This window comes from Oryctolagus cuniculus, chromosome 20 (assembly GCF_051225735.1).
Source record: "Oryctolagus cuniculus isolate XC-2025 breed Fujian yellow rabbit chromosome 20, ASM5122573v1, whole genome shotgun sequence".
Lineage (NCBI taxonomy): Eukaryota > Metazoa > Chordata > Mammalia > Lagomorpha > Leporidae > Oryctolagus > Oryctolagus cuniculus.
In genome coordinates, this window is record NC_142886.1 from 25531524 (window position 1) to 25645509 (window position 113986).

General features: G+C 51.7%; 3 protein-coding genes and 1 non-coding gene across 35 annotated transcripts; 1 reads left to right on the forward strand and 3 right to left on the reverse strand.

Annotated features, from left to right (window-relative positions):
• Positions 1-3420: 3420 nt before the first annotated feature.
• Positions 3421-15211, reverse strand: PGF (placental growth factor). Of its 2 annotated transcripts, XM_002719644.6 has the most exons (7): positions 14791-15211; positions 13667-13709; positions 9875-10071; positions 9110-9186; positions 7327-7356; positions 7156-7218; positions 3421-4245 (listed from the first exon to the last, which is right to left on the reverse strand). In XM_002719644.6, exons 1-7 carry the CDS (start codon positions 14863-14865, stop codon positions 4218-4220), a joined length of 513 nt encoding a protein of 170 aa, XP_002719690.3. In that variant the 5' UTR covers positions 14866-15211; the 3' UTR covers positions 3421-4217. The 2 variants fall into 2 exon arrangements, with proteins under 2 accessions (XP_002719690.3, XP_008270263.3); XM_008272041.5 differs by lacking the exon at positions 7156-7218.
• A 39378-nt stretch (positions 15212-54589) lies between these two features.
• On the reverse strand, positions 54590-54708 carry LOC127484669 (5S ribosomal RNA). The gene has a single exon (XR_007911838.3). It is a non-coding gene; the product is annotated as a 5S ribosomal RNA (ribosomal RNA).
• Positions 54709-60956: 6248 nt separating this feature from the next.
• Positions 60957-67648, forward strand: EIF2B2 (eukaryotic translation initiation factor 2B subunit beta; the record flags this gene model as incomplete). Its single annotated transcript, NM_001082631.1, is given in 8 exon segments — positions 60957-61174; positions 61296-61416; positions 61518-61666; positions 62449-62612; positions 63590-63685; positions 64157-64294; positions 65654-65720; positions 67145-67648. Coding segments are annotated over 8 exon segments (1056 nt in total). The 3' UTR covers positions 67303-67648.
• A 7011-nt stretch (positions 67649-74659) lies between these two features.
• On the reverse strand, positions 74660-113309 carry MLH3 (mutL homolog 3). Of its 31 annotated transcripts, none has more exons than XR_016226609.1 (15): positions 113168-113290; positions 112143-112925; positions 108660-111989; positions 102959-102996; positions 101833-101918; positions 101005-101109; positions 98594-98666; positions 90661-90777; positions 89967-90038; positions 88715-88826; positions 87144-87303; positions 79311-79334; positions 79141-79219; positions 76272-76423; positions 74660-75321 (listed from the first exon to the last, which is right to left on the reverse strand). XR_016226609.1 is itself a non-coding variant. In XM_070065278.2 (15 exons), the coding sequence occupies exons 2-15, from the start codon at positions 112249-112251 to the stop codon at positions 75199-75201; spliced, it is 4638 nt and encodes a 1545-aa protein (XP_069921379.1). In that variant the 5' UTR covers positions 112252-112254; positions 113168-113298; the 3' UTR covers positions 74660-75198. The 31 variants fall into 31 exon arrangements, 22 of the variants coding, with proteins under 22 accessions (XP_069921379.1, XP_089178505.1, XP_051682183.2 ...); XM_070065278.2 differs by having other exon boundaries at positions 102959-103054; positions 112143-112254; positions 113168-113298; XM_089322379.1 differs by having other exon boundaries at positions 102959-103054.
• Positions 113310-113986: the final 677 nt, after the last annotated feature.

Genomic DNA, 113986 nt, shown 5'->3' on the forward strand with positions numbered 1-113986 from the left:
TCTTCTGCTGGGTGTGTCCCCCGGCTGACCCACGCCCTGGCTCTGATCACCGGCCAGAAGCACCTGTGACCTCAGTGTCCTGGGGAGCCCAGCCTCAGTGAATAGGCCGCCAGGGCCGCTGCCTCCTCAGGCCATGCCGCTCATCCTCCAAAGCCCAAGCGAGTCCCTGACTCCCCACTGCCCTGCGGGACCTGGGGCCAAGGAGAGAATGGGGGTCCCCTTTCCCCAACACACACACACACCCCTTGCAAGTCAGAAGCAGTTTTACAATGGTTTGTATTTTTATTTTAAAGATTTATTTATTTATTTGAAAGTCAGAGTTACACAGAGAGAGAAACAGAGGCAGAAAGAGAGAGAGAGGTCTTCCATCCGCTGATTCACTCCCCAGTTGGCTGCAAAGGCCAGAGCTGTGCTGATCCGAAGCCAGGAGCCAGGAGCTTCTTCCCAGTCTCCCACGTGGGTCCAGAGGCCCAAGCACTTGGGCCATCTTCCATTGCTTTCCCAGACCACAGCAGAGAGCTGGATCAGAAATGGAGCAGCCAGGACTCAAACTGGCACCCATATGGGATGCCAGCACTGCAGGCGGCGGCTTAACCCGCTATGCCACAGCGCCAGCCCCAGTGGTGTGAATTCTTTAAATGTGATTTTTTTTTCACTCTAAGGCATGAAGGAGGAAGTTGGGAAGAAAAGACAGGGCAGCAGATCCCTGCATTCAGCAGCCCGAGCAGGGGGGAGATGGTAGTTCAGTCCTGGGGGGACCCAAAGGCCAGAGGAGACTGGGAACACCCCCTCATCTTCACTCTGGTCCAGAGAGCTGGGTCCTGGGCTGGGAGTGGGGTGGCCTGGTGTGGGGGAGGGGCATTGTGTCCAGATGGTCTAGGGCAAGGCCACGACTACATCTTAGGAGTTCCTTGGTAGGGATGAGGTGGACCTCGGGGTGCTGGAGGAGCAGGCCTGCCCACCCTGAGGGCAGCTTCAGGAACAGTCTCCGATGGCCATCCAGAGCCCCTGGGACTGGGTCCCGGAGCCCCACCAACATGTGGCAAAGGCAGAAGGGCTGCCTGGTGGAGGCTTTCACATTAGAGATGAGAAACGGGCCAGTGCCGCGGCTCACTAGGCTAATCCTCCACCTAGCGGCGCCGGCACACCGGGTTCTAGTCCCGGTCGGGGCACCGGATTCTGTCCCGGTTGCCCCTCTTCCAGGCCAGCTCTCTGCTGTGGCCAGGGAGTGCAGTGGAGGATGGCCCAAGTGCTTGGGCCCTGCACCCCATGGGAGACCAGGAGAAGCACCTGGCTCCTGTCATCGGATCAGCGCAGTGCGCCAGCCGCAGCGCACCAGCCGTGGTGGCCATTGGAGGGTGAACCAACGGCAAAAGGAAGACCTTTCTCTGTCTCTCTCACTGTCCACTCTGCCTGTCAAAAAAAAAAAAAAAAAAAAAAAAAGAGAGAGAGAGAGAGAGAGATGAGAAACGAAGGCAGGAGGTAGAGACAAGGATATGGCTCGGATCCCCAGTTCACTTCTTCTGTGTCTCCAGCTGTCACTTCGCTTCTTGCCCCTTAGTCTCCTCGGGTGTTGACATGAGGGAGGGCGTGTGGTCCAGAGGTGGGGATGCCACGTGGGACGCCTGCATCCCATGTTGGAGTGCCTGGGTTCGAGTCCTGGCTCCGCTCCTGATTCCAGCCTCCTGCTGATTGCACACTCTGCAGGCAGCGGGTGATGGCTAGAGTATCGGGTTCCTGCTGCCCGTGTGGAAGACCCAGATTGAATTCCTGCCTCCTGGCTCTGGCCTGGCCCAGTCCTAGCTGTTGCAAGCATTTGGGAGGTAAACCAGAAGATGGAAGATCTCCTTTACTTTCTGTCTCTGTCCATCTCTTTCAAATAAATAAAAGTTTTTAAAAAGGAGGGAAGAAAGAGAAAACTATCATACCACACACTGTGACATGTTCTCTCACCAGCAGAGTGGTTTTAAAATTTTATTTTTTAAATTTTCATTTTAAGGGCTGGCTCTGTGGTGCAATAGGTTAAGCCTCAGCCTGCAGCACCAGCATCCCATATGGGCACCAGTTTGGGTCCTGGTTGCTTCCAATTCAGCTCCCTGCTAATATGCCTGGGAAAGGAGGGAAAGATGGGCCAAGTTCTTGGACCTGCATCTACATGGAAGACCCGCAGGAAGCTCCTGGCTTCAGCCTGATCAGCCCTGGCTGTTGCAGCCATTTGGGGAGTGAACCAGCAGATGGAAGATCTCTCTCTCTCTCTCTTTGAAACTCTGCCTTTCAAATAAATAAATAAACAACTCTTCAAAAAGTTTTTTTTTTTTTTTTTCATTTTGTTTGAAAGACCAAAGAGGTTTTGCTTCTACCCCAAATGCTCACAACAGTCAGGGCTGGGCAGGCCAAAGCCAGGAGCTAGGCACTCAATTGGGGTCTCCCATATGGGTAGCCGAGACAGACTTGAGCCATCACCTGCTGCTTCCTAGGGTGCACATTAGCAGGAAGCTGGGTTGGAAGTAGAGCAGCTGGGACTTGAATCAGGCTGTCTGATATGGGATGTGGGTGCCCACGCAGTGAGTTAACTTGCTGTGGCAAACAGCCGTCCCCTGAGCCCCCTGAGCAAGTTTTTCTTTTTAAAAAACATTTATTTATTTGAAAGGCAGAGTGATAGAGAGAGAGGGACAGACGGAGAGAAAGATCTTCCATCTACTGTTTCACTCCCCCAATGGTTGCACCTGCCAAGTCCAGGACAGGCCAAAATCAGGAGCGCCCATGTGGGTGGCAAGGGTCCAAGCACTTGGGCCACCATCCTCCCCTGCCTCCCAGGTGCATTGGCCGGGAGCTGGAGTGCAAGTGGAGCTGTCGGAGCTCGAGCTGTCACTCTGTTATGAGACACCAGAGTTGCAAGAAGCAGTTTAACCAGCTGTGCCACCACATCTGCCCCTGAGTAGGCCTTTTTACTTTTTTCTTTTTTAAGATTTATTTCAAAGTTAGAGTTACACAGAGAGAGAAGGAGAGGCAGAGAGGTCTTCTATCCACTGGTTCACTTCCCAGTTGGCCACAACGGCTGGAGCTGCGCCAATCCGAAGCCAGGAGCCAGGAGCCAGGAACCAGGAGCCAGGAGCTTCTTCCAGGTCTCCCACATGGGTGAGGGACCCAAGCACTTGGGCCATCTTCTACTGCTTTCCCGGGCCATAGCAGAGAGCTGGATCGGAAGTTGAGCAGCCAGGTCTCAAACAGGCGCCCACATGGGATCTGGCACTGCAGGCAGTGGCTTACCTGCTACGCCACAGCGCCAGCTCCTCTGAGTAGGCTTTTAAGACGAGGAAACTGAGGCTCTGAACAGGTGATGTGTCCCTTCACCCGTGTCCTGCTTCATCTGTCCCGCTCCTGTCTTCTGTGGGGGCAGACACACGCCAGACAAGCTGCTTCCAGACTAGAGTACTTTATTCAAGAGAATCTGCCTTGGCAGTCTGAGGGCCCGCAGGGGAGGCTTGGTGGGGCGCATGGACCATGGGGGGAGCTGTTCCCTTTGCCACGGCCACGGGGCTAGGACACACGGGTCCCTCCCCCTGGTGACCTCATCCGCACTGCCCGGCTGCTCCCTGTCCAGCCTGGGGCCCACTCTGCCTGTGTCCCTGCAGGGTGGGAGGCCTCAGCTGGGAAGAGCTCTGTCTGCAACAAGCGGGTGATAAAATGTGAGGACAACCACAGGGGGCTCTCCTGGGCAAAAGCCCCCAGGCAGGCTCCACCCACCAGAGCTGAAGAGTCTGAGCTGCAGCCAGGGACGAGGAGGACATGTCCGGGATGAGGGCATGGCCGGATCTCTCCCCCTTGCCTCCCTCCCCCCAGAGCCCCCAAAGCTGTGCGGAGCCTGAGGCCCAGGAACAAGGGGCAGCACCCCTCTGTTTCCCTCTCCAGCGCCCTGGAGACCCCCGGGGCCTCCGGGTCGGGGCTCGCCCCCACAAGGCCACGCGTCTTGCTTCTTCCCCAGGCGACGCTCCCACGGGCGTGCGGCCGGCTTCTTTCTTTCTCTCACGTTCTGTTTAAGGCACTGAGTTCCTGAGGGTCCTGTCCCTCCCTGCCCCTGTCCTGGCAGGAGTGAGTCGTTCAGCAGGGCTACAGTTGGCGAATAAATAGGGGCAGGGACCAGCGGGGAGGTGACTGAGACTGTGACGGAAATAAATACACGAGCCGGGTGTGGGGTCTCTCCTCCGAGGGGCTGGTTACCTCCGGGGAGCAGCATCACCGCACCTGCCAGAGAGCAGACACAGACAGGGGCGGGTGATCAGCACTGTGCGCAGGCGCCCGGCCCCCAGGAGCAGCTTGGACGGGGAGCGCGGAGGCGGGGACGCGGCGTTCCTGGACCCCTGCTTGCCCCGAGGCCCACAGGAGCACCCAGCACTTAGCGGGGTGTCCAGCCCTGCGCTAAGCCCTAGACAATGGCCAGGCTGAGGAAAGCCAGGCCCAGGGACAGCACAGCCAGGTAAGTGGTGGTCACCCTACAGGTATCAGCCTCCAGTGGGCCAGTGTGGACCTTCAGACACACGTGAGGATGGAAGATGGGTATTTTTTTTTTTTTACAGGCAGAATGGACAGTGAGAGAGAGAGACAGAGAAAGGTCTTCCTTTTCCATTGGTTCACCCTCCAGTGGCCACTGTGGCTGACGCACTGCGGCCGGCGCACCGCGCTGATCCGAAGCCAGGAGCCAGGTGCTTCCCTTGTTCTCCCATGGGGTGCAGGGCCCAAGCACTTGGGCCATCCTCCACTGCACTCCCAGGCCACAGCAGAGAGCTGGCCTGGAAGAGGGGCAACCGGGACTAGAACCTGGCGCCCATATGGGATGCTGGCGCTGCAGGTGGAGGATTAGCCTATTGAGCCGCAGTGCCAGCCAGAAGACAGGGTTTTTACACCAATTTTCAGCAGCTTTGAAGCTGTTTGCTTGGGAAGGGGCTGAGGTCCACTCTCCCGGCTGCTACTGCCCTTTCCAAACCCTCGCCAGCGGCTTTGGGACCAGCTAAGAGTCCTCTGGGGACACGCGACAAGGGCAACTTGAAATCTTGACGTAGCTGTTGAGAAAGCAGAGACGACAGGGGAAGCGAGCCAGGCTGAAAATGCCTTCCGGCAAAAGCCGAGAACCGAACTAAACGCTCAGCCAACGCAGCGCCGCAGTCCTCTTTCTGAGGCCATCAGCTCAGATGTGGCAAAATCACTCGGAGGGAGTCGAGAAAAAAGATGGCTAAGTGACATCCTGCCCCCCTCGCTTGCTCAGGGGAGCTTGGATTCCCACCTTTTTCATCTAGAAGCAGTAATGAAGAGGAATGGAATCTACGGGACTCAGCCTGGCAGGCGCTGGCCTTGGCCAACGACTTCATTAACTAACTGGAAAGAGGTGGCCACCGGTGTCCTAGAGACGCACCCCAGGGACGGCTGGGCTTCCCCGCTGCACGCTCGTCACAGTGGGACGCCTTTGTCTCGTTTTGATCAAGTAGGACTGAGGACGATGACTTCGATAATCCACTCCAGGAGCCAATTTAATTTCATTTTATGCTCCCAGGAGACTGAAAATAATTCAAACGCATACACCATTTCGGTGGCAGACAAGTTGGACAAGGGGATAAAGAAAAGACTTCTGAACATTAAACATAATGGCCCATGAGGCCGAAATTCTGCAATGAAACTGAAATGGGAATAAGTGCTCAAGGGCCCAAGAAGAGATGTAAATTTATCACTATTAAAGAGGGTGTTGCCCTATTTTATTATTTTTGCTATCCATTTTCTAAAAAAAAAATGGATGAGGGTGACTATTAGGATGGCATATTCCATAGGCTCTACCCACAGCGTTACAGAATAGCTGCCCCTTAAAACGTTAATATTTAGGGGCCGGCGCTGTGGCGTGGTGGGTAAAGCCGCCATCTGCAGTGCTGGCATCCCACATGGGCATTGGCTTGGGGCCCGGCTGCTCCACTTCTGATCCAGCTCTCTGCTGTGGCCTGGGAAAGCAGTAGAGGATGCCCCAAGTCCTTGCACCCGTGTGGGAGACCGGAGGAAGCTCCTGGCTCCTGGCTTCGGATTGGCTCAACTCCAGCCATTACAGCCATCTGGGAAGTGAACCAGCAGATGGAAGACCTCTCTCTCTCTTTCACTGTCTCTCTCTCTGCCTCTCTGAAACTCTGCCTTTTAAATAAATAATCAAATCTTTCAAAAAATTAATATTTAGAATGTGCCAGAAGTGATGTGCTTTGCAACTGCATATAAATGTTGGTGAAAAGTGCAGCGTCAACTTGAAAAGGCGGGAGGGAGCACCCGGGCTCTTGAAATTCTTTCAGGCCATCTGAAGGCCGCATCCCTGGGACGGGGCACTTCCTCCTGGGGCTGCCGCTCTGACTCGCTTCACTGTCAGCTCCATTCCTGGGCCATAAGCCTTAGGGGCCCAGGCTTCCCAGAATCCCTGTCTTCAGGGCATGGAATGAAACTCTGCTGATGCGGATGGAGGAGCAGGCCCGGGGCTCAGGCCTGGGGTCAGCCCCACTCCCATAGCATTAAATGGTCTTAGAGCAGGACGCTTGGGCCCTGGAGGAGAACCCGGTGTGACTGATTTACTGGGCATGCGAAATGAAATCTTTTGTTCGTACTATTTGCTCTTGCCTGCTTGGGTGTTCCTTTCTCTAAGCCTTCTCTCCCAGCCACCCTGGGGGGCGCTCCAGCCTGCTGCCCCCAGCTGTGAGGCCAAGATGCGCAGGTGACATGGAGAGGTGAGGGGGATCAAGGGGGCGCTGAGGCAGAAACACCAGCCTGGAGCCCACGGGGGCTCCCAGAAGCAGCCCTAGACAGCGTCTCGGGGTGGCTGGGCTCCAGCGCGTGGGACATTAAGTGTGTGGGACATGCTTGCAGGCAGACGGAGCGCTCCGTGGCCCCTGCCTCTCACTCGTCACGGGAGAACTAGGCTCGGAAAGGGGAAATGGCTCGTTCATGGTCACATTGAGACTTAGGGCTCAGCCAGGGCCAGAGCCAAGGTCCCCTGACGTCTCTGAGACCCTCAGAGCAGGTGCAGCCACCTGCTCGGGGCCCCCGTGAGTCCCTGAGCCTTGCCTCTCCCCCTCCCTGACCGCTGACCCCTGGGGCCCAGCCTCCTTGCCATCCCTGGGCTCCCAGCGCACTCACAGGTGACAGTCTGTGGGTTTCTGCTTCTCTCTCTTCCTCTTCCCCCTGCCCTTGAGTCTCCTCCTGCAATAAGCCAAAAGCATCAGGACGGGGGTGGGGGCGGGGCCCCCCATGCGGGGAGAGGGGCTGGCGGGCCTGAGATTAGCCCCAAGCCCCAGCCAGGCCACTTACCATTCTGGCTTCATCTTGTCCCGCAGCGGCCTGGGGAAACAGAGAGAGGGGCGGAGTGGAGAGGGGGTGGGAATCAGGGAGGCGAGAAGTGGGGGCTCCTCCCTACCCCCCAACTCCTGGGCTCAAGACAGCCTGAGTGCAGGCCCTGCGGTTGACATGGAGACCACTAGGGGGTAGCATGGAGCCGGCAAGGGAGAGACTGGGGCAGCCTGTGCGCCTGGCCAGGGACTCCGGGGTCTGGCGACCCCACAGGACAGGTATGAATTTCCTCTGGGGGCTCCGCACACCCCCTTTCTGCACTCCCCAGCTTGCTGGCACCAAACCCCGGCTCTTGCAAGTCTGTGCTCTGTTGTGTCGCTCTCTCTGTTTCCTTTCCTCTCTGCCTGGCAGCTTCCCCACGGCCCCCGAGGGTGGCCAGGGATGCCGAGGCCCAGTGCCAGGGTGGCTGCCTGTCAGGGCACAGCCCCCGCCCCACCCAGGCAGCAGCGAGGGCCTGGGTGAGGACAGGCACCACAGTCACCAGGCAGGTCCTGGGGCTGTTGTCCCAGAGTGAGAAGAAAGGTGTCCCTGTTGCTCAGCCTGCTGAGTGGGGACATGGCCACAGTCTTCCCTGGGAACAGTGCGGGGGGTGGCGTGGTGACAGCGGCCTCCGTGCCAGGGAATGCGGCCCCAGGCTGGCTCCTCCCAGAGCCCTCTGGAACTGCCAGGTGGTATTGCTCCAGAGTGGGCAAATCAGAGACTCTTGGGCTCGGTCTCCGTGTCTGCCTGCCTGCCCCGGAAGACTGTCTGTGAGGGCACAGGAGAGGTGGAAGGTGAAAGTGAGCAAGGCTCCAGCTGGGAGGGAGGAGACCGGTGCTGGCATCACTGGTGGTGTGGTGAAGAAGGCCTGGAGCCCTGGACACTATGAAGGACCAAGCCCAGGGCAGGACTGGGGCCGCAGGACAACGTGGTAATGGCCGTGAGAAGTAGCACAAACAGGAGTTTAGGAGGCAGACAGGCCTGAGTTGCAGTCCCTACTCGCCATGGCAAATCCCACAGCTGTGCCCAGCCTGGGTTTCTTCATCTGTTAACTGGGGACCAGCAACTGCACCCACCTCCTAGGGTTGTTAGGAGAGCAGGGACTTGTCTGTCTTGCTCACCCCTGTAACCTAAGCATCTAGGATAGTGCCTGGCACACAGCAGGTGCTCAGTACAGATGTATGAACAGATGAAACATCCAAGGGTCTGGTGTGGGGCTAGGCACAGAGCAGGTGCACGCTAAGTGGTTCTTGCACCCCAAGCTGGGCTCTGAAGCTCAAGTCCAAGGCCCACTGGCCCAAGGAGCAGCATCTCAGCCCGAGTCCTCCTCCTAGCACTTGGCCGGCTGCACCAGGCCTGCTGCTCCCTGCACTGAACTGCAGGTGCCCCAGACACGGCCACAAGACTGGGTGGGGAAGGGTAGGGGGCGGAGCTGCTGCCACGTTGAAGACACCCTGTGCCCCCTTCTGCCCTGCTACTTGTCCTGCTACTCCACAGCTTGCTCCCTCCCAGGGGCACGCAGGCCAGCGGGGACCAAGCCTAGCTTTGCAGCGTCTTTGCCTCCTCCTCTCCCGGGGCCTGTCTTGGAAGAGGAAGATGACCGTTCCCCTGCAAGTCTGGGAGGGCCCTAGGCTTCCTCTTCCCCCTCCTGCCACTGGGAGCAGCCCCCGCCCCACCCCACCCCACCCCTCGTCTGGCTGCTGGCTGCCTGGGACTCGCCTCTGTGTTCCAGGGGACTGTCCCTGCTGCCCGCTCCAGGACTTACCTGCACTCGCAGCGCACGTGCTGAGAGAACGTCATCTCCACGTAGGAGGGCCGGTCCCCAGCGCGGATCTTCAGGAGCTGTGGGAAGGAAAACACGGATGCCTGGAGGAGGCGTGGCCCCCGGGTTGCTGCCTGCAGTCCTTTGGAGGACAGGGTTCTTATCACCCTGTTTCCCATCAACCACTGCAGGTCCCCCTCCAGCTTCAAGTGGGGGCAGATGGCTCTCCCACCTGCGCGTGGACCCGGGGAGGCCCCTCTCCCTCCCGAGCCGGGCCACCCGTGCAGCAGTGGTGCAGGCACAGGACCCGTGCTCTGGAGCCGGAGAGACCTGCGCTCACATCCCAGCTCTTCCACCTGCAGAGCAAGGTCTGCACATCTCTGAAACTCAAGCTGCTCATCTGTGAAAGGGGCACAGCGCCTGCCTGGAAGGCCGGAAGGAGGCGACTCTCGCGGCCCGTGTAGAGCCGTGCCTGGCCCTAGTCCGGAAGACCTCGGTAAGCCACTGTGTGCGCATGCGGCCCAAGCGAAGCTCAGCAAGTGAGCTTGCTCCAGAAAGCACCCAACGCTCCCGGCGTAGACGAGGACGACTTCAGTAGGAGCCGATTTCTTTCCCGGCCGCCACCAGACACCCTGAATCTTGGGAGAGGGCTCAGGGAGAGCCAGGGAAGCTGGGGAGGGTGGGGCTGGGGGGCTGAGAGCCAGTGCTGGAGCTCAGGAGCGGGGTGGGGCTGCAGCCCCGCAGGTTCCGTGCCAAGAGCCGCCCTACCTGCATGGTGACATTGACGGTGTCCACCGGCACACAGTGCAGGTTCTCATCGCCACAGCAGCCGGTACAGCGCTGCAGGGAGACGCAGGACGGGCTGAACACGTGCTCCATCTCGCTGGGGTACTCGGACACGACGTCCACCAGCCTCTCCAGCGCCCGGCAGTAGCTGCGGCCCCACACTTCTTGGAAGGGCACCACTATGAGGATGCAAGAAGCTGGTCACTCCCCGGCCCTGCCTGGCCTTGTGCGTCCAGCCCCTACACTCCACCTCGCCCCAGGAAGCCCCCAGCTCCATCTGAGCCCCCAACAAGGGAATCCTTCTGAGATGCCTGCTAGGCCCTTTGCTCTTCTGTGGGGCACAGATCCCAGAGGAGCAGGTGTCTCAGGGTCCCAAGCTCTCTGCTCTGTTCTCGGCTCAGGCACCCACATCTGCCTTGGTTCCTTGGAGAGTGCCCTGGCAGCTGCCTGGGCCCTCCATGCCTTTCTCAGGCTCAACCTGGTGCTGTTTCTGTCTTTTGGGGCACTTGCAGAAGACAGGCAGCCGAGGAGTCCTGAGGAGGGCTGGCCTTCCCCTTACTACTCTGCTCAAGAACCTTCCATGGCTCCCTCCTTCCAAGCCCATTTGGTGCCAGCAGCTCTGCTGGGCATCGCCAGCCCCCTCACGGAGTTCCCCCAGTCCCTGCACTGGGCCAGGGCAGCACCATGCACTGGGCTTTTGTGCCTCGTGGTCCAGACAGGCCGAGGTCATTCCACTGTTGCTTCCACCTAGAGAGTGCCTGCCCCCGCTGCTCCAGGCCGCGCCACCGCCTCGCCGAAGCCCTCTCCATCTATTCCACTAGGAACCATGCAGCTCCTTGGAGCGCAGCTTGGCCCCTGGAGCTGGTCTCACTGCAACAGCACTGGGCCGGGGGTGGGTGGGTGGGGGGCTCTTCTTTGCTTTGCAGCCACATGGAGGCTGCGGAGGAGGGGCGTCGGTAAACACAGGCTGAGCAATTCCCGGTGCTTAGGCCCCCCTGCCCCACTGGTCGGCTGCTGTGGATGGAGTCTCGGAGGGGCTGGCCTGGAATCTCTCAAAGCTGCACTTCCTTCAGGTCCCCAGCAGAACCTCACGTGGAGTGGCCAGAACCCAGGGACTGGCTTTTGTCTTGGCCCCGTCCTGGCTGTGTGACCTTGGGGAGGCCGCTTAGCCTTTCTGAGTAGTCAGTTGCCTCAGCTGAGGTTGGGAACCGAGGGTTTGCCAAGGTATCTCCGACCGCCTGGGACTCAGGGCACAAAAGCCAGCCTGGCACAGCCTTGAGACCGTGGGCAGAGGGACAGCCCCAGACCTCTGTCATCCTGAGCTGGCGGGGGAGGACAGGGGTGCTGGTCACCCTGCAGACCCTGCAGCCTCTCCTGGGGAGCCACGGCCCCTCCCGGCAGCCCCTTGCCTCCTTTCACGGCCCCTCCACGGAGGCAGATGTGCCAAAGTCCCTTCCACGGAGTCTGTGAGGATGAGTCTCAGGGTAATCTCAGAAGAAAAATAAACTCCAGTCTCAGCAGAGGCCCTCAAAAAAGGCTGCGGGCGGAGGAAAACCCGTGGCCATGAGCAGGCGGGGCGGCCACTGAGGCACCGACCATGCTTATCTGGGCGGCCCTGGCTCTGCTCCGCCCTGCTCTGCTCTGCTTTGGGAGAACTCGGGCCAGGCCGGGGGATCTGGAAGCCCCCCTGACTGCCTCTCCAGGCCACTGGCCACTGCCCCAGAGCTGGCCCCGAAGCCCAGGGGAGCCTGCCTTTGCCAGGCAGGGTCAAGAGCCCGTCCCTGTGGCCAGCGCCAGGAGCTGTGTGTTTAGTCTAAAATCTTCATGGGCGCTACGTGATGCTGGGCGTTTCATGTCCGCCTCGGCAAACATAAATAACAGCACGGGAATAGCCAGCCCCCAAGGCACCCCAAAGGCTCCAGCCCCAGCCTCGGGACCCGCCATCGGGGAGGGGCGCCCCAGCCCCCACCCCGCAGCCGGCGTCAGCACAAGGACAGATTCGCTTTCCTCACCGCCACATCTCATAGCGCAGAGCCTGCATCAGCAGGTCCCAGGCCACGTCCGGCCGCACGGGCAGCGCGTGGCGGGGAGGGCTGAGCAGGAGGTGGGCCAGGGCCTGGGTGTGAGGGGCCGGCCCGGGGAGCGCAGTGACCGCTCCAGATGTGGGCCGAGCCCCTCAGGAAAGCGCTCGCTCAGCTGCTCCCAGAGCACTTCCGCTGGCCCCAGACCTCACTGGGAGGGGGCTGGGAGCTAGGACTGGAGGCTGGGGCCACAAAAGGGCTCTCAGCTCCCTGGCCAGCCCTGTGGGCGAGTCTCCCTTCTGGCCCTGGCTACCTACGGCCCAGGAGGGAGGAGATTCAAGAAAGGAAATGTGTTATCCTGGGAGTAAGCCTCTGCCCAGGCTGCTGGGGGGGGGGGGAGGGGGCGAGGGCTGGAAGAGCCTGGCAGGTGCCCGGCCTGCCAGGGGACGCCCTGTACAGCCACTGAGGCGCTGGGCACCTGGGCTTAGCCCTGTGCTGCTCCCAGAGGCACAGAATGCCCGTACAAGGCAGGACCATGCAGTCCCTCACGAGAGGACGGCATTGTCAGATTGTGAGAACTGGGGTCCACAGCCCATTGAACTTCCTGGGGCCACCATTCAGCCTCCCACCCCGGATGCTGGGAGATACATCCGCCCATGCCTCCTCCTTGGACTTGAGAATGCTGCAATCTTAGAAAAAGAAAGAACTTTAGCTGTCGTGTAATCTCCTGTTCCCATTTTACAGATACAGAAACTGAGGCGCAGACATTGCCTGAATTAGACTAAAAGCACGAAAGAGGGTACTATGTGGAGGTGAGGGATGGGTCCCTCCACAAACCCTAGCACCACCAGTGAAACCAAGGGCAGCTACCTCCCCTATCTGCCCGGAGGCCAAGGGTCCCAGGTGCCCGGGCATGGCACAGCCCACAAGAGGCTGGCTGCCTGGCTGAGAGGCAGCAGGCAGCAGGCAGGCCAGCAGAGGGTGTTCCCAGCCCGCAGACGGCTATCACGCGTGTGCGTGTGCACGTCCCTACACGCCCCTCTCCCACGGCTCCGTGGGAAGCCTCGGCAGTGGTGTGTGGCTGCCCTGCACGTCTCAGAGAGGCAGGGAGGGAGGAGCGAGGCAGGGGGCCTGGCACAGGCCTCCCGCCTCCTGCACGTATGTCTCTTTGGCAGAGTCTCCTCATTGCCCTTTGAAGATTCCCTCCTGATGCAACCCAGGGCGGGGAGTGGAGGGGCCGGGGAGGGCGCGACTTGTGTTCTGTTTGTAATCACTGGAGAAGCCTGGTCCGATCCCTGCCACTGTGCCAGGGCTGGGCTGCTGGGGAGGGCCTGTCCCCACCGCCCCCCACGCACACCCTCTTTGACTGCGTGCCCTCCGTGTCCAGCTCCCGGACCCCCAGGCTGCCCCTGGCACTCGCTATCCATGCAGCCCTCCAAGATCGCATCTGCACCCTTACATCATGCTGGGAAGAGGCTCCGAGCCAGCTGGATGATGCCGGGCTGTCCTGGCCGCAGCCGGGCTCTCGGCGTGCTCGGTGACCCTGGCCCACGAATGCCCCTCTCCAGGCCTCTGGGTCAGAGTGGGTGGGTCTCTGAGGCCCGCCAGCCTCGGCAGCCAGGATGTGCAGCTCATGGACCCTCCCAAACATATCATCAGCGTGCACCCACCCTTCACACCCATCCCTTCCCGGCCTCTCGGGAGGAGAGAAGCGGGGACCGGGTGCGCCCACAGCCCCAGCTGGCTGGCTTACCTTCCATCTCTGAGGAGCCGTTACCAGCAGACAGGGCCCACTGCTGCGGACAGAAAGGTGCAGATGTGAGAGGGGGCTGCCGAGGGGCTCTGTGCTCCGGGACAAACGTGGTGGAGGCAGGGAGGGGCCCCTCGGAGCTCCCTGAGCGGTGTACTCTGCCCTTTCCCAGAGTAGCCTCTCTCCAGGGCTCCGCTGGGTCCCGCCCCTCTCTGGCCTCAGTTTCCCACACTGGGAGAAGGGTGGGAGGCTGGAGCTTTAGGACATCCTTTGCCATCCTGTGGGGTCTCCCTTTCTACCCAGCCCCCCAGGCCAGCCCTGCCGGGCCCTGAACAGCCCGCCTTGGCTGGGTGCCAGAGCCCAGAGGCGGTGATCAGCTGGTGGGAGCTGAGGGGCCAGAGCCGGTGGCGCCAGGAGCTGGTGCTGCTGGTAACGTTACACCTCTGGCCAGCCCTGCAGCAGGCAGGCAGGCAGGCGGCTGGACTGGCCAGTCCAGCCCACCCCTGGGCTCTGGCTGGGGACTCCCGGGGTAGCGCAGTGGGAAGGGAGCTCATTGGCTTTGTCAGGACTGCGATGCCCAAGCTGGCTACCAGCCAGATTCACCCGGCTCCTGGGAAAAGGGTCCTGCTCACTTCCCCAGGCCCCTCATGCAGGACTTCTGGCCCCCCAGCTAGGGATGGAGGGCAGAGTGGGACCCCTTGTCTCACTGCCAGCCCACCTCCCAAACTCCCACCTCCACCCAAACTCTGTAGAGAGCCCCTCTGGTGGGCAGGGCCTGGGCTCTCCACCACCAGCCTCTTGGTCCAGCTTCCGCCCTACCAGGCCAGGTCAGAGGTTCTGGGGACGCCTGGCTGGTCACAGGGACTCCACCCTGACCACAAGGCCGGGGACCTGGCTGGGATCAGTGGACAGATGCTTTTAGCAAAGCAGTGAGGGTTCCAGGAACCAGACAGGGAGCTTCTCCCTCCCCTCCCTCCTGCCAAGACAGCCCCCAGCCCCACGCTGGGGACAGCCCACCTGGGACTAGCTCCAGAGGTGGAAGCCTGCGGGCATCCTTGGAGCCCCCTGCCCGGAGTGTTGGGATGGGCAGACCCGGCCGGCCAGGCTGGGAAGAGGGATGTTCTTACCTGTGGGGGCACGGCGGGCAGCGCCAGCCCGGTCAGGAGCTGCAGGAAGCAAGTGAACAGCCTCATGGTGGGCATCGGCTCAGACTTCCAGAGCCAGGGTGCTCCAGGGGGAAACAACCATGCTCGTCCCCCGGGCCCTGCACCGGAGCAGAGGCGCGGGGAGGGGGCAGGCCGTGCCCCTCAACGCTGCTCCGAGGCCGCCGCCGGCCTCAGCATCCTCTGGACGCCCCGGGGAGTCAGGAGCCCACAGGTACGGCTGCGCTGGGGAACCTGCCGCGGCGTGGCCCGGTGGCGCGCGGCGGGGCGGGACAGGCGGGTCCCCGGGAGGGTCCGTCGGGCGCCGCGTGCGTCCTCCGGTCCTCCTGGCGGCCGGGCAGTTGTCTGAAGATGCAGTTTCCTGCTCAGACAGCAGCTCCCTTCTGAAGCTGTCGGCGACAGGGTTTCTGGGCTGTGCATCGGGGCGGGGCTCCAGGCCGGCCCCGCCCACCGAGGCTCCGTTCTCGCAGCCGCGGGAGCTGCCGAGAGCCGAGCTGAGAGCCCTGCCCGAGAGGAGAGGGGGCGGGGGTTGGGACGGCGGCGGGCCCCCCAGCGCGCTCCACCGTGCAGAGCGAGGAAGGGGCGCTGCCTACGTAGCCCCTACACCCTGCCGAACTGCCCGTGCCTGCCCACCCGGGGCTCCCCAGCTGCGTGCCGGCTGTTATGCGACCGCCACCTCGGGTGGGGCCAGCCGTCCAAGCTGAGACTTCAGCCGCCTGGCAGGGACCGCAGACCGGACCCCTAGGATGGCTAGCCCCTGGAGGGATGAAGACCCCGGGTCTCAGAGGGTGCTCCTGCCTGCACGTGCCCAGCAGAGAGACGAGCACACCCTGGGGAAGGGTATGTGGGTATGAGGACCTGCAGAGACAGACCCGAGCTACTACGCAACTCCAGAACCCTCGACACCTGACCCACTGCCTTGGGGCCAGACACTTAGACCGCATTGCTGGGCAGCTGTGCACCACCCACGGGCAACGGAAACGCCTGGGGCTCCTGGCTGGGGGTCCATCTGGGGAAGCAGTCTGCCCCCTGGGGAGCAGGGTGGCCAAGCCTGCCTCTCCTCCTGGCCTTGGAGGAACTGCGGGCATCAATGCGTGGGGAGGTCTGTGTGTGTCTGTGCAGGTCCACGTGGCTGAAGATACGTGTGCTATGTGTCCCAGCCTGTGTGTGCCCACTGCTTACCTCAAACTGCAGCTCTGTGTGCTGCGTACCTGGGTGTGATTCTGTGTGTGTCCCTGGACAGTGTGCAAGTAGATCTGAGTGTTTATTTCTGTGTCTGGCTGCCTCTGTCTCTGCTCATGTGTGTCTTTCTCTGCGTGCCCATATCTGGACAGGTTTCGGTGCGTGACTGCTCATCTGTGTGCACGTGTGCCTGGTCTGTTCGCTTCTTCACTACCATCACCTCACCCATCCCTGCGGTTTGTTCCCTGGCTGCAAGATCCCAGCAAGCTGGCTGAGCCTGGGGCTGGTGGATGGCTGTGGGGGAGGAGACAGGCCTGGGAGGTGGCCCAGCAGCTCACATTCCAGCCAGAAGCAGGGAGGCCAGGGCGGCAGCCCGGCTCTCACCCCCGTGACCTCTGCGCCCGCCGCCTGCCTGCCCACCCACGAGGGGCTGCCAGAGACATGTCTCCTTGCCTGTCCCAGAGACCCAAAGCCAGGGACCAGCCACTCGCCAGCTAAGAATGTTCCGACGAGCTCCAACATGCTAGGGGCTGTCGCATACACAGAGTCCTTCCTGGGACCAGCCCGGGTGCAGGGTTGCTGTGCACGCGAGAGACGGTTCGTAGACAACTGGATAGTGTACAGTTGCCCAGAACATCTGTGTCCAAAGTTGCAGGTGTTTGGGGCTCTCTTTGTTTTAGATTCAGAAGTAGGTATGTGGGCACCGGTGTGTGCTCTGCATGAGTGTGGGTGTGCGTTTAAGCGTATTGTGTGTGCTTGCCTTTACTGAACGGCTGGTGATCGGGCATGTTTGTCTCTAAGTAGGGGTGTGTATACTGTGTGTGTATCTGAATTCTGCATTTGACACATTCTGCTTGGGGCTCCTGTGCTCCCAGCTCTGCCTTAGGTGCTGAGGACAAAGTCTGGAAGTTTCCGCTACATTTACACTTGTGGGTGGGGGTGGGAGGTGGGGGGGATACACATGGCGGGCCTGCCGAGACTCTCTTCCTCTTCTGAGTAAATTCAGCACCTGGGACAATATCTGGGGTTCTCTTAAGTGCATCTCACTCAGTCCTTTGTCACTCAGTGGGGGACCGTACCCTCCTAAACCTGGCTTCCTGGGGGAGTGGAATGAACTAGCCAGAGCGGGCGAGGCATGGGAACCCAGAAGACTCCAGCATGTCCTTGGGGCAAACTAGAGCTTCCTTCTGGCTCACCGGCCCTCCGGAGCTGGCTCTATGCCCCCATAAAGTGGCTCCACGGCTCGCCGGCCCTGCCTGCCTTTCCCTTCGGAGCCCCCTCCTCCATCAGGGAGGTGGCAACGGTGACCATGATTCCCTGCTGGGCAGGGTGAGGTTGATCAGGCAAGGAATGGGAGCAGCTGAGCACGATTTTTAGTTCCAGTTTGGTTCTTATTAGAGAAATAAAGATGTTCGAGTTACAGAGGCAAGTCCTCACCAGTGAACTCGGCACAGGTAGAACATGAAGACCCTCAGCCGCTGCCGACCGCACAGGAACAGTTCTCACCGTCACGGGCCACTGTCTTGGAGCTCCTCTGTGTCGACCCAGCTGCTAAGGGATGGCTGACTCCGTGTCTCCGATCCCACACCTGGCTGTTTCAGAGAAAGTACGAACATTTATTACAGAGCACCTGTTGTACGCCAAGCAGCACACCTCGTGCTTCAAACCCCCCAGCTCACTGAGTTCTGACCACCGCCCTCTGAGGTAGGTTTTATTTATTCCCATTTTAAAGGTGGAAAAATGGAGGCCCAGGGAGTTGAAGTCATTTGCTAGCAGCCGCTTGGCTAAGGAATGGAACCATGCTGGGGATCGAGTCCAGCTCTTTCTCTAAAGCTCTTCCAGGGAGCAGGGGCTCCACCTCCGGAGCAGACGGCAAGTTCCTTGGAGGTAGAGCTGTGTCTGGGGCAGCTCTGGCCTCCCCTTTGCCAGAGCAGTAGATGGGGTGCGGGCGAGAGGCCCTGGAGCAGACACAGCAGCCCATGCTCCCCTGGAAGCCGGCGAACGCGGATCCCAGGTGAGGCTGGGCTGCAGCAGCACCATTCGGGCTAGGACGGTGCAGTGGGCCCTGAAGGGGCCTCCAGGCTGCGCGCCAGGCTGCCCACACCTGTGTTAGTCACAGTCTCAGCCTGCAGCCTCTGCCCTAACCCATCCCGGCTCCTTGGCTTTCAGCTTCCTGACTCGTTTTCCCACTTCGACCCAGCCTCTTCGTGATCTTGACTCTGAACTCCTCGCCAGCTGTGTCCTTCTCTCTAATGACAGCGCGGCGTCTGCCTCCAGCACAGGGTCCCAGGTAAGCATCCTCTGCTTCCCGCGCTGTCCGGGAGCCCTGGACCTGCATGGGGGCAAAGGGCTCCAGGAAGGGGCGTGTCCTGGGACTCACATCGCCGTGGCTGGCAGGCACAGCTGTGGAGGGCCCCGTCATGGTCTTGGCTGGGCGTGGGCCATAGCCAGCAGCTACTCAAAGCCACCAGCAAGGGGGTGCTGGGTTGGTCTCCTCTGCCTTCTCCTTCCTTTTGGGCTAAAATCTCCTGCCTTGTTCTCCCCCCGCATGGCAACTGCCCCGGGTTGCATCATTGCCCACTTGCTTATCTGTCTTGCCTCAAAGACGACGGGCAAATCCTGTGCCTCTCATCCCCCCCTGGTGTCCCCAACACCTTGCTCAGTGCCTGGTCTCCGTGTGTGCTGAGCGGAGCCAATTCTCAGAGTCTGCTCCTCCCCCTCAGGACGAATGTCCCAAGCCTGCTAGCTCTTTATTCAAATGCTCCTCAGCTCTCCAGAGGGACCCCCCACCCCCACCCCGACCCCATACTCAAGACCTTGCAACTTGGGTGGGCCCCTCTGGGGCTGGGGGTGGGTACACACAGGAGCACCACCTCCCATCACTGTAATCATGGGCTGGGCTGGTCACCACAGCCCCACCAGCCCCCAGGGGACAAGGCTCAAGCCTTGGCCAGAGACCGGAAGGCTGTGGGAGGCCTAGGGAAGGGCTGAGCTGGAAGGGGGCCAAGAGAAGAGCCCATGGGTGACCCAGTGGATTCCAGGGTGGGAACCAAGATGGCAGCCACCCCCAGGGCTTGGGAACAAGAGGAGCCAGCGAGGGGCCCCCAGCCTCGGCCCAGGCCCCCGGGGCGACGTGTCGTCACCGAAGGAATGGAAACCTGTACTTTGGGAACTTGGCAGCCGGGGCTGGGTTTTTCGTGTTTTCTGTAATTATTTCCCTTTTGTTCTCCCTTAGTATTTAGTAAAGCCCTTTGTGAAAATGCCAGCTGGTCTCAGCTGTGCTAAGAGCATTGACAACGGGGGACCTTGCGCCTGCTCGGCCCCCTGCTCTGGGGGCCCCTGCCAGTGCCTCACATCCAGACAGGCCGCCCCCCTGCAACACGAGTCTCCTTCCAGACTCTTCCAGGCCCCCCAACTCCGACAGCCGGGGCTTTATTGAGACCTGGAGGGCTCCAGGGTGGCCTGGGGCTGGCTGCTCCAAGACAGCAGCATCTGTTTCAGTCTCGGTGGTGTGCAAAGCTCTCATGAAACACAGAGGCTGGGCACCTGCTGTGCTCCAGCTGCTGGGGGGGGGTGGGCACTGGCGCCCCAGCTGGAGCTGCTGTCGAGGAATCGGGCTCTCGAGCTGTGCCTGGAGCCACCGCCCTGCCTGCCCTCACCAGTCACGGCCCTTGCTGAGCTTTGGTTCCCTGCCTGTCTGCTGTGCTCTGCAGGGGTGGGGGGGTACGGGACGTGGAGATTCTGCTGGTCCCGTCCCACCTGCCCAGGGCCCACTACCTCCGTCTTTCCTGCCACCGCGCCGCCACCCCCACCCCCACCCCTTCTCCTTCTCAGCCCCCTGCCCATCCCCACTGCAGCTCTCAGCAGCCGCGGCGCGAGGGCCCGGGGAGACGTCCCTCTCCGGGAACAATCGCCCCTTTCTCTGGGCTGTGCGAGTGATACATGAGCAGAGGAAGCTCTTTGTAACTCCTCGGCTGTGATGTGGAACGAGCCGGCCCCAGGCTCGGGCTGTGCCGCCTCTGGACCACAGCTGGAGGGCTCTACTCCTGAGTGTCCGGAGGGGGCAGCAGGCCACCCCTCCTCCTTCGCCTGCTCCTCTGGGGCGGCCTGCGGGACGCCGGCAGGTGGTAGCCCCTGCCCGTGGAGCAGGCTCCCTGCTCTAGGCACCCAATAGACGGAAATCTCCCAGCCACCCACAAGGGAAGAGCTGCCTGCCCTTTTAGATGGGAAAAGGGAGGCTCAGAGAGGGACAGTAGCTCCTGCGAGTAGCCGGCGGGAGAGGACTGGGCAAGGACTGGCTGAGTCTGCGGAGGGAGGCAGGCCCAGGAGGGAGTCAGTCTGTGCCCTCCTAGTCCTGTGGCCTGGGGCAAGTCTTGCTCTCCGAGTCTTTTTCCCAGTCTGAGAGACTGGCTTCGTGGGAGCCAGCGTTCACCTGCCCTCTACCCGGGACTACGTCCCACCTCCGCTGAATTCCCAGCTCCAGCTCCTGGCTCTGGCCTCCTGCCCGTGCAGACGCTGGGAGGCAGTGGTGATGGCTCAAGTGGTTGGATTCATGCCACCCCCGTGGGAGACCTGGATGGAGTTCCCCACTCTGACTCCAGCTCTGGCCCTGGCCCTGGCCCTGGCTCAGCCGGGGCCATTGATGGTATTTCAGGAGTGAAATAGTAGTTGAGAACAATCTCTCTCTCTCTCCCTCCCTCTCTCTCTCTCTCTCTCTCTCTCATAAATCAAATACACTTTCACTGGTTTTTCAGTTACCTATCTGAAGGCAGTGATATAAAGTTTTCTTTGAAATATTTTAAGTGAAACACACTAACAAACAGGTGCTGGTGCCATGGTATTTGGGCTTGGCAAGCACAGGGTTACCAAAAAGCTCTGGTCTCTGCAGAGAGGCAGACACCGCCAGGAGAACTGGTGCCACCAGAGACCCTTCTAAGACCCCGCCCACCCCCATCGCCGCTCTCCTGGCTGTGCCCGGACGGTGCCTCCTTGGCTTTTGCTGCTGTGTTTTGAACTCCTCAAGGGCGGAGCGTGTGTCTTAGGCCTGGTGTTCTCCCTCAGTGCCCAACACAGGGCCTGGGCCGGGACAGGGGCCTTCAAGAAGTGCTGAGGGGCCTGTGCGGTGGCACAGTGAGTTAAGCTGCTGTCTGCGATGCTGGCACGCTGTGTGAGCAGTAGTGAGTCCCGGCTGCTCCACTTCCCTTCCAGCTCCCTGCTAGTGTGCCAGGGAAAGCAGCAGAAGACGGCCCAAGTGCTTGGTCCCCATACCCATGTGGGAGACCTGGATGGAGTTCAAGGCTCCCAACTCCATCCTGGCTCCTACCCTTACCCCCGCCATTGCAGTCATTTGGAGAGTGAATCAGTGGATGGAGAGTTCTCTCTCTCTCCCTTTCTGTCTGTGTAGTCCTTGACTTGTTGAGTTTTAGGGGTTTGTTAGACCATTAAGTTGCTGTCTAAGTAGGTGAGAGCTGAGAGATACAAATACAGAATCATCAGTACATTGAGTCTGGCTTTGTGGCACAGTGGGTTAAACTGCTGCCTGTGTAGTCCGCAGCCCATATAAGCAAGTTCAAGTCTCAGCTGCTCCACTTCCCATTCAGCTCCCTGCTAATGCGCCTGGGAAAGCCGCAGAAGACGGCCCAAGTGCCTGGGCCCCTGAACCCACGTGGGAGATCCAAATAGAGTTCCAGGCTCCTCGGCTTCGACCTGGCCCAATCCTGGCCATTATGACCATTTGGTGAGTGAACCAGTGGCTATAAAAATCTCTCTCTCTCTCTCTCTGCCTCTCAAATAAATAAATCTAAAAATAAAGAAAAAATATGTGTGTTGGGGGTGTGCTTAGGCCTGAGGTCAGAGGGTCAGCTCCCTGCAGCCTAAGGGGGAAGCCAGGAAACTGAGGTGTTTTTTTTTTTTTAAGAGATTTATTTTTATTTCAGGCACAAGTACACAGAGAGAGAGAGTGAGAGAGGTAGAGACACAGAGAGACCTTCCATCTGCTGGTTCACTCCCGAATGGCTGCAATGGCCAGGGCTGGGCCAGGCAGAATCCAGGAGCCCAGAATTCCATGCTGGCCTCCCATCTGGGCGACAGGGGCCCATGCACTTGGGCCACCTTCTGATGCTTTTCCAGGCACATTAGCAGGGAGCTGGCTGGGAAGTGGAGCAGCCAGGACTTGAACCGACACCCAAATGAGATGCCAGCGTCACAGGCACTGGCTTTACCAGTTCTGCTCCGGCGCCAGCCCCTCCCGCTGCCAGCTCGGTGCTCTGCCTCCTCATTCGCTGCCTTCCAGCAGGGTTTGCAGCACTCAAAGTGCAGGAAAGGGGGTTGGAGTCCGTGCCTCCCCGTGAGGATTATTCACACAGCCTGGTTGAGTCACAAACCTAGGACCTTTCCAAACCTTTTTAGTGCAGGTAACCAGGAGAGCAAACAGGGCTGGCGGAAGTGGAGGGGTGGCGAGCTGGGGCCAGCGGCAGGAGGACTGGCACGTCAGGGCACTAGAGACTGGGCTGCCCCTCCACCATCTGACCACGGTCTGAGGCTGCCCCTTCAGCCCTGGTCAGAGGGAGTCACAGGACCTGTGTGTGAGTTCGAGCCCAGCTGCTGGCTGGCAAGGTGACCTGAGGCAAGACACTCCACCTCCCTGGGGCCAACCTCTGGGGGCTGCTGTGAGGACCGAAGGAGGTCAGGCACACATCCATGAGACCTGCTGCATGTGAATTGAGTTCCAGGGAACCCTGCAGGTTCCTGGAAGAAGGATCCGGAAGTGATTCAGGTGCAGGATGTCAGCTGAGTCATCCGATCCCTCACGTAGGGGAACTGCGCTCCCCACAGCTTTGCTGATCCGAGCCTGAGAGCAGGGAAGCTGGAGAGCGGACTGCAGATGTCAGCGCCACGCCCGGCTTGGGCTCCGTTCCCACCCGGAGCGGGAGCCAGGCCTGCCCCGCGGGGCCTCTGGGGCCACAGATGTGAAGGCCCAGCTCCTGCAGACCAAGGGAGCTGCCGGCGGAGGAGGAGCTGCAGAGCTGAGCAGCCGTCAAGCGCCCTGGCTCACAGGAGAGCTGGGCCCGAGGGGCGGCCAGAGGCCCGCAGTCTGCCCGCCAGACTTTCTGTCTCCTCCACCCCTGGGAATCCAGCCCCAGGAGGAGCTGGTCTGGCTCCCCTCTGCACCTCTTGCCCCCAACACAGTCTCCTTCCTGTGCTCTCCGGGAGAAGATGGGAGCTGGCCAGGGAGGCCGGCCCAGCTCTGCTGGGCTGGATCATCAGTATCCTTAACAGTGGTCTCCCCATTCCTGCTTTGGTGGGGGGGCAGCAGACAGGGGAGCCCTGGGTCTTCTCAGGAGACGGCGACATGGCTGTCTCCAGGAAAATCCCCGGGGGGAGCGTAGCCTTTTTCCGTGAAACACGCACAGAGCTGTGGAACTCATTTTGTCCCCTTTGGATATCAAAAGTGTGAGATGCCTCATGTTTTAACATGAACACCCCAGAACAACAGGGGCTCAAACACAGGAGATGTGTATTTTCTCCTTCACGTAAGACATAAGCAGGTCAAGGCTGGGATGGCACAACATTTTCAGGATCCAGTCACCGTCCAGATCACTCTCATGGTCCAAGATAATTGCAACAGCTCCTACCACCACGTTCGTGTTCCAGGAAGAGCTTGATGGATAGGGAAGAAGTAAGACGTGCTCCTTCCTTGGGGGGCATTTCCCAACTCTCCTGATTCCATCAGAACCTTAAGAAGCCCTAAGGGCCAGGAACTGGCCAGGGTTTAGTCCCATGACCACAGAAATGAACCCTTTTATCAGGGTGACGTGGAGTGCGGAGTGCCGCCCATCTTCTCCCACGGCCACATTCCTTGTCTCCCAGGCACACTAGCAGGGAGCTGGATCGGAAACAGAGCAACTGGGACTCGAACCGGGGCTCCAATATGGCTTAACCCGCTGTGCCACAACGCCAGACCCACTACTCTCCATCTTCACCGAGTCCTGGAGACGCTGCACAAGCGTCATCTCCCCCGCGTGCAGCCTTGCTCCGCCCTCCCCTCTCCCCCGCTGGACTCCCACAGAAGTGCCTGGAACGCTCTGTGCCTCACGTGCCTGCCTGCTCCTGCAGACTTGTACTCTTCCAGACATCGCTGAGCCTTTCCAGCTGGCCCGGAAGTCCCTCAAAGACCATCACGGCCTTGGTGTCCTCAGCACAGGGGCCCAACCTGGACTCAGTGGAGCTGAGAGGAAGAGCCCCCTCCCTGCGCCCCGCCCAGCAGATGCAGCTCCTCCTCTTCCTGCTCAGGCCAAGGCCACCAGGGTATCCCTTCTGTGTCCAGGACCGGTCTCCGGGGCAGGTGCCCTGCAATTGTGGAGGTGCCCTCCGTGCCCCACTCCCTGAGCGCAGTCGTGTCTTGTCCACAGTGGTGCTGTTTGCATGGAACCCACGCACAGCCTGACTTATACTTTGCGGCCTCCTCCGATGGCTCACCGTGTCTAAGACAATGTCAATTCCCGGCAAATGGTTGGTTGTTCTACTGTGTTACAAGAACAGGACAGACGTAACTTTATTTTATTTTATTTTATTTAATGAACATAAATTTCCAAAGTACAGCTTATGGATTACAATAGCTTCCCCCCCCCATAACTTCCCTCCCACCCGCAACACTCCCCTCTCCCACTCCCTCTCCCCTTCCATTCACATCAAGATTAATTTTCAATTATCTTTATATACAGAAGATCAATTTAGCATATACTAAGTAAAGATTTCAACAGTTTGCACCCACACAGAAACACAAAGTGTAAAATACTATTTGACAGACGTAACTTTGGTACTATGTTTGGTCCCTGTTGGCTGACACACGCTAATACTCAAGGGGAAGAGACCCACCCTCGCAGGCTGCCCACGGAGACCCACAAGCTCTGGTCCTGAGACGCTGAGTCTACGCTGTCTCCACTGTTCTCCTGCTCCCTGAGAGGCACGATGCCATTCCCGACAAGGACAGAAGTCCCCGGATCCCCGCTGGGTTCCAGGGATGAAGGTGAGCACCGCTCTCCTGCCCCTCACCCACTGCCAGCTCTGGGGCACCGAGCAGTCTTCAGGGCCACACAGCCACCTCTCAAGTCGCCACAGCCTTTGACTCAGTGTCCTGGGGGTGCGGGGCTGCTTCCTTCCTCTGAAGATGCAGAGACCCCAGCCCCGGCCCCTAGCTTGTCGGGGAAGTCCTCCAGTTACTACCCAGAAAGCAGGCATTTGCTGTTGTTGGTTTTGAACCCAGGCGCCGGCATCACCTTCCCATCCCTCGTGTGTCCACAGCGCTTAGGCCCTGACTACGGCTCTTCAATGCCCTCTGCCAATTGCAATTGTTGGTGAAGAGGGATCATGGGGTGTTCTTGGCCCAGTGGCGGGGGCGTCCTGTCCTCTCCCATCTTCCCACTCGCAGCTTGTCACTCCGGGGAGAAGGGGGCTCCGAGGTTGGCTCCACCCTTGGCGGGCAGAGGAATAAGCTGGCAACCTCGCCCTGGCAGGGGCTGCACGAAGCTTGCTGGTGGTAACGCAGCCCACCCACTCCCCTCCTCCAGGAAGTCACTGCACATGTACAAGTTGACTTAGGCTTTCTTTCCATCTTGTTGCTTCTGGTTGTTTGTGTAAGAGGCAGGCAGAGAGAGAGCGAGCAAGCACTCCCATCCTCTGGTTTACTCCCCAAACGCCCACAATAGCCCTGACTGGGACTGAAGCCAGGAGACAGGAACTGCATTCAGGTCGCCCTGCCTGGGCAGTAAGGGCCCAACCGCGTGAGCCATGGGCACTGCCTCACAGGGCCACCAGCAGGAGGAGAGCCAGGCCTTCCGCCCCGGGACTCCGAGATTGCGGGCATCTCAACTGCCAGGCTGACCACTGGCTAAATACCTGCTCCGACTTCCTCTTTCTTTCTTCCTTTTTTTTTTTTTTTTTTTTTTTTTTTTTTTTTTTTTTGACAGAGTGGACAGTGAGAGAGAGAGACAGAAAGGTCTTCCTTTGCCATTGGTTCACTCTCCAATGGCCGCTGCGGCCTGAGCGCTGCAGCCGGCGCACCGCGCTGATCCGAACCCGGGAGCCAGGTGCTTCTCCTGGTCTCCTATACATGTGCATGGCCCAAGCACTTGGGCCATCTTCCACTGCCTTCCCGGGCCACAGTAGAGAGCTGGACTGGAAGAGGGGCAACCGGGACAGAATCCAGTGCCCCGACCGGGACTAGAACCCGGTGTGCCGCCACAAAGCGGAGGATTAGCCTATTAAGCCATGGCGCCGGCCCTTCTTTCTTAGTTAAACCATACAGCCAGTTTCTTTTTATTTCTTTGAAGGGCAGAGAGAGAGCCAGAGCTCCCATCCACTGGTTCATTCCCCAAATGGCCACAATGGCCAGAGCTGGGAACACAATCCAGATCTCCCACACGCATGGCAAGATCCCAATCCCCTCAGCCTTCACCACTGCCTCACTGGGTCTGCGTTCACAGAGGCTGGAGCCAGGAGCCAGAAGCCAGAGCGGGAATCAAACCCGGGCACTCCCACATGGGATGTGACTGCTAAGCTTAATGCCTGCATCTACCCGCTCTTTGTTAGAAAGGAAACGTAGGGCTGGCGCTGTGGCTCACTAGGCTAATCCTCTGCCTAGCGGTGCCGGCACACCAGGTTCTAGTCCCGGTCGGGACGCCGGATTCTGTCCCGGTTGCCCCTCTTCCAGGCCAGCTCTCTGCTGTGGCCAGGGAGTACAGTGGAGGATGGCCCAAGTGCTTGGGCCCTGCACCCCATGGGAGACCAGGAGAAGCACCTGGCTCCTGCCATCGGATCAGCGCGGTGCGCTTGCCGCAGCACGCCGGCCGCGGCGGCCATTGGAGGGTGAACCAACGGCAAAGGAAGACCTTTCTCTCTGTCTGTCTCTCTCTCACTGTCCACTCTGCCTGTCAAAAAAAAAAAGGAAACATAGCAAGTGCCAGCCAGGGGTTAGAGACAGTAGCTCCTCCTGCAGGCCCTCTCCTTGACTCATTAGAAAGAGAATTGGAAAGTGACAGTTTTCTCACTCTGTGATCTAATGTTAGTGATTTATTTTGCCTTTTGTTTAAAAAAAGATTTATTTATTATTTGTTTGAAAGGCAGAGTTACAGATAGAGAGGGAGTGAGTTACAGATGGAGAGAGAGAGAGAGAGAGAGAGCACTTCTATCTGTTGGTTCACTCCCCAAAAGCCCACAATAGCCAGGGCTGGTTCCGGGTGAAGCCAGGAGTTTCTTTTGGATCTCCCACATGGGTGCAGGGGCCTGCCTAAGTACCTGGGCCATCTTCCGCTGCTTATCCAGGTGCATTAGCAGGGTGCTGGATGGGAAGTGGAGCAGCTGGGTCTTGAACAGGTGCTTATATGGGCTGCTGGCACTGCAGGTGGAGGCTTAACCCATTGTACCACAAAGCCAGCCCCTCTTAGTGCACTTCCTGTGGCTATAACAGAATACCTGAGGCTAAGTGATTTATATAGGAAAGAAATTTATTTTGGCTCAGGGTTCTGGAGGCTGGGAGTCCAAAGCTTGGCAGTGGCATCTGCTCAGGTTCTGCTGAGGACCCAATGCTGCATTACAACATGGCTAAAAAGCAGAAGACCCAGGGAGCCCCTGCAAAAAAGGTGGAACATGAGAGAGGGCCCGGCTCATAGCAGCCTGCTCAGGGAAACACGCCCACTCCCTCGAGAATGAATCCAATCCAATGAGAGTGGCATTAGTGCCTTCTGGTCTAGCACCTCGTAGGGCTCCCACCTCTGCCTCTGCACACAGTGACACTGGGGGCCAATTTCTTTCTTTTTTTAAGATTTATTTATTTGAAAGTCAGAGTTATGGGGTAGGGGCGGAAGGAGGGGAGAGAAAGGTCTTTCATCTCCTGATTCACTCCCCAAATGGCTCCAATGGCTGAAGCTGGGCCAGGCCGAAGCCAGGACCCAGGAGCTTAATCTTCTGCTGCTTTCCCAGGCACATATGCAGGGAACTGGATAGGAAGTGGAGCAGCCGGGACTCAAACCTGTGCCCGTATGGGATGCTGGCACCGATGCTGGCAGCTTTACCCACTATGCCACAACACCGTCCCCAGGGGGTCAAGTTCTACATGAGTTTGGAAGAGACAAACCACTGTGACCACAGCAAGGCTCCTAGCATCTCACACATTCATCCAGGAGAGGAACCAGTAGCAGAGGGCAATGAGCGTTTCTAGCCCAAGGTCAGGGTCAGGTGTGCTGCTGAGGGAACGGAGTCTCAGACAGGCAATAGGAAAGGTCTGTGCTCTCGCGGAAAAAGAACAGAAAGGATAGGTGGGCTCCGTGGCTTTGGCACGTCGGTTTACAACTTGCACAGGGTTGTTTGGCTTTAAGCATTTGAAGCTAACAGCCCTGTGAAGCACACAGAAGCTCAGCTGGTGAGGGTTGCTGGGATCACCCAAGGTTCGCCAGCAGGTTCGCCCTGAAAACCCTAAGCCAAGGCTTACCCGCCCTGTCCGGAGTCATCCACCTGTCAGTGGGAGAATGCCCTATCCAGTGTGCAAGGGAAACCACGGCCCGCTGTTCTCCTAGTTGGTCCTGGAGAACTCGTGCAGGGGCCCCATCTTCCGCCCCTCGGTGTCTTTCTCATTCCTGCTGCCCCAGCCTGTCGGTCCTGGCGGACACTTGGGGAGCCCAAAGGGAAGACAACGCACAGGGAGTGCAAGCAGGGCACCGTGCGGAGCGGGGCGTCCAGGCTGGGGCTGCAGTGGCTTGTCTGCACCGGCCTCCTCGGGGCCAGCTCGTCTCGCGGCCTGCTGCCTCAGACTTCCTCTGACACCTGCAGCTTCCTCCCCGCCCAGGCCAAGGGAACCTTGTCCCAGCCCTGCCTGGCCAGGCCGCCCCAGTCCAGGGCTGGCTCCTGCACTGAGACTCACTTTTTGTGACTGGTCTCAGCACTGCTTCTCTGGGAAACAGATCCTTTCCACGTCCAGGGTGTAACTGTGTCTGAATTCAACAATAAATGCATCTTAGAAAATACAAATTTAGCCTGAAGAATAATATAAAAAGCAGAGAAAATTCCTAGGAGTATTTTGTGGTATATTGGTCTAGATTTTCTTACTAGCCATGTATATTTTTTTCCTTGTAAAAATGGCATCATATTGTATAGCAGAGCAGGTTTTCTTCACTTTGTCATATTTGGGGAATGGCTTTTCCTATCAGTAGGTAAAGTCCCATAGCCCCACTGCTCAAAGTCTGGCCCAGGGACCAACTGCATTGATACCACCTTAGAGCTTGCGAAAAATGCAGAATTTTAGGTCCCAGCACCGCCCAGGGCAATCAGAATCTGCATTTTAACAAGATCCCTGGGGAATTATATATACATATATACATATATGCATATGTAATATTTTTTAAAGATTTATTTGAAAGGCAGAGTTATAGAGAGGCAGAGGCAGAAAGAGAGAGAGGTCTTCCATCCGCTGGTTCACTCCCCAGTCAGCTGCAATGGCCGGAGTTGCACAGATCTGAAGCCAAGAGCCAGGAGCTTCTTCAGGGTCTCCCACATGGGTGCAGGGGCCCAAGGACTTGGGCCATCTTGTACTGCTTTCCTAGGCCATAGCAGAGAGCTGGATTGGAAGTGGAGCAGCTGGGACTCAAACCAGCACCCATATGGGATGCCGGCACTGCAGGCAGCGGCTTTACCAGTTAGGCCACAGTGGCGGCCTCTCTATATATAATATTTTTAAAGATTATTAATAATTTATTTGAAGGCAGAGTTACAGGGAGAAAATGACAGAGACAGAGAGAGAATCTTCAGTCCACTCATTCTCTCCCTAAATGGGCACATTTGCCTGGGCTGGGCCAGGCCGAAGCCAGGAGCCTAGAACTCCATCTGGGTCTGAATGTGAGTCGCAGGGTCCCAAGCCTATGGGTCATCCTTGGCTGCCTCTGCAGCCACAACAGCAGGGAGCTGGGTCAGAAGTGGAGCAGCTGGGACTCGAACCCGTGATCATATGGGATGCTGGCTTCATAGGCTGTGGCTTAACTCATTGTGCCACCACGGCAGTGGCCCCGCCCCCAGGAATTCTTACACATAGCTAAGTTGCAGAGCGCAGCTGTTGCTCCCAGTGGCAAGGGCTGCACACCCAGGAAATGCACTGCACTGGCACATTTTTCTCTAGGTTCTGTTTCTCCATGAACAGTGCTGTGAGGAGCAACCTTACACGGATTTGCTACTCACGCCCCTTCCATTTTTAGAAGTAGCATTCCTGGGTCAGAGGCCTTTGACAGTCATTGTCAAGTTGCCCTATCAAAACCTGTGCCGGCTGACGCCCCTCCCCATGATGCCAAAGAGCAATGAGATCCCCAAGGCCTGGCAGGGCCTAGCGCCTGCGCCCAGCAATGTGTGAAAGTCACGTCCCGGGCTTGGCTTGAACTCGTTCCTCGGCCATCAGCATATTACTCAGTATTTCCCTACTGTATTTACTGTATTACTCAGTGTTTCCCTACTGTGAAACTCCAGGGAAAAGTAACTTTACAAAGAGAGAAAGTTTGCTTAGCTCCCAGTTCGGGAGGGTTGAGTCCAAGCTGCAGCAGCACCCGTGGTGTGGCCTCTGATGAGGGTGGTGGCTGACATGGGTGCATGCAGGGAGGGTCGCATGGGGAGCCAGGAAGCAGAGAGCGAGGCCAGGTCTAACTTGGCTTTTTCTTTCTTCCTTTCTTCCTTCCTTCCTTCCTTCCTTCCTTCCTTCCTTCCTTCCTTCCTTCCTTCCTTCCTTCCTTCCCTCCTTCCTTCCTTTTAAGATTGATTTATTTATTTGAGAGGCAGAGTTAGAGAGAGAGGCAAAGGCAGAGACATAGAGAGATCTTCCATCCTCTGGTTCACTCCCCAGTTGGCTGTAACGGCAGGAGTTGGGCCAATCCAAAGCCAGGAGCCAGGAGCTTCTTCTGGGTCTCCTACAAAGGTGCAGGGGCCCAGCACTTAGGCCATCTTCTACTGCTTTCCTAGGCCATAGCAGGGAGCCGGACTGGAAGTGGAGCAGCCAGGACTTGAATCAGCACCCGTATGGGATGCTGGCACTGCAGGTGGCGGCTTTACCTGCTTTGTCCCAGTGCTGGCCCCAGTTATGACTTCAGCATTTAAAGTCCTGCATGAATTCCGGAGCCAAATGATGTTCAGGCCACAGTGCCCACCACTCCACTGAACGCTGTCCCGATGAACGTTGTCCACTTGCATTTCTTCTGGTTGGTTGTCTGCTGGGGTCTTCTTTACCCCAAGGCCCCTGAGATGGTGAATGCTGTTGCCAGGAGGGCTGCCAGGAGGGTGGTCTGAGCCCAGCCCCGGGGTTAGTCTTGCACTGTGGGGGCCACTCATGTTGCTGCCTGACTGAGGATACCGTGAGCCGGGCCAAAACTCTCGAGTGCTCTTGTGCTGAGTCCAGATCCCAGAGCCAGCGCCCGGCCAAGGCCCCGCCTCCTGGCCTGCTGAGGCCTAGGCGCCGGCTGCCACCCAGGACGGTGCTCACAGGCTGGCCCCGGCACCCCGTGGATCCCCAGGCCAGCAGGCCGGCCAGCCAGGTGCACTGGGAGGAGCTGGAGGCGAGGACAATTCAGGGAAGTGACCCTGCCTGGTCTCAGAGCTCCTGCCCCAACAAGAATTGTGAGCCTCCCACTGGCCGCGGTTGCTGAAGCTGCTGACCGTGGCAGCAGGAAGTGGGGCGCTTACTCAGCCCCCGGCTGCACGCGGCTGTGTTTGTGGCCTCGCTCCCCTCAGCCTTCCTCCCAGGCACAGCCCCCCCCGGCCGGCAGCTGGGGGAAGCAGTGTGGGGAGGAAACAGGAGGGCCCGCCCCCTACATCCCCTGCAAGGCTGCACCTGTGCCCTGCCGGCCCTGCCACCTGTTGCCTCACTGGGCACCAAGCCTGCCCTTGGCCTTGGCAGCAGAGTGAGGAGTGGGGCTGGGGCGTGGACTGGGCAGGCAGGTTTGGAGTGGGATCCTGCCCTGAATGGACCACCTTGTAGGTCTCCTGCCACTCAGTCCCTACAGTCTCTGGGACTATGTGTGGGGTCTTCAAAAAGTTCATGGAAATGCCCATTGTGAAAAAATGAGGCATGGATTTAAATTTTTCTTTTTTTTTTTTTTTGCATCAAAATGAACTTTAAGAAACTTCTATTTGAGAGGCAGAAATATAGTCAGACAGATAACTCCCATCTGCTGGTTACTCCCCCAAATGCCCACAACAACAGGCACCCAAAGCCAGGAGCCGGCAAGCCAATCCAAGTCTCCCACATGGGTGGCAGGGGCCCAAGTCCTTGGGCCATCACTGCTGCCTCTCAAGGTGTGCATTAGCAGGAAGGTGGAGGCCGGAGCCAGGGCTGGGCATCAAACCCAGGCCCTCCGACTTGAGATGTAGCATTTTATGTTCTGGGTGCCTGCCCCTAAGCCCATTTTTAAAATCCATTTTCCCCACGAACCTTCTGAAGTCTATATTATTCTCTCCCTTGGACAAACAAGAAAACTAAGGCTCAGAATACAAGAATAACAGCCTCACCCAGAGACTGTGTACAGAGGCAGAAACTCTCTTGAATGAACACCTTACACAGGCTTCTTATGTTGTCTCCCAGGAACCATGGTGCCACAGCAGTCCCGTCTTCTGGATGGAGCAGGTTTACCAGGTGGGTAAAGGCTTCTGCTCCAGGCCACACAGCCTGTGGGAGACAGACCTCACTGTCTGACTGCAAAGCTTAACTTCCCTGCCACCTGCCTGAGCACCGCACCTAGCTGGCAGCAGCGCCGGGGAGGCGAGAGGCGGGGGCAGTCAGCACTGGTCACCCACCCCCCACGGTGCGCTGCTCGGCAGACATCGCTACCCTCGGCCTCCCTGGGGACTGTCTCCTGCTCTTTGCCACCCGGATGTAGCTTTCTCTGGCTCTTCTTCTTCTTTTTTAAAGATTTACTTATTTATTTGAAAGGCAGTGTTAGAGAGAGCGAGAAACTTCCATCTACTGGTTTACTCCCCAAATGACCACAACGGCCAGGTTGGACCAGGCTGAAGCCAGGATCCAGGAGCCGCCTCCAGGTCTCCCATGTGGGTGGCAGGGACCCAAGCACTTGAGCCTCTTCAGCTTTTTCCAGACCATTACAGGCAGCTGGATCGGAAGTGGAACAGCCGGGACACAAACCGGCGCCCATATCGCCTCTGGCTCTTCTTTCTGCTGGGCAAAGGGGCTGAGAGGGAACCTGCAGGAAGGTGGCAAGGACGTGTCCCTGGAGCCCCCATGGGGGCCGCTCACTGGGGTACCCAGCTGCCTCCGGGGTTGGCAGCTCAAGGATAAAACCAGGGGGAGGGAGGGAGGTGTTGCTCAGGGGCTGGGGAGCAGCCAGCAGGGCTGGTGTCCGCAGGGTGTGAGGGGCCAGCTCCCCAGAACCAGGGCGGAGGGCCAGCCCTCAGCCCTCTGACCTTCCACTAAGGTGCTGGTGGCCCGGAGCGCCTCAGGGGCCTTAGCAGCAGCCACTGCTGCTGCTGTACGCTGCACGCGTTGGCTCGGAAGCTGAGGGGGCAGGGAGGAAGGCAGGCCGAGGGCCTCTGTCTTCACCCGCGGCCAAGCTTCAAGTGCGCAAGGCAGGACTCGGGGTTCCCAACCAGACTCCCTTCTGTCCCAGTTGGGCTCAGGGCCAGGCCGCAGGCCATTCGCGAGGAGGGCGGAGTCCGACTGCCAGCTGCCACGGCAACCTGCAGCCCAGGGGTCCAGGAGCAGAGTCCGTGGCCCTGGGCAAGCCTGTGGATGCACCAAGAGGAAGCCTACGGGGAAGGCCCCAGCACAGGGCCGCTTCTTCCCAGCCCTTGCCTCTTCCCGGCAGTGTCTCCTGGGTCTGGCCTAACTCAGCTGGGCTTCAGCCAAGCTGGCTGGCCTCCAGGTGGATTTGGGACAGACAGCTGGGATGTGGTGTTTCCCGCTCAGAGGAGATGGAAGCTGGAGACGGGCCCTGGGCTGAGGCGGGGGCAGGGATCAGGAGTGGTGGGAAACTCTTTGGTGGAGGGTTCTTAGGGGAGGGCGTGACCAAGGATCAGGGCCAGTGGACCCCCATGCCGCCACCCATCCTTTGGGTGGCAAAACAAATGGCAATTACCCCCGGCAACCGGTGGATCCCCTGGCAGGCCAGCTTGTCCGAAACCCCCTCCGGCATCCTCTGCCCAAGCTTCACGCCCGCACAGGGCCAGGCCTGCGGGGAGCACTGCCCCCTTGCCTCTTTCCGCACGTCCTCGGGGACTCTGTCATAGCTGCCTGAGCGCGTGACTCTGGCACACTGTGTCCAACTCCTCTGGACAACCTGTGCTTGGCCCTTGGGGCACCCAGGAATGAATAACACAGCCCTCCCTGCCCCCACCCCTGTGCTCAGTTCAACTTTGCTCATCCTTCCTGCCCTTCCTGTCCCCTGAGGCCCGTGTCCACGGGGAAGCTGGCCCCGCTGCCCCCACCTGCTCCCGGCGAGTTCATTAACACCCCGCTCTGTGCTCCCTGAGCACAGGACACGCAGCAGACTCAGAGAGGCCGTTCTGGTCCCGGCACTCCGGCCAGAAGCCTTCCGTGGCTCCCCAGTGCACTCTGCTAAGCTGGGCCAGGGAGTCATCTGCTCCAATGGAACAGTCCCCTAGCCCTGTTCTGAACTCGGCCTGGACCTTCCCTGCGACGCTCCCTCCGCCTGGAATCACCACCACCACCTCCTCACTCTGTGAGGGCTGGGGCTCCCCAAGGGCATGGAAGAACCTTGTGGGGGCTCCCCTCCATCCCCACCACCACCCTACTCTCTCCAGTCAGTGCCTTTGAACAACTCCCCCTAGACATGGCTGGAATTCTGCAGTGAGCAGAGCTGACAGCCACACCTCCCCCCCCACCCCTGCGCGCGTGCCAACGTCCCTGCGTGTGCGTCTTATGGGGACATACGTGCATCTGTTGGTGTGAAGACAGGAGCAAGCGTGCGCAGGGGAACAAGACCTCTGTGTGTGTGCCTGGTGGAGTGTGAAAGCGGGTCCCACATGCGTGCCAGGCATGCGTGCTTGCATGTGTAGGTGAATCTCGGGGTGTGTGTGTGTGTGTGTGTGTGTATGCACACTGCTGTGCTTCCTGCTGCCCTGTCCAGGTGCATGGAGGCCAAGGCCAGACAGTCTGCCTTGTACACTCCCCTGCCCCCAAGCCCAAGAGGGGCTGCACACCACGTCCTGACTTTTGACAGAGACAAATGAAGCCTTCCTGTGTGGTTGCTAGGCTGGAGCGATGAGCAGCTGTGAGTGGCAGGGGTCTGGCCCCTCGTCCACCTGACCCCTGGCCTCCATCCCTCGCAGCCCCTGTCCCCCACTGAGCCAGCGGCCGGGACTAGGAGGGCTTAGGGGTGGGTTCAGCAGGAGACAGAGGCTCTGCCCTGGTCTCCAGGCAGCAGGGTCCCTCCCCGGGCCTGTGAGGGGCTGCACGGCTGTGTCTGGGTGGTTGGAGGTAGTGATGGAGACCACAGGAACCGGTCTGTGCTGCTCTTTAGCCAAGCAGGTTAACACTGGGGGCGGGGGGTGGAGAACTCCTCTTTGGCAAAACAGGGGAGCAGAGACCTAAAGAGCAGTGGGCGAGGCTGAGGTCGAACCTGAAGAAGGAGTTACTGTCGGCAAAGCTCACAGGACCTGTGGCTGCCGAAACCCAAACCCCAGGATCTACATGCACTCCTGGGCTGCTGGAGGCACCCAGCGATGGAGACCGATGGAGACCGCCAGGATGACCCCCCCCCGCAGGCATGGCCCCACCCGTCCTGCAAAGCTCTGAGGCCCCTCCTCAGAGCAGGGAGGCAAGGAGGAGAGGCAGCTCCAGGTGCAAGCCCCGTACTGCTCCAGATTCCTCTTCACTCCTCCCTCTGGAACCTTCCTGCCACTGTCCTCTCACCTCCAAGTGGCTGCCCCGGGCTTGTCCCCAAGGCAGCCTCTTCCCTCCCCCACTTCCCTGCTGCTGCAGAGCACAGGAGAGCCCCAGGCCCTGCAGGGCGGCCTGCCGGGGTCTCCCGGGGCGGGTGTCTCCCCACTGGGGTGGTCCTGAGAACACAAGGTCAACCGGGGGCAGAGCTGGGGAGAGGGGTGGGACACCACCTGGGTGCTGGCCCCCTCCTCTGGGGGGGCTTTGGGGCTCCCGCGTTGCCTTTCCCCATGGCTTCCTCTTGCTCTCCAGGGAGTGGCCCGCGGGGGGAGGAGGTGCGGGAGGGTGGGTGCCCCTGTGCTCCCCTTCACCTCCCAGGGGGAGCTGCTGTGCCTTCCCGGGGAGGTCTGACCCAGGCGAGCCCAGGCCCCTGGGGAGAAGGCCATTCATCACTGCTATTTGTATTCCTTATGTAACCTGGTCTTATGAAACATGCAACCTTGTACCAGGCAGGGCTGGGAACAGGAGGGAGAGGCCCTACCAGTAAGAGCTTCCGGCTGGTGAGCAGGTGGGCCCAGGCCCCCCCCCGGGGGGGGGGGGCGACCTGCAGACCAGCCTGGAAAGTGGGGTGTGGGCTGGGCTAGGCTGGGCCGGGCTGGCAGTGGGTTGGGGCAGTGGGTTGGTCCCACTGTGGCTACAAAAAACGAAGGAAGCCCAGGGGTCAATAGAGGCAGCTGGGCCTCCCTGGGGGGCCCTGAGGTGGGAAGGGAGCTGAGTCTGGGTCCCCTCACCTCCCCCCGCCACCGCCACCTCTGCCTGCACCACGCCAGGCCCAGACCAACTCTGGCTCCAGGGTGGCCTGGGTCACAGCTGGAGTTGTCACAATATTGACCCAGGAGAAGATAACATCCAAAGGGCTTGGAGCCCCAGTCGGACAAGGAGGGGGATGTCGCCGGAAAAGATGCCCCGGCCCCTGGGGGATCAGGCTAAATGGGGCTTTAATAGGTCCCTTCCAGCTCAGATTTCATGGATAATTGGAAGCAGGTCCGGAGCCGAGCCGAGTGGGCAGCCCCAGTGGCCTGCCGGCTGGCCACCACTTCCACAAGATAAGTGGGGACTGGGGCCGGGCGGGGACGCCGCCTCCACGCCTCTCACTGTTCCAGAACCGCTGCCGCTTTACCTCCTTTAGGGAAGGAAGGTGGGCCCGCAGGGAGGCCAGCTGGATCCAGAGCCAGCGGGCAGGGAGAGAGCGGCGCTTCCCGAGCCAGGCGCGCAGAGGCCTTCACTCCCCAGCAAACACAGCCACAGGAGCGGCGTCCAGCCCGCAGGTGACCATGCCCCGGCCAAGAGCCGAGCACCGGAGTTTGATTTCGGGATCTGGTTTCGGGCTCCAGCTTCCTGCCAAGGCAGATCCTGGGAGGCAGCAGTGATGGCTCAAGGAGTTGGATTCCGGCCCCCCAATGGGAGACCTGGATCAAGTCCCCGGCTCCTGGCTCTGGCCTCAGCAGAGCCCCAGTCGTGGCAGGCATCTGGGGAAGGAGCCGGCAGATGGAAGCTCTGTAAAGCTTTGCGTTTGGCAACACCACTGTAAAAGAAAATCCTAACGTGCTACAAATTACAATAAAGGTGCATACTTGTTGAAAGAAAATTCAAGATACATTAACATCAAGGTCTAGTAAGTAAAAAGTGAGGATTCTCATCCCACACACACATTACTTGTTCCCCCGTGTTCCAGAGATTAACTGATGTCTACAGTGGCTTGGACATCCTTCTAGAACGTCTTCAATGCATCCTGGGCTACATCTTGCTGCTTCTACTCAACAGTGCATTATTAACATGCTTGCAGGCAGCACAGAGAGTGTGGATAGGCCTTACCCCCATTTTAAAGATGAGAAGACTGAGGTCCAGACATTTTTTTTTTTTTCAACTTGAGAAGCAGTGAGACAGAGAGAGGGAGACAGACCGAGACCAAGAGAGTTACCATCTGCCGATTCACTCCCCACATGCCCACAACAGCTGGGGCTGGGCCTGGCTGAAGCCAGGAGCCAGGAACTCCAACCAGGACTCCCATATAGTTGGCAGGAACCCAACTACCTGAGCCATCAGCGCTGCCTCCCAGGGCCTGCAACAGCAGGAAGCAGGAATCAGAGCCAGAGCCAGGTATGGAAGCGGGTACTTCACTACGGTGGGATGCGGGACCCATGCAGAAAGGTTTAATGGCTGTCCCCAGGCTGCACGGACGGCCAGGCTTGTTCTCGGCCTGTCACAGCTTCTGGCCTCTTCTCTGAAGAGGGCAGAGGGCCCAGGAAACCCCTGGTGGGGGAGGGGTTGGGACTGGACAGAAGGGGCTGGAGGAAAAGGGAGCGGTGAGCTACAGGGGTGCAAGGTCCGCTCAGGGCCGCGCGGGGCTGCCCCTCCTCCAGGGCTCCCAGGGAGCCCACGCCGTGCTCCTGCGGAGGGGCCTGGGGCCCTGCAGGCCTGGGCTGGGCAGAGCTGGGCAGCTGGCAGTGGAGGGGTTTACAAGCCAAACCTGGCAAGAGGGCAGGGGATGGCATTTCAGCCCCGAATGTGCCTGGGCAGGCACATTCCTCCCTCGGAGTTCCCCTCTCCGGGCCTCAAGGGGCATTTCTTGCCCAACACACGCACGCGCCCCCTCCCTACTCGCCCACTAACGCCGACGGCCGTCCATGCCTCTGCAGTCCTTACCCATCTGGACTCCAGCGTGCCTGGCGCCGGCGGCGGCGAAGGTCCCCCCTCATCCCAGCCGAGACCCGGAGCAGCCGGGAACCAGCTCCTACACCCTGAAGGCTTGCACAGCCGGCAGGTGGGGCCTGGCCCGAGGCTCCATGTGAAGCGTGAACAAGTCAGTCTCCGGAAAGGCCGGGGAGTGGGCAGACGCCTCCTCGCCAGACGCCCTTACCTGGGACATCCCGGAAGCTCCCCGGGAGAAAAATACCCAGCATCCCCCACGTCCGGGTGCCCGGGTGCTCCCCGCACATGCGCACGTGCCGGCGCGGGAGGAGAGCTCCGCAGACGCCAATGCGCCGGCCCGCAGAGACCCGGTAAGAGACGCCTCGCTTTGGGGCAGGGGCAGGAACCATTCCTGAGATTGTCCGGGAAAATGCTCCCAGCAGTACCACCCAGACCTTGGAGTGGGTGACAGAGATTCTCCCAGAAGGCCCTGCTGTTGATGGAGGACCCTGATGGCTCCACTGGGCCTGGGAGCACAGAGACGCTCCGCACAGTCAGGCTGGTACCAGGCTCCACCCGGAACGTGGGAAAGAGGGTCCCTCCCGGGACAGCTGGTCCCCCGCTGGGGGCTGGCTGTGTCATCTGCAGAGGGGGGCTCTTCAGCCCAGCTTCTGGAGAAGGGAGGCCCTGTAAACACCCCAGCTCACAAAGGCGCCCGGCAAGGCCGGTGCCGCCTCTCTGTCCAAAGCCCAACCCCAGGCCCCACAGTTCGGGCCCTGGCTGGGGCCTCAGGCAGGAAATCACGGAGGAGGATTGAGTGTCAGTTCCCAAACTAATCCGCTCGGCGCGCTCGGGCCCCAGCACGGGCTGTTCCCCGCGCCCGGCCCCTCCCCTCCTCTGCAGACCCTGGCGGCTGCCGGCTGTCAGCCCCGGCCCCTGCCTGGCTGCGAGGCCAATTACTGCAGCCTTAATCACCACGGAGGCGGCGGCGGCGGCGCGGCGTTAACGACTGTCTGCCCGTGGGTCTCCTCCTCGAAGGAGCATGAAACTGGATCCCAGCAACAAGCCCGGTGGCCGCAGTCCAGGGCAGCGCCTGGCTTGCTCTGGCTGCCTGCTGGTCTCCCCCTGCCACAGGGCTGAGCAGCGGCGAGGACAGGCCCGGGACTGTGCAACCCGGGAGCACCAATGCCATTGTTCCCTGCAGCGGGCACTGCCAGCAGCTGAGCCGGGGAAGGCGGGAGCTCCCTGCCAGCCGGTGCAAGCGAGGTTCCCCGGACGTTGGCATTTCCTGTGTTGGCTTTGGCTGGTGAGGCCGGGCCCCGCGGGCTGCCCTCTTGCCCTGAGCCGAGCCAAACAGGCACGTCCTAGACTCTTGAGCCCCTTGACTTCTGCCCTGTAGCCCACTGGGAATCCTGTTCTGGAAAAAAGACCACCCCTCCCGGCATGGGTTCACACTGGGCAGCCTTCCCCTGCCTTGTAGGGTGTACTGACGCCCCAGGCCTGGCCAGCCCCCAGCCTGGCTGTCTCAGGGCCTTTCCTTATGCTTGGGAATGGAATCCACAGTTCCCTGAGTCTCCCGGGGCTCCCTGGAGGTGGGGACACCCACTTTGCCTGCGGGTCTTTGAGGCTGTACTCCAGCAGAAGGCTCTGAGCTCCTTGGATCGCCGGCTTTCATCTGTTTTATTTTTTTTAATTTTTTTTTTAAGATTTTATTATTTGAGAGGTAAAGTTACAGACAGTGAGAGGGAGAGCGTCTGTTTTATTTTATTTCACTGTATTTGAAAGGCAGAGAGACAGATTTATAAAGACATACACACAGAATGTCTATCTACTGGTTTACTCCCCAGATGCCTGCAACAGCCAGAGCTGGGCCAACCTGAAGCCAAGAACCCAGAACTCCCTCTGGTTCCCCCACATGTGTGGCTTGTGTGGCAGGGACCAGAGTACTGGGGCCATCCCATGCTGCCTCCCGGGGTGCACATTGGCAGGAAGCTGGAACTGGAAGTGGAGGAGCCAGGACTAGAACCCAGGCCCTCTCTATGGGATGCGGGCATGCCAAGAGACATCTTAACCACTGTGCTCGGTGCCCACCCCTCCGCTTCCATCTGGAGGTGGAATGAGTGCCTGAGCCCGAGGTTTCAGCTCCTGGGTCCTGGCTCGGAACCCTGCCACCGGCCCACCCCCGGCCTCAGGGGCCCGGCTTCCTTACAGGCTTCGGCAGGGCTGGCTCCAGTTCCTCAGCCCGTGTATTCTTTGGCACTGGGTCTCGGGGACATCCAACTGTCCAAAACAAGATAACTTCGTGATCTTTAACTTTCTGAAGAAGAGAGTCTTTGGCACAATCAGGCCCTCTGTGCGCAGTGTGGTCCTAGGCTGTTCCCCGCCAGGTGTCCCCATCCCTGCCCCGACCAGGTCCCTTTGAGGCACAGTCCCCTTCATTCCCACGGCTGGAGCTCTCTGGCCTAGGATTTATCGGGGCTTAGCAAAGAAGGCGGAGCCAAATCCCACCCCCACAGACCATCCCTGGTCCGCACTGCCCCGCCTCTCCGGGTTTGGCGGTGGTGGCGTGGCGGGGTTCTGGGAGAAATGGGACACAGGAATAGTTTGGACCCTGCTGCAGAGTGACAGAAACCTGACTGGGAATCCCAGGCTTATCACACACTAGCTGGGTGTCTTGAACATGGTTTCAGATGGCTGAGGGACTTGGTCACCTTGTCTGCAAAATGGGACAATTGAGGTAGCCACAGCACAGCGCCTAGCATGGAGGAAGCCCTCAGGAAGCAGCCACCCCTGGGCATGCAGCTGGCTGACTTAGTGACTGCTAAGGGGTCTACAGAGGGGTCTCGGGCCATGCTCAGGCCACACTGAAGCTGGACCCTGCACCCCTGCCCCTTTGGTTGCTTCCTTATCCCTAAGCTGGCTCTATGCATCCATTACCCCCACCCCACCCCAGGGAAGGCTCCAGGCCCAGGCTGGTTCTCTCCTAAGTCACTTTGCCCTATAGCCTCCAAAACTTGTCCCTTCCGCCAGGTGGGCCAGCTCACTAAGACAGAGCAGCCTTGGGGGTCGTTGGAAGGAGATGCGGGGTCCCCTGAATCTGCTTGTTTTGGCCAATACCGATCAAGATACCAGGGAGTGGACAGCACTCTGATGAGCAGTTCTACTCATGGGACTCTCCACAGGCGTGAGTGCAGCTAGGATGGCGGGAGGGCCCACAATAAATTTCTGCAGGGGTAGGTATTTGGCACTGTGGTTAATACGCGGCTTAAGGTAGGGGTGGGGAACCTTTCTTCTGCCAAGGGTCATTTGGATATTTATAATGTTATTCACAAGCCATACACAATGACCAACTTCGAAATTAGCCTGGCTAGGGTTTGATTGAGTTTTGAGTCCCGTCTGCAGCTGCTTTGGCAGGGGCAGACCAAGTGACTCCGTGGGCCTTATACAGCCTGTGGACGGGACGTTCCCCACCCCTGGCTCAGGGCATCTGCACACCGTATCAGAGTGCCTGGGTTCAAGCCTCCACTCTGCTTCCTATTCCAGCCTCCTGCTAACGCACACGCTGGGAGGCGGCAGCTGATGGCTCAAGTACCTGGGTCCCTGCCACCCATGTGGGGGACCTGGATTGGGTTCTGGGCTCCTAACTTTAGCCTGATCAGGTCGTGTCTGTTGGGGATATTTGGAGAATGAACAGCAAATGGGAAATTCCACACCCCTGCCTTTCAAATAATAATAATAATAATAATAATAAATCTATAAAGACATTCTTCTGAGTATCAGTTATAATAGAAAACAAAGAAAATACTTCATTATCCAACGATAGGAGACTGGTTAGGTACATTATGTTGTTTCCATCCATACAAGGAATTAAAGGGCACGTGCCAAAAACTGTATTTAAGAAAACATTTTTAATGGCATGGCAACATCTGAAATCAGGATATGTAACTATGGAGAAAATATGGTCTTCATCATGTTAAAAACCAAATTCCAAATACATAAACAAAATGTGACCACAATGGAATATTACTTAGCCTTAAAAAGGAAGGAAATTCTGACACATGTGATACCGTGGATGGAACTTGAAGACATGCTAAGTGGAATAAGTGAGACAGCAAAGGACAAATATGGTGTGCTTCCACTTACAATTTGGGCAAGTCAAATTTGTAGAGACAGAGAGTGGAAGCGGGCTTCCCAGGGGCTGGGGAGGGGGACCAGTGGTGATGAATGGGTGCGGGGTCTCAGTTGGAGCGGCATGGGGGGGTGGAAGGCCCAGAGTTGGATGGTGCTGATGGCTGCACAGCTGTGCACTGTACAGCACTGACAAATGGTTGAAATGGTTCCTCTTGTGACACACATTTTTTTTTACCATGGTTGAAAAATGTGGTTTATAAGGAAGTATGTCAAAATGTTCATAATGAGTCTTTTTCTGAGTACAGGGGTTTTGGGTGATCTTTAATTCCTTTCCACTTCCAGCAAGTTCTCCCCCTGGCAGATGGGTGTTTTGGTTTTGTTTGTTGTGTGTTTGAAGGAAGCGCGCCCCCAGCATCTCCCAGATGTGTGTGGGGGCCGGGGCCGGGCAGCCCGATGCAGCTGCAGTGAGCAAGGGGGGAGAACAGCAGCCTGGTGGGGCCTGGGGTGGCTGGGAAAGGGCCTGGGGACCCCCCTGCCCGGCCTCCTTCTCCGCCCCTCCTCTCCACGCGGGCCATGCCGAGGGGCTGGGCTGCAGGGGCTGCCCCAGCCCTAGTGGGAATGCGGGCTCGGGGCTTTCTCAGACGGCCAGTACCCAAGACGCCTTCCCGCTGCTGCTCCGCCCCAGCCCAGCTGCAAAAACAACAGTGTGTACCCAAAGCCCTGTTGTTGCAGCCCGAGTGGGAGCCTCGGTGTGCAGCGGAAGGATGGGGACGGGGCTGTCAGCCCCCAACAGAGCCCGGGGCAGGGGCGCCTTCGGGGAGGTGGAGAGTCCCCCCCTGCTCCTCCCGGGGAGGCCTGGCTCGGAAGTGTGGGTTTGGGGAAGCCGGTGGCACTCTGGGATGGAAGACCAGCTCTGCCACTGGCCTCCTTGGCTCCCTAGGGACTGCGGGAGGTGGGGGCGGAGGGGAGAGGAAGTCAAGCCACTTGGGAACCCGCTGAGCCAAGCCGTGGGTAGGAGGCGGCACCGCCGTGGCTCCCGGGCAGGCCAGGGCCAAGGCTTTCCCACGGGGAGCGGCTGGCTACTGGGCTCAGCGGAGCACTGGGAGGCTTCCGGGCTGTCTTCCCTCTCCCGGGTAGGGGCTGGCAGGTGGGGTTCAGAACCCAGCAGAGCTCTTCTGCTCTCTGCCCTCCCAGGGCCTCAGGTGTGGACCCAGCATCCCAGCGGGGTGAGGACATGGCTCTTAGGGGACTGTCGCTCCTGAGTCATGTGTGGGGGGCAGAGCTTCTGTCCCTGAGACCTGAAGCCCTGAGACTGGGAGGACCCCAGACCCATTTCACCCCTGAAGGCCGTTCCTGCCACTCCAACATGAAGGGTGTGGATATTGTGGACGTCTCCAGAGGCAGACAGAGCTGGGCTAGAACCTGCACTCTGCCCCCCTCGCCAGGCTGCCCAGCAACCTCTCGGAGCCCAGCTGCCTCTGCCATGAAGGGAAGGCATTGACATTGACCTGGCGGAACCTGGGACAGCTTACAGGTCATTTACATCAAGACCAAGTGCGATGACCACTCCTGCCCTAGGGAGTGAAATTAGCTGAGGTTGGAAAGAACCTCTAATCTCGACTCTCAGCTAGTTACCCCTCCCTCCGTGTTCCGCACAATGCAGAGCGTGCACTGGCAAAGCTTTGCCTTTCCACCCCACTCTGGTCAAGAACTGCCCTCTGAATTTCGACACTGACGGTCTATTGTTAGGATGCTCTGGCCACAGGCATCAAACCAAGGGCAGAAACTATTCCTGGGACAGAGGGGAGTCAGCTGGAAGAGGGTGAGCCTTGGGCCCTGAGAGCTGCCAGCAGCCCCTGTCTTCAGTTTCGTCACTTCAGAACCAAGAGTGACAGGAAGCTGCTGGGACCAGACCTGGGCATCCTGGCTGGGCTGCACCTGCACCACACCAGGCTGCTGTTCTGAATTGCTCTCAGATGGTTACAGCAACTGGCGAGTCCTTGAAAGAGAGGACTTGTTGCAATACAAGCTGGCACAATTTTTCTCTGCACTGTCTGGTCTTTGAAATTGCAACTAGGTTCTCATGAAGTACAGGAAAATTACATTATTTGGAGATTATTAAAAAAATTCTGTTAATTAGGCAGTGGGTATCCAGACTTGCTACTTTGAAGACTGATAATGGTACAACGTCTCTAAGCCTTTGAGACTGTCATTTACCAAGGTCACTGTTACTGTCTGCTTCCACGTCCCCCCCAGGACAAGATCACCCAGCTTGAGAGAAGCAGATATTTTTTTAAGATCTATCTTATTTATTTGAAAGACAGAGTTACAGAGAGGCAGAGGCAGAGGCAGAGGCAGAGAGAGGAGATAGAGAGAGAGAGGTCTTCCATCCGCTGGTTCACTCCCCAGATGGCTGCAATCACTGGAGCTATACTGATCCAAAGCCTGGACCCAGGAGCTTTTTCCAGGTCTCCCACGTGGGTTCAGGGGCCCAAGGACTTGGGCCATCTTCTACTGCTTTCCAGGCCATAGCAGAGAGCTGGATTGGAAGTGGAGCAGCCGGGACTCGGACCAGCGCCCATATGGGATGCTGGCACTGCAGACAGCAGCTTTACCTGCTATGCCACAGTGCCAGCCCAAGAGGAGCAGATTTAAGGACATTAATTGGTCTTCTAAACTTTTTTAAAAATATATTACTTTTAAAGTTTTTTAAAAATTTATTTGAAAGGCAGAGTTACCAAGAGAGAGGCAGAGACAGAGATCTTCTGTCCACTGGTTCACTTCCCAAATGGTTGCAATGGCCAGAGCTGGGCCAGGCTGAAGCCAGGAACCACGAATTCCATCTGGGACTCCCCCATGGGTGGCAGGGGCCCAAGCACTTAGGCCATCTTCCGCTGTTTTGCCAGGCACGTTAGCAGGGAGCTGAATCAGAAGTGGAGCAGCAAGGATTCAAATCGGCACTCATATGGGATGCCAGTGACACAGGCGGCAGCTTAACTCACTGTACAACATCAGCCCCTTATCTTTTTTAAAAAAATAATTTATTTAAGAGGCAGAGAAGCACACACACACACACATACACACACAGATATTGAGATTCCAAATCCAGGTTTCCCTATAGGTGGCAGGAACCCAGCTGCTTGAGCCATCCCTACTGCCTCCCAGTGTGTACTTCAGCAGGAAACTGGAGCCAGGAGCTATAGGCAGGCATCACACTCAAGTTCTCCAATGTGGGATAGGAGTGTCTTAACCTCTGGGCTAAGTACCCACTCCCCATTGTAGAATCGTTTCCATTCAGTGTCACTGCTGCCACAGCGAAGACCATCACTGGAGACTGGACCTTGGTCTCTTTGGTTTCCCCCAAATCCCAGAATGTTTTGTTTTCGTCTACCTATGTACTTGGTACATTTTTCACTTACCAGAATAGATTTAACTGTGGAACAACTGATCTGTTGACCAGATCATCTCATAGGGCTACCGTAGATACTAAAAAAGGAATATGAGATAAGGATTTTAATCAGAATAAAAGAAAAGTAGAAAGATTTTTATTTTAACCCAAAGAGAAAATCCTCCAAGACGTAAGGTTTGATGTTGTAAGTTGAGTGTCCTCTTATATAGGAGCTGATTTTGAATATGCAAATATGCAATATGGTGATTGATTATAAAGGTGTTTAATGAATATCTGCTACCTATTGCATATGTTGATTTATGAAAAACAACCGTTAATACACAATACTAATGACAATAGGGAAGCATTGATTTCTCTTTTCCTCTTTTATTTAAAAATTGATTTATTTATTGACAGGTATAGAGAGAGACGGGGTGGGCGGAGAGATTCGCCTTCTCCAAATAATTGCAACAGCTGGAGATGGGCCTGGCCAAAGCCAGGAGCCTGGAACTCCAACTGGGTCTCCCATGTGTGTGGCAGGGGCCTAACTGCTTGGGCCATCTTCCACTGCTTTCCTAAACTCAGGAGCAGGGAGCTAGGTGGGAAGCAAGCAGCCAACATGGGACACTGGCATAGTAAGCAGTGGCTCAATGTGCCGTACCACAATGCCAGCCCCATGTTGGTTTTTCTTAACCACATTCCCTGGTACCATTACCTATGTCTGTCTTTAGAATTTACCTCCATTTTTTTTTTTTTTTTTTGACAGGCAGAGTGGACAGTGAGAGAGAGAGAGACAGAGAGAAAGGTCTTCCTTTGCTGTTGGTTCACCCTCCAATGGCCGCCGCTGCCGGCGCGCTGTGGCCAGCGCACCGCGCTGATCCGATGGCAGGAGCCAGGTGCTTTTTCCTGGTCTCCCATGGGGTGCAGGACCCAAGGACTTGGGCCATCCTCCACTGCACTCCCTGGCCACAGCAGAGAGCTGGCCCGGAAGAGGGGCAACCGAGACAGAATCCGGCACCCTGACCAGGACTAGAACCTGGTGTGCCGGCGCCGCAAGGCGGATGATTAGCCTACTGAGCCGCGGCACCAGCCGCTTACCTCCAAATTTCTAACAATTAATCATGTTCAAGTGGTCAGGAACCTCAAGAACAGAGCTAGATTCCACAAAAACATAAGTCTACATTTTGACCAAGATAACTTTGAGTTTGGCAGAAGCAGTCGAGTAATGAACTACCTTGATTGAGAACAGGGTTGGGTTCCTCAGAGGACAAGAGAGAAGCCTACTCAAGGCTCCAGCAACTCAGCAGGGTAAGGCACTGGGGCATGTGTTGAGGAGTCCAAGGCATGGCCAGACCTGAGGGCCCTCCTCCATCAGCTCATTTGCTCTTTCTCAATCTAGAACTTGGCTCTGCTTGCTTCTCCCGCAGAAGTTTCTCTCTCCCACATCAGACAAGCAGGAAAGGCGGCCACTGACAGTCCAAGGCTAGCCTGTTCGCAGCAGGTAATATCAAGGAGAGCCATATGGCAAACCACCAGGGAGGATGGAAGGGCTTTGACAGCCCATCTGCCTGGAGGTTGGATGCTGGAGCAGACCTCGGAGGTCAGGGACTACTTGAGGCACCAGAAGGCACCGGGATTGACACTTCCACCCAAATCACATGAGATGAGGAGGGGCTGTTCCCAACGGAAAAGAGGGTCAGGGCGGACACAAACAACAGGTGTCTGCTACAATAGCACTTGTTCTCACGTTGCGTAGAGACATGACTTATCCACCAAAACAATCGGAGAAGGATCAAAACAGAAGTCATTCACATGCCCAAGTGTTGAGTCAAAGCGCTTCAGGAAAAGGAAGTGATCCCATGGCCTAGTGGAGATTTTTTAGAACATCGGAGCAAGACACAAATATTTGGTCACAAATATCCCCTCAGTTGAGAATTATCATTGTAATCACCTTAGCCTTCAAATCAAGTTCAGGAAACTGTTATTTGATAATTGTTTTGACAATCAGTCAGAATGTTTGAAATTAGGATACTCTGGGAAAATCTGAGAGGTTTGATCAGCGTTATCGTGTTCCTGGCTGAGAGAAGGAACCTAGTGAGGGATTTATTTTTCTTCTTTTCCTTCCAAATATTTATAAATGGGTTATATTTATTGTAGACATTTTGGAAAGTACAGAACAGTACACAAATAAAAATAAGACTTGCATTTATTACAAGTAGGCACAACTGCAAGTAGTAGAAACCCCAAAATAACAGTAGCTGAGACAAGACTGGAGTTTATTTTGCTCTCAACTATATGAGGTTCAACGGTAAATAAATAGTCCAGGCTGGCACAGGAACGTAATCCTCAGAGACCTCCGGGTGCCCAGGCTGCTTCCTCCTCTACTCTGCCACCCCAGCAGTGTGGCCTGCATCCTCATCGCTTACCTTGTGGGGGAGCAGAAACACAGTAAGCAAACAAGGGGAGAAAAGTAAATGACCTATCCCAGCTCTCTCCCAGGGAAGCATCTCAGAAGCTTCAATACAGGACCATGCCATCCCATCGTTAAGAAGGTGCTCTCCTGGCCATGTCTTCCAGCTAAGGAGCCTGGGAAATGTAGTCTTTTTTTTTTTTCTGGGTGGCTATTGGCCCAGCTAACACTCTATTGCTATGAAAGAAGGGGAGAGTGGCTGTCAAGGAAATTAGGGGGCCTCTGATAAACCTGAAATACCACTCAGAGATTACTGTTAATAGCTTGGTGTATGTTATTACACACACACATGAGTCTATGTATAAGGGTACATCAAAGCATTTGTGGAAAACGGAATTAAAAGATAATGTGCGGGGCTGGCGCTGTGGTGCAGTGGGTTAACGCCCTGGCCTGAAGCACTGGCATCCCATATGGGCGCGGGTTCTAGTCCCGTCTGCTCCTCTTCCCATCCAGCTCTCTGTTATGACCTGGGAAAGCCGTACAAGACGGTCCAAGTCCTTGGGCCCCTGCACCCACGTGGGAGACCCAGAAGAAGCTCCTGGCTCCTGGCTTAGGATAGCGCAGCTCTGGCTGTTGCGGCCATCTGGGGAGTGAACCATCGGATGGAAGACCTCTCTCTCTGTTGCTACCTCTCTCTGTAACTCTTTCAAATAAATTAAAAAAATTTTTAAAAAAGATAATGTGCGTTTTCCAAAATTTTTAAAAGAACCCCTCCTATATGTATATATAAGAATATGAGTATGTAAGTATTTTATATGTAATAATATATAAATGTATAAATATTTTTATTTATAAAATATTAAGGGCCCATTAATATACTACTTTTGCATCTTGCTTTTAAAAAAACTAGACTCTAATTCTCTTTTACCATCTATTTTACTTGAATTTTTTTTAAGATTTTATTTATTTATTTATTTGACAGGTAGAGTTACAGATGGTGAGAGAGAGATAGAGAGAAAGGTCTTGCTTCTGTTGGTTCACTCCTCAAATGGCCACTACAGCTGGCGCTGCGCTGATCCAAAGCCAGGAGCCAGGTGTTTCATCCTGGTCTCCCACGTGGGTGTAGGGCCCAAGCACTTGGGCCATCCTCCACTGCCCTCCCAGGCCACAGCAGAGAGCTGGACTGGAAGAGGAGTAACCGGGACTAGAAGCGGCACCCATATGGCATGCCGGCGCCACAGGCAGAGGATTAACCTAGTGCGCCATTGCACTGGCCCCTTACTTCAATTGTTTAACAACTATAGCTATAGTTATTTAAAAAATGACTAGCTTTCAAAAGACCACCTTTCAAAAGTGATGCTTTATAATTTTCTTTTAGATGGATGTTTTTATTTTATAAATCCTGGTTTAAACACTTTTTGTTTAACTATTGTGAATAATTGCAGATTCACAGGAGGTTGCAAAGACACATACACCTTCTCTCTGCTGCACCCTTCCCCTACCCTGCTCCAGTGGTGACATCTTAGACAACTGGGGTAGAAGGTCAAAACCAAGACATTTCCATATGTACAACCATAGAGCTTACTCAGATTTCGCCGTCCCACATGCAGTCCCTATGTGTGTCTACACGCGTGCGTGCACCGTTCTATGCAGTTTCATCACAGGTAGCCTTACACAACCACCAGCAGAGTCAGGAAACTCAAGTGTACAAGACGCCCTTGTGCTAGCCCTTTATAGCAACACCCCTCCCCCACCCACCCACCCAACTCCAGCTCCTGCTGGAAACCAGCAATCCATTCTTCATCTCTATAATTATGTCAGTCCATGGATGTTACATAAATGGAATTATGCAGTATGTAGACTTTGGAGACTGGTTTTTCTACTCAACACAATTTCCTTGAGGTTCATCTAAATTGTTGTAGCTATCAATAGTGTGTTGCTTTTCTTTTGGGCAGTATTCCACGGTATGGATTTAGCATGTTTTGTTTAAACATTCACCAATTGGAGGACATTTGGGTAGTTCCCAATTTGGGGCTATCCAGCAGTTGTGAACAGTCATCAGAAGCTCCTGCGGGGACATTCCTCACTTCCCTGGCATAAATGGCCACAAGCACAACTGCTGGGTAGGAATGTAAGTCCATGTTTAGTTCTGAAAGGAACTGCCAAACTGTTTTCAAGAGTGGTTGCATGCAACCTGCCTCTTACACTTAACAACACACTGTCAATCGTTCTCCTTATCATTAAGCACTTCTCATGTTGTTGTTCTAAAACATGATAACCCATTGTACAACTGTGCTATCATTTTTGTTTAAGATTTATTTATTTACTTGAAAGGCAGAGTTACAGAGAGAGAGAGGAGAGATCATCCATCTGCCAGTTGACTCCCCAAATGGTTGCAACAGCCAAGGCTGGGCCAGGCCGAAGCCAGGAGCCAGGAGCCTCTTCTGGGTCTCTTCATGTGGGTGCAGGGGCCCAAGCACTGGGACCATCCTCTGCTGCTTTCCCAGGCCATCAGCAGGGATTCCAACCACAGGCGGTGGCTGCCACAGCACTGACCCCACTGTCATGTCTTAAACCAATCTCCTAATTTTTAATACTTAGATTCATTTTTCATTTTTGTGTTGTAAGTAATAATGAAACAATGTGGATAACTCTCCGTGCCTATTTCTGGTTATTTCCTTAGAATAAATCTCTTTTTTTAAAGAGTTATTTATTCATATTTGAAAGGCAGAGATACAGAGAGATCCTCTACCCACTGGTGTACAATCCAAATGGCCACAATGGCTGGGGCTGGGCCAGGAGCTTCTTCCTGGTCACCCACATGGGTGCAGGGGCCCAAGGATTTGGGCCATCTTTTGTTTTCCCAGGTGAATTAGCAGGGAGCTGGATTGGAAGTTGAGCAGCCAGGACTTGAAACAGTGCCCATATGAGATGCCGGCACTGCAGGCCAAGGCTTAAGCCTTCTATGCCACAGTGCCAGCCTCATATAATAAATTTCTAAACAAGGACACATTGGCATACACAAGGATATAAATATTTTAAAGTCTTTTGCTATTTTTTTCCAAATTGTGCAACAGAAAGGTGCTTCAAATACTCCCACAGCAACATACAACTATTGGAGCTAAGTTTCTAAAAATATTAATATTGCAACACAAATGACATTCAAGTAGTTAGTATCCTTAAAATAGAAATAGACCTTATAGGCCAGCGCCGCGGCTCAATAGGCTAATCTTCCGCCTTGTGGCGCTGGCACACTGGGTTCTAGTCCCGGCCGGGGCGCTGGATTCTGTCCCGGTTGCCCCTCTTCCAGGCCAGCTCTCTGCTGTGGCCAGGGAGTGCAGTGGAAGATGGCCCAAGTGCTTGGGCCCTGCACCCCCCCCCATGGGAGACCAGGAGAAGCACCTGGCTCCTGCCATCGGATCAGCACGGTGTGCCAGCCGCAGTGCGCTGGCTGTGGTGGCCATTGGAGGGTGAACCAATGGCAAAAGGAAGACCTTTCTCTCTGTCTCTCTCTCACTGTCCACTCTGCCTGTCAAAAAAAAAAAATAATAAAATAAAAAATAATAAAAAAAGAAATAGACCTTATAAAATCAACTGGAGTGGCCCGGTGCAGTGGTGCAGTGGGTTGAAACCCTGGCCTGCAGCACCAGCATCCCATCCCCGTGCCATCCTGGCTGTTCCACTTCTGATCCAGATCCCTGCTAATGTGTCTGGAAAATCAGTAGAAGATGGCCCAAGTGCTTGGGACCCTGCACCCATGTGGGAGAACCGGAGGAAGCTCCTGGCTCCTTGGCTTTGGATCAGCTGAGCTCCAGCCGTTGCGCCTGTTTGGGGAGTGAACTGAAGTAACACCTTGACAATAGGGACTCCATTGAAAAACCTGAGACTCCATTCTGGTAAGGTGCCCCCCACACACGCACCGTGTGACTCTGGTCTGAAACTATCATCTAAAACAGTCGGACAATAGCAGTCCACTACACCACACTTGGCAGAGCATAGAAACCCCCTAGCATGATTGCTCAAGCTTGGAAGTGGATAGGCTGCACCTGGGTTAATGATAAAAATGTAATTTGTCTATGTCCTACATATGATTAAAACCAATACCTGGATTAATGTCAAGATTATAATTAAAATTGTTAAGATTGTAACTGGCATTGTCAAGATTATAATTGATACTAGTTTCGCATAGGTTTTAGGTCAGCTTGACCCCAGTAACCATGTATTCCCCCCTGATCCTAGCCACCATGAATTCCCTTCCCGATTTTGCGGTTTTTGCCTTTATAAACCCTGTTGCTTTGGGCTTCAGGGTCGAGAGTTCTTTAGGGCATGAGCCCACTCTCCACTGCCGGCAATAAAGGACCATCCAATTTTATCAATGTGTGGAGCTCCTTTGTCTACACTCGCTCAGGCACAACAGAACCAGTAGATGGAAGACTTCTCTCTCTGTAACTCTTTCAAATAAATAAAATAAAACTTTAAAAATAATCCACTGGAAACAGAACTGGCATTGTGGTGCCATGGGATAAGCCTTTGCTTAAGACACTGACATCCCATATCTGAGCACTGGGTTGAGTCCCGGCTGCTCTGCTTCCAATCCAGCTTTCTGCTAATGGGCCCATGAAAGCTGTGGAAGATGGCTCAAGTGCTTAGACCCCTGCTGCCCATGTGAGAGTCCAGGATAGAACTTCTGGTTCCTGGACTGGGCCTGGCTCAGACCTGGCTGTTGCAGCCATTTGGGGAGTCAAACAATGAATGGAAGATTGATCTCTGCCCCTCCTGCCCCCGCTGTCACCTTGCCTTTCTTTTTTTTTTTTTTTTTGACAGGCAGAGTGGACAGTGAGAGAGACAGAGAGAAAGGTCTTCCTTTGCCGTTGGTTCACCCTCCAATGGCCGCCGCGGTCGGCGCGCTGCGGCCGGCGCACCACGCCGATCCGATGGCAGGAGCCAGGAGCCAGGTGCTTTTCCTGATCGCCCATGGGGTGCAGGGCCCAAGCACCTGGGCCATCCTCCACTGCACTCCCTGGCCACAGCAGAGGGCTGGCCTGGAAGAGGGGCAACCGGGACAGAATCCGGCGCCCCGACCGGGACTAGAACCCGGTGTGCCGGCGCCGCTAGGCGGAGGATTAGCCCAGTGAGCCACGGCGCCGGCCACCTTGCCTTTCAAATAAACAAATCTTTCTAAAAATCAACTAGAAAAAGATAAATACCTAATATCAAGAGGCTGTAAATGACAGGAAGTGTTATTCAAAATGTCTAAGCAAAAGGGAAATATATCATTTCATGTAAGAAGTAAAAAGTTAGGACACGGGGCCAGTGCTGTGGCACAGTGGGTTAACACTCTGGCCTGAAGTGCCTGCATCCCATATGGGCGCCGGTTCTAGTCCTGGCTGCTCCTCTTCTGATCCAGCTCTCTGCTATGGCCTGAGATAGCAGTAGAAGATGGCCCAAGTCCTTAGGCCCTTGCACCCACATGGGAGAACCGGAAGAAGCTCCTGGCTCTTGGCTTCGGATCGGCGCAGTTCCAGCTGTTGTGGCCATCTGGGGAGTGAACCATCAGATGGAAGACCTCTCTCTGTGTCTCTACCTCTCTCTCTCTCTTTAACTCTGACTTTCAAATAAATAAATCTTAAAAAAAAAAAAAAGTTAGGACAACTTCTGTATTTGCTGACTTCACACACCAACATTAAGACAGCCTAGTACACAGACTAATTGTGCAGGCCCATAGCCAGACTTGATTTCATATACTAACTTTTATGAAGGATCCCACAGTACATAGACTAACCAACAGTGCAGGCCCAAAGCCAGACTGTTAAGTTTACATCTAGTTCTTCATCTGATAAGAGCATCACACTGAGCAGGTTATATTGAGCAGGTTATTTACCATACTTATACCTCAGGTTCCACTTTTGAAAAGAGTAACATTAATAGTACCAGTCTTAAAATTGTTGTGATGAGAAAAGTTTATATAAATTACCCATTAAGTATTTATTGTAATAAGAGACTAGGCTCTGTTGTTTTTTATTCTGCCATTCTTAGCATGTTAACTATGAGACTATGTATTTTTCTCCATCTCTCTCCTTTTTTAAGCCTATAGCTCCCGGTATTCCCAGGTAGTCTCCCATCCAAGTACTAACCCGGCCCAACCCTGCTTAGCTTCCAAGATCAGACGAGATTGGGCGCGTTCAGGGTGGTATAGCTGTAGACTCTCTATCTCTTCCTTAAGAGCAGGGAAGCCTTTCCAGGAAGTCCCAAATAGACTTGTCTCATATCCTTCTAGTTACAAAATGGGTTTCCCTATACTGGTTTTAAAAAAAGGGTGGGGGGAGAAAGAATTAGATCAATCAGGATTTACCCATGAGCTAGGGACACTTTCTCTGTGGGTAGAAACCAAACTAAGTTCTGTTAACAAGGAAGAAGAAAGAAATGGGGGCCCAGTGCTGTGGCGCAATGGATTAAAACCCCAGTCTGCAGCATCGGCATCCCATATGGTGTCAGTTCGAGTCCCAGATGCTCTACTTCCAATCCAGCTCCCTGCTAATGTGCCTGGGAAAACAGAGAACAGCCCAAGTCTGGGTCCCTGCACCCATGTGGGAGATCAAGATGAAGCTCCTGGCTCCTGGCTTCAGATGGACTCAGCTCGGGCCATTGTGGCCATTTGGGGAGGAACCAGCGGATGGAAAACCTCTCTCTGTGTCTGTCTCTACTTCTCCCCGTAACTCTGTCTTTCAAATGAAATGACAAATCATATGACCAGAAATTTGTAAGAAATGCAGATGGTCAGTAAACATGAAAAAATGTTCACTTTGATTAATAGGAAAAGAATGCAAATTAAAAAGTCTTAAGTAGTGGGTGTTTAGCCTGGTGATTAAGATACCGAAATCCCACACTGGAGTATTGCACCCTGGATTGAGTAGCACATGGGAGACCTGGATAGAGTCCTCAACTCTCAACTTTGGCCCCAGCCAAATGCTGTAGTGGGCATTTGGGGAGTGAACCAGCAGGTGAGAACCCTGTCTGCCTTTCAAATAATTTTTTTTTTTTCAAAATTTAAAAGGGAAGTATTTTTTTCAATAAAGTTAACAATCATGACAAATAATGATCATCATCTATAATATCAACAAATACGTAAGGTGGCCAACGATAAATCTTATACAGCATGTGCAAGATCTACATGGAGGGGCTGGTGCTATGGCGTAGTGGGCTAAGTGTTCTGGCTGCTCCTCTACTCATCCAGCTCTCTGCCATGGCCTGGGAAAGCAGTGGAAGATGGCCCAAGTGCTTGGGCCCCGCACCTGTGTGGGAGACCCAGAGGAAGCTCCTGGCTCCTGGCCTTGGATCTGTCCGGCTCTGGCTGTTGCAGCCATTTGGGGAGCGAACCATTGGATGGAAGACATTTCTGTCTCCTCCTCTCTCTGTCTGTAACTGCCTCTCAAATAAATAAATAATACAATCTTTGAAAAAAGAGATATATATGGAGAAAATTATAAAATCTTACTGGAAGACATAAAAGGCTTAAATAAAAGGAGATGTACACCATGTTCATGGAAAGGAAGACTAAGTATCTTAAAGATGTTGATTCACCTCAAATTGATTCATACATTTAAAGCAGTTCTGACCAAAATCTTAACAGAGGTTTGTCTGTCTGCTTATTTTTGGTATAGATGAGCTATTTCTAAAACATACATGGTACAGAAAAATAGTTAAGAAAAGGAAATTAGTTAGGCAAGGAAATTTTTCTTTCCAGTAAGCTAAATTTTTTTTTTTTTTTAAGAAATAAGATAGGGGCTGGTGCCTTGGTGCGCTAGGTTAATCCTCCGCCTGTGGTGCTGGCATCCCATATGGACACCGGTTCTAGTCCCGGCTGCTCCTCTTCCAGTCCAGCTCTCTGCTGTGGCCTGGGGAGGCAGTGGAGGATGGCTCAGGTGCTTCAGCCCCTGCACCCGTGTGGGAGACCAGGAAGAAGCACCTGGCTCCTGGCTTCGGATCAGCACAGCGCCAGCCATGGTGGCGGCCGTTTGGGGAGTGACCCAACGGAAGGAGGACCTATCTTTCTGTCTCTCTCTCACCGTCTGTAATTCTACCTGTCAAATAAATAAATAAAAATATTTTTTTAAAAAAGAAATAAGGTAATGGTATGACAATGTAACACTGGTTTGGGTATAAATTTAGCAATGAAACAAAATAAACGGCCTCAAAACAGACTTACACATTACAGAAACTTGACTTAGGACAATTGTGACACTAGAAACTACTGAAGGATGGTTAGAAAAAGAAAATTGGACTCCCATCTGTCATCCAAATTATATGTGATGGAAAAATTATAAAATATTAGAATATAGGAAGTTATGATTTTGGATTACAGGAAGATTTCTCAAATAATACACAGAAGGCATTAACTATAGCAGAAGAGATCGGGCCTAGTGTTGTGGCATAGTTGGTGAAACTGCCACTTGTGACACTGGCATCCTATGTGGGCTCCACTTCTGATCCAGCTCCTGCTAATGCTCTGGAAAGGGAGTGGAAGATGGCTCAAGAGCTTGGCCCCCAGGGGCCGGCGCTGTGGCATAGCAGGTAAAGCCACTGCCTGTGGTGCCGGCATCCCATATGGGTGCCGATTCTAGTCCTGGCTGCTCCACTTCCGATCCAGCTCTCTGCTATGGTCTGGGAAAGCAGTAGAAGATGGCCAAAGTCCTTGGGCCCCTGCACCCACGTGGGAGACCCAGAGGAGGCTCCTGGCTCCTGGCTTTGGCTCCAGATCAGTGCAGCTCCAGCTGTTGCAGCCAACTGGGGAGTGAACCAGCATATGGAAGACCTCTTTCTGTCTCTGCCTCTCCTTCTCTCTCTGTGTAACTGACTTTCAAGTAAATAAATAAATCTTAAAAAAAAAAATAAGTGCTTGGACCTCTGAAGAAAGCTCCTGGCTCCTGGCTTCAGCCTGAGCCAGCCCTAGCCATTGCAGCCATTTAGGGAGTGAACCAGCAGATGGAAGATCTTTCTCTCTCTCTCTCTCTCTCTCTCTCTCTCTCTATATATATATATATGTATACACACACACACACATATAAACTCTGCCTTTCAAATAAATAAAATAAATCTTAAATAAGGTTGATACTTTAAAAAAATTATTTATTTATTTGAAAGAGTGGAAGGGACAGAGAGATCCATCTTCCATTTGTTGGTTTACCCCCAAGTTGCCACAATAGCCAGGGCTGAGCAAAAAGCTAAGAGCCAAGAGCTTCATTCAGGTCTCCCATGTGGGTGCTGGGGCCCAAGCACTTGGGTCATTCCCTGCTGCTTTTCCCAGGTCATTAGCAGGGAGTAGAATTGGAAGTGAAGCAGCCAGGTCTTGAACTGGCAGCCATATGGGATGCTGGTATCTTAGGCAGTGGCTTAACCCACTACACCACAATTCTGACCCCAGACTGACATATCTGAAGATATTAGAATCAAGAAATATGATTAAAGACATCTCAAAGTAAGAAAAAAAGAGAGTTCTAGGGGGTGACTCTGTGGCGCAGTGGCTTAACGCCCTGGCCTGAAGCGCTGGCATCCTATATGGGCGCTGATTCTAGTCCTGGCTGCTCCTCTTCCCATCCAGCTCTCTGCTATGGCCTGAGATAGCAGTAGAAGATGGCAAAAGTTCTTGGGCCACTACACCCACGTGGGAGACCCAGAGGAAGCTCCTGGCTCCTGGCTTCGGATCGGCACAGCTCCAGCCATTGAAGCCATCTGGGGAGTGAACCATTGGATGGAAGACCTCTCTCTCTCTCTCTCTCTCTCTCTGCCTCTCTTCTCTCTGTGTAACTCTGACTTTCAAATAAATAAAAATCATTTTTTTAAAAAAAAAAAGTTCTAAACTGGGAGAAGATAGTTATAACTGAAAAAAAAAAAGGTATCCAGAATAAATAAAGCACTCCTATGCACCCATTAGAAAAAGATTCTTTTTAAAGGTATATAAATTTGGCCGGTGCCGTGGCTCACTAGGCTAATCCTCCGCCTTGCGGCGCCGGCACACTGGGTTCTAGTCCCGGTCGGGGCGCCGGATTCTGTCCCGGTTGCCCCTCTTCCAGGCCAGCTCTCTGCTATGGCCAGGGAGTGCAGTGGAGGATGGCCCAAGTACTTGGGCCCTGCACCCCATGGGAGACCAGGAGAAGCACCTGGCTCCTGCCATCGGATCAGCGCGGTGCGCCAGCCGCAGCGCGCTAGCAGCGGCGGCCATTGGAGGGTGAACCAACAGCAAAGGAAGACCTTTCTCTCTGCCTCTCTCTCTCACTGTCCACTCTGCCTGTCAAAAAAAAAAAAAAATCAAAGTATCCTTTTATGCCTATTTGACTCCCCCAAAAGAAGATACTTGATAACACTGCCTGTTGGTAAGGATGGGGGTCAGCTAGAACTCTAACATTGGTTGGAGGGAGCATACATTAACTTAACCACTCTGGAAGATCAGATCGATTTGCCAAGTTGAACATTCATTTAGCCTGTGACCCAGCTGTCTCACCTATAAATATGCCAAAATATATGCAAGAATATTTGTTGTTTGTATTCATTCGCCCCCCCCCCCCGAGTGGAAACAACCCAATTATGTCTGTTGGAGAATGAACAGATAACTTGAGATATAGTCACAAGCAGCAGTGCAAACAGAATTACAGATACACGCAACGTGGATGGGTGTCAAAGCAAGTGAAACAGCACAGTTGCAGAAATTTTTTTTTTAATCTGACAGTGAGAGAAAGAGAAAGGTCTTCCTTCCGTTGGTTCTCTCTCCAAATCGCTGTTGCGGCCGCCAGGAGCCAGGTGCTTCCTCCTAGTCTCCCATGCGGGTGCAGGGCCCACTGCCTTCCCGGGCCACAGCAGAGAGCTGGACTGGAAGAGGAGCAACTGGGACAGAATCTGGTGCCCCAACCGAGACTAGAACCAGGGGTGCCGGCGCCACAGGCGGAGGATTAACCAAGTAAGCCACAGCACCGCCAGAGTTGTAGAAAATTATAATACCATTTATAAAAAGATCCTCAAAAAGAAGCAGAACTAAACAGTTTGGGGATTCTAACAAATAATAGGCTTTTTTTAAAAAGTAAAGGAACACCGATCAAAATTCAGTTTAGTAGTTATTTTAGGTGTGGGAGAAGACCGGGGTGTGCTAGTATTTCGGTTTGGGGGCCAGTGCTGTGGCACAGCCGGTTAAGCCGCCATTTCCTGCTGGCATCCAGGAGGGCGCCAGTTCAAGTCCTGGCTGCTCCGCTTCCAGTCCAGCTCCTTGCTAAAGGCCTGGGAGAGCAGCAGCAGATGGCCCAAGTCCTTGGAGCCCTACACCCACGTGGGAGACCCGAAGCTCCTGGCTCCTGGCTTCAGCCTGGCCCAGCCTTGGCCACTGAAGCCATCTGGGGGGTAAACCAGCAGATGGAAGATCTCTCTTTTCTGTAACTCTGCTTTTCAAATAAATAAATAGATCTTTCTAAAAAAGGCATTTTAGTTTTGTGGTGAAACACCCAGCACCCTGGCCATCTTAACTATGATTTTCAGTGGGCCTTTCGGTAGCCGCACTTTATCAGGTGGAAGCCGTTCCCTCGCGTTCCCGGGTTTCGCAGTCTTTATCACGAACAGACGTCGAATTTCACAAAAGGCTGCTTCTTGCATTCATCAGCATGACCCCTTTGTTCTACTTCCTAGATCGTTACTGATTTCTCAATTATTGAACCAGCTTTGCATTCCAGATTGAAATTCTACTGTGTGGGTAACGCACTGCTGGATTCGACCGGCGCGGCTTCACACACAGCACGCTCGGACTCCAGGCTCCGACTGGCCTGGGCCCACGCCCGGACACCCCTCATTGCTCAGACTCCGCGGCTCTGTCTCCCCAGCTGGGAGGCGGGTGAGAATCTGCCTGGCCGCGCTGTGCCACGCGGTCTCCCCACACCGCGGGACCTCTGGCAGCGCCCATTGTGGACCGCCAGCGTCCCCATCCCCGACTCCCGGCTCCTCTGCGAGGTAGCACAAGTGCTCGGCCGTGAGGCCGGCCCCGTCCTCAGAGAGTTCAATCTACCAGCGAGACACGGGCGCGGCCAGTGCCACGCCGCGGACCAGCACTGACACGAGGCGTCTGCCCGGGGAGTGCACTCCGAGTGTGACAGGACATCGGGCCGTCACCCAGGGAGCATGGGCTGCGGAAACTTCTCCGGCGTCACCTCGGGTACCGGACGGGCCGAGCCACACACCGCAGGCTGGAGGGGGCCGCCTCTATACCGCACCGAAGGGGCTAGGAAAGGCCACTTCCGGTTCTCTGCCCCGGGAGGCGTGGGGACGCTCAGTTGTGACTGAACAACGCGAGCTTCCCGTCTCTGATTGGTTCAGGCGTATGGAAAGGGGTGGGACATGGAAGTGAGGGGCGTGGCCGGCCGCCACTCAAAACGAGTTTTTCGGCAGGGCGGAAGTCGACCTTGTCTGCCCCGGAAGTGCAAGCTCTACGGTCTTAACAGGTGCTGTTTCGCCTGCCCGGCGACTGCTGTCGAGATGCCGGGGGCTACGGAGAAGGGCTCGGAGCTGTCCGAGAGGATCGAGAGCTTCGTGGAAGCCCTGAAGCGAGGCGGCGGACAGCGCAGCTCGGAGGACATGGCTCGGGAGACCCTGGGGCTGCTGCGCCGGATCATCACAGACCACCGCTGGAGCAACGCGGGTGAGGCAGGCTAACTCCGCTCGGGTCCCCGGCCCCTTTTCCCTGCCCTACCCCAAAGCTGAAAGTCTCCCCGGCCTCCCCAGGCGCTGGCCCCGCTCACCGTCCGTCTCTTGGGCCGCAGGGGAGCTGATGGAGCTGATCCGCAGAGAGGGCAGGCGGATGATGGCCGCGCAGCCCTCCGAGACCACAGTGGGCAACATGGTGCGGAGAGTGCTCAAAATCATCCGGGAGGAGTATGGCAGGTCAGGCTCGCGCCCTGGCTCCGGGTTGGACTCCGGGTTGGACTGGAGCTGAGCAGCTCCTGTACCCACCTGACCACAGCTCCTCCTCACCTGCCTCCCAGACTCCACGGGCGCAGCGACGAGAGCGATCAGCAGGAGTCCCTGCACAAACTCTTGACGTCTGGGGGCCTGAGCGAGGATTTCAGCTTCCATTATGCCCAACTTCAGTCCAACATCGTCGAGGCGATCAATGAGCTGCTGGTGGAGCTGGGTGAGAGGCCTGACGGTGGGATGCACAGGACCGGTCTGAGCGCCCCTGCAGGTGGTTCGTCGGCGGAGCCTTGGCGGCGGCCGGCCCCTCCTCGGGCGGTGTCTTGGTTAGGAAGCGTTGCTGGAGCAGCCAGCGGCGCTGAAGCAGCCTCTGTGCTTTGCCTTACAGACCCCCCTGCAGGTCCGCAGGGCAGAGGCCCCGGGGACAGGGCTTTCTTTTGGTTTTAAAGAAAGTGAACTCCCGAAAACCATGCGTGATAGGCTCTCTTTGGCCACACACACACACACACACACACACACAAGAGGGGTCTCCAGAAGGCTTATGGGAAGTGTGCATTATGAAAAAACTAAGTGGGGGTTCCAAGAGGGTTTTTTTTTTTTTGCACCTAAGTAAGTTTATCTTTGAGTTCTGCTTCTCCGAACTTGTTGCATATCCCGTTGGGTTCTCTCTGGGTCCCCAGCTGCTGCTTTCGAGCCCCCGTGGTTCTTCTCTTGCCTGCCCTCGTCACGCGGAGCTGTCGTGTCCACCTTTTGCAGGAAGATGCCTTTGGGGGGAAACTCCGTGTACCCCGCTCAGCACTGTAGGGTTTCCCAGATGGTTCTCTCACGGCCTTGAACAGCAGCTGCACCGAGCTGGTGGGGAGCCAGGGCCGGGGCTGAAGAGTCGGGCTGGGAGGGGGGCAGCTGGACCAGCCGTGGTCCAGGGCTGCCGGGGGTGGCATCCGTGCCCTCTCCGCACTCTTGGGTCGGTGTCCTATTTTCCTTGCAAAACTGATCTTGCAGAAGGGACTACGGAGAACATTGCGGCCCAGGCCCTGGAGCACATCCACTCCAACGAGGTCATCATGACCATTGGCTTGTCCCGCACGGTCGAGGCCTTCCTCCGAGAGGCTGCGCGCAAGAGGAAGTTCCACGTCATCGTGGCGGAGTGCGCCCCTTTCTGCCAGGTGAGGCGCTGTGCAGCTGCCGGGGAACCGCCGAGCCGAGGGAGGGAGGGAGGCTCGCGGGCTCCACGCCGATTTCTTTGCCTTTTTTTTTTTTTTAAGATTTATTTATTTATTTGAAAGGCAGAGTTACACAGAGAGAGAAGGAGAGACATAGAGGGAGAAGAGAGAGAGAGAGAGAGAGAGAGAGAGAGAGAGAGAGACTTCCATCTGCAATTGGCCGCAACAGCCAGAGCTGCGCCAATCCGAAGCCAGGAGCCAGGTGCTTCCTCCGGGTCTCCCACGTGGGTGCAGGGGCCCAAAGACCTGGGCCATCTTTCACTGCTTTCCCAGGCCATAGCAGAGAGCTGGGCTGGAAGTGGAGCAGCCAGGACTCAAGCTGGTGCCCATATGGGATGCTGGCACCACAGGCGGCAGCTTTACCGGCTACAGCCACAGCCCTGGGCCCTGTATGCCAATTTTTGAATCCCACCTGCAAGCCAATGAGATGCTGAGAAGATAAAGTAGAGCATGAAGGAAATTTTCATCCCGTGAAATGTTTCAGAAAGTTGGGTGAACCGCAGGGTCCGAGGAAAGTTGAGTATTGGTCTTTTAGGACTCAGGATAGGGTGAATTACGGTGGGGATGGCTGACGTGTGGTGTGACCTCGCTCCGGCTGGAAGTCAATGACAGGTCTCAGGAAGGAAAGGTGTGGGGAAGCAGGATGTCGCGGGGGGTGGGGGTGGGGGGACAGGAGCGGCCCGGCGGGGGTGCTGGTCACGCACCACGCTCTGTCTCAGCTTTGTGACTGCTCCAGCGCCCCTGCGGAGTGTGGGACGTTTATTAGCTTCCCCCGGGCCTCCTGGCTGCTTTCCAGAGAGTGCCTCGTCAGCAGAAACACGCTGGAAGGCGTGTGCCCGCCGTGCCGGCCCGCGGGCTCCCCAGCTCCTCCCACGGGCTCCTGCTCACTGCCCAGCGCCGGCCTTTCCCTCCTGTTGCAGGGTCACGAGATGGCTGTCAACCTGTCCAAAGCAGGCATTGAGACCACTGTCATGACTGATGCTGCCATTTTTGCTGTTATGTCAAGAGTCAACAAGGTGGGTCTGTTGGAGCTCTGTTGAATTCATGAAGAATGTGTTAATAAAAAAGTTGTGATTTCTTCTCCTCCCCTAACATCTGTGGGAAAAGAGGAGTTTCTAGCACCTTTTGACTGCACATACTTAGTTCTTTTAAACGTACTTATTGAATTTATTTGTATCTACATCCCATTCTTCACAATAGCCCTGTCTGGTTAAAGTTTTGAAAGAATGGCGTGGCACTAAGCCATGAGTGCCAGCTGCCAGGGCCTGGCTGCGGGGCTCCTGCCTCTGGCTCTCAGGAGGTGTGGCGTGCAGGCTCCCGGAACAGACAGGGCTGAGGGCACAGGCGTTGTGGTTCTCTGCATCCACTCATAACATGGGAACTCACGTTTAAGCCGGAACTTGTACTGAGCCTTCAGCCTGTTTGGCCAGTGAGCCTTTCAGGGTTCTAACCCCAGGGTGGTCCTCATCTTTCTTCCCATCCCAAAGGTGATCATTGGCACAAAGACCATCTTGGCCAACGGTGCCCTGCGAGCTGTGACCGGAACCCACACTCTGGCATTGGCAGCAAAACACCATTCCACCCCACTCATCGTCTGCGCCCCCATGTTCAAGCTGTCCCCACAGGTATGTCTGTCCGGCCCAGCAGAGAGGAGGAAGCCGAGTGTGGGTGTGCAGCCGCTCAGCTGGGGCTGCTTTATCTGCGTTTACTCAGTGGCTTAGACCCAGCGGAGGCTAGAAAGAGCCACCGAAGGCTCGATGCAGGAAGATGACTGACCGGAAGCCAAGTTGTCCTGCAGCGACAGGTGACAGGTGTCGGGAAGGGCCTCTGCTTACACTAGGCTGCCACTCCCCGGGGCCCTGACTGCTCCTGAACGGGCCAAGCGGGGTGAAGCCAGGGCCGTGGAATAGCCTTTTTTTTTTTTTTTTTTTTAAGATTCATCTATTTTTTTTTAAAGATTTATTTATTTATTTGAAAGTCAGAGTTACACAGAGAGAGAGGGAGAGGCAGAGAGAGAGAGAGGTCTTCCATCTACTGGTTCATTCCCCAGTTGGCTGTAATGGCAGGAGCTGCGCTGATCCGAAGCCAGGAGCTTCTTCCAGGTCTCCCACAGGGGTGCAGGGGCCCGAGGACTTGGGCCATCTTCTACTGCTTTCCCAGGCCATAGCAGAGAGCTGGATCAGAAGTGGAGCAGCCGGCACTCAAACCAGCGCCCATATGGGATGCCAGCACTGCACATGGCGGCTTTACCTGCTACACCACAGCACCGGCCCCTGGAATAGCTTTTATTTGCCATTTTCCCAGGGCCTGTCCTCTGTAGTTTGCATACAGCAGTTTACTAAGTGAAGAGCCATCCATCATTGATGGGGGCAGTCTGCTTTGAAACATTTATTTATAGGTCCCTCTGTTTTTTAATTGTGGTAAAATTCACACAGCATACAATTAGCCATTTCAAATGTACAATTTAGTGGTGTTTAGTGCATTTACAGCATTGTGCAACCAACACTTTTCCGGTTTCAACACTTCTTTTTTGACATCCCAGAAAACACCCTGAACCCATTAAGGAGTCACTCCCCAGCCAGCCTTCTCCCCGTCTCCTAGTAATCGTTCATCTGTTTCCTGTCTCAGTGGATTTGCCTATAAAGAGTCATACAGTTAGTGACCTTTCCTGCCTGACTTGTCACTTAGCATAACGCTTTCAGGATTTCATCCCTGTTGTGGTCAGAGCTGCCTTTCTCGTGAAGGCTGAGTCGTCGTGTCGCGTGTGCATGGATATACCACGGTGCGCCCATCCATCTGTGCGCGTGCGTGGATATACCACAGTGCACTCATCCACCCGTCCGTTGGGGGGCGTTTGTCTTTTGTGGATAACATTGTTGTGAGCACATGTGTTTGTTTCCTCTGTGGAGCCAAGTTTTCATTTGCCTGCGTGTCTATCTGGGAGTGTAATTGCTGGGTCTTTATGAAAGCATTTTTCCCCCTAGTTCCCCAATGAGGAAGATTCATTTCACAAATTTGTGGCTCCTGAAGAAGTCTTGCCGTTCACAGAAGGTACAGGAATTGTGTGTGTGTGTGCGTGCCGGGGTTTTGTAGAAGTGGATGCTGGCTGGCTGGCAGCTGTCCTCCTCAGGGACTGTTTGTTCCTGTGAGCAGCACAGTGCAGCACGTGCTCGCAGCCCGGATTCAGTCCATGCTAGTCTGTTCTGAGATAAATACTTGAAGCCACAGTGGACTGGGTCACGCAGACCAACTGGGTGTGGCTTTGCATTGTTCCAAACACAGGCAGCAGCCGGAGGGGAAAATGCACCTGCTTTCGGCTGCTGTGGGGGTCATTTCAGTGAGCTGGCTGCCAAAGGACGCTGGACATGGCCCCACCTGGGAAACTCGCCTGTGGCCTGGGGCCTTCATGTGTCGGGGTCTTTCCGGCTGCTTCTGTGGATGGCAGCCCTGCTCAGTGCACCTGCCGCCATCCCGGGGAACACGGCATAGTGCACGGGATCTTCGCTCTTCTGGGATGCTGCGTAACCCTTCCCTTGATTGAAACGTTCGTCCTTCCAGAAGTATTTACCGAGTGCCCTCTGTGTAGCCAGTGCTGTTCTAGGCACGGGGCACGTAACCGTGAACAAAACAAATAAGGCCCCGCGCCCACGGAGCTTCCGTTTATCGTTAGACAGATGAGAAAATGTCAGACTGTGGGATGTTTGAGGACGCAAACGTGCAAGGGTGACGCAACGGAGTGACCTTAGCTCGGGGAGGTCTGGAGACCGTTCGGCAGGTCCTGAATGAGTGGAGCTTCCAGCTGGGGAGGCAGCCGCTGCTGTGGGCTGCGCTTCACCTGCTGGAAGACGGCGCCGCTGGCTGGCAGCAGTGAGCGCGGGGGATGGGACAGATTGGAATTCTTGTGGTGTGATAGGGAGGGCACGGCACCTGAAGGTTCAATCCGAGTTTGAGTTTTTCTTTTTTTAAAAGATTTATTTGAGAGGTAGAATTAGACAGAGGGAGAGACAGAAAGGTCTTGCATCTGCTGGTTCACTCCCTAAATGGCTGCAATGGCTAGAGCTGAGCCAATCCGAAGCCAGGAGCTTCCTTTGGGTCTCCCACATGAGTGCAGGGGCCCAAGGACTTGGGCCGTTTTCTCCTGCTTTCCCAGGCCATAGCAGAGAGCTGGATGGGAAGTGGAGCAGCTGGGGCTTGAACCGGCACTCATATGGGATGCCGGCACTGCAGGCAGAGGCTTAGCCTACTACGCTACTGTCCCGGGCCCTGAGTTTGAATTTTATTCTGAGGCTGTGCAGAGGCACTGGAGGGTGTGAAGGGGGAGCAGAGGACGTGGAGGCCTCACTCTGGTTTCTGTGCGCCGCAGCCTCCCTGCCTTGGGCATCTTGTGTGCCTGCACTGTTGAACCTAGACTTGATCTGCTACTTGACTCCTGGGAGAGGTTCCCGGTGTAATCTTGACGTGTGACTGCCTTGCAGGCGACATTCTGGACAAGGTCAGCGTCCACTGCCCCGTGTTCGACTACGTCCCGCCAGAGCTCATCACCCTGTTTATCTCCAACATCGGAGGGAACGCCCCCTCCTACATCTACCGCCTGATGAGCGAACTCTACCACCCCGAGGACCACGTCCTGTGACCACGCTCGGCAGGCGGAAACCGCGCAGGCCGACGCGGATGGAGCGCAGGCCGAGCGAGCGCCGCTGCTGTGAGGCGTCCTCGTGCGCCCAGGGGCAGGGCAGCCTGAGCCCCGCGGGCTGGTCGCCCCCCATCCCCCGACTCCTGCCGCGTGCGCTCGCAGGGCAGGAGGCTCACCCGCTTGGTTGTGGAGCTGTCGGTGACCTGGCTGCGTCTGCGGCAGGAACTTGGCCTGTTGAGTGGTGGTATTCAGGACACTGGACACCTTGCTGGGATACAGACTTTTGCTCGGGAGTGGCCCCCACACCTTTTCACAGGCCGTGCCAATAAAAGCTCCTCAGGCCTGCCGCCGTGGTGATTTACTGTCCTGGTCCCACGGAACCTCTAGGAGCAGCAGAGCCCTTCTTGTGTCTTCAGAGGGGCTGCAATTAGAGGGAAATGTCTGAAATGCAGAAGCACAAATAAAGCATTGGCCCTTTCCTCTTGTAGCTGACCGGAAATGGCCCCCAGCAGCTTGTTAGGGACCCAGGACAGTGGCGTCCAAGGCCTCTGTATCAGCAGAATCACCTGGGAACCTAAAAAGCACTGTGCTGTCGTGGGCTCCATCAGCCTACTGCGGGGAGTGGTTAGAGCAGAAGAGGGCTCTCATGTCATGTGTTTTTTTTTTTTTTTTTTTTTTTTGACAGGCAGAGTGGACAGTGAGAGAGAGAGACAGAGAGAAAGGTCTTCCTTTGCCGTTGGTTCACCCTCCAATGGCCGCCGCGGCTGGTGCACCGCACTGATGCAATGGCAGGAGCCAGGTACTTATCCTGGTCTCCCATGGGGTGCAGGGCCCAAGCACTTGGGCCATCCTCCACTGCACTCCCTGGCCACAGCAGAGAGCTGGCCTGGAAGAGGGGCAACCGGGACAGAATCCGGCTCCCCGACCGGGACTAGAACCCGGTGTGCCGGTGCCGCAAGGCGGAGGATTAGCCTAGTGAGCCGCGGCGCCGGCCTCATGTCTTGTTTTAGGACCACAAGCGGGTCCAACGCTCTGGGCCAGTTCAGAAGCTACGCTGTAGAATTACTGGTGCAGGCACACAAACAATGCGCAGAGAGGCACCTGCAGTGTCACGGCCAGAGTGTCGCAGGAGAGAGGTCAGTAAATAAGTGGCATTTACTCTGGGAACATTATGTGTAGGCTGCGGGAGAGGGCTCAGAGGGTGCCAGCAGTGCAGTGTTCTGACTGAAGACTTTTTGGCTGGTTTGCCCAGCGTTTAATTTGAATTTGTTACCGATATTTAAAAATCTGGAGATTGCACATTTGAAAAATTCAGACTTCTTGCTTTTCTTAAGAACTCGGGTTTGGTAACTGGGCTCACGTTCCCCGATGGCAGTGGTAGGTAGCGTCTGATCTCATTTCGTGGAAAACCCACTTCCCAGCGGAGCCATTTAACTCGTTTCTGCCGTCTGCCTAACCCGGGCAGGCCCCTGGGCTGTCGCTCCTAACAGGGCTGGCTTCATGAGAAAGTCTTCCACTGATTTTATTCTTGTTTTTATTATTTCCGAGACAGAGCTCCCATCTACTGGTTAACTTCCCAAAGAACCGCAATGGCTGGGGTGGACCCTGGCTGAAGCTGGGAACGGGGAACTTAGCCCAGGTCTCCCATGGGGTGGCGGAGACCCAGCCACTTGAATCAGCCCTGCTGTCTCCCACTGTACTCACTAGGAGTTGGGAGAAAATCCAGGACTTGAACACAGGTGCTCTCATACTGGATGCAAGCATTCTAACCACTAGGCCAGATGCATGTTCCAAGAAGTCCATTTTATACTGTCGGTTAAAAAGAAGTGGGGGGGGGGGAACAACCCAAGCTGCAAAGTGCATTTGACCGTTCTGTCATTAAAACAACAAAATTACATGTATGTGGCACAGGGGAAAAGTTTGGAAGAATAACACCAAACAGTAGCAAGCAGGGAGACATCTGATTTTAATATGCTTATATATTGTTTCCACTCTATTTATTTGAGAGCGAATTCCCAGTTGCTGGATCACTTCCCAAATACCCATCAAGGCTGGGCCAGGCCAAACCCAGGATCTGAGACTGAATCCAGGTCCTGCACGTGGGTGGCAGGGACGGAACTGCCGGAACCATCATCATCAGCTGCCTCCTGGCTGCGCAGTAACAGAACGGTGGCACTGGGAGGGGAGCTGAGGCTCGAACCCAGGCTCTCTGCTAGGGGATGTGGGCTTCCCAGGCGGCATTTTGACTGCCACATCAGACACCTGCCTGTTTGCATCCTCAAGTGTCCTACTTTAGTGATTCACAGTTGTCAACTAAGAAGTCTCCCCAGGTGGTCTGGATGACCTGTCACGGTCAGGGAGCAGGCCTGCTGCCCCCTGTAGCCGTGTCTGTGGGGGAGACGGAGACCCCTGGGAACCTACCTTTAACAGGTCCCTGAGCACACTTTGGGAACACTGGCCAGTGGCAGGTTGTGAGGGAAAGGCCCTACTCCTTGATGCCTGTGTGACATCGATCTTTGCTTAGGCCTCTGACTTCCCTAGGAAGGAAAAAAGCAAGATTAGAGAGGTCAGCCATGACACTGACCCAAACCTATGACTCAGCAGAGCCTGACTCACTCTGGCCTCGGTCTGTCAGTTATTTCTCGAAGCCTCTAAGACCCCACGCTTTCCCAGTGAAGTGGCTTACAGCTACCAATTACAAGCAATTGTCTCCTCCGAGGGCACCAATTCTAACAGCAGTTCACTTGGGTACAATTGTGTGGTTTGGAGTGAGAGCAGCAGTGAGTCAAGGAACTGAAATCTGTTCCTAGCTCCAAAAATGCTTTATGATACTTGTCCTCCGTGCATCTTGGTCTCGGCCTAAAATTAGCACCAACATCCTTCCCAGGCAGAGCTGAGGGGGAAGGGGGTGGCTCTGCTTCACCGTGGTCATCTCTTCGGGGCCCGGAGCAGAAGGACCACCGGCATGTGCGTCCAAATCAAGCAAAGCCCGTGCCGTCTCACCTCCCTCTCTCTCTCAGGAAGGGTGAGTAGCGGACAGAGCACCTGAACAGGGCGGGGGAACCGTGGAGCCCACACCCACTCTCAGCCTTGGTGCCCTCCTGCAGGCAGGGCCCAGACATTGGGGGGAAACTCTCCTGGCTTGGGGAGCATTAGTAGCACTAGGACTCCTTGGATGTGAACATCTTTCTGAATATGCTAAATAAACCAAGTCAGATAATGCAGTTTGTAAAGACACTTTTTCCCACAGCTTCTATCTTCCAATTTGGGCGGAGGGCAGGAAAGGCATAATTCTTGGAACTCAAATAAGGAACAGAAATTCCTAATTTAGCCTGAGAAGAAGTCTTTGAAAAAATACTCTAGCAATAAAAACTGAAGTTGTAAAGTGATACCTCAGAGAAAGACGCTGGGACCGTAGGATCGTGAGTTTCACAGATGTGCTGTGGAAGCACTTCTCAGAGCAGTCTGCGGCATAGTCCCCGGGCGACGGCAACGCAGGCTGCCGGTCGCACACTTCCATTACGTGACTACAAGACTACGTGCGTGGAACTCAGCACATCAGAACTGCTTGGCCATGAAGATGGCACCAGATGGTGATGCCATCCACCCGTCCTCGCAAAAACTCCCTCTGCAGACGCACACCTAACCTGACACAGAACAGCTATTTTGAAATGTGGTTTGGAAGTGTTTTATATCTGGCCCACTTTGAATTATTCTTTCATTCACTAAACAGCTGTTCCAGGATATTGCGCAATGGCTAAGCAATTACTATTAATAACGAGCTATAGTCCAACCCAGTCTCTTCACATGGCTCACACAATGAAGGGCGGCCTGTGAGCCAAACCTGCCCTTGAGACAGGGATGGCCTGGTGTTTGCATTGAATTCTGCGCTGCAAGGAGGGCTCCCTTCTGCAGTGGTTTCCCAGGCAAGTGACATGTAGAATTCAGACCAGCTCGCAGTCGGTGGTGTGGCATAATGGGTAAAGCCACTGCCTCCAGTGCCAGCATCCCATGTGAGTGCCGGTTCGAGTCCTGACTGCTCCACATCCGATCCAGCTCTCTGCTATGGCCTGGGAAAGCAGCAGAAGATGGCCCAAGTCCTTGGGCCCCTGCACCCACATGGGAGATCTGGAAGAAGCTCCTGGCTCCTGACTTCAGATCGGCTTAGCTCTGGCCATTGTGGCCATTTGGCAAGTGAACCAGCAGGTGGAAGACCTCTCTCTCTCTTTCTGCCTCTGTGCTGTAACTCTGCCTTTTGAACAAATAAATAAATCTTGGAAAAAAAAAAAAAAAAAAACTTACCTAGAGTGCAAGGAAGCTACTGCTACTTAGTGGTGACTTGATATCTGAAATTCATAATTTACACGTAAAAGAGGTAATACAATGTTGAGGAATGATAAACTATTTTTTAAAATGATATGTTTTTTTTTTTTTTTTTAAGATTTATTTATTTATTTATTTAAAAGGTAGAGTTCCAGAGAGGTAGAGGCAGAGACAGAGACAGAGAGGTCTTCCAACCGCTGGTTCACTCCTCAAATGGCTGCAATGGCTGGAGCTGCGCCGATCCAAAACCAGGAGCTTCTTCCAAGTTTTCCACATGGGTGCAAGGGCCCAAAGACTTGGGCCACCTTCTACTGCAGCATTCCTAGGCCATAGCAGGGAGCTGGATCAGAAGTGGAGCAGCCAGGACTCGAGCCAGCACCCACGTGGGATTCCAGCGCCACAGGCGGAGGCCTAACTTACTCCGCCACGGTGTCGGCCCCCACGTTCTTCACTCTGATGGAAGAATGCTAACCTCCTCCCATTCTGTGACAGAGAGCCAGCTGTGACTCTGAGAGGAAGCTGCCATATCCTAGCATCAGTTTCCTTCTCTCCCTGACTAAAGCTAAGCCTCTTGAAGGCACAGACAGCCACCTGCGCTCTATTAACAGAATTCTGATCAAAGTTACTGAAAAGCGGATGCTGAGAGTGGCTGCACTTCACATCTCACCCCTCAGGTTCCACTCTGAAGTTACTAAGGTCTCTACCAACCAGAATCTAATAAAGTGGAATCAGTAAATTCATAAACTAATGAAATCCTACTAAATACATCACAGGGGCCGGCGCTGTGGCCTGTCACCGACGTGGGAGACATGGATGAGGCTCCTGGCTTTGGCCTGTCCCAGTCCTGGCTATTGTAGCCAGGAGCCAGTAGATCTCTGTAAATCTTGCAATAAATAAATCTTAAAAAAAAAAAAAGCCAGAAATTCAGTAAGAGAAGGTCTGTGAAGAATCATTTTGTAAACCTAAAAACAGAGCTGGCACTGTGGTGTAGTGGGTTAAGCTACCGCCTGCAAAGCCGGCATCCCATATGGGCACTGGTTCGAGTCCCGGCTGCTCTGCTCTGATCCAGCTCTCGGCTCCTGTGCCGGGAAAGCAGCATCAGGTGGCCTAAATCCTTGGGCCCCTGCACCCGTGTGGGAGACCCAGATGAAGTGCCTGGCTCCCGGCTTCAGCCTGGCCCAGCTCTGGTTGTTGTTACCATTTTGGGAGTGAACCAGCAGATGGAAGATCTCTCTCTGTCTTCCTCTGTCTCTAACTCCACTTTTCAAATAAACAATAGAAACATCAAAAATCAAAAAACAGAAAACCTTAAAGTATCTTACATGTTTTAGAAAATTAAACACATCTTTGTTCTTACAGCAGTTCAAAACAAAAGAGGATGAAACCCTACTACGTGGTAAAAGTCCTCTATTGGATAATAGCTTGTTTTTATGCTGATGCATGTTACTTAGTTTATAAATTATTAAAACAGGGTAACTCACTTGTTTTGCTTGAGTCGGGCTAGCCAGAAAGGCTGGCTACATAATTTATGCAGAACTTTTTCTAATCCTTTGGTTCTCTCAAGAAAATAGTAGCTGGGGATTATGTATATCGCAAAACCCTTTGAAACTGCACCCCCTCATCCTGTAAGAGATATTGCTAGATGTTTTTAAATTCTGTAAATTTGACCTAAAAAGTTTTTCAAAGTCCTGGGACAGCTGGCCTCTGTGCCGGCTCTGCAGAATGAGGCACAGGCTCGCGGCCAGGCCACCCACTGGCCTGGAGACGGCTCCCAGCAGCCTTGCAAATCCCCTGAAAAGACCCTCCTTCCTAAGGTCACGCTCCCAGTCGGAAAGCCCGCGGCCCTGCATGCAGAAGAATGACAGCTGTTCTCAGACAGCGGTGTCTGTTCCTAGGGTTCCAGCCACGCACACAGTCAGGGTCCCCTGGAAACGGGCGCTCCTCCCTGAGTCTCCTCTGAGCACACGCTAATCAATGCAGTACCCTCACTGCTAAGATCCACTCCAGGCCTGCTGGCAGACAAACTTCCTTCCAAATTTGTTTCCTGTACTAAAAAATGAGAAAATCATTCTACTGATATAAAAGCCGAATTAAGCAGGTTGGTCAGGAAATACAGAAGGAAGAATTCTCATCGCAACACCTTCCTCGTTGTATAGCACCCCGGTGCAGTCACATCCCAGCTGTCCGCCCTTTCTCCCCGTCTACATGACTGTAGTCTACTGAGTTCTATTAACCACAAATCACGTCCTGAAAAGGGAGGGGAGAATCAGACTCAGGGCGGTGGAACAAGCACTTGCAGAAGGGTGACTTCTGGTCCCAAGTGAACCCAGAAGGCTGTTAGATACACATAATGTACTAAAACCACGGTACAGTTTAAAAGACGCCAAAATAATCCTGTCTCCTGAGAAGAGAAAGCGTGGAACATTTCTGATTAGGTTGAAAGAATAAATGTTACACCTGGATATGACAATTGCTTTCCCATAAATAAACACATTGTAAAATACAAAAAAAAAATCATATTTTAAAAAATAAGTGCTTGGTATTTTCACCATTTCACTGGTTTGGGATATGAACATCAGTCTCTGTTTTTAAAGAGGCAATAAATGGGGCCAATGCAGTGGTGTAATGGGTTAAGCCCCTGACTGTGGTGCTGGTATCACATATGGGCGCTGGTTTGAGTCCCAGCTGCTCCACTTCCGATCTAGCTCCCTGCTAATGGCCTGGGAAAGCAGTAAAAGATGGCCCAAGTGCTTGGGTCCTTGCCCACAAGTGGGAGACTCAGAAGAAGCTCCTGGCTCCCGGCTTCAGATTGGCCAGCTTCGGCTATTGCAGCCATTTGGGGAGTGAACCAGCCAATGGAAGACCTCTCTAAAACTTTGCTTTTCAAATAAATAAATAAGTCTTTAAAAAAAAAAAAGCAATAAAACAAACCAAAAATGAGGAAGAGAACTTTAAATTTTCTCTATTCTGTCCTTGTCCCTGTCTCTTCTGTATCAGTAGTTTTACCCCTAAAATAATTTAACTGATAGAAGACTTCAGGGAATGTTTTTATTGAGAGTAGAGAAATTCTTAAAGTCTGTGATTTAGAACACAAAGCAGCAGCAGAGGAAAGTGAAGAATGAAGGCGAAAGAGGGACCGGTGGGAGAATCTAGAGCAGTCTAGAAAGACAGACTGGTCTTGGAGTTTAGCCTCAGCTCAATTACATGCATGCAAATTTGCAAATTGGAAAAAAATTGCAAATTGGAAAAAAAACAAAAACCACATCCCTCCAACATAAACCAACCAAACAATTAATCATTAAAATTTATCAAGAATCAAGTTACAAACAGTCACTATTATGTGGTAATCTCCTGTGTCCACAGATGCAGATGAATGAGCTGTCTTTGGGCTTGAATTTCATCCAGCTACTCAGCAAGAGGAGGACAGACGTGAGAGCCCCGCGGCCTTGCAGCTGCTCAGATGCGCTGGGCTGGCGTGCAAAATGTGCTGCTGCTACCCGCTGCTCCTGCTCCAGTCCAGAGACACACAGATCCTTAGGCTGTCCTGTCTCTTACTCATCAGTAATTCTGTACTCAGGGTGGCTCACAAGGAGTTACCGACTGCTGCAGATTCTGCCTTGGATTGCAACCTTCTGCTTTCCCAAAGAGACGCCATGCCTGGGCCATTTTGCGAAGTTTAGCAAGATTGGGTTTCTTCTATGGGAAGAAAGAGAACCACTCCAGTTAGCAATAGGAAAATCCAGGCAGCATAAGTGCGTTTCAGAGCATGGCTATTTACATCTACGTAGATTTCTAATTTCTGGATTAAGGAAAGACGACAGACTTCCTTGGGATTAGCAGGACTGCAACCTAGATCCTCATCTCTGCAGCACGGGGGCAAAGCTTTTGCCCATTTCTTTTCCTTATCATGGGAATCCAGAGTTTTTAATAGAGTAACATCACCTGGGTGAGTCAGAAAGCTTTAGAAGCTGAAAACTCAAAGCAAGAAAAGATGTTGTAGCCCTTAGCAAGAAAGATAAGCACAGAACATTTTGGAAGTCAGCAGCATGGACATTACTATTGTGCTTTCATGTTCTGTTTCATTTAAAATTGTAACAAGGACAGAGAAGGTCCTTAATCGAAACCACTCCGCGCCTTTATTGCATTATCCACATCACTGGGCTGCTGCGTAATCAGGGCCAAAGTGCAACCCGGAGGTCTCCAAAGCTTGGTTTCCTGCCTGCCGGTCCTCAAACCACAACCCTAGGCTCCTTGGAGATGGCTGGCTGCAGCCAAGGGTCACCATTTGTGCTCGCAAGAATATATTTTGCCAACAGCCAATCTGCTGTGTTTCTATGAGCTGGCTCCAGGAAAAACCTCTGCATCTTACGAAACCTAGAGCCAGCAGGCAACACATGTTCAGGATGCACACGTCTGTACGTGTGTTCAGCTGGAACCCACAAAACCATCATGTGCAGTCTAAGCTCCATGTGGAATCTGAGCTGGAAGATGAAGTGGGTGGGGCTTTAAATGAAACTTATGATGCATACATTTAAAGACTCAGAGTTTGGAAAGGATTAAGACAGATCACACGGGGACCGCGGGGGCTGCAAAAGTAAAGAGCAGACAAACCTTGCCGCCCTTGGTCTTGGCAGTTAGGAGTGTACCTGCTTTTCTTGCTCCAAGTGGTCCATGTCGGCTAATGGCAGCATAGAAGGTCTCCCATGAGCACACTGGAATGGCAGCTGGCAGCAGGACAAGGCTTCAATCAGGCGACGACTCTCCTCTAGGCTCAGTCCATCATTAAACTTAATGGCCCCTGAGTCAGAGAGAGAAACAGGCTATGGTGCATGTGGTGGGAGCCCGGTGCTGACCCTGGGGCAGAGCCAAGCATCTGGAGAAGGGAACGTTTCCTAAGCTCCTGTAATGCTGCTTTAACTCTGCCCGAAGTCGGTGCTTGTGGCCACGCGTGTAACAAAGGCTTTGGAACTGACCTTCAGTCTCTCAGCTTTTCCTTTTGGGCTTTTTTTTTTTTTCTTAAAGATTTATTTATTTATTTGAAAGGCAGAGTTACAGAGAAGCAGAGAGAGGGAGAGGAAGAGGGAGAGGGAGAGAGAGAGAACCACTGGTTCACTCTTCAAATGGCTGCAATGGCCAGAGCTGGGGGGATCTGAAGCCAGGAGCCAGGAGCTTTTTCGGGTCTCCCACGTAGGTGCAGGGGCCTGAGCACTTGGGTCATCCTCCACTGCTTTCCCAGGCTGTAGCAGAGAGCTGGATTGGAAGTAGAGCAGCTGGGACTTGAACTGGAGCCCACGTGGGATGCCGGCACTGCGGCGGTGGCTTTATTTGCTATGCCACAGCGCCGCCCCTGGGGCTCTCTCTTTCTAATCTCTGTAGGAGACATTCCTTAACTTGTTAGGATCTTGCTTTCAGATTTTTTCTAAAAAAGGTAAGAGCAGTATTTTGCCAATTCCTGATGGGTTTGTGAAGTTGAGGTTATGGTCTGTGGATTATCTAATAGCAATCTCTGACTGTGTCCTTACAACAGTCATTTTTTAAAAAGATTTATTTTATTTATTTGAAAAGCAGAGTTATAGAGCAAAAGAGAAGGAGGAAGAGAAAGAGATCTTCCATCTGCTGGTTCACTTCCCAATGACCACAACAGCCAGAGTTGATCCAGGCTGAAGCCAGGAACCAAGAACTCCACCCTGTCTCCCACGTGGGTGACGGAGCCCAATAACTTGGGCCATCTTCCACTGTTTTCCCAGGTGCATTAACAGGGAGCTGGATGGGACCAGAGCAGCCAGGAATTGGACTGGCACTCCGAGATGGGATGCTGGCACGCACCATGACACTGGTCCCTACAACATTAATTTTATTTACTTCTTTTTTCTAATTTCCAAAATACTCTTCCTAATCTATACTCTCACATTGCTTGAACCTGCCTTTACGCATACATGATTTTGCTCTAACAGCAAATACTTATTAAACACTAACTCTGCATTAGGAGCTTTGCAGGCAGTGAAGAAGACAGAGAATTTCCATTCTCATGGAGCATTCAGTCTAACAGGTGACAAACATTAAATAATTACATGATGGTTTCAATAACACATGTAAGTATTATAAATTATAGGACCAAACTCAATTTACAAGGTCAGGGAAGGCTTTCTTGGTAAAACGGCATTTAATCTAAGTCCTTAGGCTAAGAAAGATGCAGCTAATTCAAGAAGGAGAAGAAAGGCTCTTCAAGGCAGAAGGAAAGCAAGTGAAGAGGCCCTGAGACTTGCAGGGTTTAACACACAGCAAGAATAAGACCAAAGGAGGGGCAGACACGTGGCCTGGACACAGTTAAAGGCCCGGTCTGCAGTGCTGGCATCCCATATGGGCGCCGCTTTGAGTCCCGGCTACTCCACTTCCGATCCGGCTCTCTGCTGTGGCCTGGCGAGCAGCGGAAGATGGCCCAGGTCCTTGGGCTCCTGCAGCCACGTGGGAGACCTGGAGGAGGCTCCTGGCTTCAGATCAGCACAGCTCCGGCCGTTGTGGCCGGTTGCAGAGTGAGCCATCGGATGGAAGGCTTCTCTCTCTCTCTGCCTTTCCTTCTCTCTCTGTGTAACCATGACTTTCAAATAAATAAATATTAAAAAAAAAAAAAAGACCAAAGGACTATGTCGAGTGCAAGCTGGAGCATGGTGTGAGGTGACACTGGAGAGGCAGGAAGGGGCCCTGGAGGCCATGACGAACCAACGGGTGGTGGTTGACACATTTAAATTAGAACAACAGACTCAGAGGGATGCTTCAAAAAGATTCCTCTGGGTGCGGAAGGAAGCCAGATTGGAAATAGGGAACTGAATAAGAGGCCATCAGTGGCAAGGGTGAGGGAGGTGCCGGTGGAGACAGACAAAGGTGGAATAAAAGGGATTTTAGGATGTTTGTAGGAGACAGACTTAGGATGGACCGTGGTTACCACGCAGGGGAAGACTGAGAACGAGGAGAGAACAGTGGAGGGGCTAAGAGGCAGGACTGTCACGGACTGGAGACCCCACCGTGGCCCTGTGACAGATGCGACAGGTTCTGTAGCTGTCATGATCCCTAAAGTGAATTCCTCCAGATCTGCTTTCTATGTTTTATCACAGCACCCTGCTCTGGAGCCCTCTGCTTCCAAAGCCTTCTGTATCACATCTAAATGTTCCACTGCGGCCTTCCAGGCTCCTGCTCTTTCTTACCAGCCAAACTTCCTGACTCTTTGCTGCTCCCCAATAACTAGTTTGTCTCTGTCTCTGGGTGCGTGCACAGGCTTCTGCAGGTGAACCCCGATCCAAGCTATAAATCCATTTACAGTCTAATGTGTGTGCTGGTATTTTGCTTTGTAGAAGTGATTTTTTCAGGCTTCATGTACATGTGTATTCGGTTTCTTGGTCTAAACTGTACTTTCCATGAGGTAAGCCGTCGACGTCCCTTCTGCTCCTCCCACACCCACTGCTCCCGCCTGTGCTCATGGCGCAGAGCAGTCCATGGCCAGCGTGTTGAGGGTCTCACCATGGCAGGCCTGGGAGGCCAGCACCTTCTGTACCGTCAGCGGCAGCGTCCCCTGGATGCTTCCAGTGGTCTGGAGCAGCTGATGCAGAAAGACATTAACAGGAAAAGGAACAATGGAGCCTGTTACGTGTGTCCCTCTGCACGAAGCCCCAAGTAGGAGGAAAGCTTACCTCTACTTGTTCTCGAAGGAATTCCTACAAGCAAAAAGGAAAACAGGCATTTATATTCTATTTGTCCTTTGGTAATTTGTAACATATTCTACTCTTCTTTAAAGCTTTGTTTGTTTATTTATTTATCTGAAAGGCAGAGTGACAGAGAAAGAGAAGGGAGAGAGAGAGAGAGAGAGAGAGAGAATCTCTGCTGTTCACTTCCCAGATGACCACAGCCAGGAGCCAGGAACTCCCCCTGGGTCTCCCACATGGGTGGCAAGTCCCTGACCCCAGGCACTTGGGCCATATTCTGCTGCCTTCCCAGGCACTTGGGCCATATTCTGCTGCCTTCCCAGGCACATCAGTAGGAAGCTGGACCAGAAGTGGAGCAGCTGGGACTTGGAACTGGTATTCCGATATGGCATGTTGGCACTGCAGCTGCAGGCTTAACCCACAATGCTGGCCCCCCCGTTTTCATCTTTAAAATATGCTTCCCGAAGGAGAGGGTTCCAGCAATACAGCACTGAGGTGGAAATGCATGTGGTGTTAGGTACTTTGGATAGGGACTACCAGGTGGACTGAGTAGACCGCTCCCTGGATGCAGAATACAGTTAGTTACTGGGACTCCCCCCTGAGACAGTGAAGCAGCTCAGGAGGCTACATAACCGGGACAGGGGCCTTCATGATTCCGCTGACTCAACACATGAGGAACGTTTCTCACCAAGAGGCTGTCTATCTGTGTTTATAATCTAAGCCAAACCAGTGTAATATTACACATAAACTGGGAATAAATACACAAAAGTCATAACACAACTGTGTACTCCCAAACATACTTGTGTAATTATCATAAACATAAGCCCACCAGCTTTTGGGGACAATTTCCTTTGAGTCAAAAACTTATTTTCGGAGACATTTTGTTGAGAAGTTTCTCCTCCCCTGTAGATCTGTCCCTGGGGTAGCCCTTTCAATATTATAGCCCTTGGGGCCGGCACTGCGACTTAGCAGGTAAAGCTGCTGCCTGCGGTGCCTACATCCCATGTAAGCACCGGTTCGAGACCCGGCTGCTCCACTTTGAATCCAGCTCTCTGCTATGGCCTGGGAAAGCAGTAGAAGATGGCCCAAGTGCTTGGGCCCCTGCACCCACGTGGGAGACCCAGAAGAAGCTCCTGGCTCCTGGCTTTGGATCAGTGTAGCTCTGGCCATTGTGGCCATTTGGAGAGTGAACCAGTGGATGGAAGACCTCTCTCTCTCTATCTCTGCCTCTCTGTAACTCTGCACTTCAAATAAAAATCTTTAGAAAAAAATAGTTATAGCACTATCGGTAGTATCTTTTTTAAAGATTTATTTATTAATCTGAAAGTCAGAGTTACACAGAAGAGGGGCAGAGAGAGAAAGTCTTCCATCCGCTGGTTTACTCCCCAGATGGCCGCAACAGCTGGAGCTGCACTGATCTGAAGCCAGGAGCCAGGAGCTTCTTCCAGGTCTCCCACTTGGGTACAGCGACCCAAGGACTTGGACCATCTTCTACTGCTTTCCCAGGCCACAGCAGAGAGCTGGATGGGAAGTGGAGCAGCCAGACTCGAACCAGCACCCATATGGGATGCTGGCACTTCAGACCAGGGCGTTAACCTGCTGCGCCACAGTACCAGCCCCTGGGTAGTAATATTTGTAAAAGAACTCTGAAGAAGTTTACAGCAGATACTATTTCATACTACTAATTTGTTTAACTTCTGGAAGCAAAAAAAAAAAAAAAGGTGTTTTGAGATATGGTACATTTAATGATTTCTTCATAAGAAAAAAATTCACAGGATTTCCTCACTCCTGGGAATGACCACAAATAAAATAGCTTCCCAAGATGACAGCAGTGTACATTTTCTTTTTAAACCAGACTTGGAGCAGTCCCTCCCCCCTCATACACACTCGGGTCTGCCAGGCTTGTTACCGAGAGTGAGGTGGTAGACACTGCATCACACACACTTTCGAGGCTGGATAACATGTGAGAAGTGAACGTGAGCAGAGCGGCTCATAGCGCCTGGCCCTCTGACAAACGCTCACAGCGCAGGGACGGCACACCTAGCTTCTTTGCTCTTATCCCATGCTTGTATATTTGCACCCATGAAGTCCAGTGTGGGGAAGGAGATGGGTCTCCTTCTCGGTTCACTTCATATTTCAGTGGTTTAATCAACACTGGATAGTTTAAGCAATATTTAAAAGGCCCATGAGGCAGGCTAGAAAACAGAATTTTATGGAACCATGTATTAACCATCTTTCAACTGCCAGGCTTCAAGTAGCTACCTTAAAACACCAAAACTGTTCCAACTTTTTTTTATAGAAAACTTTTATTTTATAAATATAAATTTCGAGAGTACAACTTTGGGGCTGGTGCTGCGGCTTAGTGGGTAAAGCCGCCGCCTGCAGTGCCGGCATCCCATATGGGTGCCAGTTTGAGTCCTGGATGCTCCACTTACAATCCGGCCCTCTCCTATGGCCTGGGAAAGCAGCAGAAGATGGCTCAAGTCCTTTGGCCCCTGCACCCACGTGGGAGACCCAGAGGAAGCTCCTGGCTTCGGATCAGCACAGGTCTGGCTGTTGCAGCCAACTGGGGAGTGAACCAGCAGATGGAAGACCCTTCTCTCTCTCTCTCATTCTCTCTCTCTCTCTCTCTGCCTCTCCCTCTCTCTCTGTGTAACTCTGACTTTCAAGTAAATAAATAAATCTTAAAAAAAGGAGAAAGAAAGTACAATTTTTGGATTATAGTGGGGTTTTTTCTTTTTTATAGAAAACTTTTATTTAATAAATACAAATTTCGAAAGTACAACTTTTGGATTTTAGCAGTCCAACTTCTTTAGAATCAACAAAATCTCTCCTGATCAGCCTGACTTAACATAATCAAGATTTTCTGAGAACATAAGCTTTGTTTCAATTTGAAGTAAACTGCTTAACAGTAGTCTTTGAAGTCACTTCAGGAGAAGTTTTCATTATAATTTTCTGGTTAAATATTTAGGGATTGAATTGCAATAGAAGATCCTAACAGATTCTATCTTTTGGACTTAAGACAATTTGGAGCAGGAGACATAGAGAACAGAGCTCTGCTGAAAGCAACCCAAAGGCTTCTGATCAAAAGGCGCTTTCTGGAAGGGGCAGGCCCAGGGTAACTGAAAAGCTGGCACTGCTGACCGCCCTCGGCCTACAGACATGCTCGTGTCTCTGCCGTCCTAAACAAGAGTCCTCCCTCCGCCTGGTGTCCTGCCGCACACTCCCCAGCCACCCTGACCTCCGGTTCGCACCCTCTCTTCATGGAGCCACATTCCTGAGCGGCTGATTCAGCCTCCTTCCCTCTCTCTGCACTCGCTTCCCACCCACTGCTGCTTCACCTCATCCCCAGGCAGTGACTTCTCCAGGGCGCCAGTGTCCTCAGTGCCACTACCCACCTCTCAGCTTTACTTTAGGCCACTGTTGACCACTCCCTTCTTGATTAAAACCCCCGTTGGTTTTGCCAACGCGGCTTCTCCTGACCAAATGTTTCCAATCTTGCTTGCAGTTTCTTCTTTTTAGCAGTCGCTTTCCAGACCTCTTCCAAAACACACACAGCCCGACGCTGGCATCCTGAGGGCTCTATGCCTTGCACTCTTGCTTCTTCACTCTTCGTAGTCTCCCTGAACAATCACTTCCTCTAGGCCCTTCTGCGCCTTGTGATACATGAAAACACACATCCTAACTGTCCAACAGAGGCATATAGCCCGGATCTTTCTCCACATCTACTGACCCACCGGACATCCCCACCTGCAGGCATGCAACGCTCCTGAGGCCGGACTCCTGACCCCACTCCCAAGCTGGACGTGCGCCTCCTCCTGCTTCCTTTCTCTGTCAATGGCACCACCATTCTTCTAAGCTGCCTAGGCTAGAGCCCCTAGAATCAGAGTAACATCGTTCTTCCCTCATTTTCTTTACTTTTTAAATTAAAAAATATTTTTTTAAAATATTTTATTTATTTATTTATTTGAGAGGCAGAGTTACAGACAGAAGGAGAGACAGAGAGAAAGTCTTCCATCTGCTGGAATGATCATTCACTCCCCAAATGGCTGGAATAGCTGGAGCTGGGCCCATCTGAAGCCAGGAGCTTCTTCCTGGTCTCCCACGCAATGCAGGGGTCCAAGGACTTGGGTCATCTTCCACTGCTTTCCCAGGCCACAGCAGAGAGCTGGATCAGAAGAGGGGCATCTGGGACATGAACTGGTGCCCACATGGGATGGGCACTATACAGACCACTACAGCACCGGGCCCAGGTCCTTCAGACCTGACCTCCTACACTGTGTCTCAAAGCTGCCCCTCTTCTCCAGCCCCACTACTGTCGACTGAGTCACACCCTCATCCTCCGTTATCTCAACCAGGGCAACAGCCTCTCAACGGTTCTCCCTGCCACAAATTTTTCCCATATCAGTTTATCCCCCAATTTATCTACTAAATCTATCGTCTAGTTTTTCTTTTAGATATTACTAAGATAATTCAGATTCCTAGAGAAATGGCAGACAAAATGGATGTGCGTTTGCCTGTGCTTCAAATAGAGAACTACAGATAAAGGAACAGGAAGCATAATAAACAAAGGTCACCAGTGAGAAAAGAACAGGCAGATTTGAAAAAGAACCAAATAAGACTTCCAGAAATAAAAAATGTGGTCACTGAAATAAAAGATTCAGTGGATAAGTTAAATATATTTTTAAACAGCAGAGGAAGACAGCCCTTTAATTCACTGGAAGATAAGCAAGGAAATTTCCCAGAATGTATCACAGAATGATAGAATAATGGAAAATAGGAAAAAAGTTTGAGACAGGGAGAACAGAAAGAAAATCCAATAAACATCTTACAGGATTCCAGGAGACAAGAGAGAGAATGGGCAAGCAGCACTGTTTGAAGTGATAATGATTATACACTTTCCAAGTGGAAGAGTGAGGACTCTAAAGAAGGAAATAAAAATAAATCCCCACAAAGACACATCATGAGGAAATTGCATAACATCAAGGTCAAAGAGAAAATCTTAAAACTAAAAGTACCCAGAGGGCAAAAACAATCGGATTACCCACAAAGTAACAATAATTAGATTGACAAAGAACCAAAGTTCATTGTGAGAAGTAGATGAATATTTTCAAAATGTTGGGCGTAATTGGCAATGTGGAATTCTATTTTTAGCTAGACAATGCAGCAAATGTGAAGGCGCAATAAAGGTATTTTTAAAGGCAGCTTATCATTCGTGGGCTTTAAAAAGATTTACTTTTGTAAAAAAAGAAAACAGCACACAAGGAATAAGCAGGACGCAACAGGCAGCCATGAACAAAGACTCTGGTAAACATTTTAGTTAATCTAAATAAACACTGATTATACTATTAATGACTACTGAAGGATTAAAAAACATAGTGGGATTAAAATACGAGAGGCATGGCAGAGCAGGTTAAGCCACTGCCTGCAATGCCAGCATTCCATCTGGGCATCAGTTCAAGTCTGACTTGCTCCACTTCCAATTCAGCGCCTTGCTAATGCCCCTAGGAAGGCCCAAGCACTTGGGTCCCTGCCACCCACGTGGGAGACCCGATAGAGTTCCAGGCTTCTGCCTTCAGCCTGGACCAGCCCCAGCCATTGTGGCCATTTGGGGAGTGAATTAGCAGATGGAAGCTCCCTCTCTTTCTCTGTAACTCTGCCTTGCAAATAAATCTTTAAAAATAAATAAATAAAATACTAGACAACAACAAGAGAAATGGGAGAGTGATGGGAGATTAAAATTTTTTTTTTATAGTTTAGGAAAAGGACAGTGAAACTAGTTACCTTTAAACTTTACTAACTACGCATGCTAAAACTCAAGGTTAATATTTTAAAAGACAGAAGAAAGATTATATAGCTTCTAAACCATTATCGGAAAAAAAGAGTAAATAAGAAAGACTATTATAAGAATCAGGAAAGGGGGGAAGGCAATAAGGAAAATAAATTGTATTTGTTGTAAAAAAAAAATAAAAGAGGGCTGGCTCTGTGGTGGCATCCCATCTGGGCACCGGTTCAAGTCCCAGCTGCTTCACTTCCGATCCAGCTCTCTGCTATGGCCTGGGAAAACAGAAGAGGATGACCCACGTGCTTGGGCCCCTGCACCCACGTGGGAAACCCAGAAGAAGCTCCTGGCTCCTGATCAGCGCAGCTCTGGCCATTGCAGCCAGTTCGTAAGTGAGCCAGTGAAGGGAAGACCTGTTTCTCTGCCTCTCCTCTCTCTGTGTAACTCTGACTTTCAAATAAATAAATTAATCTTAAAAAAAAAAAAAAAAAGTCAAGAATTAAAGACATTGGTCCTTCAAACACCTCAATGCTGCCTCCCAGTTTTTGAAACCTTTACCAAAATATCATATACAGCCTGTAGTCTAGGAGCTGGTACTGAGTGCCGTGGGCTACGCACTGGCTGATACACCTACATCCCACCCTGCAGGGCCTGGTACAGTCCCGAGCACTCTGCGATAATGGTCCACCTCCCTGTCAATGTGCACCCTGGGAGGCGTCAGGTGATGGCTCAAGGACTCGGACCTGTGCCATCATGTGGGAGAGCCAGCTGGAGTTCCAGCTCCTGGCTCTGGTCTGGGCCAGCCCTAGCTGTTGTGGCCATTTGGGGAATGAACCAGAGGACAGACTCATTCTCTCATCATTCTACCTTTCAAGTAAATCAAAATCGTAAACATGCAGTTTAACAGGGCCAGCACTATGGCATAGTGGGTTAACCTGCTGCCTGTGCCGGTACGAGTACCGCTGTTCCACTTCCGATCCAGCTTCCTCCTAATGTGCCTGGGAAAGCAGAGGAAGATGGCCCAAGTCTTTGGGCCCCTGCACCCATGTGGGAGACCCAGAAGAAGCTCCTGGCTCCTGGCTTCAGCCTGGCCCAGCCCAGCTCAGCCCTGGTCACTGTGGCCATTTGGGAAATGAATCAGTGGATGGAAGATCTCTCTGTTTCTCCCTCTCTCTGTAACTCTTTCAAATAAATAAATAAACTGTTTTTAAAAACACAGTTTAAAATATATCTTGCTCTCCTGTTTGAAATTCTCCATGAGTTTCCTGTAGGAAGAAATGCAAACTGCTTAGCAGACTGTGCTGAATTCCCTTATGATTTGGCCTTGCCAACTTCACTCGCCTCAGCCAGTCCCACCACTGCCCTGTAAACAAAGGGCCTGCTCCAAGTCTGCTCTGTCTGTTCCTCTGCCTACAGTGCCCTCCTCCCTGCTCTGTACTTGGCAGTTTCCCACCATCCGGTGAGACTTTTCTTAAGAAAAGCTTTTCTGTGACACTTTTCCTTGATCTACACCTCCCTGGGCACAGTAATCAGTCTGCGATTCTTTTTTTTTTTTTTAAAGATTTATTTTACTTATTTGAAAGAGTTACAGAGAGAGGTAGAGACAGAGAGAGAGGCCTTCCATCTGCTGGTTCACTCCCCAGTGGCTGCAACAGTTGGAGCTGAACTGATCCGAAGCCAGGAGCTTCTTCCGGGTCTCCCACATGGGTGCAGAGGCCCAAGGACTTGGGCCATCTTCTACTGCTTTCCCAGGCCATAGCAGAGAGCTGGATCGGAAAAGGAGCAGCCGGGACTAGAACTGGTGCCCATATGGAATGTTGGTGCTTCAGGCCAGGGCGTTAACCGCTGTGCCACAGTGCCGGTCCCTATACTGTAATTATTTAAATGGTCTCTTCCTCACCTGGAGCTGATGCCTAACACTCAGCAAGTAAACACCATGAATGCTTGTTGAATACAGGAGGAAGACAAAGAGTATCTAAACAAAGTATAAAGTTCCTATCACTCAGCAGTTCCCCCTGACATCTTGAGCTACGTGTTACCTCCACGATACTCTTGGTCACAGTAGATCTTCCTCTGCGAAGTTCATTGGCTTCTCTTTCCACAAAGCACAGTGGTACTTTTCCCACCAGGATCAGAGAATCGCTAGTGTCTGGAAATATAAATTCAAGGCCCAGATCTTCCAGCCTCTTGTGGTAACACCTAGAGAGAGAAGCTGAAATGTGACAGCTTACTTCATTCACGCTAGAGACTGATTCCAAGAACCTCTTTCTCAAAAGCTAACATGAGCTTTAAAGGCTGATTTCCTCACTTACACGTGTGTGTCCAGGGTTCTATGATAAAACCTTTCTGAATAACAGTGGTCCCTCCTGACCTGCAGCTGTGCTTTCCTCAGTTCCGGTTACCTGTGGTTCAACAGCAGTGCAAACATATTAAATGGAAAGTTGCACAACTAGCCAATTCCTAAGTGTTAAGTTGTGTGCCGTGCTGCTGTGCGTGCTGCAACGTCGCAGTCTTGCTCTGTCCTGCCCGGGACATGAGCCGCCCCATTGTTCAGGGCGCCCACACTGCTCAGTTGCTTCACACCCATCTCTGTTGTCACATCAACTGCCTACTGCAGTGCTGTGTTCAAGGAAAACTTATTTTATTTAATAACGGCCCGCCCCAAAGGGCATGAGTGGTGAGGGAAAGGAGACACTACAGCATAAAATGCTGGACAGATTCACTCCTGTACCATGTGCAGTGGGGCCCTGAACGTATCTGCTGCAGGTAAGGGGGTATTACCTTGTATTGACCTTCATTTTTTTTCTGTTTTCCATAGAGAGAAACAATCTGTTTCTAAGTCTTGTTCCCAGGTTTTTATTTGTCACTGAGGAACGGCTAACTTCTTGCAGCACTTGAGTGGAGTTGGCACAAGGAAAAGGACTGAGAATGTTTTGAATCAGCATTAGAGCGGGGAAGTAATTAACAGCCCCAGGAACTGAGGGGTCCTAATTAACAGGATGTAAATAAATGGATCTGTCTCTAATATAAATTATGCCCCAGAGAAGAAGATTTATTGGCAGTAGTGTATTCCCAAACTGAAATAAACTGGGAGATGAGTCTTTTTCATTTTCAGTAACGAGTGCTGCCCAGAAGTGGGAAAACATCCCATCTTGTGACCCAATACACGATTCGCCCCCTCTGGCATCGCAGCGCTCACCTTCTTCCCAAAAGGAGTATGGTAATGAAAACTAAGAATCTAGAACACACCGAGACAACGGAGAACGGAAGCAATTACTGCAGTAACTTTGCTTTCAGAAAGAGCACAGCATAAATACTGACTGTTCCAAGAAATGGGAAGAGTTCTATGCCAGCTGCTGGAAAACATTATCAGGGAAAGCTATGCCATACTCAACAGCTGGGACACAGTGCAAAGAACAGCTTCTGCAGTCCAAAGACCTGCCTTTGAGTGCCTGCCCCAGCACTCACTGTGATGACCCTGGACCAGTCAGGTCACCTGTCGTGGTCTCTTTCCTCACTGAAATAGTGGAACAACAGCTGTGCTAACACCTCAAGGAAGCACTGTGGGCACTTTCTACTTTAAACGTCACACCCCCATGGTGGAACTAACCGTAGGAGTCTCCTTTGCTCCTCCGTCACCGTTATCTCCAGTGGAGGAATTATGGTGGAAGACAGCAATTTTTTCCGACCAGACCCTTGTGGTTGTTGCTTCTCATACGATTCTGCCGGAAGGAAGACGAATGGGTTAGGAGTAGGCAGGGAAGTCTAGACTCAAACAAAAATGGAATACGGTGAGGCGCAGGCATGACACAATTATTCTAGCGTTTGCTAGAGTGTTCAATGTTCAGTTTTAGATTTTGAATTTCCATTATTAAAGTCAGACTGGTAAATGTCCAGCCTGTCAACTCAGTTTATCAGTATTTTCCAAATAAGCCTTAAACCTTACATGGAAATGAGCAATGCGATGTTCCTGCGGTTCAGTAACAGAGGCGAATAATGCAGATTAATGGGGAAATGACACGGGCTCACCACACACTGCTACGGCTCAAGGAGGCTTCCCCGTTCCTTCAGGAAAGGCTCCCGGGTTTTGAAGAGTTAGTACCATCTGCAAGCGGCACAGGGCCTGTATCGAGCCAGTGTTTCTATCACTGCTTCCATTCCATCCTTCCCAATTCTTGGGCTTTCACTTTATAAGGAGAAGTGAAAATGGCAGCAGCAGCACTGCCCGTGAAGTAGCTCCCTGGGGCCTCACCTAACTCTGACATCCAAGGTTTTCATTATTTGACCTCAGGAGGTTTCCTGGAATTTTGTATCACTTGAACAAACTGCTTCAGGATGAAAAGACTGAACAGCAACACTTAAAAATCATGTATTAAATCTGGAAAGTTACACAGACAAGCAGTGACACTGTTGCTCCTGGAGAGAGAAGCCAAGCGGGCTGGGGACCCGGCAGACTTCAACACACTCCCTTCTATGCCATTCAGAGGCGCAGCAATTTGATTACACCGCCTGACCCGGAGCAAATTAAATCCGAAAGTCAAAACGGTGGATGTACAGAGTTGCTGGGGGTCTCATGTACCCGAGGGTGCGGCGCTACCTCTGTGCCGATGTCATATGAAGTAGCCCCGTCCTTAGGAAGCAAATAAGGCTTTGATGTGTAAAAGAGGCTTCACGTGTTTGAAGTAGGAACGTGAACTCTATATCCTTTCAGTTATAAGAGGCCAGACCAAGGACCTCGCCTCAAAATTTTTAAACATACAATGCATCATTCTTCAAAACAGTCGCAGTTGGAGAAACTCTTCCTGGTGCACTAAATCTGCGGGGGAGGCTCAAATCTTTCCTGGTCACAAGCGGGTCCTCACCAGTAAGAAGCTGCTCCAGACGGATGCGCTCGTGCGCGGCGTGCTGGTCCACCAGGACGAGCAGGTTTCCACCTGGAGGGTCGGCAAGCATTACCTGGGGCTCAGGCGCACAGGAGGCAGGCAGGAGGGGCCTCATTCAGACTACTCAAGGACATGAGCATACGCAGCAAGATACTAAGAAATACAACTGTAGCTTTTATTTCCTGAGAAACTCAAACTATGGGAGAAACACTAACAAACATATATCCCTGACGAAAAGCTTTTTAGTTTATCAGTATTTCATTTATAAAATTAGGTTAAAATCCTTCATTCCTAATGTTTAAATACTAGTTTTATTAATGAAATTTCAATACAGTGAAGGATCATTAAACACATTATTATGACCAGCTGACCCTCAACTATAAGCTACTCTGAAACCCATGAAGAATGCATATACTTTAGATCAGAGGCCAGTAAATTTTTTCTGTCAAGAGCCAGATGGTGACCGTACAGTTTTAGACCATACAGTTTCTGTCATCACTACTAACCTATTCATTTTGAGCCAAAGCAGCCACAGACAAGACGTGTCCAATAAAACTTTATTTACAAACACTGAAATAAGAATCTCATATTATTCTAAACGATTTATTTGAAAGATAAAGAGTTACAGAGAGAGAGAGGGAGAGAGAAATCTTCCATCCACCAGTTCACTCACCAAATGGCCACAACGGCCAGGGCTGGACCAGACTGAAGCCAAGATCCAGGAATTCCATCTGGGTCTCCCACAAGGCTGGCAGGAGCCCAAGCACTTGGATCATCAACCACTGGCTTCCTGGGCACAAAAGCAAGAAGCTGGATCAGAAGCAGAGTGGTTGGGACTTGATCCAGCACTTTGATACAGGATGCTGGTGATGTAAGCAGTAGCTTAACCCACTCGCTCTGAAATGGATGTTCAAAAATAAATTTAAAAGGGGCTGGCCGGCGCTGCGGCTCACTAAGCTAATCCTCTGCCTGCGGCGCCAGCACTCTGGGTTCTAGTCCTGGTTGGGGCGCCGGTTCTGTCCTGGTTGCTCCTCTTCAAGTCCAGCTCTGCTGTGGCCCGGGAAGGCAGTGCAGGGTGGCCCAGGTGATTGGGCGCCTGCACCCGCATGGGAGACCAGGAGGAAGCACCTGGCTCCTGGCTTCGGACAGGTGCAGTGCACCAGCCGTAGCGGCCATTTTGGGGGTGAACCAATAGAAGGAAGACCTTTCTCTCTGTCTCTCTCTCTCTCACTAACTCTGTCAAAAAAATAAAAAAATAAAAATAAAAAAAAATAAAAAAGGGGCTGGCATTGTGGCACAGTGGGTTAGGTAACCGCCTGCAACTCTAGCATCTCATACTGGAGTGCCAGTTTGAGCCCCGGCTGCTCCACTTCTGATCCAGCTCTCTGGTAAATGCACCTGGGAAAGCGCGGAAGATGGCCCAGGTTTCTCAGGCCACCCATGTAGAAGAGCAAGACAAAGTTCCTGGATCTTTGCTTCGGCCTGTTGTGCCTTTTTGAGGAGTGAACCAGCAGTTGGAAGATACCTCTCTGTCATTCTGCCTTTCAAATAAGTAAAACAATCTTTAATTAAACCATTAAAAAAATTTAAAACATGTCTTTCAAAAACAAAAATAAACAAAAAATACTACCTGTAGCTGGGTTTCCCACTGGTCAAAGTCTGCCCTGCTTTAGACTGAGTTGCTCAGATTTTGATATGCAAACACATCACCTAGGTGTCTTATTAAAATGCAGATTGATTCAGAAAGCCAGCACTGGGACACAAGCTTAAGCAATTCCAACTGACTCCCAGGCACGTCCACGTGCAGCAAGGCCTGGGACTCTCAAGAACAAGGCAGCATGTCCTGACCCCAAAAAGCCAATCCTAGAGGAAGTCCCTTCCGCATGGGTAGAACCGTGTCTCAGTGACAGGGCTCAGACATTTTCCCAACTTACATTTGGTTACTCTTGGCCGAAAGGTTAAGATTTATTGCTACTGATTATATTGAAATAAGAGTCTTCCTCTTAAATCTGATAAAAATAGACACTTTTAAAATTTCTATTAAAAGATTAAAAGATTGTTCCTGTGACACCACCAAATTCATAGTGTAAAAACTCAGAACTTAAAGAATAAAAAGGAAATGCATGCCAGCGTGTTCAACCACAGAAAGGCTCCCCACATGCTGAATTTTAAACTTCTTTGAGGATAGGCGGAGCTGCAGCTGCCTGTGATGAATACGGAACATCCTGTATTGGGCAAAACAATGGAATAAATAGAAAACTGTAAGGGAGTGACCTCAACCTTGAAACCAGAACTGATGTTAATTACTGAGATTCAGGACACTATGAAATCCACCCTGCAACCTGGCTGGAGGAATGATTCACCTTTTTATTGTTTACATAGTGTTCATGATATTTTTCCTTCCTTAAATGAAGCAGAGTACATCAAAGTAATTTACTCATCCAGATGTTGCATTTCAAAACAATTTTTTTTTTTTTGTATTTTAACACAGCAGCATAGAAGCTTCATGAAGGCAGGAATTTCTGCCTGCCGTACTCCCAGTAAGTGTAGCAGTACCTGACATATGACAGGCACTCAATAAATACAGAATGAAACTGGAGGACATTATGTTCTGTGAAATAAGCCAGGTACAGAAAAACAAATGATGTTCCCACTCATACATGGAAGCTAAAAGTGCTGAGTTAGTAGATGTAAACAGTGGTCACCAGAGGTTCAGCGGGATAGAGGGGAGGGGGACAGAAAAGGTGAGGGGCAGGTGCTATGCCAAGGTGGTTAACCTACTGCCTGTGTTGCGACATCCTGTATGGGCCCTGCTTCTTGTCCCGGCTGCTCCACTGCCAATCTAGCTCCCTGCAAACGGCCTAGGAAAGCAACGGAAGATGGCCAAAGTGCATGGGCCCCTGCCACCCACACGGGAAATAGGAAAGAAGCTCCTGGATCCTAGCTTCGGGCTGGCCCAGCCCTGGCCAATGCAGCCACTTGGGGAGTGAACCAGCGAATGGAAGATTGATCTTTCTCTCTCTCTCAACCCATTCCCATCTCTCCCCCTTTCTCCCTGTAACTGCCTTTCAAATAAATGAATAAATCTTAAAAAAAAAAAAAAAAAAAAAAGGAGGTCAGGTAACAAATACCAAAGTGCAGTTGGATAGCAGGAACAAGTTCTGATGTCTAACATCATAGAAGGGTGACTATGGTTTACAACCATCTTTTACACGCTTTCTAAAGAACTAGAAGAGAAGAATTTGAAGGCTCCGAACTCAAAGAACTGATCAATGCTTAAGGAGATGGAAGTGTTATCACCCTGACTGTTCACTACACACTGTATGCATCACCACACTGTATTCCATGAGTCATTTTCATATGTCGATACAAAATTTCTTGACAAAAAGAAATATACTATGGTTTTAACAGGCAGAGCGATACAAAAAGATTCAGAGGTATTGTTATCTTTTAAAACTTAGTGCTTAATATAGAGCTTGGTAATTCAATTAATATTTATTAAAGAATGGACTGCTTACCTGGCATTTACTAAGACTATAGATCCTAAGTGTCCTCAACCCCCAACACACACAAAACAGTAACTGTGCAGTGCTGGGGAACATCTGGCCCGTGACATCACTGAGTCTGGCCCTGCCAAGGCAACTAAAGGCAGCAAGCACTCACATTTCAATAAATCTATAGCAGGCTAATTTTTAAGTTGGTAATCTTGTATAGCATGTGCATAATGTTATAAATATCCAAATAGCCCTTGCCAGAAAAAAGGCTCCCCACCCCTATTAATGGATGTGTTGATTAATTTTAGTCATCATTACACAATACACCCATATATCAAATCATCACTCTACAACTTAACTTTATAAAATTTCCTTTGTCAACTATACCACAATGAAACTGGAAAAAATAAAACTAGTGCTACCATAAATAAATAAGTAAACAAATATAAACATGAATGAGTGAATCTTTATTCTTTACGGTCATACTGTACTACTGTATTTTATAGTAAATAGACACATACAACATAAAATGCTAATATATGGTATTAGCATCACTGTAATTTAAAATAATAATACTAATATTTTTATCCACTAAAATAGGCAAATACCAAAATTAGGATAAGTCAATTAAAGGAAGAAGTTGCAGTTGGTATTTATGAATGACAGTTAAAATACTTGTACTGTGATTTAGGAAAATGTATTTATCTAAGAGTATTCTTTGGTAGTATCAAACTAATGCAATGATAAGGGGCAGGCGCTGTGGCACAGCGGGTTAAAGCCCTGGCCTGAAGTGCCAGTATCCCATACGGATGCCGGTTCTAGTACCGGCTGCTCCACTTCCGATCCAGCTCTCTGCTATGGCATGGGATAGCAGTACAAGATGGCCCAAGTCCTTGGGCCCCTGTACTTGCGTGGGAGACTGGGAAGAAGCTCCTGGATCCTGGCTTCAGATTGGTGCAGCTCTGGCCGTTGTGGCCATCTGGGGAGTGAACCATCAGATGGAAGACCTCTCTCTCTGTCTCTACGTCTCTCTGTAACTCTGTCTTTCAAATAAATAAAACAAATCTTCCAAAAAATGCAATGATAACATAAAATACTGAGGGGGGAAAAATGCAAAGAGATGAGGGGAGGGCACCTGGCCTAGCAGGTAAGATGCTGGGTAAGACACCCACATCCCCTGCTGGAGTGCCTAAGCGCAATACCAGGTCCAGCTCCTGACTCCAGCATCCTGCCAGTGCAGACCCTGGGAGGCAGCAGCAACAGTTCAAGTAACTGGGTTCCTCTTTTTTTTTTTTTTTTTTTTTTTTTTAATTTGACAGATAGAGTTAGACAGTGAGAGAGAGACAGAGAGAAAGGTCTTCCCTCCATTGGTTCACCCCACAAACGGCCGCTACGGCCGGAGCTGTGCCAATCTGAAGTCAGGAGCCAGGTGCTTCCTCCTGGTCTCCCATGGGAGTGCAGGAGCCCAAGCACTTGGGCCATCCTACACTGCCCTCTGGGCCACAGCAGAGAGCTGGACTGGAAGAAGAGCAACCTGGACTAGAACCCGGCGCCCATATGGGATACCGGTGCCGCAGGATTAACCAAGAGAATCATGGCGCTGGCCCCCAGGTAACTGGGTTCCTGCCACTCACGTGGGAGACCTGGATTGCATTCCTGACTTCTGGTGGCATTTGGGGAGTAAACCAGCACCAGCAGCTGAATACACACACACACTCTCTCTCTCTCTCTCTCTCCAAAAAACAAACAGAAAACACTCAAGAGAAATTTAAGTCCCTTTTGCTTTCTTGGACATCTGCAGATTTTGTGGATATAGCCATTATGAGTGCCAATAGTAGAGATTTCAGTATTTCAAAAACAAGAAAAAAAATTCCAAGCAATCAAATTTCAAAACAAACAAACAAAAAAAACTATGAATTTTCTAGAAACAGTAAAATTATAGGAATTTGATCTAATTCCATATTCCTGATCATTCTGAGAGAATTTTAGGTTAATGTGCCCTTGATCTATCCTTCACTAAACAAGGTAAAAAGGAACATTTTGGCTACAAAGAGAATGAACTGCTCTTAGACCTCAGCAGCACTTTCCTGCAGTCGATCCATCTGCAGCCAACCCTGCCTGGTGCCCCGGCTCTCAGCGACTCCTGCCTTTTTCAGGAGGCTTCCCTATCAGACAGGCTGTGTCAGTGCCCCCCTTATCTGTGGGTATATGTCCCATGATCCCCAGCAGAGGTGGTACTGAACCCTAAATATATTGTTTTTGTTTAATTTTTAAATTGGACACATGAAGAGATCAGCAATAACTATCAATAAACAATATATTATAATATACTAGATTATATATATAATATAATAATAGTGGCAGCACCACTACTCTTGTGCTTTGGGGGCACCGAGTGAAATAAGGGTTACTTGAACACAAGCACTGTGATACCTTCGGAGCTGATCCAATAGCCTCACAGCGTGCACACACTGGACCTACATCACTGGCAGGACAAAGGATGGCTTGGGGCCGGCACTGTGGCGTAGCAGGTAAAGCTGCTGCCTGCAGTGCTGGCATCCCACACTGTCTGGGTCCCGTACTGTTTGCACCAGTTTGGATCCCAGCTGCTCCACTTCCTGTCCAGCTCTCTGCTGCGGCCTAGGAAAGCAGTGGAAGATGGCCCAAGTGCTGGGCTCATGCACCCACGTGGGAGACCCAGAAAAAGTTCCTGGCTCCTGGCTTTGGATTGGCCCAGCTCTGGCCATTGCAGCCATCTGGGAAGTGAACCAGAGGATGAAAGATTCTCTCTCTCTCTCTCTCTCTCTCTCTCTCTCTCTCTGCCTCTCTGTAACTCAGTCTTTCAAACAAATAAATAAATCTTAAAAAAAAAAAAAAAAAGGATGGCTTGAGATTTTATCATGTTGCCCAATTTAAAATGTATGGTTTTATTTCTAAAATTTTCCATTTAACATATTCAGACCACAGTTGACTATGGATAACTAAAACTGCAGAAATCAAACCAAAGATACGGAGAGGCTCCTGCAAATATCCTCAAGATTCTTCTCCCATTAAAAACATCTCCTCTGCCCTCCCTCCCCCTCCTCCAGCCCCTCCCTTCCGCATCACATTTTTCTGAGTCTTCTCTGGTGGCCTCCAAGAGCACCGTCTGCATTCTGTCTCCTCTCTCCCTCAAACAGCTCTCTTCTGCTACCGTCCCGGATCTCTGTCTGAAAACCACAGGCCTCACCTCGCTTACTGTCTCAGCAGCATGGAGCACGAAGTCTTGGCTTTGCAACACAACATTCTTCTGTTTTCCTCCTGTATCTCTAGCAATTCCTTCACAACCTCTTTTGCTGGCTCACCCTTTTCTACCCAGCCATCACATGTTGAATTACTCTAGATTCAGGGCCTCTCCTCACTACTCATTCTTTTTTCTAGATGATAAAAGTTTATGCTAGGCGTTCAATGACAAATTTTATGCTGAAAACTTAAACTTGTATCCCTAGATCAGAACAGCACTTTTCCAGTCCAGAGCTGCAGGATCCGCTCCGTTCCTGGCATCTCTTATCTCACGATGTTCCCCTTCCCAGTCTGCTCTACCTCCAACGTCACCCTGCAACATCATCCACTGAGCTATGGAAGGAAGAAAACCAGGGTCACCTTTGAGACACCCTCCCCATATCCAGTGCATCACCAAGCCCTGCTGAGTCTATTCCCTAAATATGTTTTCATTTATTTCTCACTAGTCTGTCCTGGTCTCAGCTAACCATTGTTTCTTAAAGACTGTGATATCTTTCCACATCACTTGCTCTGCAGTTACTGGAATTCCACTCCCACTGCCAACCCATTCTCCATACTACAATCAGAACATTCTTTCCAAACAGCAAATGTGATGTGGTACATACCACCCCCAAAATGACACCAAATAAATAAATAAATAAATAGCTTTTGATTGTTTCCCCTCGGTGTTGGGACAAAGAAAAGTTTATAACTGTTATTCAAGGTCTGGCTCCTCTGACTGCTCTCCAGCCTCATGTCCAGCTACACTTGCTCTGCTTCTGCATATGTCACTCCCTCCCTTCTGCACCCAGTTAACTCATGCTCATGCTTCAGATCTTCAGATCTCACTTTACCAAGAAACTTTTTCTTGGCCCCTCCGACAAAATCAAATCTCCCAATACAGGTTCATATAGCATCTTGCATTTTTTACAACATAAGCTAGCGTTACAATTTTACGTTTGTTATTTATCTGTTTCTCATGAGTATAGCTTTTCCCATCATCGTATCCTTAGGCCTGGTATATTCCCCAGTATACAACAGGAATTCAATCAATATTCGTTCAATGAGGGGCAGGCATTGTAGCACAGGGAGTTAAGGCAATGCTTGGGATGTCCACATTCCATTTCAAAGTGCTGGTTCAAGTCCCAGCTGCTGCTTCCAATCAAGCACCTTGCTAATGTACCTAGGAAGCAGCAGGTGATGGCTCAAGAGCTTGAGTCTGCCACCCAAGTTAAAGACCCAAATAGAGTTCTTGGCCCTGGCTTTGGCCTGGCTCAGCCTTGGCTATTGTGGCCATTTGAAGAGTAAACCAGTGGGTAAAAGATCTCTCTCTCTCTCTCTCTCTTTCTCTCTCTCTGTCTCTCCCCATTACTCTGCTTTTCAGATAAATAATATTTAAAAAAATATTTGTTGAATCAGTCAATGTAACATACTATTAGTGTTTCACTAGGGCAGGTCACCAGGCAGTTCTAAGTAACTCTCGATAAACCTAACAGAGTTCATCACATAGATTTTCTATCATTATGAAGAGAAAACATGAAAATATTTACAAGTCAAATAATATAAAATATTTTGCAGAATAAAAGATGAAATTCCCCCTTTGCACACCATTTTTACTCACATGGGAACTGCTGCTAATATTTTACTATGTATTTTATGCATATGTAAGTATATCTACATACAGAAATTAAATTGTAATTTAAAATTGTTGATTCATGATATTATTAATTTAGACTAGTTTTCCTTCATCTATAAAAATCACTGAAACTGTATGGTATATCAAAAATAACCTTAAAAAGGTTATCAGAAGACTTGCTGGTTATTAAATTGAGGCTAAAACCCCATTCTTACCTGCTTTGCCATTCTCTTCAGTTTTAGTGCTCATTAAACAGGCAATAAACTTGTTATCCACTTGCTGGAGAACCTGCAATACATTCAAATATGTGACACAACACTACACAAAAATGAACAAAGGCTTATTTACACAGAAAACGATAAAACCGTACTGTGAGTTGTCTTCATTATAACACTCATAATCTAGGGCTGATGGAGCTGAGGGAGTCATTAGGAAGACAAAGAACGGGCAGGGAGAGAGATCAGACACAGAATGAGAGACCACAAAGGAAGACTGACAGACACCTGAGAGGGACACTCTAACAAAGCTTCCGAGTAGATATGAAATGCTCCCAAGAGAGTGACTCTTAATGGGTAATATGACCACAGGACCGTCTATGTAAGTACAGCCTGCTAGTAAATAGGCTGAAACAAATTTTAAAACTTCATGCAGAAACAAGACAAACCATTGTGGAGGAGCCAGTCCATTACAGCAACAAAGGCCACTGGCGGGGCAGGTGTTTGGCACTGTGCTAAGGATACCACTTGGGAAGTCACCCCCACATCAGGCTGCCTGGGTTCAAGTCCTGGCTCCACTTCTAATCCAGCTTCCTGATAATGCACACCTGGTGGCAGCAGGCGCTGGCTCAAGTACCTGGATCCCTGCCTCCCATGCAGGAGACATGGACTGAGTTCCTGCCTCCTGACTCTAGCCTGGCCCAGCCCTGGCTGTTGCAGGCATCTGGGGCGTGAACCAGTGAACGGAAGTGCTTTCTTGACTTATCTATGTGTCTCTGCCTTTGAAATAAACAAACATATAAAGTTTTGTTTTTTTTCTTTTAAAGCCACCAGGGCTTTAGACCTTGTGGATTAACACCCACTTTTTCTGGTAAACTCAATGCCAGGTTAGGAGGTTAACTACATCTGTCTACCCTTCTAATTTGCTTCCAAAATGAAAACAAGGTAGGTACTGGTACCGTGGCACAGAAGGTTAGGCCGTGGCTTGCAGCGCCAGCATACCAATTCCCAGCTGCTCCACTTCTGAGCCAGCTCCCTGCTAGCACAGCTGGGAAAGCAGCAAAGGAATGGCCCGAGTGCTTGGGCCCCTGCACCCACGTGGGAGACCTGGAAGAAGCTCCTGACTTTGGTCTGGCCCAGCCCTGGCTGTTGCAGCCATTTGGGGAGTGAACCAGCAGATGGAAGTAACTCTCTCTCTCTCTCTCTCACTGTAGCTCTGCCTTTCAAATAAAATAAAGAAATCGTTAAAAAATTCATTAAAAAACCTAAAAACAAGGTGAGTACAACAGCCACAGTGATGAACAGAGGGCAAAGTAGAAAAGCAAATGAGCCCAGGAATCCCTTTGCTCACGGAGCGCCTCAACCTGGGGCTTCTGAAGCTTTTGTAGTCTCACGGCAAATACAGTCATTTTCTTTTTCTTTTTTAAGGTTTATTTATCTATTTAAAAGGCAAAGTTACAGAGAGTAAGGGAGAGATAGAAAGAGTGAGGGCTGGCCAGCGCCGCGGCTCACTAGGCTAATCCTCCACCTAGCAGCGCTGGCACACCGGGTTCTAGTCCCGGTCGGGGCGCCGGATTCTGTCCCGGTTGCCCCTCTTCCAGGCCAGCTCTCTGCTGTGGCCAGGGAGTGCAGTGGAGGATGGCCCAAGTGCTTGGGCCCTGCACCCCATGGGAGACCAGGAGAAGCACCTGGCTCCTGGCTTTGGATCAGCGCAGCGCGCCGGTGTAGCAGCCATTTGCGGGGTGAACCAACGGAAGGAAGACCTTTCTCTCTGTCTCTCTCTCTCTGTCTAACTCTGCTTGTAAGAAAGAGAAAAGGAAAAGGAAAGAAAGAGTGAGGGCTTCCATTCACTGTTCACTCCTCAAATGGCCGCAACAGCCAGCACTGGGCCAGGCCATCAGTAGGGAGACGGATCAGAAGTGGAGCAGCCAGGACACAAACCGGTTAGGGTTAGGGGTTAGGGGCTAGGGTTAGGGATTCCAGCGTCACAGGAGGTGGCATTACTCACCAGGCCACAACACCAGGCCCTGTGGTCATTTTCTAAAGGGCACTGCTGTACATTTAAGGACAAAGTCTCCAATGCTATTTTGCTGATTTAAAAATTACTGTCAAATACAAATACATATAATCTGCAGAAATACGTTAACAATCACTGAAACTGAGAGTCTAATTCATAACTGAGTCTCCCCAAACCTGCTCTCACCACTGAGGACATTTCTTTCTTTGCAATTATAATTAATCCTATGCTTTTCTTCCAACAGTCAAGTTCCGGTGAGATAAAAACAAAAACAAAAACAAGCATGTGCCAAGACCAAGGTGGTCTATATCACTAAATAAATTCAATGTCGTGAGAGTTAATCCAGCTTAGGCCTTATATATATTTTCATGAGATTTCAAAGTCAATCTTTTACCTGCATTGAATGAATCATTTCTTTGGTGAAACGATACGGATACAAAATGTTGTGAATTTTAACCGCTAAGCTCTCAGCCTGGCCACTGCTTACATCAACAGCAACCTAGAAAGACCCAGCACAAATGTCATTTAAATGTTAATTGTTGTGTCTGCAGAAATGTTTTACCAAAGATTTCAAAGTGCTTTAAAAATATTCACTCTCATATAATCTATTAAAGATGGCTTGAATTCAGGGAACTTACAGAAATTCAAAAAGCTCTATGAATAATCATCTTAAGTAAGTTTGTTTAAACAAAATGACAAAAACCAATACTGCTTCAGATCAACAATCTGTCTACGCTCCAAAGACCTTAAAGATCCTGACTAAACAAATCAGTGATGGAGAGCTCACTTGTTATGCACACCCTGCAGTGTAGGAGGTACGTTCTGTGCATTCACACTGCGGACAGACGCCCACGTTCTGTGCATTCACACTGCGGACAGACGCCCACGTCTACGGACAAGCCGGTCCTCCAGAAGAGGCTTCACCGCTTTATCTAATGATGGCAGTTTTCTCATCACCAGCCTGAACACTGCACCACCGCTATGTCAGGGTTTCCAACAGCGATAAACACATTCACTATTCACACTCTGAGTATACAGGTTTAATCCTTCCAAAATGCTATGAATTCTCATTTTTCCTCTCCACATTAAGCATTAATTTCCAAATAAATTACCTGGAAACATACTCAGTTTCTATTCACAATTATACATTTGTGTCCGTACTCAGCTTAAATGAAGTTCAAATTTTAACATAACAGGCAAATAAAAACTGCTGCACGCCCACCTCTGGGTAGCGGGTAAATACTGGGTTGTCCCATTCTGAGAGCAAAGACTTCAGGGATTCACTGCCAACAGCATCCTCCACAGTATCTAGGGCAAATGGGAAAGATTCAGCTGGCACCCAGAGCCCAGGAAAAAGGGTGAACCCCACTTCCCTTGGCTGTAGCCTCAAGACCCAAGATCAGATACACTGCCCCACATTCTACAGATGTTCAGTGTTTGCTTTAACTCCAAGCTGTTCTGCTCTGCTACTTTTTAAACTAGAGTTGATGGCTGTATCTTCTATTATAGCTTTTCTCCCAACTGTTTACAAAAGGTACTTCAAAATACAAGTCCCGAAAAAGCAATGGCTCAAATTAAATTTGTTGCCTCACTGCCTATAGGTTAAAAAAAAAACACAAAAACATGTATTTTTAGTAAAAATTTAAAAAATAGATGTCTAGGTCAGCGCCGCGGTTCAACAGGCTAATCCTCCACCTTGTAGCGCTGGCACACCGGGTTCTAGTCCCGGTCGGGGCGCCAGATTCTGTCCCGGTTGCCCCTCTTCGAGGCCAGCTCTCTGCTGTGGCCAGGGAGTGCAGTGGAGGATGGCCCAAGTACTTGGGCCCTGCACCCCATGGGAGACCAGGAGAAGCACCTGGCTCCTGCCATCGGATCAGCGCGGTGCGCCAGCCGCAGCGCGCTAGCAGCGGCGGCCATTGGAGGGTGAACCAACAGCAAAGGAAGACCTTTCTCTCTGTCTCTCTCTCTCACTGTCCACTCTGCCTGTCAAAAAAAAAAAAAAAAAAAAAAAAAAAGATGTCTGTCGCTTTTTTCAGTTTTACTTAGATAAAGCTCTTGCAGCATGCAATGTGACCCCCATCGTTAAAAATCAGAAACATCTCCCTGATCACAAAGCACCACAGACTGCATAATCACCCAGTATTAACCTCAAGTCTGGAAAAGTAATTTCTGATCTAAATGCATACACTGAGTTACTTAGTTCTGCTGTGAAATAGGGCCATGGGGAATTCCTGGTTCCAATAAGGCACAGCTGGCACTGATCAAGCTTACTAATGCAGCCCTGTTTTGTTCTGTGCGTGAGGTGGCACGGCGTGTACAAGGTGTCCAGGCAATGTTATTGCCCCTACCTCTGTCACTCTGTCTCGCCACAGTCCTCTCCTGAACTCTTGGAAGGAAAGGAAGAACAAGGTCACTTCTAAAAGGATGACATCTGTACTGAGACCCTAAACATAAAAAGGAAAAACCTAGAAACTTAAGCTCAAAATATAAAGTAGTAAAAAGTTAAATTACATAAAATCTCTTTCTGCACCAAATGAATTAAGACACAAGGCAATCTGCCAAACACTGGACTGAGAATCCTAAATTCTTTAATGAAATTATTCTAATTTAGAAATTTACATTTTTAAAAGAGATTTATTTATTTGAAAGGCCAGTTGACAAGGAGGGAGAAAGACAGATATGGATGAGAGAGAGGGAGAGAGAACAGAATATCAATCTTCCATCCAAAATAAGTCCCACAGTTGGGGCTGGATCAGGCCATAGTCAGAGCCACGAACTCAATTCCAGTCTCCCACATGGATGGCAGGGGCCCAAGAACACTGGCCATCTTCAGCTGACTTCTCAGGTGCATTAGCAGAGAGCTGGATTGCAAGTGGAGCAGATGGGACCCTAACCAGCGCTCTGACACGCGGTGCTGGTGCCACGACGCCAGCCCTCAGGAGTCCACATGAATGCTAGTTCCATTGTCCATCTGTATGGAAGCTCTGACATGCAATGCTGGTGCCACAATGCCAGCCCTTAGGAGTCTAATGAATGCTAGTCCCATTGTCCATCTCTATGGAACAGAATGACAACCTGCGTCACAGGGTTCTCAATAGGGGCAACTTATCATAGGGAGACATCTGGCAACGTCTTGGGATATTGTTCATTGAAAACAACTCGGGTGAAGAATGCTACTGGTACCTAGCAGATAAACGCCAGGGTTGCTGTTAAACACCCTACAATAAAGAGAACAACCTCTTCAAAAAAGGATTATCTAGAAAAACCCAGTGTAAGACAGAGTGTACTGTCACCAACAACTTGGAACAACATTTATATATTTCACTATGAGAACATTTACATCATTCTAATTATGTTTAGACAGCTGTCTTCCCTAACAGACTGTGAACTCCTGAAAGTCAATTAATTTTCAATGTCAATATAACCTAAATCAGTTTCAGAAATTCAAAAACTCTACGAATTTAGGAGCCTGTTGTAATAGGACTCTCGATTTTATTATAAGAAAACAAACGTTGGAATTCAGACATTTCTTTCGGTACTTTACTCCTCAGTAACTGTTATTGTGTGATCATGACACTTCCTACAAGGACTCTACAGGTGGATATATTGTCTATATATGTTCATGTGAACATGCAAGATACAGGCAGTAGAAATAAGTAATCCAAAAGAGGACTCCATTAATTCATTAAAATATCTTCCTTTTGAAATTTGGATTTATAAGATTATAGTGCAGTAACTCTAAGTGGAGATAGTGCAAACATTCTTAGCACCTCAATCTAGTCTGTTTAATTAAAATTTGTCCAAGTGTAAATTAGTGTAAGAGAATACAGTAATATCTAATCAAGTTATTTTTCAAAAGATTGCAATAAGTTTTTGGTCTAAACCTAAACTTTGTTCATTTTGTACATACTCTATGTTAATTCTAATTGCCCTGTTGTGATGTGTATTTATATACAGTGTGCAGAAAGTGTTCGTGGAGTATCAATTCCAGTTGTAGATTGCATTGCTTGAGAATGTTTTGCTTATAAAAATTTGAAGGAGCGGCCGGCGCCGCGGCTCACTAGGCTAATCCTCCACCTTGTAGCGCCCGCACACTGGGTTCTAGTCCCAGTCGGGGCGCCAGATTCTGTCCCGGTTGCCCCTCTTCCAGGCCAGCTCTCTGCTGTGGCCAGGGAGTGCAGTGGAGGATGGCCCAAGTGCTTGGACCCTGCACCCCATGGGAGACCAGGAAAAGTACCTGGCTCCTGGCTCCTGCCATCGGATCAGCGTGGTGCGCCGGCCGCAGCGCGCCGGCCGTGGCGGCCATTGGAGGGTGAACCAACGGCAAAGGAAGACCTTTCTCTCTGTCTCTCTCTCTCTCTCTCTCTCACTGTCCACTCTGCCTGTCAAAAAAATAAATAAATAAATAAATAAAAATTTGAAGGTGCAATCAAATGCTACTAGTTTTTCTGATTTTTAAGAAGCTATCTTAAGTATTAAGCCTTCCTGGGTAGTACTTACTAAATGACTTTTTGTATTTAGGCATTTGCATCAAATTGCTGAACAAGATTAATAGTCATATTAACTCAACAATTTTAAAAGATTTTTTGGGGCGGGATGGGTATATAATTTTTTAGCTCTATTTATACCCCAAAGTAGAAAAATTTATACCCCAAAGTGGAAAAATTAAATTTATATTTACTAGAGCTATTCAAAGAACAGAGTTTTCTATATTGTAAAAACAGGACAGTGAAAAAAAATCATACAGAAAAATAAACATTCATACTATTCCATACAAAAAAAACTTCAATGTGACAACTCCTTGCACAGTGTGAATGATCAACAAATGTTGAAAGAACAGAGGTGAGCATTTGGCACAGCCGTTGTCACTTGGGACACATCCCATATTGGAGTGCCTGATTTGAGTCCCAGTTTCTATGCTTCTGGTCCCGTTTGCTGCTAATGTGCACCCTGGGTGGCAGCAGATGATGGTTCAAGTACTTGGGTTCCTGCCACTCATGTGGGAGACAAGAATCGAGTCCCTGGCACCTGCCTTCAGCCCATCTCAGCCACAGACGTTGTAAGCATCTGGAGACTGAGCAAGCAGAGATCTTCCTCTTGTCTCCGCCTTTCAAATAAAATGAAAATAAATGAAACAAAAAAAAACCCCAAATGTTGAATGAATACATAAATAAATAGATGAATGAATGATAAGTTATCAAGTCAAACTCCAAAGTCTGGTAAGATATGATCCAAATTCTACTTATCTCTCAGGAGGACAATTAGATTTGAGTTTCAGAAATAATGCAGATGACAATTTTTAAAAAGGAGAAAAACATGATGAAATGATTGCTTCAAAAAATAAATCTGCAGGACTAGAACTGGAAAGAGAGATAGTAACTAAGAATGATAAAACTAAAGTACAAGGAGAAACAAAGTATTCTATAACTGGTATTGGAAAGAATGGAGTTAGGGGCCAGCATTATGCCATGCTGGCATCTCATATGGGTGCCAGTTTGAGTTCTGGCTCCTTTATTTCCAATCCAGCCCACTGCTAATCCACCTGGGAAAGCAGCGGAAGACAGCCTAAGCACTTGGGCCCCTAAACCCACATGGGAGACCTGGATGGAGTTCCAGGCTCCTGGCTTTGGCCTGGCCCAGCGCCAGCCATTGTGGTTATTTGGGAAGTGAACCAGCAGATGAAAGATCTCAATCTCTCTTCTCTCCCTCCCTGTCACTCTGCCTTTCAAATACATATAAAAACCATTAAAAAATTGTAATGCAAAAAATGGAGTTAAAGATTTTTTTAAATCACTATGGCTTAGAGTTTTGACACTACTATTTTTTTTTAATTACTTATTTATTTGAAAGTCAAAATCACAGAGAGGGAGAGACAGAGAGATCTCCATCCATGGTTCACTCCCCAGATGGGTGCAACAGCCAAAGCCAGGAGCCAGGAGTTTCTTCCAGGTCGCCCATGTGGCTACTATCGGCCCAAGCACCTGTGCCATCTTCCATTGCTTTTGCCAGGCCATTAGCAGGGAGCTGGATGGGAAGTGGAGCAGCTGAGACACAAACCAGCACCCATATGGGATGCTGGCATTGCAGGAAGCAGCTTTCTCTGGCAGGCCACAACACCAGCCCTGACACTACTTCCTAAAATTACCTTTACAGATCCTCTTACATACAATAAAATATATCCCTTCACAATGCATCTCACGTAACATTTCTGTTGTACAACAGCCTTTTCCAGAAAGGCAGCATTCCACCTGAGAGAATGGGGCCGAGAGGCTACCTTTTCACGCAACTTGCTTCCATACCAAATATAGTTTTCAAGGCCGGCACCGCGGCTCACTAGGCTAATCCTCCACCTTGAGGCACCGGCACACCGGGTTCTAGTCCCCGTCGGGGTGCCGGATTCTGTCCCGGTTGCCCCTCTTCCAGGCCAGCTCTCTGCTGTGGCCAGGGGGTGCAGTGGAGGATGGCCCAAGTCCTTGGGCCCTGCCCCCGCATGGGAGACCAGGAGAAGTACCTGGCTCCTGCCTTCGGATCAGCGCGGTGTGCCAGCCGCAGTGTGGGCCACAGCGCGCCGGCCACAGCGGCCATTGGAGGGTGAACCAACGGCAAAGGAAGACCTTTCTCTCTGTCTCTCTCTCTCACTGTCCACTCTGCCTGTCAAAAAAAAAAAATAAAGATAAATAAAAATTTAAGAAAAAAAAATAGTTTTCAGTAGGAAATGAGGAGTTCACCTGCCCTCAAACATTCACGCCGCACGCTGGTCCAGACAGTGAAGGCTGACATGCTTCATGCACCTAGGTTCATTTAACAGCACATGTTTGAGTTTGGCAGTGAAGATTCCTCCCTTTGTTCTAGCAAGAGCCACCTCACAATTTAAGGTAACCCAGTTATTTTCTGGCACTGCATCAGAAGCAGTCACATATAGGGAAGATGAGGTGCAGGTGTTTAAGAGTTCTCTCTGATAAACATTCAGTCTAAACCAGGACATGAAACTACACGCTTCACAAGCAACTTGGTAGTCTCTGCAGCAATACTGACAGAAAAGGGTTTTCTCCTCCCGCTTAATACTCTCAAGTCACTAGAGTGATTATGTTTTGTCCCCACAAGGGGGGAAGACGTGGAGAACACTGAAAAGCAAAGCTCTTATTCATCCTTAAAGAAATCAAAGCCTCTTGCTAGAGCTATTCATCCTAAGGAGAAACTGAGTTGATCTGCAATTACATTCACACAATTTACATTCTTTTGCAGCATTTAAGACTTTTAATGTGGATGCAGATTTAATGTTTACCCTCCTAGTGCAAAGCCAAGATTACAGCCAGATGGAAATCAGCTTTACCATCTCCCAACATCTGGTTCTCAACATACTGCCAGAACAATGTCACTTCTAATGTTGACTGAGAGCTAAGCCCAGAGTCCTAGGCTAGCCTACAATGTATCCTTGTAGGATCCAAGGTCACGTGGTTCTCTTCCTGAATAACAGTTACTTATACCAGGAATAGATCAAGTGGATTACCATACGCATTGTTAACAAAGCACATCTGGAAAGTACAGTTACATAAATATATACTTAACCTATCTTTTGAGAATTTTATGGTGAAGTCCTACTTTCTGGGAAAAAGTCCATAAATATAGTACTGTACTGAACAATGAATTTTACTGAGAACTCTACGATGAATTACAGAATTGTCCAGGCCCTCAACTTAGGAGCCAGAGAAACTTCCAGAAGGATATTACACTGGCACTGCAAATTTCTAGGAGGGGAAAGCGAGGTCAGGAAGCACTGTGGATCTTCCCAGACTCCATTAAAATGTGGCTGTCTTGCCCCTTTCTTAGACATGTTCTACATACACTTATATCCTCAATCAGTTTTTCACTGAGTTTTTATAGCTAACAGTGTTGGACCTAAAATCTTCATATATGACAAAACACAAACACAGGTTTCACAAATAGCCTTCAAATGTTCTATCGGCTGTCACCGTCTCCTTGAACACGGGTTTCCTTACTCTTTGGCCACTATTCCACAGCTTCAAAAGCATTTCAAGCTACACTTACCATTCCCAAGCACGACATCCACAGGCACGGTTGTCAGGTCCTTCGTACAAGGGGTCTGAATGTCCTGAGCAGGAGCAATGAACGTGCTGAGCCCTGTCATTTTGTTGATGTAAACCATCCTTCCCAGGGCGACATCAAAGTGCTGCTGCCAATCCAAGGAGGATGTGGTTGACTCTTCTTTTCCAGAACAAGCCCTTGCTTTAGATCCGCTACTCTGAAAACCAATTTCATTTTGTTTGGCTGGGGAATCTTCTACCTGACTCATTAACGTTTTACTGGGAGAGGCGGGACTTCCTGTCTGTCGTTCTGAAGCTCCGATAAGAATGTCTGAACTTTTATTGATAACTTCAGAATTACTGTAAGGTAAAACCAAAAGAGTTTCCGGTATCACAGAATTCTCTGTCGTATTGCTGTCAGAATGTGTTTCGTTACCTTTATTGAAGGAATTACCCTGTGTAACAGAATTTGATCTTGAGCTGGTGTCAGTCTCTGTTTTTTTATGCTCACTTTCAAGTAACTTACAAAAACCTAGGGTTAGGCCACTGCACAAATTACTGTCTTCTGTATTGGAATTTGAATCTGGAAGTTCATTAAAATGACTCACTTCCATTGCTTCTGTCTCTTTTTCAGAACCCTTCAGTTTGGATAATTTAGAGGCTAGTGATTCAGGCGACTTCTCAACATCCAAAGGCCTTCTGTTAAAGTCCGACAACTCCTTGAAAGGTATAGGACTTTCTCTCAAATGAGCCATCTGTTGTTCCAAACCACCTTCTTCCTCAGACAACGGAAACTTCTCTGAGTACAGGATGCGACTCAGCGGCTGACAACCACCGCTGGACGCATTATACTTCATGGCCGCACTTTCACAAATATCAGAGTTGTCTGAGCAATTCTGATCTTTCAGTGGAATGTCAGATTCAGACACAACTTGAGGACTGAGACCGTTAGTGACGTCAGCATTACTTTCCTTCACTTCTGTAGCCAGAGAACTAACCTTCCCATACTGCCTCTTAAACTTCTCTAAAGACCCCAGCGGTGAACGCAAGCATAGCTTCTTACGGGCTATGGGTTTGGATGAACTAATCAACGTATTTGTTTTCTTACAACCACTTGAAATATGTCCTTGCAAAGGGAAAGATGTATCAGGTAATAAACAGTCTGTGTGTGCTTTTCGACCACTTTCCTCAAAAATGGCAAAATCTCTGTAAATTGCTATGGGTCTTTTCTCGAGCCCATTACCTACATTTGTTCTGCAAAATTTTTTGTTGGGCAGTTGAGCAGGTTCTTTACTTAAAATGCTGGTTAAATCTCTGACATCTGGAGTCTCAACTGAATGACGTGTTCCACTTCCAAACATCTCTTGGGCACTTGCAGGACCAGGTCGAACGTAATTTTTAAAGGTAGGTTCTGCTCCAGTGGGCTGAGTCACCTCACTTTGTACCACATGAGTGATAAAGCCAGTGGAACATAATTTAACTTGTCCATAACTAAAGTTGCTTCTTCCTCCACAATCCCCAGGCTCTGCTTTTCTTTTCTCTTTCTCTCCCTGAGCACTATGTACGTTCAATAATGTTGTCTCAAAAGACAGAGGCTGGCATCCCATTGCAGTAGCATCTCCCAGTCTCTCTAGTTGATTCTGCATGGTATTATTTTTCAGAATGTTGGCAGCCACGCCATTGACAGTCATACTCTCTTTCTGTACTTCTAGATCTTCCTCATTCTTCTCTAAATGATATGTTTGAAAAGCATTTGAAAACTCTTCTGAAGTGGCTCTATGTGGATCTTCTAAAGAGTTAGGTTCAAGGCAAGTTTTATGTTCTATGTTTTCTCTTGTGTCTGATGCTTCAACTGTCTCTTGTTCTAACATCCTTGAATCTGGGCAAGAGTTATCATTGAGTAAAGATGACTCTGCCATTTTATTACGCAATGGGCCATCTGATTCATGAATGGACAAAAATGAATCATGTGTCTTTTTTCTGATAGCTTCTGAACCCTTAGAATTCTCTGTGTTTATGTTTTCTATAGTAACTTTTCTTTTCACAGCTTTTGATTGTAAGTTAAACATTTCATAGGAATCCAAAATATTATTGCATGCTTCCTGGAAACTGCCCTGGCCACACTTCTCATCAGAGGTTACGTGCTTCTGAAGAGTAGTACCAAATAAATTAAAATCATTATCTTCATTAAATTCCTTAATGTCTTCACCTGATAATTCCACAAATAATTTTTCTTGCTTTAAAAACAGTTTCACTCCTTCCTGAATGCAAACCAAGGGAGTATCCCAGTTCTGAAACTCAATCAGTGTTTTTGCTGGCTCCATGCACACATCATACTCACAGAACGGGCACTGCACATTCATCACGTATATCCCATAGAGCTCCGGGGTTGATCGATGCCGAGGACTTGAATTCATTTGTCTACTGGCAGAACCACTTTTTGGCTTACATATAATACTTTCTTTCCTTAATAAAAAGTCAATGAGTTTATGCAACTTTGTCCTTAAAACTAATCTTTTGTTCACAAACAAAAACTGCATATTCTTATTGTAGTGTGCTTCAGAGCTGATATAGCCATTAAGCTCAAACTCCTTATATTTAAAATGTATTTCTCTTAACTTCTGGGACTTCCTCAATCCATAAATTTGACAAAATCGGGAACACATGTCTTTGGTTTTAGGGAGCTGAAGAACCATGGAACCAGAAACATCATTTCTTAAAGAGAAAGAAATGGAAGGGTGCATGAGTGAGAGAGCTTCTATCCTCTGCCTAACTTTCTCAAACTCCAGTCTAGGATCCATACATTTCCTCCTTACAGGCAACTGGTAGAATAAGTTATAGACTGTTACTGTTGTCCCAGCACTTGGTCTAGTCAAATCAGCTTCATAAGCTTTCAGAGCTTTTCCATTCTGAAACAGTTTCACAAACGTTTTCATTGTTCTGTTTTTCTTAGATGAAATTTCCATGGTACTGGCCATGTCAGCTATACTTGCCAAGGCCTCCCCTCGGAAACCATAAAACCTTGGGTTCTCCAGGTCCTGTACCGAGGTGCATTTACTGGTGAAATAACGATTCCCCACCTTGTCTACATCAACACTGCCCATTCCACATCCATTGTCTATCACTTGAACTTGGTAGGTTTCCATGTTCACCCTGACCGCCACACATGTTGCTTCGGCATCGATGCTGTTGAGGACAAGTTCTTCAACACATTGGCCTAAGGAGCTTATGGCCAAACCAGAACGCAATTTGGCTTGCACTTCAACCGACAAGCACTTGATCATGGCAGGCAGACAGCTGGTGGGAATGCCAGGCACTGGTTTCCTCCTCTGGCCTATGGGAGGGAAAGAACAGAACAAAACCACACACACTATCAAAGCTTCAGAGTTACAGAGCGTTACCCATTTCTCCCAGGCATTATGAAGAAATATCACTTGGTAAATGAAAACTTTTATTAAACCAAATTGTGAAACCAAAAAAATTATACCTCTGATTTCTAGGCAGATCACAAAACTCACGCTTGGTGCAACAGATTTAACATCCAAAGAAACATTCATAATTTCATAATTTTCATTGCTCCTTTCTAAAGTCCACATGCCCTAAAGTGAAATCATAATTACACTTAAAGTTGACCCATAAAGACAGTACTCGAAATTCTAACCACTTCACGAAAAACAGATGCCTAAATTAAATTCAGCTAAGAAACATTAACTAGAAATTATTCATGAAAAAAAGCCTGTTAGTTTCATAACATTTATACATTACACAATAACCATGACTTTTAGAGAGAAAAAAAAAAAAAGCTTAGAATGAAGTGCTAAGATCTTGTAACAGGAAAGGCGAAGCAACAATTGTAAATAAAAACATCAAACTGTATCACGCAGAGCGCGACATCCAGAGATCATTATTATTATTGGATAAATGTTGTCCCCTCGGGGGAAAGAGGTTTGGAACTGGAACAGACCGGTCGCCAAGTAAGCCTTCCTTTACCATCTGAATTTTAAAACTTGTTCGTGTATTTGCTCTGATAGGAAGCTTTTAGAAGGTCCTGTCTTTACACACGGCACGCACGACCCTGGCCACACTCATGATGGGATGGGGCTAAGGCGACGTTAAGTTTGCTTGCAGGTATAGAACCGTATGAGGACTGTGCGGCCATTACGTCTGCGGTCGTCTTCGCACCGGAGAGGACGGCGCGGCGGGCCCCCTCACAGGTGCTAGGGCTGGATCTCCAAACCAGGAGCTTCGGAAGCTTTCCGAGATACCCAGGCTCGCAGCCGGCGGCAACCGAGGAGTAAACGTTTCGTAAATATTCCGATGAAAGCAAACCCAGCGCCACGACTTCCTGATTCCACCCCGGGCTCAGGCCCGCCCCGCCCCGCGCCCCGCGCCGCAACCAACCGGAGCCTGGCGCGCCCGGCTCGGCACGGCGCCCACGGCGCTCGCCAGGCCCTGCGGCCGTTAGCACAACTCCCGAACCATCCTTTGGTCGCGCGCTCTCCCCCAAGTCACCTCGAATCGCGCTTCACCCACTCTCGGTAACCAACCGCCTCGGACGCCGCGCGCTCGGCTCGCCGGGCTCGTGCACGCGCCAGCCCGCGGGCATGCGCTTCCGAAGGGACGCGCCAACCTCACGCTTCCTGCGCGACACCGCGGTGCGCGTGCGCACCAGGTGTGCCCCGCCGCCACCGCCACCACCCCCAGCCTGGAACCTCTTTAGGTTCTCTTCCGAGGGGCACCCCCAATTCTCATTCTTGGCCACTTTGGCCCGGCGTGAAAGGCTGTTTGTGCATTTTTCCTGTTTTCCAACACCTAGTAAATTGCCATTCAATTCAACATGTAGATTACCCAGGGTCTTCTCTCCAGAATGTAAGCTCTATGAGGGTAGGATTTGGTTTACTGCGGTACCCCCAAGGATGACAACAGTGCCTGGCCTAATGGTGGGCGCTCCATGAATAAATCCAGGGCCTTCCATCATAGAATCATAACATTTCGGAGCTGGAAAAGCCAGAAAAATTGGCTTAACTCTGTTAACTTGCAAAGGGCGCCAAGCCCCCTGCTTTGACTTTTGGTCTCTTTCCAACTGAAGGAGCAGAACTCTAACACTACGAGAATACATGTGTTGGGAATGGTTACGCAATCCTGCCCTTGCTTTGCCTCGCTTCCATTGAAACGTTTAACAAAATGGAATTGATGATAAATGTGTCGGAACCAGTGTTTAATATGTGCTTGTTTAATGATTAAACAAACCACTTCTAGGGCTTATGAAGCACAATTCTGATCATTGCTTATGTAAATTTACTAGGACCGCCGTAACAAAATACCGCAAGA

What these genes read in the sequence shown, in the direction of transcription:
- MLH3 (XM_070065278.2), bottom strand. Translation starts at nt 112,251, where the DNA reads ATGTGGACTTTAGAAAGGAGCAATGAAAATTATGAAATTATGAATGTT. An exon ending in AAATGATTCATTCAATGCAG is followed by an intron (nt 98,667 to 101,004) that starts GTAAAAGATTGA and finishes AATGTATTGCAG; the next exon opens with GTTCTCCAGCAAGTGGATAA. An exon ending in CTGGCCGTTGTGGCCATTTG is followed by an intron (nt 90,039 to 90,660) that starts GTGAGTGAACTG and finishes CCGACCCTCCAG; the next exon opens with GTGGAAACCTGCTCGTCCTG.
- PGF (XM_002719644.6), bottom strand. Translation starts at nt 14,865, where the DNA reads ATGCCCACCATGAGGCTGTTCACTTGCTTCCTGCAGCTCCTGACCGGG. An exon ending in TGCCCGCCGTGCCCCCACAG is followed by an intron (nt 13,710 to 14,790) that starts GTAAGAACATCC and finishes TTCTGTCCGCAG; the next exon opens with CAGTGGGCCCTGTCTGCTGG. An exon ending in AAACCCACAGACTGTCACCT is followed by an intron (nt 4,246 to 7,155) that starts GTGAGTGCGCTG and finishes GCTCTCTGGCAG; the next exon opens with GTGCGGTGATGCTGCTCCCC.